At 42.3% G+C, this 144,179-nt stretch overlaps 2 protein-coding genes across 4 annotated transcripts; one reads left to right on the top strand and one right to left on the bottom strand.

Annotated features, from left to right (window-relative positions):
• Nucleotides 1-28,319: 28,319 nt before the first annotated feature.
• Nucleotides 28,320-135,424, bottom strand: LOC148019381 (pentatricopeptide repeat-containing protein At4g13650-like). 3 transcript variants are annotated; one of them, XM_087661029.1, is made up of 3 exons: nt 133,886-135,424; nt 132,493-132,658; nt 28,320-32,294 (listed from the first exon to the last, which is right to left on the bottom strand). In XM_087661029.1, the coding sequence occupies exons 1-2, from the start codon at nt 135,174-135,176 to the stop codon at nt 132,579-132,581; spliced, it is 1,371 nt and encodes a 456-aa protein (XP_087517155.1). In that variant the 5' UTR covers nt 135,177-135,424; the 3' UTR covers nt 28,320-32,294; nt 132,493-132,578. The 3 variants fall into 3 exon arrangements, with proteins under 3 accessions (XP_087517155.1, XP_087517153.1, XP_087517154.1); XM_087661027.1 differs by lacking the exon at nt 28,320-32,294 and having other exon boundaries at nt 132,526-132,658; nt 132,956-135,424; XM_087661028.1 differs by lacking the exon at nt 28,320-32,294 and having other exon boundaries at nt 132,542-132,671; nt 132,956-135,424.
• Nucleotides 84,058-108,037, top strand: LOC148019382 (uncharacterized). Its single transcript, XM_087701338.1, has 2 exons — nt 84,058-84,607; nt 107,846-108,037. The coding sequence occupies exons 1-2, from the start codon at nt 84,131-84,133 to the stop codon at nt 108,035-108,037; spliced, it is 669 nt and encodes a 222-aa protein (XP_087557464.1). The 5' UTR covers nt 84,058-84,130.
• Nucleotides 135,425-144,179: the final 8,755 nt, after the last annotated feature.

The raw sequence follows: 144,179 nt of genomic DNA, 5'->3' as shown, positions 1-144,179 counted from the left end.
ATGGATAATGCTTAACATCATTAAGCTTGATGGTACGAACTATGCCTATTGGAAGAGCCAAGTTTGGCAGGTATGCATAAATCTAAGATAAAGCCACTAATAATGCATGGCGAGTAGCCTGAAACTATGACTGATGACGAATGGGATGAGCTTGAGGAGTTATGCATGTCCACCCTCATCTTGTCTCTCACTGAACAGGTGCATTACAATGTCATTCAGAAAGCATAGAGTGCTTGGTAGCTTTGGGATAAAATCAAGAATCTCTATGACAAGAAAATTCCAGCAAGTCAGATGTATTGTGGCTAAAGCAACTTATGGACCTACGCATGAAGGAAAATATGATGATATCTACTCATTTGAGCCAGTTCTATGCTATCCTCAAGAACTTTTTGCAGGGCATTACCTATAATGATGAGGTTGCTCCATTTTTTTTTCTTGGGACTCTGAGTGAGTCATGGGATATATTCTGCACTGGGTTATGTGCTCCTGCTACTATTTTGAACTTACCTGATGTAGAGAGTGCTCTTTTGTAGGAAGAGATCAACCGTAAGAACTTGGATGCCTCTCGTGTGTCACATGCTTTGACTATTAGAGGCAGAGATGGCAATGGAAAGAATGACCATGGGTATGGACATGACAGAGACTTGCAGAAGTCTAGGTCTAAGTTGCGTGGTAAGTCATGTAGCAAGTCTCGTGGAAGAAATGCTAATGTGACATGTCATCATTGCGGCAAGAAGGGTCGCATACGCCCATAGTATCATGAGTTGCACAATGAGAAACGAAAAGACAAAGTATAGGAAAAGTCCTTTGATTGCAGCATTATGCTTGCAAAATCTAGTGTTAAAATCGAGGAGATAAATGTCATGCAGATTGATGATTCCGATGGGGAGTACATACTTGCAGCTAGTTCTTGTAATGCTATGCCGTTGACTGAGGTTCACTCTATGTATCCGCATTGCTAGCTTTTGGATTCTACTGATTCATTTCATGTTACACCATGCCGTGAGTGGTTCCATTCTTACCACACTGTCTCTGGTTCAATTTACTTAGGTGATGACATGTCACTTGTTATTGTTGGCATTGGGGATATATGGCTATAGTTCTATATTGGTAGTACTTGTGCTTGCTAGAGATGCCGAGGCTGGCAACCTCTATCCTCTTGTAGTTGATGGGTCCTTTGTTGACCATATTTTGTCAGTCAGTTCCATCCCACATGTATCTCTTTGGCATGCCTGTTTGGGCCATATGTCCTTGAAGGGAATGAAAATGCTTTTTGGTTTGTAGTACTTACTGCCCCTTGACTATGCATGTTTTGATTCATGTGAGCATTGTCTTTATGACAAGCAAACTAGGAATATACATAAGAAGTTTGGTAGGGCATGCATGAGTGAGCCCCTAGCATTGGTACATTTGGATGTCTGTGGACCCATGCCCTCTCAGTCTATGGGTGGTGCAAAGCATTTATGACATTCATTGATGATTTTTTGCGTAAAGTCTAGGCTTATCCCATTAAGCTTAAGTTAGATGTCTTGGCTGTGTTTTAGAGATGGCTTGCATCGGTTGAGAACCAAATTGGGTATAGGCTAAAATGCCTTAGGACTGACAATGGGGGAGAATATATGTCATGTGCCTTTGAGCAGCTATGTGACGAGAAGGGTATTAAGTGTCAGTTGACCACCCCCTATATCCCACCTTAGAATGGTTTGGCTAAGCAGATGAATGGAACCATCCAAGAGTGGCTTAGCCATGTAGGTCTACCACAGAGCTTTTAGGCTGAGGTAGTTAATACAGATATGCATGTCATCAATAGATCACCTTCCAGTGGTTTGAATTTCTAGGTTGCAGAGCAGGTATGGACTAGGAAACCTTTGTCTTATATGCATCTATGTGTCTTTGGACGTGAGGCATTCTGGCATGTGCCCAAGGACAAGCGGACTAAGTTGGATCCTAAGAGTTTCAAGGCTATGGAGATGTAGGCGAGATGGGTTACTACCTCTAGGATCCGCAGGTGCAGAAAGTCATCCACAGCCATGATGTAATCTTCCATGAAGACAAGATGCATAGGCAGCCTGAGAAGGTGGTAGAGATACGCAAGGTTATATTCAAGGAGGAGCCACGTGCTCCTGTATAGCCAGTTGGATAGCTTGCAGCAACATTTGGTACACATGGCCAGGGTGTTGGATAGGATGCTAGACATGCAACAGAGCTTGCAGTGAGATGGTCTATTAGAGCTAGACATCCACTTGATTGATTTGAGCCCTCGATGCATTATGTCTTGGTTACAGATGCAAGAGAGCCTCTCACTTATGATGAGGCTATGTGCAGGGGTGACAGTTACTCTTGGGAAAGGGCTATGCAGTCTAAGATGGAGTCCCCTACATAAGAATATGACATGGGATTTGGTTACATTGCCTAATGGCAATAAGGCTTTGCCATGCAAATGGGTGTATAAGCTAAAAGTACCCCTGGGCACCCCAAGCTGGCTTGAAAGGCAAGACTTGTTGCTAAGGGTTTTAAACAAGAGCATGGAGTTGACTTTGATGAAGTCTTTTCTCCTATGGTCAAGATGACCACATATGCTTGGTTTTAGCCTTAGTCGCATAGCTTGACTTGGACATGTATCAGATGGATGTCAAGACTGCATTCTTGCATGGGGATTTTCATGATGGATTTACATGGAGTAGCCTAAGGTCTTTGCAGAACGTGGCAGGGCGCACCTAGTGTCAAGTTGTAGAAAAGTCTTTATGGCTTGAAGCAGGCACCTAGGGAGTGGTATCATAAGTTTGATGCCTTTATGGAGTCACGCGGCTATAGCAGGAGTGCTATGGATCCATGTCTTTACACGAAGACAGCATGTGATGGCTCATTTCTTATTTTGGTACTTTATGTGGATGATATGCTGATAGTAGGGAAAGCTCATGATGAGTTGGATGCTCTTAAATCTCAACTATAGAAGAGCTTTGAGATAAAGGATTTGGGACATGCCTCTCACATTCTTGGTATGCACATTAAGTGCGATAGTAGGCATCAGGGACTACTCTATCTCTCCCAGTAGCGGGTGTACATTCATAAAGTCCTTGAACGCTTCTGCATGCAGGATGTAAAGCCTATTGGCTATCCATTACCTTCTTATGTGAAGGTCTCACAAGCCGATTGTTTGTAGAAAGATGAGCAGAGGGCTGAGATGGCCAAGATCCCTTATGCATCAGTCGTGGGAATTTTGATGTATGCCATGATAGCCCACTAGTCTAGATATTGCCTTTGCAATTGGTGTTGTGGCACGCTATATAGCTATACCTGGCAAGAAACATTGGGATGCCATGAAGGGTATCATGAGATATGTGAAAAGCACAATAAATATGTGTATTTGCTATGGCAGCTAGGATACAGGATTTGTGGGGTACAAAGACTTCAATTAGCAGGACATGCGGATAATAGGAAGTCTACTTCTGGCTATATATTCGGCTATGTATTCACCTATGGTGGATGTCCAGGGTTCAAAAGTGTATGGCTCTCTCTACCACTAAGGCCAAGTATGTTGTAGCCACTGAGGTTTGCAAGGAGGCAATATGGTTGGGCCGTTTGGTTCATGACCTTGGGATTGATTCTCTACCTACACTGCATTCAGATTCTATGAGTGCTATTCAACTAGCCAAGAATCCGGTCTTCCGTGCTAAGACAAAACACATTGAGGTGAGGTATCATTTCATACGTGGGGTCGTGGAGGACAAGTCTGTTGACCTTGTCAAGATCTCCACTGATGAAAATCCTACAGATATGCTCAGAAAAAGCCTCACTACTGAGCGCTTTGCCTTCCTTAGGAGATTGATGGCCATTGGATGAGATGACATTTTTCCTCATCCTATTGTACATGTGTACATTGTACTGTCTTTTCTTTTTCTTTTCACTCCTCACTAGGGAAAATTTGCCTTTAAGTGGAAGCTTGTTGGGGGTAAAGGCACCTCTAGCTAGCCGCCCGTGTATTACTACACTGACAATACTCACCACTGTACATTGCAAGTGGTGCGCGCCTGTCACCATCACTTTATTCTTTATTCTTTTAGTGATAGTTTGAATAAAGGAAGGCCCGGTCATGCATTGTGACTATTGGAGTTCCCATTTTGTGTCTCTCTCTCTCTTGCTCTTGCTCTCCCACCATATTTCTTTCAAGCAGGCTTCGATCCTTCTCACCTTTCACTCTTCTCCTCTTTCTTTATTTTTCTTCTTCATTACAAGTTGTAGAGAAGTGTATTGGTGGAAAATTAGGGGTTGGAATACAAGAAGCATATAAATGGATCATGAGGCCATCAAGCTCTCTTTTATGGTGGACTACAATGAAAGTTTGAGTGTGTGGATGCCTTTCCTCCACCAGTGATGAATACAAAAGTTAGAAAAATCTTAATGAACCTCCCAATCACTCAATATGATATCTCTTTTAGTAACACACTAGTATCTTTAGATGGAACTGTAGACTCTATATTTAGACAGAGTTTTAGTCATTTCACTTACACAAATCACCTATCTTTTTACCATTTGTTCCATAATTCCTTGTGCCTTAATATAGGCTATCCCTTGACCCCTTAACCCCATCAATGCCTTAGTATATTGGCTCATTTCTTGCTATTACCACTATGATCGAGCTATCCTATAGACCATTTCTACTCAAGCCACTTGTTTTGATATTACTCACTCCAGTTAAAAGAGTTTTCATCCTCAATCATAAAAGTGGAAAGATTTGTTCTAGCTTATGAGATTGAATCGATGGTTCAATAATATCTACTAATACTCCTTGGTCCACTAAACTATCATCATTACCCAAGTTGCATTTGCAATTGAATAACATCCAAGACTACATGGAATATACTTTTGTATGCACCTTCACAACATCTTTAAGTACTCATATGGCTTCCTCAAAGACTCTCACAAGCACATCCCTTTGTATGTTCGAGTTGCTTGCAAGGGCCTTATACAGTTCCTCTTTGCTGATTCCGTTAATGAATATCGTAGAGACTGCTCTCTCATTGGGTTGCTCCACTACAAGTATCTTCTTATAGAGACTCCTCACATGTGTGGCATAGTCTTGTATGTCCTCTTTGTCTTTCTCGATGACATTCATTAACTTAACAATGAGGTTATCGGAGTAACCCACCAAGTATCTCTTGATGAAGAGGTCCTTCAATTGGGTGAAGTCATTGCATTCAGCATTGTCTAGACTAGTAAACCATATATGCCCCTTATCTCCCATGCAAAGATCAAATGTCTCTGCTCCTTGAGCAGGGTACATGAGGTTATTAGCCTCACATACTTGCTCAAGCTTCTTGATGAAGCTATAGGGGTCATTGCTTGCTTGGTATTTATCAAGTTGCTTTGCAACTATGGGTATTTTTGAAGGCTACCCCACACTACTCAGTCATGGTATTATCTAGGTGAGTAGCTCGCTTAGTGTGAAACCAGCTTCCAGAAATATCTCCCTATCAACATTGCCTCCCATTCTACCCCTACGTGATATGGCTAGGATCCTGTGGACCTCATTGAGCTCTCTATCATGATGTAGCCCCTTTAAGCCCTTTGCTTCTGGCTATAACTTGCAATGCACTGCAATGATATCCTTGCCATTTTTCTCTCTTTCTCAAGGTCAGCTATGACATCTGCCACACCACTAATCTTTCATGGTGCGCTATCCTTGTTTGCTGGACGTATTGTGTGACAAGTCACCAAATGTTGTCAAGGTGCTCAGCTTGGTATTTATCAAGTTGCTTTGCAACTATGGGTATTTTTGTTTGGCTTCTAACATTTGGGGGACTCCCAAATAGCAATGATGCCGCCAAGGCTCTATGGGTATTTTTATTTGGCTTCTAGCAGTCGAGGTGACTCCTAGCCTCTAGCTAACAATGATGGCGCCACGGCTATACCACTCTACTCAACTTGATATTATCTAGCAATCGTTAAGTGAGTAGCTCGCTTAGTGTGAGATCGGCTTCTAGAACTCTATCCCTATCGACATTGCCTCCCGTTCTATCCCTACCCAATATGGCTACGATCCTATGAACCTCATTGAGCTCTCTCTCATGATGTAGCCCTCTAAGCCCTTTGCTCCTGGCTATAACTTGCAATGCACTACAATGCTATCCTTGCCAATTTTCTCTCTTCCTCAAGGTCGGCTATGACATCTTCCACCACTGATCTTCTATGGTGCACTATCCTCGTTTTCTAGTCATATTGTGTGACAAGTCATCGAATGTTGTCAGGGTGCTCACCCATGCTAAGGTTAAGGTCGAGGTCTAGACTATTCTCATTCAAGCTAGTGCCTACCATAGTAGTTGCCTCCTGGCCCACTAGTGTGTCTATGAGGTCAACTAAGTTGGCTAGAGATGTATCCCTAATCTTGGTGGTACTCCTATTGGTGGGTAGGTTAACTCTCCTTAGTGTGTTTCTTATTAATTCATCAATTTATATTTGCATAACACTTATATACTAGTAGTGCATCTCGATGTGCGATGTGCAACATCAAGCTTTCTAGCTTTCACATGTGCTTAAATGCCTACATTGTCAAGTGTGACCTTTGATGGAGTCAATTGCATCAATCAGTTCCTAATCTTGATGCTTTTGGAAGGGGTTTTGATTACTCCTAACCAGTTGAAACTGGGTTCTCTATGGGTCACGATAGGTGGTCTGTCAAGCATCCCCAACCTAGTGAGTTAGCTTGGGTCTCTAATCAATTAGTGGCCAAGGGTGAGATCTTTTAGTCCCCCACAAACTGCTAGGTTGAGGCTCCTTCTTTCTCTAGGTGCAAAGAGTCCTACAGTAACATGGCTCTAGACAATTGGTCTTAGTCTCAGACTCATCCATCCAAGTCAATGAAATGATTCAGACATTCAAGCAATCACATTGACAAGGGTGCCTGTCCAAGTGTCAGAGAGGTCATCCAAGGCCGAGTGTCTGAGGTTGGCCACCATCCGAGGCCGAGTGGTTTCCATTCAAGTTGGACATCTGAGAGGGTCACTTAAGTGGCTCGAACATCAAGCCATTGTTATGATTCAGTTGTCCAAGTCCTGTGGTCGTCATTTGATTAGCAGCTACTACTGAAAACTCGTCAAATGGCAAAAATACTATATTCAATGATGTAATGTCACTGTTTAATTTATCTAGGAGTCTAGATCAATACAACAATCAACAACTAGGATTCAAAACATACCTAGAAGATTTGGAAGCATCGAGGATAAGAACCATTGGTATAGCAGCCTGTGGACTTATCACTCCCTATCTCTCACTCACTAGCTCTCTCTAAATCTCCCCGAATGCAAATGAGCTCCCTCTCCTCCTTGCTTTACCTTTTGTGTTCTCTCTTTCTCCCCTTACCTTCTATTTTCCTTCTTGGATATGAAAAATCTAATTTCTTTCTTCCCCTATTTCCTTGTTTTCGGTTATCCAAAAAGTTATATTTTTCTTATTTTCCAAACCTTAGTGTCCCAAATCTAAAAGAAAATGCACAACTCCTACTCTAACCAATGCACATAAAGCTTCCTAACCCTTAACTAATCCACAAAAGAGATCAAATAGCCTCTGACTCCCTTGCTTCCTACCTAAAACCAAGTGTCATTTTGAAGTTGAACTCCTACTTCATCACTTGATTTGAAGCACGCAAGCACTCGATGCTTAAATCTGTTGTCCCGAAAAATGGAACCAAAATGTGGGAGCTCTCGCTCAACCACCAAGACCCATGGACCACTTATTGCTTCAAGAATTTCAAGCCAAGTGCAATGGCTGCCTCTCACATAGTGATATGTGCTCTTACACCTACGAGTGTAGTGAGCTTACATTCATGCTCGATTGATTTGCCTCCTCCCCCAAGCTCTCCGATGGCTCCACGATCCAAGGTACAAGACCAAGCTCAATCCTCAAGTTCCAAGCTCCATGTTCCATTGCCGCACACACAAGACAAAAGAAGAGAAGACAAGAGAGGAGAAGAGAGAAGAAGATGGGGAGCTTCTCCACCACATTCCCTCACCCTCACACACTAACTCCCTCACACACTCTCTCAAGCACAAGCACAAGCACAAGCAAGCAAGCAAGCAAGAAGAAGAAGAAGAAGAAGAAGAAGAAGAAGAAGAAGAAGAAGAGAAGAGCTAGTTTTGGCCACACACAAGAATGATCTTCTTCATTCACTTTTCGCATTTTTATACATGCCCTCCTCGTCTTTGGGCGCCCATCCCTTTTTACATGATCGGCCATTTTGGCCTAGGTCCTCTTTCCTTATTCCTTCCTATTTTCACAGTTTCTTCACCCACGCCCATCTACATTTACAAATTGCATAGAAGGAAGCTTGGTGCTCTTCTACAAAATGAATTACAATGCACCCATGGCTTTCCTTGCCAGAATATTGGGTGCACTTATTATTGTGTACTTCATTTTAAATTGAGATTTTTCTTATATTTTTCTAAGATTGCCTTTCTCTTACATTTTTTCTCGCCTTGGGCTGTCTTCATTTTCAACTTTTTTGGGTTTTTCCATTCCATCTTGGACTTCCAAAGGTGTAACAAGTTTCTACATTTCTAATATGTCCCACGATAGTATTGTCAAAGACTATAGATAGCCAATAAATCACATTGTATCCTTTTCATTATATTCTTTACATGCCTTTAATTCATTTGCAATCCTAAGGTTACTTAGTTCTTGCTCCTTTTCTTTACTTCAAACAAATTCGTAAAGGCCTTTTCTAATAAGAAAGTTCATCACACAAAACTTTCATGATGTATAATTGTTCTTGTCTAGCTTCTCAATGATGGGGTTTCCACTATTATCTACCATTATTACAAAGTTGATACAAAACAACAAGCGAGACTTCTATAACCTTTCCCAACAAATGCACAACAATACACCGAGCAGTCTTTCTCACTAAATGCTCAATAATACATGTAATCTACAACCTGTTTGTAGATAGAACTTGTGTTTGCTTTTTAGCAAATACCTCAAGACTTATAGATTTGAAATCTGTAATATGTACACCCACTTTTGATCAACAGAACCAAAACCGTAGTATACCCTGAAACTGTTATCCGCAACCTTGTGCCTCTAAAACATGGCTCGAAATAACCTCATATGGCCAAAAAAGCAGTAGATAAGCCCTATAAGGCTTTGTTATAGATTATATAGTTCTCTACTTGCACACCAAATCTCATAACCTTTTGAGATTTTCAATCTGCCCTACTTCCGGTGCCTCCATATGCACTATCTAAGAAAAAGAGTGAAAGAATGGGAGACCTTCATACTAATCGCTTGCTTACTTGAATCCTTGCTTCTTTTCCTTCACTTCATCCTATAAAATTGGCCTCTCTTAGTGGCACCACTCTAATACAATGTCAAGAATCATGTGGTGGAAGAACTTGCTTGAGTTGCTACATCAAACACACACCATATACACAAGAGGAAGCTCACTCAAGAATAGAAGAAGAGAGATGAAGGCCATAACATTTTCTTGATGGTTTTTCTTTTCTTCCATACATAACAAAAATATACACAAAGTATAGATAAGACACAACATAAAGAAAAGTGGTCCACTAAGTCAAATAGTATATAGTTGACAATCGATTGGCACTACAACTATGGCAGCTATAGGTAGGTGCAATGAGCTAAATATGATAAGTGATAAGTCGTTGGCCATGTAAGGATTCTAATGACCACCGGTATGCTAAGTGTAAACTTACGGACCATCTAGCTAGGTGATCAATCATCAATATCAACGCATATTGAGCTTGCCATCTCAATAGTCAATTGGTTGCACCTCTTCATGATCTTTAATAGTGGGAGAGGGTCACCTCTCTATTGTTCCACTATCTCTGTCAATATCCACCTTTTTCCTTAGTGGGAATATTAACATGGTAGGAGCATTTCAATTAAGCAAACAGGGATGAGACGCATAACTAAAAAAATCTTTCAACCTTCGATGATATGTAAGATTTGATTCATGAAAATTGGAATTAAGAAATAGAGATTGGCTGAGGGTCTTACTAATACAATTCAATTACTCACTAATTGCAAGTACTTACCCTTTACAATATTTCTTTCATGGCCAAAGAGAATCATACAATCAAATCACGATTATGCATCAAGACAATATAAATGATATTCATGATGAAATTGGAATGAAATGAATGTTGAATTTTAATTGAAAGGCTTTGATTAACGAGAAGAACACTAATCTCTAATCTATTGATCAATTCAAAGAATTAATTGATCAAGAATCTCCCATCAATAAGTGGACAAGCTTTGAACAAGTGGATGTTGAGAGATTTCAAAGATTAAGGAAATAAAATACATTTATCAAGCTTGAAGAAGATGGTTGATTCTCTTGGAATCAAGATTTAGTCTAATGGTTGAAGAAATTTCCATAATCCATCATAAAGCTCCAATAATCCATGGAATTCACCCCATACATGCTTGAAGAAGATTAAATCCTTGAAGATTCAATGCCCCAAGGCTACTTGAACACTTGAATGACATAGATTCAAACTCTTTGAACAAAAGCCCCAAATATAACTCCATTATAAGCTTCAAGAGGCTCAATGTGCTGAAATCTTTGTAATGTCTTCAATCTTGAAGCCAATCTTTCTCCCAAATGATAATAGAGAAGCCTTTGAGGTCAGGAAGAGCCAAATATGGAAGAAATTGAATCTTCCAAATTTGTGGCTATGGCTGACCTGATGTGTTTTAGGGTTTCCAACCAAGAGAATGAAGATTTGGGCTCAAATTTTATAAAAGCTTGTTGTAGAAATTACCAACTAAGTATACCAAGACTGCTTAACAAGCATGAAAGAGATTGGAAGCACTAGAAGTATGATATTAGAGCAATGTGATCAACAAAAATTGTGCCATAAATTACAAAGGCCTGATCCTAGAGCAATCACTCAATCATTGCTAACACTTTGGTGCTCTATCTAATGCTTAGAATGTCAAGAATCATTTCCCCAATGTCAAAGAGTGAGATTAGATCATTGAAGAGAAAGAGATAAAATTTATTGGCAACCACCATGAAAGCTTCAGCCAAAATCTTGAAAGAGAGAGGAAAGAGAAAGCCTATCCTGAAATATAAATGGACTTTTAACCAAAACTAACTCTATTCTCCCCTCCTTTAAAAATTTTACCTCCAAAATGACTTGTCATGGATGCACGTCCAAGATGCCTCCAACTTTACCTTCAAGTAATCCAATTAACTCTGTGACTAGGCTGCCCTTCGTTTCCTTAGTCACTACACCTATCAATTTTCCAAGCTAATACCCTATCCTTGAGTACCCAGAAGGTAACTAGATTGTGAAACAAATCCAAGAAAAGATTGAACCAAATGGATCAAAGACCAATGCTTTGATGCCACTTGTCAGGGAGAGGGCTGAGAGGTGAGAGAAAGAAGAGCAGAAAAGAGAGAAAATAAGAGAGATAATGAGTGACGAGGAGAGAGAAAGACTAGAAAGATAGGAAATAAGAAAGAGAAGCCATGAAAGCTAAGTACAAGCATGTGAGATGAGAGGCAGTAATTGTATTATGGTAAAAAGATGTCAAATTTTACATGTCTCACACCTTTTATACCTATATCAATGTGACAAGTTATTATTAATAAGTATCTCACTAATACATGTCTTTTCAACTTCTTATAGTGTGATTCTAATCACATTATTTTGTAGAGGTTACTCAATCAGCCTTTTTTATTGACAGCAAGGCTATATAATACATGTGATTTTATTCTTTTGTATTGCTCAAAGTTCAAACAAAAGATTGTCTTCTTTTGCTACTTTCTGCTTCCCCATCATTCTCTTTGTCTTCAAGCAAAAATGGGCTCCTCTTATTCTATAAGAGGTATCTTTATCTCTTGTAGCCTTGCAATGGGGGGTTCTTCTAAGGATTAGTTACCAAAGCATAAGTGTTATAGCACAAGAAGTATCCACTTCTTGAAGCATACTTTTCAATTAGTATGACTTTGTCTCTATTTGTAGATAATGGTAATACCCTAATTATCTCAACAAAGTCTTGAGAACAAATATTGGCATTGTTGGTTTGTCAAAATACTTTGTATGGTAAATCTTCATAATGCTTAGATCAACCTTAGGAAGGTAATGTGCAAGCACCAAATTCTGCCCCAAATGTGGTTGTTGTGCCACCATAACAAGCTAGGATACTATCATCATCATAAAATAATTCTTGTGAATTTTTGGATATCGTTAAGCAATAGGAACTCCTACCCCAAAATGGAAAAGGAAGGGAGATTTGCCAAAGTGAGAGACTCAATAGACATTGGTATGTATTTATGCTCCTCTTTAGATAGATTACCAATTTTCAAGTTGACTATGTTAAGCTCCTTTGATATAGCATCCCCTTGCTTAATGGATAGGACCTCCTCTATATCCATGTTAGTATCCTGTAGTACCAATTTTGAAATCTTTTAGTTCTATATTTTGGTATCTACAATACCAATTTTGGAATTGTATATTATAAGATTATCCAACAACAAAGAAGTGACAATTTTAGAAAAACACGATGTAGGGTGGTCCATAACATTGTATACTACCTCTTTGGTCATGTGCATCTCCAATTGAACATTGTTGCACCAAATATAGTACTTTTTACAACAAAACTTGATGCATGATAGTGCCAAATTTGATTCTATGTAATGTCAAATTGTTAAAAGATGTGTTCATGAAAACGATAGAGAAACACAATTTAAGCTACTTCAAAATACAAGGTCTGTTACTTTGACCCTACATACTGTCCATGTCACACCACAATATCAAATATGGTACTATCAGTCTTGCACTATAGTACCAAAATTGGTACTTATAGTATCAAAACAGATAATACCAAAATTAGTGCTTGCAATTTCAAAATGAATACCTACAATACCAAATTTAGTACTTATAGTTTATATTTTGACAATTTTGGTATCAAATTTTGAAACCTTTCGCTCCATGTTTTGGTACATATATTACCAATTTTTGTACCTACAATGCCAACTTTGGTAATTGTACATTGTAAGATAGTCCAAAAATAAAGAAGTTTCAATTTTAGAAAAATACAACATAGGGTATTCCATACATTTTGTACCACCTCTTTGGTCATGTGTATTACCAATTGAATACAACTACACCAAATATGGTGCTAGTTAGAGAAGAACTTGGTACTTGACTGTACCATATTTGGTATTGTGTAATGTCGAATTGTTAGAAGAAACGTTTGAAAATTTTAGACAAACACAATATAAGCTACTTCAAAACAACAATTTTGTCAATTTGAACCTATGTAATGTCCATGTCACACCACATTAGCAATTCTGGTACTATGAGTTTTGCACTACATTACTAAATTTGGTACACTTAGAGAGTACCAAATTTGATACTCTATAATACCAAAGTTAGTAATGTGAAGTGCCACTCTAGCATGAAGCTAAAGTAATACAATTTCAAAAAAAAAAAAATACAAGAGATATGATAAAACACCACTTCTATCACTAGATAAGATTATAAACATCAAATATAGTGTTAAAAATGTATCAAAGATAGTGCAATGAACAAGACAATAAATATAAGAAATGGATTTTCATTACAATAGAAGTGCATATACAAAGTATGGTCCATGGTATAATGTATCACCAATGTCAAGGGGATCAAATCAATAGAAGTTTAGCAACGAGGGGGGGAGATATTGGCTTCCAAATCAAATAATAGGTGCTTGCAACCATATATTGTTGGGTAGGCATGAGTAACTACATCCTTCAATAGCTCAATGATTTCTTGTCTAGCCACTAAGGATTAATTACTAAAATGCCAAAATAAATAATGAGATGAGAAAAGCAGAGATAGTGAAGGCATAATATGCATTAGAATAGTGACTCAATTCACAACCAAAATCTCACACAGTACCAAGTGTGGTTATAACAAAGTTCCATCTTGGTATTGGACATTCGCAAAGCTAGAACCAAACCAAAAATATTCCTCTATTATAGAATCCAACACAACTTTAATACTATAGTCTAAAATCGAATGTCTCTTCCAGGATCAAGGAGAGTGCACAAGACAAAAAGGAAATCATGACTTGTTTTCAAAATCGAAGGTAATGTAAGGAGACCAAAAACCCATATGCAATAGATCAACAATCAACATGGTCAAGTACAAAGAGCTATAGTAGCAACTACAATTTGCAAGCATGAGGCTTATTACAATGACCACAAGGGCACTTCTTCCCTATTGCATAAAAGAACTCTGATAAGGTCCAGTCACCTAGAGATTTTGCAACTGCATCAATCATCTCCTTCAATTTAGCATTTACCTTGACAGCTCTTACAATATCACCTTCTTTGTTAATAGCTAGGCCCTCTGCTACCAATACTTGCTCCCTTAGCAGTCTCCTCACAACCCTCTACCCCCTCAACCTCATTTGCCAACTTGTTGCCACTTACACGAACTATACCCTCTTTGGTATCTTTTCCCTTCTCATCACTAGCCTCCATGCTACCCCTTTTTTCCACCAGTAGACCCTCCCCTACTTTTGGTATCACTAGCATCTAGATTTTCCCTCACCCTCAATGCTATCTAGTAACACCTCATCAATGGAAGAGTATTTCTTGGCCTTAGTGTGCTCCATACCTAGCATGTCATCATTGATGATCACAAGCTCAAAAGCATTCACAAGTTCAAAAGAGGCTTTCTTGGCCTGTGTGCTCCATACCTAGCATGTCATCATTGATGATCACAAGTTTAGAAGCACTAGCTCCGTAGTTATTTTTTCCTCCATCAATCGCTCTCTCCTCTATATCGGAGCTCCCCTAGCTATCCCCTATTGTGTTCCCATCCAACTCCACTACACCCTCCTTCTCCTCCATCCCACCAAACTTCAAGCCTCATAAGACATCATGTACCTTCTCCATACTATATGAGTCCTCAAACATATTACTTGCAACAAACTTTACTAGTCTTCAGTCATCACACTTCACATTATTTGTAGTCTTTCCATCTTAGATAACCTTTCCCACATGTTTCACATCTGCGCAATAATTGCAAGTGATTCCAAAATCATGATCACTCCAAATCAACATTGTAATCTACATATAAAATCACCATTATGGATAATAGCATCAACTTAATCTTCACATTGTGGTACTCAATGATCCATGCTTTTGCAATTGTTCATAAGTATTTCAATGATGCACTTCTCTTTTACATAAAATCCACTAGTATACAAAACTACACTTAAGCAAAGGAAATGGTATTGATGACTATAGTCATGCATGAAGATGCCCACAACATGTGTTGATTCCAATAACTCCCTGCACATAGCACAAATTTCAAACACATGGATGGTCCTAACTTCGTATAAAATATGTGGCCTAGGGAAGAGGATTAACATCTTCCCTTATTGAGATGCTGAGCTTCACATGAGAGCTAGCATTCACTACATGTCTTGATGATGTAGCAAGACTTTACTCTCACTAATATGTTAGGTGACCAACATGGAGGATATGCCAATGATTCTACAATTAGATTTCACCCACATAGTCTACTCTCAGTTATGGCACATTTATTGTGATGTCTTATCTATCTTTAGCAGGTTCACATTTAGTGATTGCATGTAGATATATTCTAGTAGTTTCATATCAATATTTTATCATGTTGTAAACTAAGTTCTTTCATATAGAAAAAGAAGAAAGGAGAAGTCTCTATTCTCATATGTTTACATGGTATTAGAGCAATTCGATGGTTGCACAAAGCTCAATCAAAGGATGAGATAAAGGAAAAAAAGTTGAATCAAAGGTTAAGATAAGCAAGAAAAAAATGGGTAAGAAGCTCTTCCATCTTGTTCGATTTACCTTAGAATATAAGTGTGAAAGAGGCTTCTTACACTAGCAAGGTTGGAGTCTTGATTGTAGTGAAACATGGTAGTATATACTACAAAAATATCATTTAGTATCTGTAATGATTTTTACCATTTGAGGTCATTTTGGCCTCCCTTCTCATCGTGCAAATTCGCTGAAAGCAATTTCTAGACATACTATAGATTTGACTATATTTGCCATTTACAACGGTAGAGGTTATAAAATTCGGGATCTATAAGGTCTCGTGTGTTTCTTGGATTGCAAATACAAAGGGTAGATTCATAAAATTTGCATATTGCAATTATTATTGTGCAATAAGAAAAAAAGTTATGTGTTTTGGTTATAATGCACCTGTATTGGCTTGGTTATAGATTGGTGTTTTGTAAGGTTGCTTTTCTTGTCACAATGTCTAACACTTTTAACCAAATTGTCAATGAGAATCTTGATAAGAATAATTATCATGCACGAAATTTTAGGATGATAAATTTCTTAAAGGATAAAGATATTTGAAACTACAAATTGAAGAAGACATGGCAGTGACACTTGACATTTCTTAAGAAAATGCTTCTGTAGAACAAATAAAGGCTAAGAAGGATTACAAGAATACACATAGTAAAGTGATGTATTGGCTATCTATGAATATCCCAGATAGTATAATGGGTGATTTACAAGTATCTGAAACCCTCTCTCTTTCTTGGAAGAATTTGACAAGGTTGTTTGAGATATATACAAAGCCAGAAATGAATTTATCCATCAATGACTATGCATTAAAGGTCAAGAGTATTATGGAAACTTTTGGATCTATCAATTTAGTAGTTAATAATGATGTTGTGTGAGCATGTTTAGATGGACTTGGAGATGAGTACAAGAGAAGAGCTTCAAGTTATTTATGAATACCAATTATGATATCCCTGACTTTGCATATTTGATTTCTATGATGATACTTGAGGAGAAAAATGTTGGGGAAAAAGGGGCATGTGCCTAGCTTCCTGTGTATTATTACATTGATAGTACCCACACACCTATACATTTCAGGTGGTAGGCATCCATCTATGACACTTAATTCTTCATTCTTTCAATGACATTTGAATAAAGAGAAGGCTAGTCATACATTGTGACTATTGGAGTTCCCACATATTGTCTCTCTCTCTCTCTCTCTCTCTCTCTCTCTCTCTCTCTCTCTCTCTCTCTCTCTCTCTCTCTCTCTCTCTCTCTCTCTCTCTCTCTCTCTCTCTCTCTCTCTCTCTCTCGTTCTTGCTCTTTCCAATATAGCTCTTGCTTCCACTCACATGCTTCCACTCCAGACTCACTCCCTTCAACTGGTATCACAACCAACCATTCGAGGAGCTTCTTCATCCTTTGTTGTAGCCTAGAATCAAATATTCGACTCAAGGTTTTATCGTAGCCATTGTTTCTTTCTCTCGAGATATGCATTGAGTCTTTCCTTCTTTTGACTTGTTCCAACAACTAGCTGAGCCTTGTTGAGTGCTTATTAAGCTGAGAAGCAACCAATTTTATCCCTTTTGAGTGGATACAAAGCATGCTATAGAAGTTCTGGACAGCTATGGCCGCTTGATAGCACTATCGTATTTTGGTTATAACTTTTACACACAGTGTTGGATTTAGCCATTCTATAGCTAGAAATGAAGAGTGAAAAGAGAGCTACAAATCTAGGCACTCATAAAGTTGATTATGTGCAGTTTTTTGTTCTCTGTTTTACAAAAAACAGACTATTCTAGTTTGGACAACAAACAATAAATTCCATAAGCATGTTTATTGGTGCCCTGATGGTATGATTATGCTTTTGGGACATATTTGAGCTTAAAATAGCTTAGATTTCATTGTCATTTTAGTGTTATAATAATAGTACAAGAATTATTTATCAATAAAAAGCTTATGCCTAATGCTCATTGATGCTTTATGGGATACTCAGTGGATGTACCACTTCTTCGATTGTTATGTATTCTTTTCGATATGCTATGGCATGCTTTGGAGCTAAGATTTGAGCTCTATTACATTGATATTGGTTGTGGTTACATGCCTTGGCTACTTCAGTGAGTTATACAGTTATGGGCTTGAAGAACATATTGAGTTTTATGCTTCCAGATGTATGCTCTATGAATCTTGAATGTCTGGATATCATTCACATGACGTTTTGAGCTTCGTTTGATCCTTTAGCATTCAACTTTTGCTTTAGTGGGAGCTACTCCACTTTATGTAATGAGCCATGTTGGCACTTGGATGTACTACAAAACATTTGGCTTATGCAATTGAGCTTGAGCTTATCACAATGAGACAATGGCACTCATTGTGACATGTACATTCTCTCTTGATATTTATTCGATGCAGTTACCCTATTGTGGGCTGATTTGATCTCTTAGCTTAGTCCCAGTACTTATGTCTATCAAGGTATTGTCAATGGTATTTATATTCTTCAGGATTATGTATTGAGCTTTGCCCAGTGGGTTATGCATCTAGCATTTTTCTTCATTATTTTTTAGGCCTACCCTATGCATGATGTCTATGCCTATTGCATGTATGGTTTCTAACACATTGCAGTTGTGATAGCTTTCAATGTCGATTGTTCCTGGCTTCTTTCTTCTTGGTTGCTCACAATTGGTTGTTGGCATAATACTGCAATTTATTGCATCAACATGTTTTCAGGTCTATGCATTCTATTTGAGGACAATCACTTGGTCTTGACATTTTTCTTATAGTTTGTGGACAACTCATTACTTTGGTAGTATCTCTTATCTCCCACTTGATTTAGCAATGGTTTTGGGGCTGATTTGCAGGGTATTATAGCAACATGTCTTGCCCTTCTATGTACTCACTTGGTCTCATTATGGCTAGTGGTTCTCACGACAATCCTATCTTTAATATTGAGAAACTACATGAGACCAATTACATCTATTGAAAAACCCAGATCTAATAGGTTTTCGTGCAGAAATCAAAAATGGGGGTGCCAAACCCAAGAATATTGCACCTAAGGATTGGAATGAGTTAGATGAGCTATGCAAGTCCACAATCATTTTATCACTCCCTAAGCAGATTCACTATAATGTTATAACTAAAAATCAGACTGTATATGAGCTTTGGACACAAATTAGGAATCTTCATGACAAGCTGACTCCTGCATCTCGAATGTATTGATCGAAACGGTTGATGGGCCTTCGCATGAAGGAAGGGACTTCTATGTCTACACACTTGAATGAGTTTCACTCCATTATCGTCCATTTAGCTTCGCAAGAGATCAATTCAAGGATACTTTGCATCCTTTATTTCTACTTGATACTCTACCTAAGTCATGGGACACTTTTGTACGGCTCTCTATACTATGGGCTGAAATTGCAGGATCTTGAGAGTGCTCTCTTGACAAAAGAGGTGAATAGAAAGAATGTGGATTCTTCATGTACATCCCATGCATTGATTGTTAGAGGCTGGGGCAGGATGGAAATGGCCATGGTAGAGACTCTAACATGTCTCAATCATCTAAGACATGTGGACAATCTCGTAATAAGTCAGTGGCTATAAGTTTGATCTTACTTGTCATTATTTTGAAAAATCAGGTCATATTCAACCACATAGTGCCATAAAATGTGCAAAGATAAACGCAAGGAAAAGTAAAAGGGTAAAGTGCGGGACAAGAATGATGATCGCAACATTGTGTTTAGTAAGTCCACTGTCAAGATTGAGGAGATTAATGTGGTGCAACCTGATATATCTAATGATCTTGACTTGGTAGCTTATTCTTTGAATGCTTCACAGCCAACTCATACTTTGTCAGGATATACTCATTGTTGGTTGATAGATTCAAGGGCTTCCTTTCATGTGATCCCTCATATAGAGAGATTTCACTCCTATCACAATATGACTGGATTTGTCTGTTTGGATAATGACCTAGCATTTAAGATCATTAGTATTGGTGATATTCAGCTATGTTTTGGTTCAAGTAGTATGTTCACTCTTCATGATATATGTCATGTACCGACTCTCACAAAGAGCCTTATCTCTACTGGCACCTTGGATGACACAAGTTATGCTTTTGTTTTGGTGATCCCTCATGGAAGATTTCCTATGAAAATCTTATTTTTGCATATAGTGCTAAGTCTAGTACCCTCTATTCTTTGCTTGTATCTAGGTCAAATGACCATGTTTTGGCTATAGCTGTAGTTCCACATGTATCTCTTTGGCATCATCACCTTGGGTACATGTCTTTGAAAGGAATGAAAATGCTTATTAGTTTGCAGTATCTTTTCCCCCAGACTATAAGTGTTTTGAGTCTTGTGACCATCAATTATATGGCAACTAGACATGTAGTACACATAATAAGTCTAGCATGAAGCGCATGGGTGAGCCTTTGGCTCTTGTTCATTTTGATGTATGTGGCCCCATGCCTTAGCAGTCATTAGGTGGTGCGAAGTACTTTATCATATTCATTGATGATTACTCACATAAGGTCTAGGCTTACTCTATTAAAGCAAAAATCTGATGTCTTATCTACCTTTCATCATTGGCTTGATATTGTTGAGAACCACTCTGGTTATAGGCTAAAATGCCTAAGATCTGATAATGGAGGTAACTATGTCTCGAAGGCTTTTGAACAATTTTGGATGAGTGGGGTATTGAGCGTCAATTGATCGCCGCTTACACCCCTCTCTCGAACAGTATTAGCCATAAAGGCTCTTTCTCAACTTGCACACTAGGTGTTCCATGTCTTTTTTTTCAAAGCCCTTAGGTTGCTATATATAGATCTCATCAAGTGTACAATAGTAGCAATTGGCTTAGCCCAAAAGTGTTGGGGTAAGCCTACATGGCTAAGCATACTGCAAACTCTCTTCTAAATCATCATGTTCCTGCATTTACCATAAGTTTGATGCTTTTATACATTCACATGGATATAGTCGTAATGCTATGGATCCATGTTTATACACGAAGAAGGCTCGTGATTGCAGCCTTATAATTTTGGTACTCTATATGGATGATATGCTTATTGGAAGAGCTCATGATGTGAGCTAGAAGCCTTGAAAACTCAACTCAATAATAGCTTTGAGATTAAGGACATGGAATAGGCCTCACACATTCTTGGGATGCACGTCACACACAATCACTCTAAGGGCCTCCTTTATTTGTCACACGGAAGAAGTATATCCAAAGGGTCCTTGAGCGATTTCCTATGTAAGATGGCAACCCTATTGATTGTCCTCTACCTTCTCATATAAAGGTTAGTCAAGCTAATTGTCCGCAATCTAATGAGAAAAAGGCTAAGATGGCCAAGATCCCTTATACATCCATCATTGGCAATTTGATATATACCATGATAGCCACACATCTTGACATAGCATTTGCAATGCGAGTTATGGCACGTTATATGGCTACACCTGGTAGATGACATTGGGATGCCATCAAGAGTATCATAAGGAGGTACCTAAAGGGCATAGCAGTTATGTGCATGTATTATGGTAGCCAAGATTATAGAAAGGAGTGTGGGATACATTGACTTTGATTATGCAAAACATGCAGACAATAGGAAGTCCACCTTTGGCTATGTCTTTAACTTTGCTAGAGGTGTTGTTTCTTAGATATCTAGGGTACAAAAATACACAGCCCTCTCTACTATCGACGCTGAGTATGTTGCAACCATTGAGGCTTACAAGAAGGCTCTCTGGTTAGACCGTTTGGTATTGGCGAACCTTGATACTATTAATATGGTCCTTGCACTACATTTAGATTCTATAAGTGCTATCCAGTTAGCCAAGAATCTGATCTTCCATGCAAAGATGAAACATATTGAGATGCGTTATCACTTTATCATATGCCTAGAGCTCACTTGCCCAAACTCATACATCTATTAAATGAAAGAATAAAAATGGTATTCTAGAACCTTCATCTACACCACACTCTAACATCTGGTTCACAGTGCCCTCAAGGGGTGCACCTTAGAGAAGCCCTCCATATAACATAATTTCAAAGGGTATTTTAAAAACCCATTTTTAAAATCTTTATACCATGTTATATACCCCTTTTGTGAATTTTGAAGGTAACAGTTATATCCCTTCTATAAATATAAATTTGAGAGGAGATATATTTTTATGACTCGTTCTATACCATTCAAATTAAAACATGGTCAATCAATAAAATTTTAGAGTGGTGCTTTATGTCCTAATGAGGAGAGAAAGAAAAGCTATCAAAACAAACCCCAAATACTATTAATCTTGTAGAACCAATGGAAAGCAATCACAAAGACATACAACAAAAACCTAGTAATATCACCTCTTCACCCAACTCCAACCTTGTATTGATTAAGATCTATAGCTTTATTAAGAGAGCACTTCTACAAAGTGTTCTATTGTAATATATGACAATATAACCAAATTATGGAGTATAAGAAAATATATTGTCTTCAATTGTATATGGAAAATGTCAAAATAAGGGGCATCAATGAAAGCATGAGAATCTATTGTAATAGACTGCAAAAACATAGAGAAAAGTGAAACACACTATAAAGAACGGAAGAACATTAAAAAAAACATGCTCAAAAAATGGAATCCTTATATCAATACACAAGACAATACAAAGCTCAAGCTTTGAGTCATTGGCAATGGGCATGATCCCCCTTTCTCTGCCAATAAGCAACTATGGTGAATGAGATGACTAAAATTGAGGGGGGAGCATTCGATAATAAATTGGTCAACCCACAACTCGGCACCCAAATGCTAGTTGGGAAACTTAGGAAGTGACATCCAAAATTAGGGCGATTTGCCTCAACCCTCTCTGGGCACAAAATAGAGAAATGTCCACATAAATACACAAACTCGCCTAGGAGATGTACAATGTACTAACACCCTCTCTCAAATTATGGGTGATTGATACAATAAAAGACTTAACAATAATGACTCATAGTGCATATAATAATGATCATCAAATAGGAGAATGTATACCCAAGTAGTGGATGTGTAAGTCGCCACCAAGGCGCCACATATAGGCACTAACATTGATGTCAAATCAAACCAAGCCTTGAAAACAAGTAGTCACAATAGTCTCTCACGCCTAGCAACAATGCCTCTATAGTAGCATATGTAACCATGGATTCACCAACTTCAACTGAACTACCAAATTGTCCCCTCATGTAACCTCAAAAACCAAGCTCGCTCTCATTGAAACAAGTCCACATGAACCGAGAAGTCGATCCCAACTCCAAAAATTCAATTTTCATTACTTCACCAATGCATATGGAAAGCTATACTCTAGGTCCATTGCCCCTACATACAAATGAGGCTCAAATGCCCCCACCTCTACCATTCCCTCACGCTTGCTCTCTTGCAATAGAGATCATCAAGGATGACCACACCACTAGAACTACAAGGAGGAAAAGGAGGCCTTCACTGCCTTTGCCTTCACCACAAAAGGGGAGACCTATCCAACCAACACCTTGGCCACATGGCCAAAACTTGAAGATGGTGATGACTTGTCAAAGGAGTTGGTACCCACCATCTATTTCTTATCCTATCATTGTGCCCCTAATGTCCTACAATATTTTTCAAATTTGTCCCTTCTTGCCACAATGATAACATCCTACATTCTTCTACATGGCATCCCTCTTAAAAGTTAGAAAAGCTTGAGCATCAAGAATAATAGCTACAAATAGCATCTACAAATGAACCTAAATCTATACAACAAACTTCCAAAAGAACACTCAAAGATGGGTAGTCAATATCATGAAGCTTATCGTCAGTAGCAGAATCTGTAGGACCCATTGTGAGGCAGATGCAAAGAAGATGGAATACGTTGAGGGATGTGAGAAAGATAAGTGCATGCCAAGACTTCTACCCAAAAATACAACTTCAAGAGTTCATGCAGTTCAAGTAAAAGCACAAGAGACAAGATCAAGAATATACAAAGAGTAATGTGAAATCACAATACCAATTAGGCACAAATCCTCTCTAACACAAAAGAGCAAAACAAAGGTCTATCCAGCTAAGAAAAGAACAGTCGATAGTTGCAAATGGGAAAAACCTCAACCCAAAGTCAAAATTACCATAAAAAATGAAGAAACATAGCCTAAAAATAACTCATAACTAGAAAGAAATTACCCAAGGGTAGTCCTTAAATCATAAGCACAACCACTAGATTGAAAAACATTAAGTTCGAAGCACTACGTCATTCTAGCCCCTTCCCCTACTTCACATACTTAGGGCACATCTAAGGTAGGTCACACCTAGGGAGCTCCCACTCATCTATGATCAATCACCTACAATTAGACATCTCTCCCTAAGTCATACCCATAGCACCTCCTCTTGTACAAAAATTAGGGCCTTAAGTGTGGGACAACACCTCAAGCTTTTGTGAGGTTCGTCAACCCAACTCCCAATTCCACTAGCATAGGCACCATGCACTGCAAGGTGAGGTAGATACACCCCTAGGTAGGTGCACTTCCTTTTTCTTTTTAGCTTCATTCAACAACATATGATTAACCACCGACATGGAAGGCCCCCATCACCCACTCAATCTAATGATTACAGTAGTTGTAAATGCAAGGTCTAATACAGCAAACACAAGTTTTCTAGGTCTAAAACCAAGTCATACAACAACTAGAGTAGTCACCAAGCTTGGTAAGAGGTCAAAGTCAGTAAATGTAGGGTGTTGTGCATAAAACACAAGGGGCTAATTGTCAAACATAGACTATATGGTGTAACAAATAGGGAAAATCACTAAATATGGATGGCACCCAACCTTGGCAAGTGTGTAGAGCAATCATCGACAGCAAGTAAATGCAGGACAAATCAACAACTCAAACCTACATCGAAAAACAACACTAGAAACTCTTAATATAGACATCCTATACCATATCAAAATAGGGAACCATAATGGAGGCATGAGAGTCTACAATAATAAACTACACAAACACAATGAGAGAAAAGAATCACTACAAAGAAAAAAGGAACACAAGAAGAATATGCTCAAGAAATGGAATCCATATACCAACACAGAATATAATCCAAAGCTTAAGCTTTGAGTCGCCGACAATTGACACATTCTTCTATCTCCACCAAAAGCGGAAGAAGCTTGCCTATAATATGGCGTAGAAAATACCAAAGTGCATGACCAGTTGAGCAGCCCACAACCAGATGCCCAAATACCAATTGGGCAATTGAGGAACTGGCATCCAAAATCAAGGCAACTAGCTTTACTACTCTCTTTTACAATATAGAGAAAGGCTCACGTAAATACATGACTTGCCCATGAGATGTACAATCCACTAACAAAAAAGTATAGATTGAATTGACAAGTTTCAATTATCCCAAATAGGATAAAAAAGAACGAAGGATTTTACAAGAAATACACATTCAATTGCTATAGTTTAATTGTTTGCATATCCATAAAGTTTTGTCTCAATCATAAAAAGCATGAAACATTCCATAGAAAGTAATATATATGGAATTGCTGCAGACTAAACATATAAATCTTCTTGAAAATCATGTTACATCGCCAACTAAACACAAATCAAGAGAACTTACAACTCTAAGATCATGAAAGTACAACTAGCTATGGTTGTGTCAAGCCTATTTACAATCTACTACAAGCCAACAACTCTAGACATATATAGCAAGTTTTGTAATCTTCTATTGTAGTGGCTTAGCACAATATAATCTTATTTTTCCTTGCTACAAACCTACTATCATTTAGATTTGCTTACATCTGCAATTTCTCAAAGGAATCAAGATCTTCAACATGTAGCAAGAGAAAAAAAACTTTGATCCATCTCAATAAGCAAGAAGACCCACCATTGCTTGCAGTTTACATACGAGGATGGATGGTCAAATCTTTTGTCTTGATTCAAATTGGCCTTGCAATTAATACTTGCGTTCAATTTGCTACTATTAGAGGCTGATTAGATAGCGTAATCAGATCCTCTTTCTAATTTGATAATTCAAACCCGTAATGTGGTATGAAAGGCCGAAATCTATTATATTTACTGTTATAAAATATTATTTCCTCTACAAAAGCAAACACTGCATTCCTTTTGTATCAAAGAGAGAGAAACAATACTCTATTTGATGGTATTTACTTGTTTTGATTCAACCTACAAACTCCTAGAATGCAAATGCTTACTATTATGGGACCTATTGTGACCAACATTGCATATTCAAATCTATTATGTTGTTCTCATCTTAGTTGTTGATGCATGAAATCCCTACTACTATTCAATATAGTACACAAGCCAATCCTCCAACATAATCAACAAGACAATGATCTTATTTCAAATTGAAAAACAGGATTGTTGTATGTTGGTCTCTGCAGGAAGGCTCATGACATACACAAATCTAATCAAGAGAGATTATCCCAAAAAGAGTAGTAGTAATCTAGACACTACAACACTGCAATTAGAAAAGAAGTGCATGGACCAAGAAAAGCCATTATATATCTAAATTAAAAGAAGGGATGGAAGGAAGGCACCACAAACCTTAACCATAGACCACAAACCAAGAGCTTGACAGAGAAGGGAGCCTGACTCAACCTTCCAACTACAAGTTCTAAATCTTGGCTTCCATTATGCAATTAGCTTCAACAATTTTATGCCTTCTCTCTCTTCAAAAAGCTCAATGGAGTAGCCTTTTACTCGGGTATAAAACCCTTATTTTTCATAATCAAAAGATCATGTTGTTAAGATGGCCCTTTGGAAAATTGTCTAGAACCCTTGATCCGTAGCTCAGATCGCGAAGTTTTTTGAAGGAAAATTGTAGCCAAATTCCAAACTACAACTTTCCAAAAGGCACCATGACCAAATTCTAGAAGCTATTCTCCAAAAAAATTATGCACATGCTGCGATATAATTTTCCCACATGCAATTTTGTCTTGCTGTCACACTTCTAGAGCATGTATCTCCCCATACTAATGCAGATTGTCACCAAACTTGGTAGGGACCTTTGTTAGGTCCCAAATCATAGTCAAAGTATATCATATCCCATCAACAACCTTCTACTCAATCCCAAATTTCAACAACTAAAACTGTTCGAATTTGCTAAAGCTTGTGCTTAAGTCATCCATGATTACATATAGCCATCCCAAGCTTATAAACACTCAACAACTTATTTCTTGTCATCAAACATTATTGCATCATCCTACCAAAAATCATGATGGGAATTATGTATGTACCATCAATAGACCATACTATATTTGTAATAAGACCATACTATATTTGCAATAGCAATCTTCATATGCATACTTTGTGTGGAATGCTCCTTTTTGAACTTCCTCTGCATTGTCAAAGTAAGCACTTTCTTCTTCTTAAACTCCTTGCCTTGTTTATACTGGCCACTACTTTTAGTCTCCTAAAACGAATTATGGCAATCCCCTCACTTTCCAAGTCTGGAGTTTGCATAGTAGTTTGATCTTCTTCCAACATGAGCACGTCTACTTGTTACTACTTAATCAATCCTTACATATACTTTCCATCCTCTTTTGCCAAGTCCATATTGGCATAATCTTTTGCCCCCCTAGAAACACTTGAATATCCATCTATTCATCTAATTGTTGCTAAAATCCGTGCAATTTCTGCACTTGTTAGTCATGCAAATGCTGATTTTGAATTAGTTGCTCTTGGCATACTTCCTCTAGACATTGTAGCCACAAAAAAAGTTAAATGGTCTATTCTATATCCTCTGTATCTTTGTCAATCCCCTGGAAAGCTAGTGAATGTATTCCAACTTCCAGTTGTAGTATTCTCTTTGATATATATATGGTGGTATTGTGGTGGTATAGTACTGTGGCCATGGCTATCCTAGGAAGATTTAAATGCACTGAACGGATACATAAAAGAATTTTTACATTGATGCTTAGTCAAGCTTAGCATGCAATAGTGAGATTTATATTCTCTTGACATTTGATTCTATAATTTATATTTATGTTTTGTGGATTGGAATGTCTTCCACTTCTAAATGAAAATCTGAACAGTAGTCTAAATGGCCATCAAAGCTTGAAGTACAGAATGAATGGAGGTGCCTGTAATAATGACTCCATTTGGTATTGATCACAATTATTTGAATTCATCTAAAGCTTATTATGATTTAGTGTATTCTCACATTATGGTATTTATGAGTTGATGTTCTATTAATCTACAAGTGAAGATTGAAGGCGGTAAATATCAATTACGCACCAAGCCTTATCTCAATGATAACAGTCTAATTTGTACACATAAAACTTGTTATTGGTGTTGATTTGTGTACATCTGAGCATGTTAAATAGTTGTTTTAGTAATCCTTGGTACCTTATGAATCCTTGTTTCAAGTTTGGTATCATTTGGATCGTGTATGTACAAGTTAGGAAGCTTCGAAGTCGAACTGGTATACAAAACAGCATGCACGAATTCTAGACAACAGCCTAAACAAGGCCGGCAGATTTGGTGCGCCTACTCTCAGAATTTGTGTGAGGTTTCTTCTGGAGAGTTCTAGGGCACCTTCTAAACTTGGACTTTCAAAAATAAAGTTTTCTGATCCAGCTTGCATAACAAAAGTTATGTGCAGATTTCAGCCTATCAATACTATAAAAAGAAGCGGAGTCTGATTTATGTGGTACTTGGGCTAGATATCTAGCAATTTACAAGTTGCAATAGGGTGTAGGGTTTAAGCTAATCCTGAGATCTGTGATCCTTGGCTTTTCTCCTATGGTTTTGGCTAGGTGGTTGATAGATGCCAGCCACCCAATTCATCTACTAACATGCTATTCAGGCCCCAACATTTGTATTTTGTATTTTATGTTGGAGTATTTCTTTATATTTGCATTGAATACACGCCGCATGATGTCACTAGCAGACCAATCCACAATGTTTAAGCACACCACTACTGATACTTGTGTGAAATATCATGAACCTGTGAGTGTCCCTCTTGTGGCATATGGTATGCAACATTTTTTACACTGGTTTGGACAAAACGAGGACACTTGATCGTGCACACATTTGGATCCTGTAACCACGTGTACTTAGGTATTCATTTACTCTGCTTCTATGCAAAAAGGACAAATGAGTTTGTGTAGGGACTAAGGAGGGAGATACTCTGCCAGTTGTGCCAGTTGTCCAATGAGAAAAATTGACACATCTGCATTGACAATCTATCTCTAAGGTAGTCAATGATTTTTTCCTACTATGTCAATATGATCTGATCAAAATTGTCTTTGACGATGGAAAATGCTTTTTCCAGGATGATGGGCACCTGTTAAAACTACTTCCTTGCCTCAAAGCTGATCTACCTCAACACCAGTGAAGCCATAGCAATGCTGATCAACTCACCTATGGGGTCCAATCAACTCATATTGCATCCAAAAAGATATTCATGGCCCTCACACGTCTGTTTGCTACCCCTTATAACTAGCTACATTTGACCTCCTAGTTGATTCAGCCATAACTCCAACCGCTACCGAAGAATTATTGATGGCAATGATCATTTATGCACTCTCTATTCTCTATACCACTACCAAGCCTTCCCCTTACTCATCCCAAATAGGAGAGCCCTTAGAAGTCATTCATAAACAGACTTGGTACAAACTACAAAACTACAAAACATAGAAGAGTAGGGATAAGTGCAAGTTGACCTGGCTATTGGCTAAGGTTGACAATTGGGCTGGGTCAAAACAATTGTCTGATCAAAATAACTGATAATGCTATTTAAGCCGTAGAATCTAAAACCATAGAGGCTGCCTCCTCTTTGTTACTGTCAGTGCCTTGCTCGTGTCTCAAACTTGATTGCTCCTCACAGGTGGTTCAATCCAACAGTGTAGTCTAGTGTTGCACATAACTGATGGGATCAACAGCACATAGTGGACCAGTACATGTGATTTGGGCTCAGGCACCAATTGTGTCTGGTTTGAACAGCAACATCAACTGGTTTAAACTACAGCCTCTTAAGTACTATTTAGTTGTTGCTTACTCCCACTAGCATTAGGCTCCTTACAAGAGCCAACAGGTAAATTTACCTGAATTTGACATGCCACAACTCCACCAAGCCTCTAACTTCACTCACTTCTCAACATGGGTGTCATCTGGATTTATTCATGTTCTCCTATCTGATATTCCAAGGAATGATATATAAATCTGCAAATGCCAAGTGAAATAACATGTAAACCTTGTATGAATTATGTTGCCTGCATACTTCACGTAGACAATGGGGTGACTCCTCTTTGATTCTTGGGACTCCAGCTCTCTCACCAGCTGAAAATCTCCTATCATTTTCTTAACTCCACAATGTGCTGCTCCATGTACTTCATAGGCTCCCTCCTTGTCATATTTAAAACATCAACTGCAGGCAGTCATAGGTGGCATGTGCTCCAGTGCAGTGTTGAACTTCCTGCTTATTGGCCTTCCCCATCTATCTCCCTTGAAGCTGCCTTTTCTTGAAGTTTGATTACTAGCTGGCACATACAGCCAACAACAGCTGCAACTGAAGCGCTATCTGCTCCACTTGAGTGTGTCAACAAATAACCTGCAGCGTCACTCCTCCATATAATTTGCAGCTGTCCTTTTCAAATCTTCAGCTCTTTCACTGAACAAGCTTGTCCATGTAGGCAACATGCAAGTTTGATTTCATTGTCTAGAGCAAATGGAAATACATCCACTGCACATACCTATAAGCAGCAACATGATATGCTTTTCTTCCCTACCCTCAGCTCCAAAATGCAAAATTGCGCCTAGCTCCTGCTCTTAATCCCAACTACAGCACCCCATAACCTACATTTTTAGTAGATGCTGCAATTTTAGAGCAGCTTGTAGCTAAATTTATCAACTACAACCCTTGAAGTATCCTCCATATTTTTTTAAAGTATTGTATTTATTCCTCATTCCATGTACATCTGATGGAGTGAACTTCATGGAGCAGAGCTTCTCTGCAACTTCAAGAATCTTATCAATGCCATGATCTCCATCCAGAAACCTCTGGTTCCACGATTGAGACCAGGCTGTTGTCTTGAGAAATCTCAGCATATTGTGCCAGTCCCCATGTAGCCTCTCTCTTTTTACACTATCTTTTTTGCTTTCTATTTAGTCCAGCAACCGTTTTTCTATCTTCAGCTCCACTGAAGGGATGACAACCCCCATGACAATTCACTTCAGTAACAGCATGTCAAAGACCCTCGTTGCAGGAAGCTTCCATTGATATCGTGAGGAAATCACAAGGCCTTCTCTGTTCAAGTTCTCATTAACTGTGCCTCCACAGAGGAAGCCACAGACAGCCAGCCAAGAGCTTCCAAAGATAGATTCATGGCCTCCTCTTCAAACGGCCACCTCCTTTTCTCATGAAAATACCATCCTGAAACTTCTAGAATAACCTGAAGCTATGAAGAATATCGTGCCTCTCTGCTGCAGTCCCTTAGAGATCGCTATCCCCTCTCTCTACCTACAGCCAAGTCCCCCAGTCCAAAACAGCAGCAGCCATCCCATCACAACAGCACCCCCTCTTCCAGAAGATCTGGCATTCACCCCACTGGTCCCTGCTGGTTGTGCTAATCTGCTGCAGTTGACATGGAATAGGAGATTCTTTGTCCTTTTCGTAATCCTCTTCTTAATCTCAGCCTTGTAAATCAGAGCTATTGAATGAGCTGATGCTCCGACTCTTTTTTGACCTATCTACCACATTGTTGCCATCTTGTATCAAAGGATGCCACTGCGTACTTGATTGCCATGTTAGTGATGTATGAGCTCCACCAAGCAGCCCTTTGGATAATCAAAATAGTCCCCTGCTTCAACTATCTGGCCACTTGCTAAACCAGGTAGCTCTAAGCCCACCAAACCAGTTGGTCCTTATGATGTCCTATTTCTTGCATAGCGGCTCTTTGGTCCCAGGGGTTCAGGCTCCCTCCAAGAAAAGTGAGCATCTCTCTCATCAAAACAAGGATCCTCTCCTGGATAGTCACTTGCTACTGCTGCTGCATTTAAATTCAAAGAATCATGATGATGTGAAAAACATTGTGCCTCTATACCACAAAAATCATGCTCCTCCAGGATTGCTCATATATCCAAACCAATTTGTCCATCATATGCCCCTGTTGGTCCTTGTCCTTTACTGCCCTCTGATAAGAAAATACCACTCCTCCCCCAAGTAAAAATTTTAGTGCCACCCTGCCTTCATATTGCCTGCACAGCCTCCCTCCAACATCCCCCCTATTCATGCCTTCTTGCAAATGCTCTTTTTCATCTACATAACAGGCCACCCTGTTTTTCAAATGATCGGTCCAATGAGGACAGCTTCCCTTCAGAAGCTTGCAGAGGTCCAAAGAGAAGCAAAGTCTCCTCCTCTCCCAGTAGTAGCCCCTCCAATATCATGAAATCCCCTCTTGCATTCCTTTTACTGCCCCTCTTCTGTAATCTTTCCTCTTTCCATGATCTCTTTTTTCCTTCTATTCCAAATGAGGGCTCTTTCGATAGGCATCGCTTTGCCCCTGTTCATATGCAAGGCTGTACAAGAGCATAATCAAGTGAATACTTACATTCAAGAACATATAAATAATTAATCGTATATACATTAATCTAATGGGACTCATCACACACTTTTGCATAAATGCAATCATGCCACAAAAAACTCATAGTATGCTCTTTATATCAAACATTGATATATACTCATAAAACACTACAGACATATATTAGACCTCCAAAAAATACAAGTACACATAAATGCACACACACACACGCGCGCGCATATATATATATATATATATATATATATATATATATATAGAGAGAGAGAGAGAGAGAGAGTCTAAGATATTCTCATTGTCATCAAAAACTGGAGGCCATAATATATAAATATTTTCATATACACACGAACCAGCAATGCTCCTTTCTTCTTACCTCTGGAATTGTTGAGAAAGGCCTACACTAAACCCAATACCCCTCTCAAATCCCTTCAATGAATAGTTTGATTTGCTAGCACCCTTTTACTGCATCTTCTTGCACCCCTTGTGCATTCTATCAAAGAAAACATGTTTATGCCATTGTTGGACCATATGCCCAAACACTCGTGCTTTGTAGGAAAAGGAATGCACTTGAGAGTATGCCATGCATGTCAAGGGATTTTATGTTCACCAAGGAGATATGTATACATCCGAATAAGTTGTGCCTAACCTAATGTAATGTGTCAGTGCACCATGCAATATGCACACACGGTTCATTGATTGTGTTTAAGATCTTTACACTCAAAGCCTCTCCTCTCAAATGGAAGATGAAAATCCGCTCTACCCCTACTCTCACAACCCTCTTGATGGAGTCAAAGATGACAAGAAAACCTTCTTGCTGCTGTAGCAAACCATCATGGCCCTCAACTCACCCAACCTCCTTTCTCTCTCTTTCCAAAAATCCTAACTAGTGGGAGATATCCCAAACAAATGTGCAAAGAAGGTGTCTACTCAATGATGGTATAAGCTCTCAAGCAAGTGCATCTAGGGTTGTTGAATATAGCCTCAACAAGCCTATCCCATGCCAATGTATAAAAAAAATGGTACAGTTCAGTGCATCATCCCAATGGCATGGAAATCGTTGATAAGTTGGGGTATAAGAAGCCCCAGTGCTATGCCCAAAGGAATGTGCAGTGCCTATAGTGCTTGTATCCCTCTTTTCCCCAGTGAGGTACAACAAGTTTAGAGTTCTAGAAAACAAACCACATCCTTATATTACCTTAGTCTTTCCATCCAAATTCCTCTATACACCTATACAAACACTTATTTCTGATAAGAAAAGGTTATAAGCATAATGAAATTCAAATCAAAGTCATGTTTGAAACTCCTAACCTATAAAAGTTCAAAGTTTTTATTGGTTAGTAAACCATGAAAACACTAATCAAACATGCAAAGGTCCCTAAACCTAGCTACCCAAAGCAAACTTAGGGGTTTTTTTTTTACTAAAACGCATCACAACGTCTATCTAGCAACAATTGTTTTTGTTTTTTGCAAATAAAGTGTGGCTAATAATATTACTTCAGAAAAGACCTGAATACAAAGAAGTGCTCATGCTCAACAGACCAAGCTGGAGCTGGTGAAAGTCACAGATACATCATATATACAAGCCTCTCAAGGCAGTCTGGGGGGGATAGGGGTAAGAAGCCATGGAGGGGGGGTGTATCGCCATCTGGGGCTGCCTGCTTGCATCACGAAGAACATGTCCTGGCCGCCCCAAGTGCGCATGAAATGACCTCAGAGCTCCTGGACGAGCCCTGCACCTGATCCCATCGGCCTCGAAGGGAGTGGATGACGGAGGTCCAAAGCTCTGCTAAGGTCGCATGTACTAATTATCTCTCCACCGAAAGCCACCTAACACCGCACCTTCCAGATATGCCAACCAGTAAGACTCCTTATGATTTCCCATACCTCAGAGCGGTCTGCTGTGGGCTCCAGTACCTAGCGGATGGGTAGAGCCTCTAAACCCACCACTGCGCACGACCCTGCCTCGATAATGAATATTGTATCCTGCATCCCGACCTCATATAGAAGGTGACGGCCCTGGCTGACCGACTGCCAACAGAAAGCACCCCAAGAGATACATCCAAGGCCGGGTGCTACGCGGCGAAGGGTGCGGCATACTCCTCTCCACACGGCCTCACACAACCAAAGGCAGTGCTTTGGGGTTTCCATAGACTGTTGTGTGTAGCACTTACAAACTCCCTCCTTCTGCACCTGGGCAAGCCAGCTTCCCACCACCAAGCCTCCATGTGCCACCAGCCATAAAAAATATGATACCCTCCTTAGCCTCCAGCTATCCCATAGGCGGCGCCAGAAGGTCTGTCGGAACGGCTCCGTGATGTTGTGCTCTGCCCAATGCCTGCTACGTACAGCGCCCAATCCATATCCTCCTATATCAATACGTGTCTGCCAATCCTGGCGATGTACTCCAGGAACCTCAGTGGCTTCTTGGCGACCACAGTGGCCGGCCAAAGCCACTCTCCCAGATCCCACTCCAGCTCATCAAGTGGCCTTCCTTCCCAGATCCCGAGGCGCCACTCCCTAAGCTCCTACCAAAACACCAAAGGGTCCAGCCGCCATGTCTCCCCTTGAAGGCCAACCACCCGGATCCTCTTCCATGAAAGGACAGCTATCCCCTCGTCCTACTGCCCTCTGTCAAGAGCTAGACGCCCCCCCTCTTGCACTATGAAAAAGGTCCCAAGTGGAGCGCCACCCACTCTTCCTGCCACCTGTAAGGGGATGCCTGCTAGTGAAAACCTAGCGGCCCATACCTCCCCGGGGTCTATCAGCTCTCAGATCGGGAGAGCAAGCCACTCCTGAGGTATTGCTGCATCTATCTCCCTTCTCCTCAGCTCCACTCCTCGTGGCAGCCTGATACTTGCTGCAACACCTCCTCATTTGCCATCCTGTACACCTCCCGCCATGTCCTGATGGTACGAGCCGAGCTAGCCTCCCAACCAGCCCACTGGATGTAGGGGCCCTTGCCGATCTGTGCCACTTTCCGGTCCCTGACCTGGGGGTTCCAAATCACCGACTAACGGTCTATCTCCTCTTGGCAGCCTGGGAGGCTCTGGATTAGGGCCTTACGGAGGCCCTGCCACACGCGGAGCAAGCTACGTAGGAAGGGTGATCTGTGGTCTGCCCTCCTAGTGTGAGGCCGCGAACAACTAGCTTGCCCAAGAGGGCCATACTCTGATACTCTGGGTCTATGATCCCAAGCCCTCCCTCTAACCGATGTCGTATAATGGTCGCCCATGCCACCTTGGCCCCGGAATCCTTGGAGCCATCTGACTCGGACCAAAGGAAATTCCGCACTAGGTGGCAAAGCTACATTACGCAAGAGGAGGAGAAGCACCAACATGAGGCGATGTACCACGCTATCGCTAGGAGGACCTGGTTAACTACCAAGGCTCAGCCGGCTGGTGAGAGGTGAGCCGTGCTCCAGTAGGTCAGCTTCCTCCGAATAGAATCGAGGACTGGAAGAAACTGCTGGGCGGGAGTGATGTCGAGTCCCACCTCAAACCCTAGGTATCAGACGATCTATCCTCTGCTCACCCATCTAAATCCCAGGTGGACGCCCCACTCCGTGCTAGAGTCCGGGTCTGTAAGGAAACCAACCGACTTTCGCCAGTTGATTTTTGCTCCCGTTGCAGAACAGAATACCTCAAGAGCCAACCTCACTCTCTCCAGCATCAACTCATCGTCCTCTATGTAGAGCGTTGTATCATCTGCATACTCTAAGTCTAACAACTCGGTCTCCTCTCTTACTAGAAGTCGGAGGCTACGTAAACCGCTCACGTGACCTGAGAAGTGAGACATTGCCTCTGCAAAGAGAAGGAACAGGTACGCGGCCAAGGGGCAGCCTTGTCAGATCGATCTCTCCAGCCGAAACTCCTCCCCTCGCCTCCCTCCTATGAGAACCCTACTAGTGGCCGATCTGTAAAGTCCGGAGACCCCGAAAATCCAAGCCTGGGGAAACCCCAACCTCACCATGGTGCCCTCTAGAAAATCCCAGTCCACCCTGTCATAGGCTTTCTCAAAATCCAAGAGTAGTACGGCCAGTCTTTGCCCACTATACTGGGCCCACTCTGTCGCCTCAAAGAAGGTGAATACATTGTTCAGGATACTCCTATCTTGGACAAAGCCTGTTTGTGTGTCATGGATGATGTCTAGAAGCAAGGGGCGTAGTCGCCGACCAATCGTCTTTGCTAGTGCCTTATAGGCCACTGACAATAAGGTGATTGGTCTCCACTGGGAAAGCTCCAACCGGTCTCCCCCTTTGGGGAGAAGGCTGATAAGGCCTGCAGATAGACTTCCTAGCATCTGTCCTGAAGTGAAAATCTCCTGAAAGGCCATCAGTAGGGGGTCCTTCACCACTTCCCATAAGGTAGTGAAGAAAGCCTTGGAGAGGCCATCCTCTCCTGGGCATTTCTACCCGTCCTGTGTGGAAAGCCTCCTCTAGTTCCTTCTCTGTGAAGGGGGCTAGGAGGGAGCGTCCCATCTCCTCTGTGACAAGGGACGCGATGTTATCCCAGACCTGTTGTCTACATCGTTGTCCTCTAGCTGAGGCTCTCCTGCTGGAAGAGGCAACTATAGTAGTCGGTGGCAATCTCCATCACCTCATCTGGGCTAGAATGGGTCCTCCCATACTGATCTCGAAGGCTTTGTATCTGCTCTCCTAAGGTGCAAGGCTGGTGCACTTGAAAAAACTCCCTACACATCGTCTCTCCCTTCCGCGCCCAGAAAGCTACTGAGGTGCAAAAAGAGAACTTAGAGTGCTTGTCCTCTAGGCCAACAATGGCTGCTCGCACACGCACCTCCTGTGCGTGGAGAGTGGGATCCCCTGGTGCCTCCTGTAATAATCTCTACGTGGCTGCAAGGTCCCGCCGGATTGCTCTCTCCTCCTCCCAGCTCTATTGCCTGGCCTGTATGGCTGCCTCTTGGCAGATTCTGCTCGATTCAACTAGGGCCTCTGCAACCTCCTCTGCGATCTGGCCCCTCCAGCCCCACTCTCTGGTCCAAATCTACTCTCTGTCTCATCACCTCCTCCCTCCTATAGATCGAGTCAGGGATCCGACAAGATCGTGTATCTAGGGCAAATGCTAGGGGATCTAGTGTCATGAGAACTAGGCAATGATTAGACAACATGGTGCCTGCCAACTGCTCAATCTGGCCTCACCGAGAGCCTCCCCACTCTCCCACATAAAACATGTCCAACCGCTCCAACAAGACTCCACCTAGCCGCCTGTATCCCCAAGAGAAGTCCAGCGACCTCTCCCTCCTGTGGAAGGCAGGGTCTCTCCAGGTATCACATGCTCCTACTACCAGTACAAACACCTCCCATGCCTCCTGCTCCTCCCCGGCCATGCCCTGGTAGTTTGTCCCTCTGCCCTGCTGGTCCTCCAAAGCCTCCAAGTTGCTGAAGTCTCCTCCAACAATCCAGGAGTCCACCTCTGGGAGTTCTTCCACGATCTCCACCCAGAACCTGCTACGTGCTCTAACCTCCGTAGGGGCATAGATATTAAGGACTCCAAGGCACGAGTCCCCAATATCCAATCTGATCCATAGCACCCTCCCTACCACTATGGTCCCATGGTCTCGAACACAAGCAGGTAAGACTCGGACCAATACAGGTGCATACACATCCACTCCTACCGTGGGCACCTATGGCTTGCTCCCAGTAAGTGTGCGAGCTGCCTGGAAGTACCTTCCCTACCCATTGGGCCTGAGTGAGGGTGAGCTTGTGCTCCTGTAGAAGTAAGATGTCGATCCGTCCAGCAAGGGTAGGCTGCAACTCCTACCGAACAATCAATTTCCTGGAACCATATGCCCCACTATAGTGGAGGCTATTCACATTCCACGATGCAAGGTGTAAGCTCATGGGGAAACCTGTGACCGAACAGGCATCTGTTCGGTGTGGAGGTTGCTGATGACGAGGAGGAGCTATGAGGCATGCAGGTACGCTTTGCCGCCGGTCTGGATGACGAGCTCCATCCCCCCATGGTGGCCCTCGGTCAGACCATAGGGGTGATAGAAGTTCCAAGTGGTACTATCAACGCATCTATCAGCCATGCTGAGAGTCGAGACTCTGTGCACTGGTAGAAACAGGCCGCCTGTGTCAAGGGCCACTTGATCACATCCCTCGGAGCTCTCCATTGTGGAGGGGCTCGAAAGATAATGCTCAAGTGAGGAACCTCGGCACCAGCCCACCTATTAATGTTCATCATGCAACTAGGCCACTACTGTGCAAACAATGTTAGTCCTTCTCCCATCCACTGGGAGGTGTGGTCCGCCACCTGACTCTTCAACTCTTCCTCTATCTATGTCGTCGTCCACTCCCCTGAGTGAGAGGATTGGAGAAAAAAAGTGTAGTTTGGTCCATCCGGTGGTGCTAGTAGATGGACCTTGCCCCTCCTTGACTTACGAACCACAAAGATCCCCACCTCTAGAGGTAGTGCGAACTCTCCACGGTCTGCAACTCTCAAGTAGGACCATGGGCCACTGCAAAAAAACTCCTGTGGCAATAGGTGTGCCTGTCTCGAGAAAGTTTGACGGGCGACAGGGGTGGATGAGATGGTGGCTGAATGGGCGAAAAAACTCCTGTGGCAACAGGTGTGCCTGTCTCGGCAAAGTTTGACGGGCGATAGGGGTGGATGAGTTGGTGGCTGAATGGGGGGGGGGGGGAGGGGTAGCTGATGCGAAGAGGATGCATGCGTGTGTGGCTCATCACCTCCTGTGGGAGGAGGGGGAGTGGGTCTGAGGGGGATTGCCTGAGCCAGGTGCGGATCGGAAAGGGTGCTAGGTACGGGGAGTGGTTGGGGGGGGGGGCATGGGATGTGGAGGGAGGTGGATGTGGGGGCTGTGGGGACTCAGGAGAGGTAGTCTGTGGCGCAGGTGGTGGATGTGGGGGGCTAGGGTCCTACCGGGTGGGGCGGGCAGGGGGGGCTGTGGAGTGCTCTACCGAGGGAGCATCACACACCCACCTGCTCCCTGCTGCCGAGGCTGGGTCTGAGACGCTGGCTGCACCCCTCCTGCCATCTCCCTCTCTGTCGTCTCTGGCCGTGTAAAGCCGTCAGCATCCACTTGCAGGCTTGTCCTCAGCAGAGCCACCTTGGCTCCGAAACACATTCAACTTGCTGCTTGATGCCCAAAGTCATGGCAGTGCAAGCACTGCCTTGGCTGCCCCGTCACAATGACTTGTTGCCTGAAGGAGTATCCGCCTGCCTCAATCTCTAGGAACTACGGGATATTCTTGACCTCTTTCACTGCCACCCGTACCTTGGGGACTCTTGCAGCTGTCATTGCATCTGCGAAGGACGCGGGAAGGATAGTGCCGAAGAGCCGTCCAAAGTCTTCCACCAGTTGGCGATACTCTATCGCTAAGCCAGGGAAAAGAAGGGTGACCGGGTGCCGAAGAAACCTGTTGTGGAGTACAAATGCCTCCACTGTAAAGCCACTGTACCAAGGGACCATGTATATGACCCCCTTCGTGGACGCATATGGTGAACTGGCAAGCAACTCGCGAGCTGCGTCTGCGAGCTGAGCCTGACCATGAAGATCTCTTGGCCCATTAGGACCGCCTCCACGATCTGCGATGTGCTGATGCGCAGCACGTGGACTGAAGCCAATCTCGAAGTTGGGCCCTGGCTGGGGAGTGTCCTACTACCTGACCATAAATTGCTATTTCCTTTAGCTCCGGCTCCTTAGCTTGGACGGCTAAGAGCTACTTCTCAGAGAGGACGACACGCAAGGTGTTTGATTGAAGGGCACTCGTTGAGTGCGCTGGCGTTTGACCAAAGGTTTCCATTGCGCGTCCCTTCTGAGAGACTACCAATCACGGGGGGGGGGGGGGGGGGGGAGGGGGGATTTTGCTATTTTTTTGGCAGGGGATATTGAATACCGCGGACAGAGGCAGCGTGCCGAGGGTGGGGGGGACAGCAGGGTGGAGGGTGGATATATGGAGGGCAACAGGGCGGGGGGAAAGATGGGCAGGCGGGGGCGAAAGACGGGTAGGCGACGGCTGGAAACATGAGGAGCAGGGGCGAAATGGCAGGATATGGCAGGAGGGGCGGACTGTCAGGGCAGGGGCGAAAGACGAGCAGGTGGGGCGGCTGGAAACACAGGGCGGCAGTTGCGAGAGATGATGGGGCGCCTGTTGCGAGTCGTCGGGTGGGGGGGAGTCGGCGTGGGAGGGGGGGGCGCTCACAATCGGCACTAACGAATGAGCGCGATCAATCTAGGACGGGCGATCTGACACAGCGGGGCAGTTGGCGACGTGACGGGCATGAGCTGCTTTACACACTCACATGCCCCCAGCTAGAAAGGGGTAAGTGCAAGGGTGGAGAGACTAGCAAATGAATTGTTGGCTTTTTAGCAACAATTGTTAACTTGCCTATTTTAGTCATGTCAATCTGTCATCTCTTATGTGTGAGCTCTTGTCAAAGTCTAATGGAGACATGGGAGCTTTAGCATTCTAGAGTGCATTTCTCTTGTTTTAAGCACATTTATTGAGCATGTCCATGGTCTGTCAATCAGTTGACACCTCCTACCATTGTCTTTCTCATCCATGACTGCCTATGAGAGATTGTCACCATTTTTCCATTTTTTCTATGGGGCAATCAAACTGCATTTATTACAATCGTACCTTCATCTCCTACAGTCTGTTGGGAATAAAGGCCTAGGCCTCGTTTCTTTAAATGTGCTCGGGTGTGAACGCATCCTTAGCACTTGTACTTATATATATATATATATATATATATATATATATATATATATATATATCTAAAAACCTAAAGGTACTCTCTCGTCATTGTACCAAAAAAAAAAGTGCTCACTCACTACTCTACTTGCTCTCGCTCTCTCTCTGTCTTTCACTGCGCATAGGACAGTCTACCTCGATCGGCGTGCTCTATTGGCCCCTACAAACTGATATCAGAGCCAATGGTTCACTCAAGCTGTTGAGAGGTGCAAGTGACACGCAGAATCTCATGTAACAGTCTTGTGGACTGTTGAGGAGCAAGCGAACGGGCAGTAGCAGGCGTGATGGGCTGCAAGCATAGTCGACAGGCGATAGGCAACAAGCTAGAAACCAATCGACAACGGGAGCAGCTGACGAGTTTGGATTAGGCGTGGACCAGCGCACGGGCGCTGATGATCCCAACCAACGGGACTGGGTCGTGGACTAGCAGGCGGGCGCACAACCAACAGGACAGCATCTGGGTAGGCAACGTGATGCCTGACGTTGACGTAGGCCAACGGACCCCATCACGTTCCAATTTTTTCCTTTTTTTTTCAAAGAGAAATTCAAATTCTACCCCTTTCTTGACGGGGTTTCGCGCGCGCAAGCACAAAGTCTCATACCTGTGCAAAATTGGCCCAGAAATTTGGGGCTTTTCCCAAATTTGGGGATCTCAACACAGAATTGAACAATCCGACTCAGAAATTGCAAAGTCGGTGAACATTTAACTAGGAATTTTGGGGTTTTTTCACATTTTAGTGAAATTCTTTCAATTTCACTGAAATTAATGCACACATGACTTGGAAAATTTGGGGATTTGTCCAGATTTGGTGTGAGCAAGATGTAACAGTGATATCTGTCTCAGAAATTGCAGGAATTTATGACATTTTGTCCCCAACATTTGGGGCTTTGAATGTACATGCACAAATTGGGCTGAAATGAACCCAATTTCTCGACATTGAAGCACATTGGACCCCGTGCAATTTGGGGCTTTTGCAATTTGGGCAAAATTTGTGCAGCATTTCGATATTTTATGTACATGCACGTTGAATTCCGCGCAATTTGGACATCAACACTTCGTAAAATTTGGGGGTTTTGGTGAAATTGCTTTATTTTGGCAAAATTGGACTATCCTATGCATGACAGAGGAAATGCAGATGTGTCTTTGACGCTTTGAGCACAAAATTTTGGGGCTTTTGACCCTTCGTATAAAATTTTATGCCCGTGGGTACAAGGATAACAGAAATTGCAGCTCAAATTTTGGGATTTCTCATGTAATGTGATACACATGCCCTTGGAACACCTGTAATCAGTTGGATAATGCTGTAGCACATGGTTTGGTGCTTCTGAAAATTTAATTACAGATCTGAAATCTGTACTTCTGCGTCGTCATTTATTGCTGATTGGTACTTGTTTGTACCTTGGTCACTTGGGTGACAGTTTGAGCCTGCATTTGCTGGTTTTTTTGTCACATTTGGGCTGAAAATCATGGCTGGCAGCAATGACAGCAATAATTTCATGCACATAAAGAAGCTTAAAGGCGCACATAATTTTGCAGTGTGGCAAAAACAGTGCTACCATATCCTGTTACAAAAGAAGCAGGCAAAGCTGATCAAAACCAAAGGGACAAAGCCTACAGACATGGATTAGGACGATTGGGATGAGTTGAATGATCTTGCATGCTCAACCATAGAGCTATCGATTTTTTATGCCTTGCTCTTCAACATTAAAGATTTGGATTCTGCATATGCTATATGGACTAGACTGCAAGAACTATATGCAAAGAAGAGTACTACAAGCAAAGTGTATTGGCTGAAAAAGCTTATGGATTTGCGTATGAAAGAAGGTACAACAATGTTTACTCACTTGAGTGAGTTTAACTCCATTTTCAGCCAGCTGGTTGCCTTGAAGTTCATGATTGATGAGGAATTTAAGGCTACTTACTTGCTTTGCACTCTACCAGAGAGTTGGGATACATTCAGGACTACTATGAGCAATTCTAATGTGATCCTTTTGTATGCTAATGTAGAGAGTGCTCTACTTATGGAAGAGATGAATCGGCAGAACAATGCATCCAGTAAGTCTTCCAGTGCTTTGCATACTAGGGGCAAATCACAGCAAAAGGGCAATAATGATGGCAAGGGACGCAGTAAATCATGTGGCAAAGATGTTGAACGCCATCATTGTGGCAAGAAGGGTCACTTTAAACGTGACTGCTACAAATGGAAGAAAGAGAAAGAAAAAGACAAGAACACAGATGATAGCAAGGAAGAGAAGAAAGACAGTCAGTCTAAGAAGAGCAGTGTAAAAATTGAAGAGGTGAATGTAGTCACTCATGACAGTGACAGTGGGAGTGATGTACTCTTTGTCTCTTCACACTTTCATGCACATGCTTTACTTACAGATACAAATGATGATATGCATACTTGGATTCTTGATTCAGGTGCTTCCTTTCATGTCACCCCTCATCATGAGTGGTTTTCCGCCTATACAAGGGGTCAACATAGTGTTTTCCATCTTGGGAACAACTATGCATGTGAGATTGCAGGTATTGGCAGTGTGCAGTTACAATTTCAGCATGGCTCTATCTTTATACTTCAGCATGTACGGTATGTACCTTAGCTCAAGAAGAGCTTGATTAGCATAGGGTAGCTAGATGATGATGGTTTTCATACCACCTTTGGTGATGGAAAACAGAAGATCTGTAAGGAATCTAGGGTTATTGCCAGAGGTTGCAAGAGTGATACTTTGTATCCACTTCATGTATCTAGTGTGCGTGAACCATGTTGTTGTCGTGACCGAGCAACCAAGCGTTTCTTTGTGGCATGGCCGGTTGGGACACATGAGTCAAATAGGAATGAAAGTGTTTTCTCGTTTGGGTCACTTGCCTTGTCTTCGTTATGCTGATTTTGAGCATTGTGATCATTGCATTTATGGCAAACATGCACAGACGTCACATAAAAAGTCTCTTTCTTTGAAATCTTCTCCTCTAGAGTTAGTACATTCGGATGTATGTCAAATGCCAGGATTATCTTTAGGGAAAAGAAATACTTTGTCACCTTTGTCGATGATGCTACATGGAAAGTATGGGTTTACCCTATTTGAAGCAAGGATGAAGTACTTGATAAGTTTAAAAATTCCTTGGCATTGGCTGAAAATCAGACAGATAAGACACTTAAGTGTCTTCGCTCTGACAATGGTGGGGAATATGTGTCCAAGACCTTTCAGGCATTTTGTGACAGCAAAGGGATAAAGAGGGAGCTCATTGCCCCTCACAATCTGCCACAAAATGGAGTTGCAAAGCCTATGAATCGGACCATACAAGATAAGGTTCGTACGATGTTGTCTCATGCTGCATTACCCCATGGTTTTTGGGCAGAGGCTATTATGACAGCCGTTCACTTGATTAATCGGTCGCAGACAAGTCTTTGGGAGGGGAGTTCCCCAAGAAGCGTAGTCGGGCAAGCCACCTTCATATGCTCATCTGAAAGTATTTGGTTGCGAGGCTTTTGTGCACATTCGTAAAGAAAAACGCAGCAAATATAAACCAAAGTCTTGTAAATGCATTTTCCTAGGATATGGTGACGAGGGTGAAATGGGGTATAGATTGTGGGATCCCGAGAAAAGGAAAGTAGTATGCAGCAATGACGTTATCTTCCGGGAAGATCGCATGCACAAACAGCTCGAAAAGACTGAGGAGGCCCGTAGGGTTGTATCCCGAGAAGAAATACCTTTTGGACAGCAAAATATGCCCGCTGTACAGCAGCATATAACTACTGTAAATGAACTTGTAATTGTAGGAAATGATGCTGGAAATGATCAGCCAGCTATCGCCCATGAAAATGAGCCACTAGATGTGCAAGAACAGCCAGGACACCAAGCTGTTAATGCTGATTTGCAGGCTGAAATGCCAGGACAGCATCCTGAAAATGGAAATTTGCAGGAACAGCCAGCAAACAATGACCATTGGGTTAGGAGATCGTCTAGGGCTACTAGACAACCTGACAGATTTGTTCCTGGTGCAATTAATGTGGTTGAGTATGTCATGTTGACAGACTGTGGTGAACCGTCTTGCTTCAAGGAAGCAATGGACAAACAGGACAGCAAGAAATGGTATAAAGCCATGCTGTCAAAGATGGAATCTCTTGAAAAAAATGGCACTTGGGACTTGGTGCAGTTGCCTAAAGGGCAAAAAACCCTTCCATGCAAATGGGTTTACAAGAGGAAGGTCACTTCTAGTTCCTCACCAAAGTACAAAGCAAGATTGGTTGCAAAAGGGTACAAGCAGGAGCATGGAATTGACTTTGATGAGATTTTCTCTCCTGTAGTCAAGATGACTACATTGAGAACCATTTTGGGCTTGGTTGCAGTTGAGGATATGGAGCTCATACAGATGGATGTAAAGATTGCGTTTTTACATGGTGATCTGCATGAAGACATATATATGCAGCAACCTAAAGGGTTTGTTGAACAAGGGAAGGAAAAAGTGGTATATAAACTCAAAAGGAGTTTGTATGGGCTGAAACAAGCACCAAGAGAATGGTATCATAAGTTTGATACATTCATGCAGTCCCAAGGCTTTCATAGAAGTCAAGTGGATCACTGCTTGTACACCAAGAAGGCAGCCTGATTATCTTGGTTATGTATGTTGATGACATGCTGATTGTTGGCAAGGATACTCATGCCTTGGACTCACTGAAGCAAAGTCTTCATGGCAGCTTTGACATGAAGGGTCTGGGTGATGCAAATCACATTCTTGGCATGCGAATACTCAGAGATAGATCAAAAGGCTTACTCTATCTATCTCAGCAAGAGTATATCTCCAAAGTTTTGCAACGTTTCAATATGGAGGGGAGGAAAATAATTGGGGTTCCATTGTCTCCATATATGAAACTGAGTGCAAAGGACAGCCCTACATCTAATGATGAGAAGGCTGAAATGGCCAAGGTACCATGTGCTTCAGCTATTGGCAGTTTGATGTATACTATGGTTGCTACACGTCCTGACATTGCCTTTGCAATGGAAGTGGTTAGCAAATACATGGCAACCCTTGGCAAGAAGCATTGGGATGCAGTGAAAGGTATTATGAGATACCTCAAAGGCATAAAGGAGTTATGCATCTGCTTTGGAAAGCAGAAGGCATCTGTTGTTGGCTTTACAGATGCAGACTATGCTGGTCATGCGGACTGCAAGAAGTCCACTTCTGGGTATGTGGTTACTTTCACAGGAGGAGCTGTCTCTTGGATCTCTAGGCTACAAAAGTGTGTTGCTTTGTCTACTACAGAGGCAAAGTATGTGGCCGCCACTTAGGCATGCAAGGAGGCTTTATGGCTTTTACATCCGGTGGGAGAGCTTGGCATCACAGAGTTACTTGTTCTCCATTGTGATAGTCAGAGTGCTATCATGCTAGCATGGAATCCTGTCTTTCATGCAAAGACAAAGCACATACAGATAAAATACCACTTCATTAGAGATGTACTTGACAGCAAAAGCCTTGAGCTTGTCAAAGTGCATACAGATGATAACCCTGCAAACCTTCTCACGAAGGGTCTTCCAATAGAGTGGTTTTCCCATTGCGGACAGATGATGGGAGTTGGATAGATATATGTACTTCAGCTTTGTACATACCTAGACTTAGCTGATTTTTTTTTCTCCTCTTAAGGCACGTTGCCTTTAGGTGGGAGGTTGTTGGGAATAAAGGCCTCGTGCCTTTAAATGTGCTCGGGTGTGAACGCACCCTTAGCACTTGTACTTACACATAAATATCTATCTAAAAACCTAGAGGTACTCTCTTGTCATTGTACCAAAAGAAAATGTGCTCACTCACTACTTTGCTTACTCTCGCTCTCTCTCTGTCTCTCATTGCGCGTAGGACAGTCTGCCTTGATCGCCGTGCTCTATCGGCCCCTACACAATCGGCTAGGTTTAGGATATACTCTTGTATGTAGTCGGCCAGTTGTTGTTCCTACTTCCATTGTGCACTCTTACAGGGTATCATCGCCTAAGTGAGAGCACAGAGTGTACATTTCTTTACAAAGAAGCATACCCAGCCATCAAACACAGGCCTCGCACCTTGCATTTGCTACAAGCACAGCCATTTCAGGAGGTTTCTAGCAAAGGCGACACTCGGTGCTCAATCGTCAGCTATTTGGTGCATGCGGCAGCTTTCATCCCCCAAGTGGCAGCTTTTGTCCCCTAGGCAATAGCATGCCACATCAGCTTTTGCAGCCAATTTTCCTCTTTCACCAACACCCCTTTGGCTTACAGGCAATAGTCTTTTCTTGTGCAAGCAGCACATCTTCACCTCTTGTAGCTAATTGCTTTCTTCCCTCTGCACTGTTTCCATCAAACGCAGTATTTCTAGGTGATTGCAGATTTGAAAGATGTCTTACCATCAATTTCAAGGCTTTGATGACTCAAACGAGGAGCTTTTGTCTCATCACTCTTCTAAGCGAAGATGTGAGTATAGGGATTTTTGACGTGAGTCTCCTACAACCCTTCCCTCTTCTGCTCATCTTTCACAGCGGACCCCATCTGAAGTGCGGGCTCCGTCTGATGTGAAGATGCCTTCTTTGATACCCTCTATTCAGGTTCCCATTCTCCCTTATTTGCCCAAAGAAGACAAACTCGATGGTTCCAACTATTCATTGTGGTCATGCAAGGTGGAGTACACCTTTGATCTTTGGGAGCTCATTTCTTCACCTATTCCACATCCCCACAAGGATCCCACAAATGGGCCCTCCATGGACTGTGCAGCCTTATGGGATCAACTCAACTCTAGAGCTCGATCCTTTCTCTTCATGAGTTTACACAACTCTATTCTTGTGCATGTTCGCAGGTTAAGGACTGCAGCGGAAGTGTGGAGTAAGCTTGCATCTTTGCATCAACACAAGACATTTACCCATAATATTTCCCTTGAGAAGAAGTTGCAGATACTCTGTCTTGATGACTCTCCTTCTATGAAGGAGCACATCACGAAGATGGAGGATATGAGGTGAGCGTGCCTCTCTTGGACAAAAAATCTCTTCTAAGGATATGGCTATGATCCTCTTGACTCAATTGCCATCTTCCCAATTCGATGTCTTTGACACTAGCCTTATCACCTAAAGGACCAGCAAGAAACTCCTATGGAAGGAGCTTTCACCGCTTGTCTTGGAGCATGATGAGTGACTCAAAGAGGTGGGGGCAAATGGCTCTAGCTCCAACAAGGCATTTACTGTAGGTACAGGTGGAGGGAAGATGAAGAAGCAAAAGGAGAAGGCCAAGAACAAGAAGGAAGAGGACAAGAAGGATTCTAAGGAGAAGAAACCATCGTGTCCACATTGTGGAAAGCGCAGTCACCCCAAGGAGAAGTGTTGGTAGAAGTATCCCCGTCTGAAGCCAAAGGAGAAGGATTCAAAGGATTCAAAGGCGACCCCAGCTACAACAGAGTTTATTCTTATCCATGTCTTTGACGAGGAGGATACAACTCTTGCTTCTTTCGCATCGAAGATGTCTTGGCTCGTGGATAATGGGGCTTCTTCTCACATGCCCTATAGGCAGGATTGGCTTCAGGATATTTGTTCTAAAGGGGGCACCGTCACCATTGGTGACAACTCTATTGTTCCCGTTCGAGAAGTGGGGACTACTCCTTTATTGCCTAACCGGCCATCTTCTTCTGCCAGGGATCTTTATGTACCAAATTTGGGGTTTAACCTACTACCTGTTCATGGTTTGACACAGCTAAGTACCCGAGTTTTCTTTACTCAGGATGCAATTACCATGGAGGATGCTTCTACAAGTGTAAGTCTTTGGACAAGTGCGCAGGAGGGTGGGCTCTATACACTCATAGCCTTAGCCACCAAATCTTTCCACGAGCTTGGGTTGCTTTGGCATGCTTGTTATAGTCATCTGAACCTTGATGCAATTCGGTGGGCTTCTTGGAAGAAGATGGTGGAGGAACTCTTGATTTTCCTCCTCTTCACACTTTGTGCCCTAGCTGCTTGAGGGGCAAGTAGCATCAGCAGCCACATCCCCAATTTGCCACTAGGAGGGCTTCTACACCACTAGAGTTGGTGCACACCGACCTTTGCGGATCCTATGGGCATGGCCTCCCTTGAAAAAGCCAAGTATTTGATGTTGATTATCGATGACTTCAACCATTAGTTGTGGCCTTATTTTCTCAAGTACAAGAGCGAGGCGTACTCCTGATTCTGTGAGTGGAAGGTGTTTGTGAAGATAGGGACTACTTTCAAAGTCCATGGCGTACTAGCAGATTATGGTGGCAAGTTTACTTCTCACCTCTTTTCTCAGTTTTGCAGCAATCACAACATTCAGGTGGAGTATACCCATCCAAACACGCCTTCGGAGAATAGGGTGGTGGAGCATGCGAAACCAACCATGCTGGAGATGGCTCAATCAATGTTGGAGCATAGGGGTCTTTCTCATTCCTTTGGGGTGAGGCAATGGCTACTATGGTTCACATCCGCAACCAATCTCCAACTTCAGCTTTACAAGACATGACTCCATATGAGGCCTGTAATTTGTTATAATTGTAAGCGTCCTAGTCATATTGCGAGTCGTTGTCCTATGGGCAACACCCATGATTGGAAGAAACCCACGGCGCATTTGAATTTTCTTGGAGCTAAAGAATCCAATTGACCACCAAATTGATTTACTTCCTAGTAGTCAACCACCTTGCAAAGCTCCCTATTGCCATAACCAATTAGAACAAAAAGAGATTCAGAAGCAAATTGAAGAACTTCTAAGTAGAAAATTAATTCATCCAAGTAGTTCGCCTTTTGAAGCTCTTGTATTATTAGTTAAAAAGAAAAATCAAACTTACCACATGTGTATAGATTATAGAGCACTTAATAAAATAATGGTTAAAAATAGGTATCCAATACCTAGAGTAGACGACCTTCTAGATAAATTACAAGGAGCAACAGTGTTTAGTAAAATTGATTTAAAATCAGGATATCACTAAGTTCGTATGTCTACTGATATTTTTAAGACAGCTTTTCGTACACAATTTGGACATTATGAATTCTTAGTAATGCCCTTTGGACTTACTAACGCACCAGCTACATTTAGTAGAATGATGAATAGAATATTTTTGCATTTTCAACATTGTGTAATAGTCTTTTTTTATGACATTCTTGTTTTCAGCAAAATTGAAAAAGAACACAAAAGAACATTTATCTTTAGTGCTTAGTTTATTAAAACAAAACCATCTATATACTAACCCTGACAAAAGTTCTTTCTTTCAATCTGAAATAGAATATTTAGATCATATCGTGTCTGCCAAAGGCATACACGTAGATCCACGTAAAATTGAAGCAATTAAGTATTGGCCAACACCTAAAAATGCACATGAAGTTCGTTCATTTCTAGGACTAGCTAGCTTTTATCGAAAATTTGTTAGAAGCTTTTCATTGCTTGCTTTACCGTTAACTCTTTTGTTAAAGAAATATCTTGTTTATCGTTGGGACGACAGCCAACAACGATTGTTTGAAATACTTAAGCATGCACTCACACACGCACCAGTTTTGCAGTTACCTGATTTCAATCAACCATTCTTTCTTGTGGTTACTGATGCAAGTGGTTCTGGCATCGATGCAGTATTGATACAAGACAATCACCCTATAGCATACTCTAGTTGTAAACTGAAACCTTCTGAAGTTAAATGTAGTACATATGACAAAGAATTATTAGCCATAGTTCATGCATTGCACATACGGAAGCACTATTTAATGGGTTCGGAGTTTATGATTAAAACCGATCTGTAGAGTATTAAACATTTATTGCCACAACCACAAATATCTGATAGACATATTCAGTGGGCATCATTTATTCAATCCTTTCATCCACTCATTCAATATCAACAAGGTAAGGAAAATGTAGTAGCCGATGCACTTAGCCGTAGGCCATCATTAAACAATATTTCTGTCATTTCTACTTGTTTGTTAGACACAGTGAAAAATACTTATCTTCAAGATCCCGATTTTCATGATGTTTGGATAAATTTATCTAACAATCAATGGATCCCTATTAATAAATTTTCTGTTTCTGATGGTTTTCTGTTTTATGAAAAAAGGTTATGTATTACTAATCCTTTTCGTCATTTCATTATGCAAGAAGTACACAAGCCTCCTTATATGGAGCATCGTGGTATTATCTCCACACTTAGAAATTTACGCGAAGATTTTTTTTTGCCAAATATGCAACGTGATGTCTCTAATTTTGTTTCTGAATGCATTGTATGTCAACGCATAAAAAGGCATCATGGTAAGTCATATGGTTTATTACTTCCATTATCTATCCCTAATTCACCTTGGGAGAAGATTTCTATGGACTTCATTATAGGTTTACCACAAACTTCTTCACAGAATAATATGATATGAACCATAGTTGATAGATTTAGTAAATAGGCTTACTTCGTTGCTTGTAAAAAGACCTTAACTGCTGCACAAGCCGCTAACTTATTTCTCAAGCATATTTTTTTGCACCATGGATTGCCGAAAATTATTGTGTCCGACCGAGTTTCTCGATTCTATAATAATTTTTGGATTACATTGTTTTCTAACTTAGGAACTAAGATTGATTTTAGCTCTGCATTTCATCGAGAGACTAACGGTGAAACAGAGGCCACAAATAGCACAATTTTGGATTTAATCCGTGCTTACACAATTTCTTCTCCAGCCACATGGGATAATCATTTGCACCTTCTATAGTTTGCTTACAATAATACCACTCACACTGCTACACAAAAGATACCTTTTGAAATTGTTTATGATCACAAATTGCCAACTCCCACATTTCGTTTAACACAGAAAATACATTCTGTTGACGATTGGATTCAAAATCATGCAAGTATTTATAAGCAAGTTAAACAAATGCTAGCAAAGGCCCAACAATCATATGTGAAACAAACGAATAAAAAGAGATAAGCCATGATTTATAAAGAATGAGATTATGTTTGGTTACGTGTTGAAAAACGTAAACTCCATAGTGTAGAAAAGAACCCGAATGTAAAATTAGCTCCTCGTTTCTATGGACCTTTTAAAATTCTCCATTGTATTAATCCTAATGCTTATAAATTAGAGTTATCTCATCATTGGAAAATCCACAACACTTTTCACATTAGTCTTTTACGTCCCTTCAAAGGTCCTCTTCCTGTTCGCCTTGTTTATGACTCACCACCCTTGATTGCAGATGACCATGAAATCCTACTCCCTGAAACAATTATTGATGTTGACTATATGACCACTAGAACTGGAAATACTTACCCTCGTTATCTTGTCAAATTCCACAATCACCCTGTTGAGGAAGCTCAATGGATGCATGCTCATGATTTGCGACCTTTTTACAATTTATTGTCTCCACATCCAGCCAATAGCAATTGAGGACAATTGCTATCCCACCCCGGGGATATATTGCCAGGTGGCACCTACGCAAAGGGATGAGCGCCTTAAATGGTTCTCCTTTGTGTGTACGTTGGCGGGATGAGCACCTTAAATGGTTCTCCGTCAATGCGGAGCACGTTCCTAAGAATTGTCTTAGGCGGAAGGTGGATGGGGACGCCTATCCATTCCGGGCGTCGATGCAAGTGTCAGGACTCCCACTGCAAAGGCAATGTCAGGACGTGTAGCAACCAAAGCATACATCAAACTGTCAATAGCTGAAGCACATGGTATCTTGGCCATTTCAGCCTTCTCATCATCAGATGTAGGGCTGTTCTTTGCACTCAGTTTCACATATGGAGGCAATGGAACCCCAATTGTTTTCCCCCCCTCCATATTGAAATACTGCAAAACTTTGGAGATATACTCCTGCTGAGATAGATAGAGTAAGCCTTTACATCTATCTCTGAGTATTCGCATGCCAAGAATGTGATTTGCATCACCCAGATCCTTCATGTCAAAGCTGCCATGAAGACTTTGCTTCAGTGAATCCAAGGCATGAGTATCCCTGCCAGCAATCAACATGTCATCTACATACAAAACCAAGATAATCAAGCTCTCATTTACTGCCTTCTTGGTGTACAAGCAGTGATCCACTTGACTTCTATGAAAGCCTTGGGACTGCATGAATGTATCAAACTTATAATACCATTCTCTTGGTGCTTGTTTCAGCCCATATAAACTCCTTTTGAGTTTACATACCATTTTTTCCTTCCCTTGTTCAACAAACCCTTCAGGATGCTGCATATATATGTCTTCATGCAGATCACCATGTAAAAACGCAGTCTTTACATCCATCTGTATGAGCTCCATATCCTCAACTACAACGAAGCCCAAAATGGTTCTCAATGTAGTCATCTTGACTACAGGAGAGAAAATCTCATCAAAGTCAACTCGCTGCTCCTGCTTGTATCCTTTTGCAACCAATCTTGCTTTGTACTTTGGTGAGGAACCAAAAGTGACCTTCCTCTTGTAAACCCATTTGCATGGAAGGGTTTTCTGCCCTTTAGGCAACTGCACCAAGTCCCAAGTGCCATTTTTTTCAAGAGATTCCATCTCTCACAGCATGGCTTTATACCATTTCTTGCTGTCCTATCTGTCCATTGCTTCCTTGAAGCAAGACGGTTCACCACAGTTTGTCAATATGACATACTCAACCACATTAATTGCACCAGGAACAAATTTGTTAGGTTGTCTAGTAGCCCTAGACGATTTCCTAACTCAATGGTCATTGTTTGCTGGCTGTTCCTGCAAATTTCCATTTTCAGCATGCTGTCCTAGCATTTCAGCCTGCAAATCAGCATTAACAGCTTGCTGTCCTAGCTGTTCCTGCACATGTAGTGGCTCATTTTCATGGGCGTCCTGGCTGTTCCTGCACATGTAGTGGCTCATTTTCATGGGCGATAGCTGGCTGATCATTTCCAACATCATTTCCTGCAATTACAGGTTCATTTACAGTAGTTATATGTTGCTATACAGCGGGCACATTTTGCTGTCCAAAAGGTAATTCTTCCTGGAATACAACCCTACGGGCCTCCTCAGTCTTTTCGGGCTGTTTGTGCATGCGATCTTCTGGAAAGATAACGTCATTGATGTGTACTACTTTCTTTTCTCGGGATCCCACAATCTATACCCCATTTCACCCTCGTCACCATATCCTAGGAAAATGCATTTATAGGACTTTGGTTCATGTTTACTCTTTTTTTTTTTTACGAATGTGCACAAAAGCCTCGCAGCCAAATACTTTCAGATGAGCATATGAAGGTGGCTTGCCCAACCATGCTTCTTGGGGAACTCCCCCCCCCCCAAAGACTTGTTTGGTGACCGATTAATCAAGTGAACGGCTGTCATAATAGCCTCTACCCAAAAACCATAGGGTAATGCAACATGAGACAGCATCATATGGACCTTATCTTGTATGGTCCGATTCATAGGCTCTGCAACTCCATTTTGTGGTGGATTGTGAGGGGCAGTGAGCTCCCTCTTTATCCCTTTGCTGTCACAAAATGCCTGAAAGGCCTTGGACACATATTCCCCACCATTGTCAGAGCGAAGACACTTAAGTGTCTTATCTGTCTGATTTTTAGCCAATGCCAAGAATTTAAACTTATCAAGCACTTCATCCTTGCTACAAATAGGATAAACCCATACTTTTCGTGTAGCATCATCGACAAAGGTGACAAAGTATTTCTTTTCCCCTAAAGATAATCCTGGCATTTGACATACATCCGAATACGCTAACTCTAGAGGAGAAGATTTCAAAGAAAGAGACTTTTTATGTGACGTCTGTGCATGTTTGCCATAAATGCAATGATCACAATGCTCAAAATCAGCATAACGAAGACAAGGCAAGTGACCCAAACGAGAAAGCACTTTCATTCCTGTTTAACTCATGTGTCCCAACCGGCCATGCCACAAAGAAACGCTTGGCTGCTCGGTCACAGCAACAACATGGTCACGCACACTAGATACATGAAGTGGATACAAAGTATCACTCTTGCAACCTCTGGCAATAACCCTAGATCCCTTACAGATCTTCCGTTTTCCATCACCAAAGGTGATATGAAAACCATCATCATCTAGCTACCCTGTGCTAATCAAGCTCTTCTTGAGCTAAGATACATGCCGTACATACTGAAGTATAAAGACAGAGCCATGCTAAAACTGTAACTGTAACTGCACACTGCCAATACCTGCAATCTCACATGCATAGTTGTCCCCAAGATGGACAACACCATGTTGACCCTCTCTATAGGCGGAAAACCACTCATGACGAGGGGTGACATGAAAGAAAGCACCTGAATCAAGAATCCAAGTATGCATGTCATCATCTGTATCTGTAAGTAAAGCTTGTGCATGAAAGTGTGAAGAGACAAAGGGTACATCACTCCCACTGTCACTGTCATGAGTGACTACATTCACCTCTTCAATTTTTACACTGCTCTTCTTAGACTGACTGTCTTTCTTCTCTTCCTTGCTATCATCTGTGTTCTTGTCTTTTTCTTTCTCTTTCTTCCATTTGTAGCAGTCACGTTTAAAGTGACCCTTCTTGCCACAATGATGGCATTCAACATCTTTGCCACGTGATTTACTGCGTCCCTTGCCATCATATTTGCCATTTTGCTGTGATCTGCCCCTAGTATGCAAAGCACTGGAAGACTTACTGGATGCATTGTTCTGCCGATTCATCTCTTCCATAAGTAGAGCACTCTCTACATCAGCATACAAAAGGATCACATTAGAATTGCTCATAGTAGTCCTGAATGTATCCCAACTCTCTGGTAGAGTGCAAAGCAAGAAAGTAGCCTTAAATTCCTCATCAATCATGAACTTCAAGGCAACCAGCTGGCTAAAATGGAGTTAAACTCACTCAAGTGAGTAAACATTGTTGTACCTTCTTTCATACGCAAATCCATAAGCTTTTTCAGCCAATACACTTTACTTGCAGCACTCTTCTGTGCATATAGTTCTTCTAGTCTAGTCCATATAGCATATGCAGAATCCAAACCTTCAATCTTGAAGAGCAAGGCATCAGAAATCGATAGCTCTATGGTTGAGCGTGCAAACTCACTCAACTCATCCCAATCGTCCTGATCCATGTCCGCAGGCTTTGCCCCTTTAGTTTTGATCGGCTTTGCATGCTTCTTTTGTAACAGGATATTGTAGCATCGTTTTTGCCACATTGCAAAATTATGTGCGCCTTCAAGCTTCTTTATATGCATCAAATTACTGCTGTCATTGCTGCCAGCCATGGTTTTCAGCCCAAATGTGACCAAAAAACCAGTAAATGCAGGTCCAAACTGTCACCCAAGTGACCAAGGTACAAACAAGTACCAATCAGCAATAAATGACCACGCAGAAGTATAGATTTCAGATCTGTAATTAAATTTTCAGAAGCACCAAACCAAGTGCTACAGCATTATCCAACTCATTACAACTTTTCCAAAGTGCATGTGCATCACATTACATGAGAAATCCCAAAATTTCAGCTGCAATTTCTGTTGTACATGTACCCACGGGCATAAAATTTGACACGAACGGTCAAAAGCCCCAAAATTTTGTGCTCAAAGCATCAAACACACATCTGCATTTCCTCTGTCATGCATAGGACTGTCCAATTTTGCCAAAATAAAGCAATTTCAGCAAAACCCCCAAATTTTACCAAATGTTGATGTCCAAATTGCGCAGAATTCAACCTGCATGTACATAAAATGACGAAATGCTGCACAAATTTTGCCCAAATCGCAAAAGCCCCAAATTGCACGAGGTCCAATGTGCCTCAATGTCGAGAAATTGGGTCAATTTCAGCCCAATTTGTGCATGTACATGAAAAGCCCCAAATGTCGAGGACAAAATGTCACAAATTCCTGCAATTTCCAAGACAAATGTCATTGTTGCATCTTGCTCACACCAAATCTAGACAAATCCCCCAAATTTTCCAAGTCCTGCGTGCATTAATTTCAGTGAAATTGAAAGAATTTCACTAAAATGTGAAAAGCCCCAAAATTCCCAGGCAAATGTGCACCGACTTTGCAATTTCTGAGTCAGATTGTCCAATTCTGTGTTGAGATCCCCAAATTTGAGAAAAGCCCCAAATTTTTTAGCCGATTATGCACCGATCTGAGATCTTGTGCTTACCCGAGCGAAACCCCGTCAGTGGGTGAAAGAAATTTCAAAAAAAGATTGAATTTTTGAAAAAAATATGACGGGTCAACGTACCCGTCAGTTGTGCGCTGTGACACCCACCTGTTCGCCGTTTTGCACTGGTCGCCGTGCCCGTCGTGCAATCATTTGTGCTTCACGCCTGCTGTCCCGTCGCGTGGTCGCCCGTTAGCGCATCCGTGCAGCCCGCTGAAACCGTCACGCGCTGAAGCCGTCACCTGCTGAAGAAACCGTCACGGACTGAAGCCGTCACCCGCTGAAGCCGACAACTACTGTCCTCGTCGGACTCCTGCAACACACGAACCTGCTTGCAACCTGCTCGTTGCTCTTCTCGACTCCCTCTCAACTGCTACTCGTCAAACTCCTGCAAAACCTTGGTTGTTTCTTGCTAGCTCTGATACCAGTTTGTCGGGTAAGGTTAGGCATGGAGATCAAGGTAGACAGACCTTACGCGCAGTGAGAGAGACAGAGAGAGTGCAAGAGAGCAGAGTAGAGAGTGAACACGTTTTTCGGTACAATGACGAGTGTACCACTTTAGGTTTTTAGATAGATATATGTATGAAAGTACAATGTGCTAAGGGTGTGTTCACACCCGTGCACATATTAAAGGCACGATGGCCCTTTATTCCCAACACTACTGATATGCATAATCGTCTTTCTAGTTTGGAAGGCACTATGCAAGTTTTGCTTGACCAAATGCAAATTTTAACTTGAAATGCTTTGGATAAAGGCAAGAGACCTTTAGATGAGAGTTTACCTAATGCATGTATGCTTGACACACAAGTTGTACATGACGCCTCCGTAGTCATTCCTCCGTTGCCAAAAGCTAAGTGGCAACTTAAAGACCTTAAGCTGCCTAAGTTCAATGGCACGACGGCACAAAGGACTGCAGATGCAATGGAACACTGGCTCTCTAAATGGAAGCAATGTTGTAAGTTATGCCATATTCATGAGGATGCTTTAAAGATACAGCAAGCTACATATAATCTCATGGATGCCGCTCACCATTGGTGGCGGAAATTTGAGCAGGATCATGCAGAGCCGTCTACTTGGATTGCATTTAAGACATTGTTTTATAATAATTTTTTCCCTCCAGATGAGCGAACAAGGGCTCTAGATGCATGGTTCTTCATAGCTCAAAAGGGCTACTCTGTCCAGGAATATGCGGGCAAGTATAGAGAGATTTTGTTAAAGGTCCCTGGACATATTCCTAACTTTCTGCAAGTGCATAAATTTGTCGTGGGCTTAAAAGAAACCATAAAGCCACTTATCAAGGAGAGATGTACAACCTAGAATGAGGCAGTGGAGCTTGCATTGGTCCTTGAAGATGGGAAGGCCCAGCGATTTCCTTGGACTAGAGGTGCACGCCCTATCTTTACTCTTGCAGTTGCATCTAGTGCTCCTCGTGCGAAGGACACTAGAGAGGTGCATATGATCAAGATGGTGTCAGGTACCAAGAGGAAGGTATCTGCTATGGCTAAGAGAGCCTACAATAAATCCATGCTCACTCCACAGCAAAGGGAGAAAGCAATGAGAGAAGGACTCTGCTACGGATGCCTGGGGCAGCTTAAATTTAAGGCTTGTCCCAAGAAGGCAAGAGTCAGTGCTCAAATGGTGCTTAATCTAATGCGGGATGTGGATAAGGCGAGAGATGACCTAGATAAGTCACCTCCACATGACTCTGGTTATCATGAATGGATCCTAGCCGTCACAGTAACAAAGAAAGTACCAACTGTGCCAGATACAGTGTTATCGCTTGAGGCACAAAAGGGGTACTAGTTTGCTGACACTGAGCTCATTGTAATGAAAGGCATAGTGGTAAGATGTCCTATGCATATTTTATTTGATACAAGCTATTCACATAATGTTATTAGCTCTAATCTCGTCAAGAAGCTGAAGCTCAAGACTACCCCTTCAGAATATAGTTATTCGGTAGAGCTAGCTGACGTGATGGGTACAAAGACATGGGATCAACAAGTTGTTGGCCTCCCTATACAGAGCCAATCCTATGAGAACAGATTGGATTTCGAAATTACAAGGCTTGCAAGATTCGACCTAGTGTTGAGCAAACAGTGGCACACAAGGAAGAGACCTATCATTAGCTTCTCTTTTCATATTTATCAATTTAAGCACGAGGGCCGACGATTGTTGATTCGCGGAGACCCAGATCTCCAAGAAGCGAAGATTCTCTCGATGACCAAGGCGCTCAAGATTGACTGTAAGTCTCTTTACTTTTGTTATATTTTAAATATTTCTAAATGTGTGTCAAAGAATGACACGGATAAATGTGGAAGTTCCACAAGTATCCCTTCGGCCTTACCAAGTAAAATAAGAGCCCAATTTTTTTATGTATTTAAATTTGAACTACCTCTTGGTTTACCTCCTCGTAGGAACATGGAGCATAGGATTGAGCTCGTCCCAGGAGCTAATCCAGTTGCTAGATCCCCGTTCAGGATGAGTCTACAAGAGGAGAATGAAGTCCGTAAGGTGGTGGATGAGTACTTAGGCAAAGGATTGATTAGACCTAGCTTTTCACCCTTTGCAGCCCCTGTTTTACTTGTAAAAAAGAAATATGTTTTTTTTCAAATGTGTGTAGACTACAGGGCTTTAAATAAAATAACTGTCAAGCATAGATATCCTATGCCTCGTATTGATGATCTCTTGGATGCTCTAGGTAGTGCTTCTATCTTTAGTAAGATTGATTTAAAAAGTGGTTATCACAAGATTAGAGTAAGAGATAAAGATATTTTTAAAACTGCTTTTAGAACAAGATTTGGTCAATATGAGTATTTGATTATGCCTTTCGGTTTAACAAATGCTTCTGCTACTTTTATGATGTTAATGAATGATTTACTAAGACCATACAAGGGCAAGTTCGTTGTAGATTTTAATGACGATGTGCTTGTGTATAGTAAGAGTATCCATGAATATGAGTCACATTTGGTTACAGTCTTTGAAACTTTGCAAGAAGCAAAACTCTATGCTAACCCAGACAAGACGATTCTATGTTTAGCAAAGACAGAGTATTTAGGTCATATTGTATCTGCCGATGGGATCAAGATGGACCCCAAGAAGGTTGTTGTGACACTTAGCTGGCCGACACCCCAAAATGAAACAGCTCTTTGTTCCTTTTTGGGATTGTCAAGATTCTATAGGAGATTTATATACGCATACTCGTATATAACTGCTCCTACGACAGATTTGTTGCAAGCTATAGTGCCCTATGAGTGGACATCACTGCAACAAGAAAGTTTTGAGGCTATGAGACAAACAGTTTCTACTGCCCCTGTTCTCAAGATAGTTGATCCTGAGAAACCATTTGTTTTAGAAACAAATGCAAGTAGCATCGCGATAGGTGCAATCCTTAGCCAAGAAGGCAAACCTATAGCTTTTGAAAGCAATAAGCTTTCCCCAAGCCAACAGAATTGACCAATTCATGAACAAGAGCTTTACGCTATTGTTCATTGCCTTAAAGTTTGGCGGCACTATTTATATGGTGCAGATTTTAAAGTTTTTAAAAATCATCATACTCTTAAGTATTTTTGTAGTCAACCAGATCTTTGAGGGCGCCAAGCTTGATGGGCTAAAATGATGCAAGAATTTCATATGGAAATTCTATACAAAAAGGGTGAGGATAATGTTGTTGCTAATGCATTATCTCGTATAATGTATTAAATTAGCTTTACAATTTTAGAAAGCTCATTGCTTCAAGAAATAAGGGAAACACAGTTAGAGGACTCTTATATGGCAAAAATTTATCAGGCCATAGAACGAGACTCTTTGATTAGGGATGGACCAGATACTTCTATTTCATTACCTACTATTATTTCTGATAAGGCAAGTTCATTTAAGAACCTTTCAATTGAGAGTGGGTTTCTTAAACGAAAAGACAAGATCTATGTTCCTAGTGCACAGGAACTACGAAAGAAAGTTTTCTTTGATAACCATGATGTGCCTTGTGCGGGACATCTTGGTATTGATAAGACCATACAGCTGGTTAGAAGGACATTTTGGTGGCCAAGGTTGGCCAAGTGTGTTTGCCAATATGTCCAACAATGCTTTCAATGTCAAGTTAATAAAGCAAAAAGGATGAAGCCACCAGGTCTGGGTCTACTAATGCCATTACAAATTCCAGAATCTAATTGGAAAAGTATTTCCATGGATTTCATTGTCAACTTACCTAAACCCAGAGACAAAAAGACACTATCCTAGAGATAGTGGTCGCTTTAGTAAAATGGCTCATTTTATAGCCACTCATGAAAGTATGGAAGCTCCACAAGTCACAGATTTGTTTATTGATCATGTGTTTAGGTTGCATGGTCTACCTATGTCCATTGTGCCTGATAGGGATGTCACGTTTACTGGTCATTTTTTGTGTCATGTCTTTGGTTGTTTAAATGTGTCTTTAAACATGTCAAGTGGTGATCACCCAGAAACAAATGATCAAACAGAAAGAGTCAATCAAATACTAGAAGACATGATAAGAGCATATGTATCTGATAAACAAACAGATTGGGATACGCATTTGTCTTTGTTAGAATTTGCGTGTAACAACAGACCTCATAAGGCGATAGGTTTGTCTTCTTTTGAAATAAATTATGGAATGAATCCAAGTTTTCCTAGTACAGTAAGGTCAGATGAGAAATGCCCAGCTGCGGCAAAATTTCTTACTGACATACACGCTAATATTAAAACTGCTCAAGCCAAGTTACAGCAAGCTACTGATAGGGCTAAGCATTTTGCAGATAGGAAAAGGTCAAGTAGGATCTTTGAATTAGGAGAAAAGTTTTTCTCCAAGTACTAGTAGCCAAGTCATCTAGTTTATCGATTGGCAAATGTCCAAAGTTATCTCCAAGATATTGTGGATCGTGAAAATTTATTCAGAAGCTAAGTGATGTAGCTTACCGATTGGAACTTCCCCCTGGATGCCATGTTCATCCAGTGTTTCATGTTAGCAAATTAAGAAAGTATATCTTGCGTGATGATAATCTAATTGATGGTATGGTACCTTTGCAAGAACAAGATTCAATTATTGACCATGGACCAGACAAGATACTAGATCGGAGAGAGAAACGGTTGCGTAATCATACTCTCCACGAGTATCTAGTTGCCTGGAAGGGTCTACCAGTTACTGATGCTACATGGGAATTAGAAGCTCTGATTCGACCACACTTCCCATCACTAATCATTGAGGACAATGATCTTTTTGAAAGGGAGAGAGAATGTCAGACATAATAACCTTCGGGCGGGCAAGTAGCCCAAGACGGCCATTAATTAGTGTGTCCTGGACAAGGGCAAGAAGTGCCAAGGTCCGAAGCTCGAGGGATACCCTCAGAATTCTTGCTAAATTGGGCAAGACTTGTCTATTTGGAAACACCGGTTGGGTGCACCATGAAAACAAGCCCTAGAGACTTGATTAGAAGGTGGGAAGAGGGTATATTTAGTAGGTGAGTAAGACACACAAGAAATTTTCTTCTCTCTCTCACATGCAGTTCGTGGAGGTTCCGGCTACAAAGGGGGGTGAGGAGCACCCCGTCCTTGGAGATCCAGGGGAGAGTTGGGCTCCCGAGACAATTCCTTTGGAGGCAAAACCTCTTGATGGAGATTCTTCTTTTGATTCAGAGTCTTCCCTTACACCGGGCCCCCCAATGGAGCTTCCGCCAGTGAATGTACCCAAGTCTTCAATAAATAGTGAGCGGTCCGGCCTCCTCCTCGTTGGGCCCATGACATACTCCGAGATTCAAGGATCAAGGGGGTCCCTGAGAAGTGGGAACCGTAGGATGGACCGCGGAGTTCATAGAGGAATCCGACACATTCTACGGAGCTTGTTTGCTCTAGCTATTATTTGATAACCCATGTTATGCAAGATCGAGAGCCCACTTCTGTGAAGGAGGCTTTGCAGCCTGACCATTGGCGGAAGGCTATGGAAGCCGAGTTGGAGGCTATTGAGAGGAATGGCACTTCGTTCCTTGTGCCTTGTCCCTCTCACAAGAAGGTGATTGGTGTCAAGTGGGTCTTCAAGACCAAGTACCTTACCAATGGTTCTTTGGACAAGCACAAGGCTTGCCTTGTTGCTAAAGATTTTGCTCAACGCCCAGGCATTGACTTCCATGGTACTTTTTCCCCCACTACTCATATGGTGACTATTCAAGTTGTTCTCGCCTTGGCTGGCCATAGGAGATAGCTTGTCTATCAGTTGGATGTGAAGTCGGCCTTTCTCAATGGTGACTTGCAAGAGGAGATCTATGTAGAGCAGCCTCCTGGCTTTGGATCCTCCGATGGGAAAGTTTACAGGCTGAAGAAGGCCTTGCATGGCCTCAAGCAAGCTCCACATACATGAAACAAGAAGATTAACTCGTTTCTTCACTCAAAGTTGAGATATCGGCGCTCCAAGGCCAATCCGCAGCTTTATGTGCACACTTCCGAGGCTGGTCGTGTGTTGTTTGTCTTGTATGTTGATGATTTGATTATCACAGGTGCCAAGGCACAGAAGGTCCAAGAGACTAAGACAGCCTTACATCATACGTTCGAGATGACGGATTTGGGGCTTCTTCATTTCTTCTTGGGTCACGAGATTTATCAATCTCAGAGGGGGATTTTCATCTCTCAATAGAGATACATTCAGAAGCCCTTGGTGACTTTTGAGATGAAGACTTGTCAGACCATTTCTACTCCTCCGAATTGGAAGGCCACTTCACACTCAAGTTCTCCCTTGTTGGATGCTTCCCGCTACCGTCAGTTGATTGGATCCTTGATTTAGCTACTCAACACTCGTGTTGATCTTCGTTTTGTTGTGGATCTTTTGGTGGGGTTCATGAGTGAACCCAAACATGTGCATTGGCAAGCTGCCCTGAGGATTCTTCAGTATTTGAAGGGGACCTCTGACTTAGGGATTTCTTATCCAATAGGTACAAATACTTCAGCTCTTGTTCTTGCAGGTTGAAGCGACTCGGATTGGGCTAGCGATGTGGACCATCAACGGTCTACTACACACTATCGTTTTACCTTGGGTACAAGTGTTATCTCATGGAGTAGCAAGAAGCAGCCCACGGTAGCCCTTTATTCTACTGAGGCGGAGTATCAGGCCACATCTTCCACCACATGTGAGGTTGTGTGGCTTCGGAGATTATTGGAGGAGCTTGGCTGCTCCCAAACTCATCCTACTCTTCTGCAGTGCGACAATGAGAGTTGCATTGCCTTGGTACGGAATTCTATATTCCATGCCCAAATGAAGCACATTGAGATCCACTATCACTTCATTCAAAAGAAGCTTTTGGATGGGACCATTGATGCGGAGTACTACAAGACAGAGGATAATCTTGCCGATTTGTTCAGGAAGGCGCTTCCCTAGGCTCTTCTTCGGCGACATGCCAGATCCCTCCATCTTTTGACCTGTCCAGAATCTAAGAGGGGGTGTTAGAGAGACATTCTCTGGACAGCAGAGTTGCAGCAGGACAGTTGCCACGTGTGGTTTTCATCACTCCGATCATGAATCCAACCTGTACTAAAAGGTTGAGGGTATCGGATATGTTTTGGTTATCTTATATGTGGATGATCTCATCATTACAAGGAGCAATAGTCAAAATGGTTAATCATATACGAGACATTTTGAGACAAGAGTTTGACATGACAGATCTTGGAATCCTACACTTCTTTCTTGGTTTGGAGATCTATCAGATGGCACAGGGCATTTTCATTTCCCAGCATAGGTACATCTACGAGCTACTTTTGGAGTTTGGTATGGTTGAGTCTCTTTCTTGCCCCAAGGACCCTAAGTCCAAGCTTGCGGCAGCATGAGACAAGTGCCTTGTTGGCTCTCTTAATCTAGCTCATTCACACTTCGTTGGATATTTCTTTTGTGGCGGCTTTGCTGTCTTCTTTTATGCAAACTTCTACACAGAATCATTGGAGGTTAGCCTTGCGAGTTCTTCGGTATTTACAAGGGACTCAATCCTACAGGATCATGTATGGAGAGGGGGTTACTCTTTTTGGATGGAGTGGCTCTAATTGGGCAAGTGAGGTGGATTCAAGACGGTCCACTATAAGTTATGCCTTCTCTCTTGGATCGGAAGCTATCTCTTGAAGCAACAAGCAACCTACTGTGGCCCTTTCTTCTATAGAGACTGAGTATCGTGCCTTATGTTCAACTGCTATGGAGGCAATTTGGCTCCGTCGTATGTTAGCGAAGATTGGCTTTCCACAGATAGGACCTACAAAGCTTCACATAGACAACCAAAGTGCCCTTGCTCTAGCATAGAACCCGGTGTTTCATGCTCGCACGAAGCACACTAAGGTTCAAAATCACTATGTTTGTGAGCGGATCGGGGATTCCGAGCTAGCAGTAGCCTACTATCCCATGAAGGACAATGCAGCAGATCTCTTCACGAAGCCTTTACCCAAGGCTTATATGCTTCATCACATGGGGTTGTTGTGTCTTTAGGCACTCCCAAGATCTGAGAGGAGATGTTAGCTTGCCTATTTTAGTCATGTCAATATCTCCTCGGTGGGTGTGAGCTCCTATTAGAGTCTCACGGAGACATAGGCGCTCTAGCATTCTAGAGTGCATTTCTTCTATTTTAGGCACATCTATTGTGCATTTGGTCTGTCAATCGGTTGACACCTGCTGCCAATGTCTTTTTGGTCTACGACTGCCTCGAAGAGATTGTCATTATTTTCCAAATTTTCTATCAAGTCAAACTGCATTTATTGCAACCATACCTTCATCTGCTGCAGTCAGCCAAATTTAGGGCATACTTCTATACGCAATCGGCCAGTTTTGGTGGAGGTGGCTATATATAGCACACCTTCCACATTTGGCAGATCACTCTTTTGCAGATTCAGCACACTCACCTCTCTCAGACACTCTACAACATTGGTGCTGTCATCATCTCAGCTTGATTTGGTGCCTTTACTAATGCCTCGGGCTGCGTGCAGGGATTGATCGATCCCCATCATTGTATTCAGTATTCATCTTCAGTCGGTGCAGTATTTCTTCTTTCATCTTTTGCTTTCTCTCTCTCTCTGCTTTTGTTCCTTCTTCCGTTGCACACACTCATAGCAATACCATATTTATTAAGCCAAGGTGAGTATATATATAGCTAATTAATACACATTCCTAGAAATTGAGGAGAAACAATGATTACACAAAGTGGGTATCATCAATCATGATTTACCCAAAAAAATGGCAAGTTCAATATGTGTGCATTAGTCATTCTCACACTTGGGTGGTTTGTAGAGGATGGTGCCAAACCTAATGGCCTGCTTTCAAGCCTTCACAATTTAGATGTGGCACTGAGAGAGAGAGAGAGAGAGAGAGAGAGAGAGTGTGTGTGTGTGTGTGTGTGTGTTCACATGCCCTTACACGTGTCCACACACACAATTCTTGGTGCAAATTTTTCCATTTAGGTGCAAGTTGTCTAAGGTTTTACACATAAATTTGCACAAAGATACAGTTCATATGTGAAATAGTAGCATTAGTTGCAAATGTAGAAGGTGGCATCTAGTAAAGGGAGAGCAACTATGCATAGATCAAGATATGCGCAAGCATTCAATCATCATTGAGTTTTAATTCATTGATAGAACCATGAACCGACCACCATCAGCACAGAGAGCTATTGCCAAATGTGTTTCTTTAGATAAGATAATTAAATTCCTCTCCTAGGCCTCTCGCATAAAACTACCCAATCAATTGGAGAGATATGAAGCATAAAAACTACCTAGGAATGACATGTTATAACTAAGTGGACACAAAGAGAGAGAGAAAGATAGAGAAAGAACCAAGTCTCACCTCCCCCTACCCATCCCCTCCCCTCCTCAACCCCCATCCCAAGTGTGCCTCTAAAAATTTTTAATAAAAAGACCCCTAACGTAAATTTACACGAAGTACATTTATAAATCCCTTCAGCTTTTGAAAAAATGTAAGCCAACAAAATAAAAATACCCTTTCTTTTGAACTCACATAGAATATTACATGTTCTATAAGGTGCACCCCCAAGACAATGCCTAAGAAGAATGGTACACTTATGTTTATATAGGATCTTCAGCCAATAAACAAAGTGACCATTCGAAATGTGGGTGCAAAACCAATGATGGATGAATTTGTAGAAGCATTCGGATGCAGAGCTATATATTCTTTGGGAGATCTATTCTTAGGATATGACCAGTTCCAACTTACATTGAAGAGTAGAGACTCTGACTACAATGAATACTCCACTTGGCTTGATTCGTATATATACATTGTTGCAAGGAGCTACAAATTCTATGGCTCATATGATGAAAGAAATGAGCAAGGTACTCCAAGATTATATTCTAAGTCTAACTATGTCATTCTTGGATAATGTGCCTATTAAGAGGTGTGCAAAGAAAGAGAAAGATGAAAGATTGGATGAACAGGGTTGCAAAAAGTTTATCAGAGATCATACATCAGATTGTGAGAAAACCCTTACCAGGTTAGAGGAAGTGAATCTAACCCTCTTAGGTCAAAATCAATGTTTGGGGTTAATGAAATACTGATAGTGGGTCATATGTGTGGGCCTTATGGAAGGCCTTCTTCAAGGAAAGTGGATGCAATAGAGAAGATAAAAGAGGTATGTTCATGAGTGTCTGAAGTCAAAAGGTTTCTTGAAGCATATCCCATGGGAATGGTACAATAAGTTTAATGTCTTCATGCAGTCTCATGGCTATAAGAGAAGTGTAACAAGCTAGTGCTTATACACTAGCTTGTCTAAAGCCAAAAGATTTCTTAATGCATGTCCCATGGGAATGGTACAATAAGTTGGATGCCTTTATGCAATCTAATGGCTATAAGAGAAGTGAGACAAGCTAGTGCTTATACACTAGAAAGGCGAGTAGAAAGACTAAAGATGGCAGCTTGATAGGATTAATCATTTTTGCAGATGATATGTTAATAGCTAGGCAAAACAAGTACATGATTGATCCCCTCAAGAAAAGGTTAACAGAGGCCTTTGAAATGAAGAATTTGAGACATGCAAATCACATTCTTAGCATGCATATAATTAGAAATAGAATAAAGAGATTATTCTATTTGTCCCAAAAGGATTATATCAGCAAAATGTTGTAGCATTTCAATGTGGAGGTAAGGAAGGCAATTAGTACTCCATTGCCTCCATATGTGAGACTCTCTCCCTATCTAATGGTTGTAGAGCTCTCATTCCCTCTGTTCGATGCACTCGAGGTAGTTCTTCAATCTCACACGTGTGGGGTTCATAGCGGCTTTGGTGATATCAAGCAAGCGATTTATATCAATGGTGACAATGATGATTAGTCCGAGAGGAGGTGGCAGCAGCTCACTCATTCGTCGATCAGTTGTTGACAAATTGTCTTTTTTTTTTTCTTTCCCTTAATTGCTAAGATCTAAGTAACCTTTTTAGCTCCCCTCCTTAATGTCCCTTCACGCATGGGATCCCCCTTTTCTTTGGCCAATGTGGGGTGTTACATCTTCTCCTCAGATATATTTAAAGTCATCTTGCCCTCCTATTGTTCCTGCTTCGTGCAAAGGGCTTATAGATCAAAGACCGAGGTTTCATGGAAGAGAACCTTGCTCTAATACTATGTGAAGAAAATACCTCACACAGAAACATAAATAAAAGTATACGACAAAGCATAAACTCAACAAAATACAATTAGGGGTAGGGTAACTCAAAGGCAATGAACACAGTGGAATCTAAATGAATGATTGAATGCTGAATTACTCATATAGCAAACAAACCATGCAAGAATGAAAAATGTACCCCGAACTCTCGTGTCTCGGACCAAGGCAATGATGCTAAGAGGAAGAGTGTGTTGTACTCCTGACGGATCCCAAAACACAATAAGGCAACCTCCAAATGTCGGGGACAGTATCAAATGCAGCAGTGTATGGTGCCGGATCAGTGTTGGACAAGCAAAGGAGAGAGAAAACAGCAAACACAGATTTTGATGATGACGTGGACTGTCAGGCAACAGCTAGGAAGACCAAATGCAGCCTTTTGATGATGTCGAAGTACAAGGTGGCATCAAACGCGGCAGTGTGAACAATCACCAGGCTGAAATCGGCAAACTCAGCCTGCAAACTTGTCACCAAGGTGAGCACAGCCTGTCTGGAGAACAGCTAACAGCTGGTGGCAACAAACAAGGTAGAAAACCTGCACAGGAGGCTGGAAACAGACAGCTGATGGATGTGGACAACAATGGCCAGCTTCAATTGAGATGTCCTCCACAAAGGGGTGTGGGCAAAGAAGCTAGAGAGCCTAAAACCTACAAAAACGCGATTGAAATGAATGGAGGGCAACCTACATGTTTATAGAAAGTCTTGGGACCTCGTACAGCACACCATTCTAAAACTTTCTCGAAGTGTGCACCATTTTAGGATTTTCATTAATTTATCATTTTTAGGGCTGTTTAGGTGGTTGATTCAACATATAATGCTTATGTTAGCTCAACTGTCACAAGGACGTGAAAATTTGATGCTTTGCTTATGTTTAATTGACATTTGATTAAAGGATTAATCAAATGTGCAATTAAAAGATGCACATGTGAGGTGCAAGCTACTTTTTTTACAATTGAAGGCCCAAGGACCGTGTGAAAAAGATGGGTGCCAAAGGCAAAAGTTGTAACAAGTTATACTTGTTAGGTTCTTAGGTGAACTATGGTGTCAGTTTGCCCCTAGGACCATTATTGGCCATTAAGTGTCAGTGGTGACATTAGAGCCTAGGCATTAATTAATGGATTAATGCTTGTCTAAGGGTCAATTAATGCATGGGACCACTTTGAGTTGCAAATGGCCTAGCCAATTAATTTTTGGATGGGCAAGGTCAATTTTTTGGGCATGGATTAAGGGCTGAATTAATTTTCAGAATTAATTAATTCTGAAAATTAATTAAATGGCTGAAAATTGCTGAAAATGGATTAAGAAAGCTGCCACTTGGTAAAACTTACCCATGCAAGTGGGGGAAAGGTTAAATAGGGGTAAAGGGAGAGGGAAATCTCGTTTTTTCATTTTGGAGCTGTTGGGAAGAGATGTTGGACTGTTGCTGCCAACTTTTGGGGCCATTTCCCAGCCATTGGAGGCCATTTTGGCGATGGACATTGCATATTCTTGACCTTGGGAAGCTGGCAATTGCTGCTGATGCACTTTCTCCTGAAGATCAACACTTTATAGACTTTATGGTCTGCCCAATAAAATAGTCAATGATCAAGATCCTAAGTTCACTAGCCATTTATGGCAAATGATCTTCCAAAATTTGGAAACTCAATTGTCCATGTTGTCCTCGAAACATCCTAAAACCAATGGATAGACCAAACAAACGAATCAAACCATGGAGGATATGCTTCATACATATGTCTCGTGTAGACATTTTAATTGGGAGCATTATCTTCCTCAGATTGAGTTTCCTTATACTACTAAGCATTTGGCTACTACTTATAGCCCGTTTATGTTAATGTATGGTTATGAACCAAAACAACCAATTGCCACAAAGCCCAAGGGGGTGAAATGCAATCCCTACTCGACTTTCTGCACAATATGCAAGAGATGTGACAACAACCCTCCCACGAACATAATCAACCACAAAACCAAGGACAAAGCACACAAAATCTATGTGTATGGCTTTGCCATTAATCTCAAAATTGAAAAGAAATCATAAATCTCTTTTTTAATAATGAACCAATTTGTGATCTTCATCATCCTCATCCATAGCTTCAATCATTATGCAAGAACAAAAGGGAAAAGAGGAATTTCTACATAGAAGACAGAGGAGAGAGGAGAGAGAACAAATTTTTGCACCACCAAAAAGGAAAATATGCGATTGGAGAAGAGAGAGGGAAGGGAAAGAGGCACATAACCACTCGTGCACTCCACCCCACCTCTTTCCCAAAAAGCACACCCCTTCGTATTTTATTATTTCTTTGAAACTTTGATATATTTGATATTATAAGGCCTTTGGCCTTTAATTTTGAGTATTCCTACCCTTTACAAATGCATGCACATAACACTTGAAAGCATACCATTGACTTTAATAGATGTGGCCCCCCCTCCCCCTTATGTGGGATATTATTTTAGTGATTTTGTAACAATGTGCTTGTTATCTTTTTTGCAAAAAATGAAAATATGGTGTATGTATAGATTTTGTTGTGCACTATTTTTGTGCTTCTTTCGGTGTCATTATATTCCTCCCACACTGAAACGTGAAGCGTCCTCACGAACCTAGTCAAAGAAAAACCACTGTCTACACAAAATCTTTTCAAAATTATTAGTAAAACTACTTTGATCACAAGGCCTAGCCATGGTAGGGTATAGGAACTCCAAAGCCATGACCACCAGAGTAAGGAAACTCCTACCTCCATCACCATCCCACTATTTGTCCAAAGAGCTCTTCACAACTTCCAGAATGGTGTTAAAAGGGGTTGCCATTGACTGGAGTACTTACCTTCTTACGAAGATGGACCAGCATTTTGTCAAAGTGACCAGAGGGAATGTTACCAATGTAACTTATAGTTCATATTTATATGCTTTCTTGACATATTCCGGCCTTAAGAAGGGTGTGCTTCCTCCTCCTCCATCTGATCAAGTCCCTCCCCCTCCACCTTCAAAGAATTCATAACCCATTGACATAGAGGATCTTGATTCCCCTCCTCCATTGGTCATTGAGCGGAAGCGTTTAAAGAGTGTGGCAAAGAAAATTCCCCTCGTCATTCCTTCAGTAATAGTTCCTACTACCTCTAGAAGTGACCTCCCTATCTACCTCACATGCAACAACTTATTCAGGGCACATCGAGAGGGTTCTTTGGAAATATCAGTTTCTTCGTTAAACAGGTTAGTGTCAGGGGATGCCATTCCTTTCCTTTGTAACGATATCCAAAGTTCTATTGAACTCTCAGTGACAACTTGTGTTCAACAGTTATATGCTTCTTTCTATGAAGAATTGATACAATCCAAAGACCAGATGCATAAGGCAACCACAGAGTTAGCCTGTGCTAAAGAGACTCTTGCCGATCTGTTTAAGCAAATGGAGCAGCAGACACAAATGATTGAGACCCAGAGAGAAGAAATATCTTCTTTGAAAATTCAGTTAGCAGAGGCTCAGTTACAGGTTACTAGAGTTTCAGATTAGAAAGAGAAAATGTCCACAAAAGCTTAAGAGCTTAAGACTCTTTTGGATACGAAACTCTCAGCTTTGCAAACGGCTCACCATACATTGGAATCCCGAGCTTCCCAGATTAAGCAGTTGAAGGACCAACTGGTACAGTCACTGTCCATTCCTCCAAGCCCCAGTGTTCGTATGATTCCTTCTATATCTCAGCAGGACTTGGCAATTTTCCAGAGACAGGCCACATTATGTCTTTTGTTTCAAGATAAAATGGAAAGATTGCAGTCTAGGATGGATTTATTATGGTCTACATTTGAGCAATTTCAAGAGTATGTTCCTCCCGACCATTCCTTTTTTATCCACTATCAGTTACAAAAGTTTGCTTTCTATATTAAGCTCTTAACAATGGATCTCCCTCTTCCAGAGGATGATTGGAGTGGGGCTTGATCTTCTGATTTACTGAGAGAAGTTGTTCGTATGGTCTTTGAAATTTCTGTGACGATCGATACCATGTTGCTATCTTATATGTATCTACAAGGTGATCTGTTAGTTTCGGATGATGTCGATCTTGCTTGGTATGTGGGGGATGTGGTATTACAAGCTGTCTTATATGTCAACCATTTGGAGTTGAGGATAGATAACGTGTTCCAGTGCTATTCTTCTAAAGTGGCTACTTGCCCTGACACTTCATGGCATTCAATGATTGATTCTGTAGTCCTGAACCAACGCCAAAATACAGCTTCTACTTATGTGCAGAGCACTAACCAACTGAGGGTGGATCTCCTGGCTTATATTTCCAAGAACCATCCATTTGATTCATCCTTCTTTGATGCCTACCATCGACGATCTGTTTTAGGTCCCTCGGTTTCTAGCTTATTGTACTATCAACAAATGGCCCATCCCTATGATGCTTATTTTTCCCTTTATCAATCCAACTCAGTAACTATCTTACCTCTCCTTTTTCAACCTCAGGGTTTTTCTCAAATTCCAATCTTTACCTATTATTCTTTCATTGAAGATCGAGTTTTTTCTTCTTCTCCGCCATACCCTTCTCCATCTATCCATATACCTTCTACTTTTCTTGATTATCAATTGACAACTTTCCTAACTGATTCGCTTAAATTTTCAGGCACTCCTTCTTTAGCTTATTCCTCATTTTATGATTTTGCCTATCCATCTCTTCCTCCTCTTTTACTTATTCCACTTCCATCTCCTACCAATTCTATTTCTCAACCCTCTCAGTTGGTTAGTGGATACGAAAGATTTTATCAGCAAATTCTGAGAAGAAGAGGATGGAGCTCAACTGATTCTCTCACGGGACCATAAATTAATTGGCCAGTAACTCCAGGGGACTGAACAACTATTAGTCAAGCATACCAAAATTACCTCCATTTTTCTCAACAATATTCACAATCTCTAGATTCTTCAGTGAGATTGACAACCCATTTTGCTTCGTACTTAGCATATATGCATAGACATTCCCATAACGATCAAACAGCCATACCAAAGCTTTGTATGAATGTCAATGTAAACATTGATTCCCAACACTTGGATATTCTATATTTTCATGCCCTTTGTCTACCTAACAGATACCTTGTTTTGCTAAAACAGATGTGCTACATTCAATTCTTTCAAAATCCTCCAAAATCCTTTGTAGATGAGTCTTTATCCTTGAATCGCTTTCGAAATCATCAAGCCTTCAAAAGGGATCATCTTCATTGATACCCCTAGATGTATCTTTTCTGCTTCTTAATGAGACATCTTTTGGAGGTGCCATTGAGATGGTTGTGTTTGTGTGTGTGTTGTATTAATTCGTATCTGATGAGTTCGTACTGGTTGAATAATTTATTCGAGAGCTCTCTTTTCAACTATTGATGGTGATGATAGATGGCAAGCCTACGATGGAAAGCTGAAGAACCTCTTATATCCTTTACAAATTTGTCATGACTTTTTAATGTTTATCAGATGTGTTAATGAATAACGAAGTTTTCCTTTAGTAGTATTATTTTCTAGAGATACAGGTGATAAGTTGGGATCGTGGTAGAGTGATTATTGAAGATACTAAAAAAGATCAAATTGAGCTCTTTCCTGAATTTACATTCTTCTTTTCCTTAGGTCGCAAGGACGCTTCCTTTCGAAGTGTGGGGATATGTTAAGAGTGGAAAAAAACTGAATTTTTGACTGATTTCTGTTGTTCTTGAGTTCTGAATGATTGATTTTTGGATGGATTTAGAGCGATGCATGGTTGATAATATAAGTGTTTGAGAGTGTTTTGGATGATATTGATTATGTTTTGAAAGTTCATGATGATTCTTAGTAGAAATATGAAGCTCTGTGATGTTCTGATAGGTTCTATTGAGGTTCTGATTGGTTCTGATACCCTCTGTATAGCTTCTGTTTTGTTCTGATTTTCTTTTATATGAAGTATGGATTGGTGATTAATGAAGGTTAAAATCTTTTGAAGGTTTATTGAATAGTTTTTGATAGTTTGGAATGGTTTTAGTATGAGTTATGAGGATTTGATGTTCTCTAATGACCTTCTGTAACCCTCTGTATGCCTTTTGTAGAGCCTCTGTCTCTGCTCTATTCCTGTTCTGTTTTGTTCTGTAAATCTTCTGTAAGTGTTCTGTAGAATATGTGTGACTTTGAAAAAGTTTTCTAATTTTTGGAAAGGATGAATCTGAGTTCAAAAGAGCTTAAAAAATGAAAGAAACAGCTGCTAAAGACTGAAGAGAAGACTGGAAAGAGAGTGACAGTAGTGAGCTATGAAGAGACATTATAGTAGCTTTGGTGCCTCTTCGCATGAGATATACCTTTTGGGAGGTGTATCCACGACCTAACAAAGAATATTAAGAGTCATTATTGAGTATTATAGTGAGGAGATAATGTACTATTGAGAGAGAGAGAGAGAGAGAGAGCCAAAGATAGACAATTTTATGAAAACAATGTATCTATATATGAGAGATTGAGAGAGAAAACTATAAAGACATTGAAGAAAAAAACTATGTGATTTATTTCCGTTCAAAAATGGTATATTCTTTTATGTTCCTTGTTGTACTGATGGATTTTATGAATATGTTGAAGATTATGGTTGATTTTATCAAATTCGTGGGAGATATCTACTATGATGTTGTGTGAAGATTTGTTGTTTTCTTTGTTTTGGTCATCAAAGAATGAAATAAAAGCTTGTTGATGTTACAAGATAGATTTTATTGCAGTAGAATTTTCTTTTCCTTGGTGTCTCTCTTGGGGCTCCCATGATGACACCAAAAGAAGCATAAAAACAAGGCATAAAAATATCCATGCATATATTATTTTTCATCTTTTGTAAAGGGAATATTTATTTTGTTGCAAAAGCACTAAAATACACCCTTACACATGAGGAGACAACATCCACATTCATCATCATTAATAAATAGTATAACAAAAGTATGCATGCATGCATTTGTATAATCTTAGAAAGAATTGAAATATAAAGACTAAAGCCTTACGAATACAAATGTATTAAAAATTCAAAGAAATAATAAAAATATGAAGGGTTGTGTGTCTTTTGAAAAAAAGTTGGGATAGAGTGCACTGATAATAATGTGTCTCTTTCCATTCTCTCTCTTCTCTAATCACATATTTTCCTTTTGGATGGTGCCAATCTTTCTCTCTCCTCTCTCCTCTGTCTTTTGTATAAAATTCATCTTTTCCCTTATGCTCCTTCCTTTTGTGCATAATGGTTAAAGCTATGAATGAAGATGATGAAGATGATAAATTTGTTTATTATTAAAAAAGAGGTTTATGATTTCTTATCAGTTTTGAGATTCATGGCAAAGCCATACACATAGATTTTGTATGCTTTGTCCCTGGTTTTGTGGTTGATTATGTTCGTGGGAGAGTTGCTATCATTTTGGTGCGCAGCCAAGGAAGAGCCTAATCTCAACAACTACAACATGAGGGAAATTATATGGTGATGAAAAGCCCTTCTGCAACGATGCACACCAATAATGTAGAGAATATGAATATAAAATAGTTGGCATACTTCTCCTCATTGTAAACTTAGCCCCTGTGCAAAAGAGGTAGAGAGAAAAAGTATAAATTAAAGAAATATAATAAGAAGAAGATGCTGCTGGTCATTGCTTTTGAAGCATAGGAGGATGCAAAATAGAGAGAGGTAAGGGCACTCGGATGCTGAAAAAGATGATGAAGAGCAAGTAAGCAGGTAAACCTAGTGAAGAAGAAGAAGCAGGAGGAGACGCTTGTTTTTTGTGAAGAAGAAGAAGAAGAAAAAGATATAGTAGATTAATCTATCACATAAGTCCAGGAAGTCGCAGAGAGGACATAATGAAGATAAGATTTCTATTTATTACCTACCTAATCCTGCAATTCTCGCAGCTTCCCTTAACCTTCATCCCTTCCTTACCATGCCAAATAGTACCCGATTGTCTCTCAAAGAGAGCGATGTATAGAGAGATATGGCCTGCACTATCCGCTATGTCACCCTCCCTCTCGTATTCTTGAATCTCTATAGATCATGCTAGGCATCATGGGATAGGCCGTTGGGATAGCCATCAACATCAATTCGTTCAGTGAATTGTTTCTCTCTGCGGTCAAATGGCAAAATCGAGTAGGCCTTCATCCTCTTCATCATCGCCCTTCACTCGCATAGGGGTTACAAATGGACTTTGAATATACTAGCATGAAGAAGAAAAAGAAAATATAAGAGAATGAGAGTCTGTGGGGTAGCACTAGTAGGGTTTTGCTCCTAACTCACACCTTTTCCTTTGCGATAGTAGAGGAGAGCAACTCTACGCTAGTGCCATTTGGCTCAGCGAAAGAAGAAGAGGGAGAATGGACAATTGTAGATTGCCTGCAAGTTGTAATCGGAGACACCAAGAGGAGCATGAGGTCCTGTCATCGAAGAGAGCTGCACCAAACAGATAACAGGTCAAAAGATGCATTTGATAGTTTCTCAGAAATAGTGTGTTCCTCCACCCATCTCTTCCTTGCCAATGGCACTCTCCCTCGCACCCCCTACAAGGATGCCTTTCCACCATTTGGATGCCCTGTGCACCATCAAGTACCCTACCTTGTTTTCCCAATCTCATTATGCAACCCCAGAAATCTGGCATCTGGCAACTCCTCGCCATGAAGAACACCCATTTTCCGGCTATGTATTGCATCTCCTCTCTAGATCTAATGTCAACCTATCCTGTCCCCTCTTATCACCTCCGTGAGGCAAAATGTGGACACACAAACAATGAAGGAAGAAGAAGAACTAGCAACAGATCCACCAGGAAATGGATCACTGGCTTGGCTGGTGTTGGATTTTTGCATCCATGTTCTATGTGTGAGGCATTCTGGAGTTAGCGAAGGTGCGCAAGGACCTGCCAAAAAGAAGTCTCATTCTGTGGTTTTTGTGATGAAAAAAAAGAAGAGAAAATTGGTGCTTGACAAAAGATCCCAATATAAAGTCCATTCTAGCATGAAGACATGCTTCAATTTCGCCTCGAGTGATAGCAGAAGAAAAAGAAGAAGTAGTAGTAGTAGTCTAAATCAAAAAGCAGGCGAAGAGCGCAATCCTTTTCCTACACCACTAAAGATGCTGTTTCGTATCAATTTATGAGGGGGCTTTTAGAGTAGTCAATGCCTTCAATCATCATCTTCCCCTCCTCGCCACAATCTCTTGGCCTCCATGCATCACCGACAGAGAGTAGAAGTAAAAGAATAAGAATAAGAATAAGAAAACCGCAGCCTTTCAACGACTACTCTCTCTAATCTATTTCAAAATTGTGAAGACGATAAAAGAAAGGGGCGCCGAAGATGTTGAGAGTGAAAAAAGACTGAACTTTTGACTGATTTTTGTTGTTTTTTAGGTTTAAATGGTTGATTTTTAGATGGATTTAGAGCGACGCATGGTTGATAATGGAAATGTTTGAGAGTGTTTTGGATGATATTGATTATGTTTTGAAAGTTCATGATGATTCTTAGTAGAAATATAAAGCTCTGTGATGTTCTGATAGGTTCTATTGAGGTTCTACTTGGTTCTGTTACCCTCTATATAGCTTCTGTTTTGTTCTGATTTTCTCTTGTATGAAGCATGGATTGGTGATTGATGAAGGTTGAAATATTTTGGAAGCTTATTGAATAGTTTTTGATAGTTTGGAATGGTTTTAGTATGAGTTATGAGGATTTGATGTTCTCTGATGACCTTCTGTAACCCTCTGTATGCCTTCTGTAGAGCCTCTGTCTCTGCTCTATTCCTGTTCTGATCTGTTCTGTAAATCTTCTGTAAGTGTTCTGTAGAATATATGTGTGACTTTGAAAAAGTTTTCTAATTTTTGGAAAGGATGAATCTAAGTTCATAAGAGCTAAAAAAAATGAAAGAAACAGCTGCTGAAGACTGAAGAGAAGACTGGAAAGACAGTGACAGTAGTGAGCTATGAAGAGACATTATAGTGGCTTTGATGCCTCTTCGCATCAGACATACCTTTTGGGAGGTGTATCCACAACCTAAGAAGGATTATTGAGAGTCATTATTGAGTATTATAGTGAGGAGATGAACTATTGAGAGAGAGAGAGAGAGAGCCAAAGATAGCCAATTTTATCAAAACAATGTAACTATATATGAGAGATTGAGAGAGAAACTATGAAGACATTGAAGATGAATACTATGTGATTTATTTCCATTCAAAAATGGTGTATTCTTTTATGTTTCTTGTTCTATTGATGGATTCTATGAAAATCTTGAAGATTATGGTTGATTTTATCAAATCCGTGGGAGATATCTACTATGATGCTGCGTGAAGATTTGCTCTTTTCTTTGTTTTGGTCATCAAAAAAATGAAATAAAAGCTTTTTGATGTTACAAGATAGATTTTATTGCAGTAGAATCCCCTTTTCCTTGGTGTTCCTCTTGGGGCTCCAAGAAGAGAGCAGGTCTATGTGTTATGCTCAAGGAGCTGCCATTGTCGCCAGAGCTGCCAAAGCTCCAACTTTTGCTCCACCTGCTGTCCGAGCCGTGAGAGGTCGTTGGACCTCCATTTCCTCCTAGTGAGTCACCGTGCACCCTTTACCTGCTTGGGAGCTGCCACTATTGTGTCAAAGCCATAAAGCAAAGTGAGAGAGAGCACGAGAACATCGGTCTTGCTATCTCCCCCTTGCCGTGCGAGAAAGAGAGAGAGAGAGGCATGACAAGCAAACCACTGCTGTAAAGGAGCAACAGAACATCAAACGTCAACAGCGAAAGGCAGTCTATCATCACACTTTCCTTGCTAACCATGAAGAAAAAGATGCAAGTCTTACTCAGCCATTGGAAAACATGCAGACAAACAGACAGAGATTCCAAAGAGAGAGAGAGAGAGAGAGCATAGTCTGCTTGTCATCATCCCCTTCAACAACAACAGCCATTGGTTTTTCATCATTCTCTCTCCACACAATCGCTTTACAAAGAGAAAAAAGATAAAGATAGAAGAAAAAGAAAAAGCGATCAGGTCGCCCTCTTCTCCACTAGCCACCCTGATCCTCCACGTATTGGCAGTCCATTGCATTCTATCAATAGACAGAGAAACAATAGAAGATTCAATGGGAAAAGCATCAACTCTCAAAAGCAGAAGATACATAAACGGCTAAATACCATGGCATCTACAGGTGGGAAAGAGAGACACGGTAATCGGTAAGAAGAAGGGCAAGAATCAAAAGAAGAAGAAGAAGAAGACAGGCTATAGTGCACCATATGGGTGTGCCAATTTCAGTGCACCAAGAATCCCCATTAGTAGCAACAGATGCACTTCGCATGCGACTCATATAGAGAAACAAACAACCTTCCCCTTCAATAATTCCTCTACTCCTCTTCATCGGTTAGCCTCTCTAAATTTTCTTTCCTTCTCTCATGATCTACTGGCAAAACACTCATCCTGTGCGATCACAACGATGACGGGAGAAGAAAGGAATGTGCCCGAATGTATGTGATCCCTAGGGTTTTGCTTGATACCAGTGCCGCAAACCACCAAGCGTTGCCCGCCCTCCTTTTGCCAAGCCAATTGATAACTAATCCAATTTACCACATCCACTACAAATGTCAGAGACACAAGAGAACTTTTAAAAAAATAGTTTTACTTTTAACCTTTTTAAAAAAAGAAAAAAAAATCTCATAAGAGATCATTTCCATGCTCTACTTTTGCTTATATAACACAATGAAAGCTTTGTGTGGCCTTAGCCTTGCTTCCTCCTTAACAAACCCTCCCATGGGCCTCATATATTTACCCTCACCATTTTGCCAACCATTTTGGCAATACAGCTTCACTCCTCTTTCCCTTCTTATGTCTACATAGCCAACCCTTAATGCCCTTTTAAAAGAACAAATAATGACACAAATCTAAATTGAGACACAACATTCTCAAAAAAACAAAGAGCTAAAAATATCAAACATAAGCACATATTCTAAAATGTTAAAAACACCCTTGTGATACCTATCACTAGCCATCACAATGCAAACCCTTTTGCAAGGGGGTAATTAGCTAAAACAATTTTATTCTCGTAGATAACAATGCTAATAACATTTCAAGAGTGTTGAGAGCTACATGATAGGATCGTCTTTCTTTTCCTATTGAATGTGGGAGTTATGCTCATGATCCATTATTGAAGATTGAACCCTATCCTTTGAGGATTACTCAAACTTTTCAGTGTGGGAGTATGATGGACGCAGGAGTTCCCTTACTTTGGTGGTCATAGCTTTGGAGTTTCTATACCCTACTATGGCTAGGCCTTGTGATCAAAGTAGTTTTACTAACAATTTTGAAAATGTTTTGTATAGACAGTGGTTCTTCTTTGACAAGGTTCGTGAGGACGCTTCACGTTTCAGTGTGGGAGAAAATGATGACACCAAAATAAGCATAAAAACAAGGCATAAAAATGCCCATGCATATATTATTTTTCATCTTTTGTAAAGGGAATAATATTTATTTTTTTGCAAAAGCACTAAAATACACCCTTACACATGAGGGAACCACATCCACATTCATCATCATTAATAAATAGTATAACAAAAGTGTACATGCATGCATTTGTATAATGTTAGAAAGAATTGAAATGTAAAGACAAAAGCCTTACGAATACAAATATATTAAAATTTCAAAGAAATAATAAAAATATGAAGGGTTGTCTGTCTTTTGAAAAAAAGGTGAGATAGAGTACACAGCTAATTATGTGTCTCTTTCCCTTCCCTCTCTTCTCCAATCGCATATTCTCCTTTTGGATGGTGCAAATATTTATCTCTCCTCTCTCCTCTAGCTTTTGTGTAAAATTCCTCTTTTCCCTTTTGCTCCTTCCTTTTGTATATAATGGTTGAAGCTATGGATAAAGATGATAAATTTGTTTATTATTAAAAAAAAGATTTATGATTTCTTGTCAGTATTGAGATTAATGGCAAAGCCATACACATAGATTTTGTATACTTTGTCCCTGGTTTTGTGGTTGATTATATTCGTGGAAGGGTTGTTGTCATTTTTGTTTTTGGTACGCAACCGGGGAAACTTGCCAACCATCAACAAGCATCAAAAGAGGCTGAAAATGAAAGAAATGGCATTGCCAAGAAGAAAAGAATTCAATGGATATTTGCAAATTTCCTTCTTCCACTGAAGAGTTTGAGATTCTTATTATCAAAGCCACTTTCCACAAGAAGTTCATTCCACATTGGCTGAAACATATTACCATCATGATGCAAGCTCTATGCGGTGGACTGTTTCCTCTTCCTGTTGAAGCAACAGAAACTTACATCTTGGTGGCAAATTGTTTAAAAACAAACTGAAGAGGAAAAGCAGAGAGAATGACTATCTATGAAAGATTTAGTATTCATTGAGAAGTTTCCAGACATCAAGTGGGAGATCGTGAAAAAGCTTCAAGATTCGTGGTATGTGGAGGTTCACAAAAACAAGAAGGAAAAGAGTTGAAATTTGTTCGTGGATACTCAACAGCAAGATACGTGGGATGCTTGGTGCACTGATAATCTTTTGTTTGTCCAATTAGCAACCCACTGGAAGTTGGTAAACAGAGTGTTTTTCACAACATACACTATTGAAACCCTCAGAAGCTGGCATTATTATAATGTTGGCACAACAACGATTCTAAGAAGAATGAGTTTTGATACTTTTAAAATGGAATATCTCCCCCTCTGTAGTGGTTTGAAAGCCGAATTCAAAGATGTTGAAAAGAAGGAAGTAGAAGAGACGTTGGCAAGAGAATCCCCTAGAGACTGAAGCCCTCTCTGATACTATTCTGTTGAGTACAAACCAACTGGTTGGAGCCAAGCCCCTGATGAATGACGCAATCAAGAGGCAAGCGTTAGAACGAGTCCACAGGTACGTAACAAGAGAGAATGTAAGAATCAAGGCTGAGAACGAGCTTGCAGCAGAAGCCTCCTTTGATGCCCTAAAAGTACTCTTTACAGAAGTCCCCATAGCAACTCAAGGTCCCCTTCCTAGCCAGATTCGTCCTGGAAATGTAGTCCCATTGCCAGTTTTTAAGGAAGAGTACAATAAAGACCCTGATCTTCATATAACAGAATTTATGGTAGCATGTGTACCTAACAATGCCAGAACCCCTGAGCATTAGTTAGCGATATTCCCCGCCACTTTCAAGGACACACCGTTTCAATGGTATGAGAGACAAGCAGCACGAACTTTTGGCACATAGGATGACCTAAAGTTAGCCTTCCTCACTAAATTCCATAGAAACAGGGAACGCCCATTCCGGCGCATAGGAACGGATTAACGCGTTCCGGGAGGTACGAGCCCAGGAAACGCTGGCGAAACGTTCCAGCCCGTTCCCTGGCCCGTTCCATCCCGTTCCCTGGCCGTTCCATGTTTGGAACGGCCGTTCCAGCCCAGCCATGTAATTTTTTAATTTTAAAAAAAAAGTCATGTTGACGTTTCGCTCCCGCCTCCCGCCTGTCGCCTGTCACCTGCGTCTGTCCCTTGCTTCTGTCGCCTGTGCCTGCGTCTGTCCCCTGCACCTGTCGCGTGCGCCTGGGCCCTGTCCCCTGTTCCCTGCGCCTGCCCCTGCCCCGCCTGCTCGTGCTCCTCCGCCTGCTCCTACTCCTCCACTTGCTCCGTGCACCTGCCCCGCCTGCTCCTGCTCCTCCACCTGCAGGCTGCTCGGCTTTGACTCTCCCACCTGCCTCTGAGTCTCCCGCCTACGTCGCGTGCGGCACACGGTACACTTTGGACCTTGGTTGAAATTTTTGCAATTTCATTGAACTTTGACGCATGGATGTTGAAATGTTGGCTGCAAATTTCTGTAATTACTAATTTCATTGAAGTTTACAGTTTACTGATTATTTGTCACTTCTATATAGATGGCAGCATTAACATCTATGGGATCTTCATCATTCTCAGCAGGTACTTCGTCAACAACTGGACGAAGTCGAAGCACTACTTGGTCATGGTGGGATGAGGTAGATGCAGGGGTGCCATTGAGAGGTGGAGGGGCTCGCCCTTGGAAATGCAAACTTTGCCCTTATGCTTGCACTAGTGGGGCTGATAAAGTGAGAGCCCATCTTCTACATGAGAAGGGGAAAGAGGTGCATTTTTGCACCAATGTATCAATTGAGAAAAGGCAGGAGTTACTTGACCGCATAGCCACTTCTATGGGGAATTCACATGCCAGGAGGACGCCAAATATAGCAGTGGATCCAACAACATGGACTCCAAGGCCAGCAGGGCATGGTGCTTCATGCAAAAGACCACCAGGATTAGTGGCTACGCAGCCTTCTCGTGGGCCATCAATGGCAACAGGTCGTGGTGTTAAACAGAGTTCATTGCACACTTCATGGGAACCAAAGAAAAAAGAGAAAACACATGCAGCAGTAGCACGCTTTTTTTACCATGACCATATTGCATTCAAATCAGCCAGGTCACCTTATTTTTTAAATATGGTGACAAAGATTGCAGAGTATGGACCCACATATAAGCCCCCTTCATCAGAAACTATCAGGACTACATTGCTTCAAAAGGAGAAAGTGGCCATAGAGATTGCAACAGCAAATATTCGCAATCAATGGGCAAGAAATGGAGTGACATTGATAGCAGATGGATGGAGTGACACACGCCATAGGTCCATACATGGTGTTGTTGCATATTCTCGTGGAGATGTATACTTCATTGGTAGTCATGATGCTTCAGAGACTGGAAAGAGTGCAGATGTATTGGCATCTGAGTGGTGCGAGGTAGTGCAGGCTGTTGGGGCAGAAAATGTAGTGCAGTTTGTGGCAGATGGTGAACCTACAAATAGGGCAGCAGGAAACATTTTAATGGCAGTGTATCCACATATCACCTTTAGTCCATGCATGGCGCATTGCTTGAATAACTTGTTGAAGGATATTGGAGACTTGCCATGGATTGCATCTCTTGTTGCGAAAGGCAACAAGATTATCACTTTTATATGTAATCATCAGTACTTGCATGCTGAGTTTCGCAAGAGAAGTGACAAAGAACTTCTTAAATACTTGGATACACGATTTGCATATAACTTTCTTATGCTTGGTCGATTGCACTATTGCAAAGGTGCAATTCGGGAGCTATTTGCTAGTGATGAGTATGAAAATTTGACTGGGGCTGCCACTGCTACTGCTGTGTTATGTAATGCATATGTTTCTGATAGAGATTTTTGGGATGAGGTTAATCGCACCAACCAAATGGTTGATCCTATTATGCACATGTTGAGGCTTGCAAATGGCATGGATCCATGCATTGGGAAGATCTATGAAGGTATGGATCGCATGATTGAGAGGTTGGAGAGTTTGGAACCAAATACAGATAGGTATGAGCAGATCAAGGAGTAATGCATCAGTAGATGGAATGAGTATGACTCTCCTATGCATGCTGCAGCATATGTGCTTGATCCTGAGTTTCAAGGAAAGATGCAAGAAAGAGACCTTGAGGTGGTCAAGGCTTGGAAAACATTGCTTGCAAGGCTTTATCCCAGCCGTGAAATGCAACGCAAAATTAAAAATCAGCTCTCTATATATCGGCAAACATTAGGGATGTTTGGTACAGAGGATGCACTAGAGGACAGGATAAATATTGGGGCTGCTTTATGGTGGGAGGACTACGGGCAGAAGCTCCAGAGTTGCAGAGTTTGGCTATTCGTATTCTTAGCCAAACAATTAGCTCTTCTTGTTTAGAGCAACTATGGAGCTCATTCAATCACATTCACTCAAAGAAGAGAAATCGTCTTGGTACAATGAAGACGAATGACCTAGTTTATGTAAGCTCCAATCTTCGCTTGCTAGCTCGTACATTAGTTGCAAAGGCTGATTCTTTTATATGTTGGGAAAAAGATGACGATGATGATGATGGTGATGATGATGGGCAGGATGTTGTTCAACAGGATGAGCATTCAGGCACAGTGGAGCCATCTTCCATGAATCAGAGCACTTAGTAGCTAGCCTTTTGGAACTTTAGAGTATTGACTTGGAAATTGGAGCTCTTGTAACTTGGATCTTTACTATTTAGGCTTTAAAGTTTAGTGCATATTTTGTGTTTTTGCAATGCACACTTGTTGCCAGTTGGACTTATGCAACATTGTTGATTAGAATGTTGAATTATGAATGCGACAATCCATTGCTAGTTACAATGTTTTGAATCTTTATTATTGTTGAAACTTGATTATTATGTCTCTAGAGTTTAATTTCATGAATTATGGTTGATATGATCTCTCTCTCTAGATTCTAAGACAAGTGTTGACTCTCTCTCTCTCTCTCTCTCTCTCTCTCTCTCTCTCTCTCTCTCTCTCTCTCTCTCTATATATATATATATATATATATACATACCGTTCCCTCCATTCCCGTTCCCTCACTTTCGACGTTCCCCCCATTCCAGGGGGTCCCGTTCCCATTCCCATTTCCCGTTCTTGGTAACTATGCTAAATTCAAGCGTGAAAGCTTTGAAGAGCGGATGCGAGAGGAGTTCATGAACCTAAGTCAGTCCTCTAGAGAAACAGTAGAAGCTTACGTCTCGCGAATTGAATCCATCCTGAAGAGATGGACTGACCATCATTTGGACGAAGGTATTCAGAAAGGAGTGTTCCTTAGAGGCCTACAACCAAAAGTTCGCAAGTTCATGGAATTGAGAAGACCAGTCAATCTGCAAGCTGCAGTGGAAGATGCAAGATTGTATGACGAAGTTGAAGTAAGGTTGTCAATGACTCCAGGAAGAGGAGTCTTACCTCCTTCCATGTCAGGAATGGTATATCCACCAAATGCAATCCTAGGGACAGTTTCCTACCCCTATCCCCGGATACAAACAGTGCCGCAGTATAATGCACCTAATCCACTGTGGTCACCACGGACGACAATGCCTCAAATGACGGTTCAACCACAACAACAATGGCCTCAAACAGTTCCTCCAATGGCGACTCAACAACAGTGGAACCCTATCAACTGGAATCAATAACCCCAAGTCTTAACAAGAGCTCTGAATCAGAGCCAGAACAGAGGACCTTCTGGATCAACCCAACCAGTGTATGCAATAATTACAGAAGCTTCCCAAAACCCTGCTACAAGCACTTTAGGAGGTGAAAATTTGAAGGACTACTTATACAACTCAGTTGCAAGTATCAAGCAAGAGCTTATGGATGTGATTACGTTGAAGGTAAATACTACCAATATATCCACCCCTACAAGAGCCGGGAGAGACGTGATGCGTTCTAATACATGGTGCAAAAAGTGTCATTAAGCGGGACATTTAGCCACTGAATGTACCCGAAAACCAACCATTCCTGGAGCCTTCTGTTTCTTCTGATTGCGAAAGAACCATACAGAGGATATTTGCTCTCTTAAAGAGATGCATGAACGAAGACAAAAGGTTGAAAATGTAAGATTTAACTTGCTAGAATCCAAAATGAGAACACAAGATATTGGATCAAAGCCTAGGGAGTTTGGTCCTAATTTCGGTCCAAGGAGGTTTCCCTCTCAAAGTTACAGAGGATGACAATCTGGCGGTGGTCACAGATCAGAGGTGGAATGTTATAGGTGTGGAGAAAAGGGTCATATCTCCCCGAATTGTCCAAAGACGATCTATGGATTACAAGCCCTTATGCAGCCGATGCAAAGGAGAAGGCCACACTGCAAAGAACTGTCCAAGTCCAGCCCCTGTCAAGGCCAATGCTACTAATAGCCAACAGAAGGCACAAGAGCATGCCTCCAATTTGGTAGAGTTAGAAGTTGCCGCTATTACACGCGCCAAGAATAAGAAACCAGTTGTTCAGAACGAAAATAATTCTCCTGCTAAGACTGTGAAGTTCAACTTGTCAACAAAGGGACAGAGCAGTACAGGACAAAACAGTGCAGTACAGAGCACTGTAGTGCCACAAAATCACAGAGACAGTCCCAAAAGCAGGACCAAAGGTCCAAGAGATAGATGATACAGAAGCACTTCCAAAAACATAGAAAATGCCGATGCTGCCATTACTAGAAGAAAAAGGAAAGATAAAAATGGGTATAGCCCTATTCCCCAGCAGGCTGGAGAAGCCTGTGGATCCTATCAAAGAATATGACTTGGTCAAAGACCTAGACACTTTTAAACCTAACTTAGCATTCCGACAGTTGTTGATGCTGTCTCCAAGTTGCCAAAAGAAATTCAAAAGCATCTTGACAAGAAGATACGGAGTAAGGATTGCTCCCCCAACAACAATAAAGTCCAACAGAGCCGCAGAACCTGCGAAGGAAGTAGACGTGGCTAACGCCTTCCTAGATCCTGGAACCCCAGAGATTAGTGTATGGATTGAAGGATGCTTTATCTTAGATGCATTAATTGATGGAGCTTCATCAGTAAACATAATAACAGATGTGACAATAAAGGACTTAGGGTTGCAAGGAATTCAGCCCATACAGTGGCTTATCAGATTGGCAGACCAAAGCAGAATTAAACAGTTGGGCATCCTCCTATACGTAAAAACAACCCTTACAGGAAAAGATTATTGGCTGACCTATCTGGTGGTTAAACCAAATTCTTATGCAGCCTCATACCCTCTGTTGTTGGGAAGACCTTGGCTTTTTGAAGCGAGAGCTAGGACGGACTGGTTCAAAGGAACCCTAACCTTAGGCAGAGGATCCAACAAAGTGGTGTTGAAATTATATGGATTGCAAAAAGGTAATGGATCCACATCCATCGACGTCCTAACTGACTCCTCCAACGAAGTAACAGATGGTACATCAAGAGACGAAGAGGCTGTTAAATAGATCTTTCCCAAGAAAACAGAGACACAATCCCTAACAGTGGGCATTGTAAGCCAACTCCCAAGGGAAGCAAAGTCCTTGTCCATGGGAGAATACCTCCTATCTCAACTAGAATTGACTTCTGAAATCATCTCTGACAATGAAATAGAAGCATGGATGTATTGTTCTCCCTGTTACATGGCAGTCGCAGAGATAGTAGCAGAGACAGAGCCAAAGACAGAAGACGAAGTAGAAGCAAACACAGAGGCAGAAGATCTGTTCTTCTCCTACAGAGCCTCTATAGAAGTAGAGACAAAGCCTCCAGAGGAAGAGAATGAGCATGATGAGGAAGAAAACGAAGCAGAATATGAAAGTACAGATGAAGAATTTCCTCTGATAGCGGACGATCTTGTTGATGTCCCTACAGAGACCTCAAAGGCCGAAGATCTCGAGATATTGGATGAAATGACCACGGTTCCATTTGGGTTAGCCAATGGACCACACACTATGCAGAATCTGCATAAGCAATGGATCAAAGGCACAAAAATTAAGTTCACCAATGGCTCCTGTCGCCCTGACCATTCATTCTGAAAAAAAGATGATGATGATGCTCCCTGCCAACAGAAGCAAGAGCTATCAAAGCCACGGCTTCTAGAAGGTCCGTGCTATGTGACATTCATGGACGCATCCTCTGAAGATGAATCCCTAAGTCCAGAAGAAATCACCACTCACACAGAAGCAAACAAAGCTCTAATACCCTTCCAGCAATCTAGACAAGCAAATGAGTCATCTGTTCAGGAGGGCACTGGTTCTAGTGGAACATCAAACGATGACACTACTCCCTTGAAAGAGTCAAACCTCTATCCAGAAGCAATCGTAGGACATTTATCCGCAAAGTGAAAGGTAAAAGGCAAGTGACGTTCCTGGATACTAACGGTACTGAACGTCACCTAAAAGTGACCAGAGGGAATGTTACCAATGTAACATATGGTTCAAGATAGACCAGCATTTTGTCAAAGTGACCAAAGGGAATGTTACCAATGTAACATATGGTTCATATTTATATGCTTTCTTGACATATTCCGGCCTTAAGAAGGGTGTGCTTCCTCCTCCTCCATCTGATTAAGTCTCTCCCCCTCCACCTTCAGAGGATTCAAAACCCATTGACATAGAGGATCTTTATTCTCCTTCTCCATTGGTCATTCAGTGGAAGCGCTTGAAGCGTATGGCAGAGAAATTTCCCTCGTCATTCCTTCAGTAATAGTTCCTGCTATCTCTGGAAGTGACCTCCTTGCCTACCTCACATACAACAACTTATTCAAGGCACATCGAGAGGATTCTTTGGAAATATCAGTTTCTTCGTTGAACAGTTTAGTGTCAGGGGATGCCATTCCTTTCCTTTGTAACGACATCCAGAGTTCTATTGAGCTCTCAGTGACAGCTTGTGTTCAACAGTTATATGTTTCTTTCTATAAAGAATTGATGCAATCCAAAGACCAGATGCATAAGGCAACCACAGAGTTAGCCTATGCTAAAGAGACTCTTGCCGATCTGTTTAAGCAGATGGAGCAGCAGACACAAATGATTGAGACCCAAAGAGAATAAATATCTTCTTTGAAAATTTAGTTAGCAGAGGCTCAATCAGAGGATACTAGAGTTTCGGATTAGAAAGAGAAAATATCTAAAGAAACTCATGAGTTTAAGATTCTTTTGGATACGAAACTCTCAGCTTTGACTGATCACAATACATTGGAATCCCAAGCTTCCGAGATTAAGCAGTTGCATGACCAACTAGTGCAGTCACGGTCCATTCCTCCAAGCCCCAGTGTTCGTATAATTCCTTCTATATCTCAACAGGACTTGGCAGTTTTCCAGAGACAGGCCACATTATGTCTATTGTTTCAAGATAAAGTGGAAAGATTGCAGTCCAGGATGGATTTATTACGGTCTACATTTGAACAATTTCATGAGTATGTTCCTCCCGACCATTTCTTTTTTGTCCACTATCAGTTGCAGAAGTTGGCCTTCTATATTAAGCTCTCAACGATGGATCTTCCTCTTCAGGAGGATGGTTGGAGTGGGGCTTGGTTTTCTAATTTGGTGACGAAAATTGTCCGTATAGTCTTTGAAGATTCCATGACGATGGATACCATGTTGCTGTCTTATATGTATCTACGAGGTGATCTGTTAATTTCAAATGATGTCGATCTTGCTTGGTATGTGGAAGATGTGGTCTTATAAGCTGCCTTATATATCAACCATTTGGAGTTGAGGATAGATGACATGTTCCAGTGCCATTCTTCTAAAGTGACTACTTGCCTTGCCACTTCATGGCATCCAATAATTGATTCTGTAGTCCTGAATCAATGCCAGAATACAACTTCTAATTATGTGCAAAGCACTAACCAACTGAGGGTGGATCTCCTAGCTTATATTTCCAAGAACCATCCATTTGATTCATCCTTCTTTGATGCCTACCATCGACGATCTGTTTTAGGTCTCTCGGTTCCTAGCTTATTGTACTATCAACAAATGGCCCATCGCTATGATGCTTACTTTTTCCTTTATCAATCCAACTTAGCAGCTATCTTACCTCTCCTTTTTCAATCTCAGGGTTTTCCTCAAATTCCAATCTTTACCTATTGTTCTTTCATTGAAGATCGAGTCTTTTCCCCTTCTCCGCCATGCCCTTCTCCATCTATCCATATACCTTCTACTTTTCCTGCTTATCAATTGACACCTTTCCTAACTGATTCGCTTAAATTTTCAGCCACTCGTTCTTTAGCTTATTCTTCATTTTATGATTTTGCATACCCATCTCTTCCCCCTCTTTTACTTATTCCACTTCCATCTCCTACCACTTCTATTTCTCAACCCCCTCAATTGGTTAGTGGGTACGAAGGATTTTATCAACAGATTCCGAGAAAAAGAGGATGGAGCTCAACTGATTCTCTCACGGGACCATAGATTAATTGGCCATTAATTCCAGGGGACTGGACAACTGCTAGTCAAGTATACCAAAATTATCTCCATTTTTCTCAACAATATTCACAATCTCTAGATTCTTCAGTGAGATTAACAGCCCATTTTGCTTCGTACTTAGCATATATGCATAGGCATTCCCATAACGATCAAAAGGCCATTCCAAAGCTTTGTATGAATATCAATGTAAACATTGATTCCCAGCAATTGGATGTCCTATACTTTCATGCCCTTTGTCTACCTAGCACCTTGTTTTGCTAGAACGGATGTGCTGCCTTCAATTCTTTCAGAATTCTCCAAAATCATTTATACATGAGTCTTTATCCCTAGATCGCTTTCGAAATCATCAACCCTTCAAAAAGGATCATCTTCATTGATACCCCTAGATGTATCTTTTGTGCTTCTTAATGAGACATTTTTTAGAGATGCCATTCAGATGGTTGTGTTTGTGTGTGTATTGTATTAATTTGTATCTGATGAGTTCGTACTGGTTGAATAATTTGTTCGAGAGCTCTCTTTTTAACTATTGATGGTCGCTTTCGAAATCATCAAGCCTTCAAGAGGGATCATCTTCATTTATACCCCTAGATGTATCTTTTGTGCTTCTTAATGAGACATCTTTTGGAGGTGCCATTCACATGGTTGTGTTTGTGAGTGTATTGTATTAATTTGCATCTGATGAATTCGTGCTGGTTGAATAATTTGTTCGAGAGCTCTCTTTTCAACTATTGATGGTGATGGTGGATGGCAAGCCTACGATGGAAAGATGAAGAACCTCTTATATCCTTTACAAATTTGTCATGACTTTTTATTGTTTATCAGATGTGTTAATGAATAACGAAGTTTTCCTTTATCACCACGACCCCAACTTATCACCCGTTTTAAGGCAAAAAAAAAAAACTACAGACCATACCCGTAATCGTATCACACAATCAAACCATAATACCTCAAAAACCTAATCAGGACATAACCAGAACTTTGATAAACAATATCAGCTTAAAGGACTATACGTACCCATTCCACGAAGCGTATTTATTAAAAAGGGAAAATTTTATAGTGAGAGGAATGATTTTAATAAAAGGTTCATTTTAATAAATTATTAACAATGGTTGAAATTTTATTAGGTTGTAAACCTTAATTAAAAAACGGCGGTTCATTTTTAAACTATTAGATATAATTTATTAATGTGCAACGGTGCTTTTAACGAAACTCGGACTGCGATCCCCAGACTGAGGTCTCTAAATACATATTCATTGATTAAAAATTTAATGTGTCTGAAGCGCTCTTCTTTTTTAGCATGTGCATTTTTGTGACGCCTGGTTCGTTTTTATTTAAAAATAAAAGTACCTTTGAAGCGCACGTAGCGCGTGCAAAGTGAACGACCGGTTAATTTTAAGTTATTAGAAAAATGTGTGTTTAGCGCGAGTTCACGTGAAAAAGTGGGTGAATAATGTTCATTTTAACAATTAACTATCATTAAGGAATGACCAAAATAAATAATGCACGAAAAATAGATACCTGGTAGAGGAGTGTATGCAAGAGACTGAGGATGCACTCAGTAGTCCCAAATGCAAGAAATCCAATAAAAAAGCAAAAACCACTCACTGGGAAAAAATAAAACACCTTATTATTTTTAAAAAACAAAATAAATATCAAGCTAATGTTACTGGGATCACAGTTGGTTTAGGAAATGTTTATTAGTGTTTGGCTGAGATTGTTATTAGTATTATTTTTAAATTTAATTTAGGTGTATTTTTATTTTTGTATATTTTTTTATTTTAAAATGTTTGATTTATTAGAGTATGAATCAAACCTAATTGGAAATAAAACTATCAGGCTTCAACAATGGATTTGTAATTTTTTAGTTATTTTGCAATTTGGCAACTTATTTTTGAAATTTAAAATAAAGTTTTTATGAATTTAGATTAAAAGTTTATCATTTAGGTCTAAAAATAATAGGATGATCATATGCTAAGGTGTTTTCAGCTTATAAAATATTCCAAAAGTAGTCAAATGCATTGATAGATTTTTCTGTGATTTTTTCGAATTTAATTCTGATTTTTAAGGATTTTTAATAAATTTTACTCAATTTTTAGTGAATTTTAAAAGGTTTTTAAATATTCTTAATTTTTTGCAATTAATTCTTTATATTATAATCAGCAAGATCAACAAGAAAATTAACTAATTTAGGAACGAATTTTTTTGTACTTTTTTTATTTTTTAATTGAGTTTTTATGAATTTTTTAATGTTTTTAAGTGTTTTTAGATATTTTTCTGGAGTTTGTGGAAAATCAAAAGAGATACCCGAGCTGCGTGTGAATAGCTATGTGTACTCAGGAATGACACGCATGACCGCACGGAGAAGACCAAATGCGCGTCCTCACGTGTGAACACCCACTGGCAACTCCCGTACGCACAAGCACACTTGGACACCCGCGCAAACACGCGTAGACACGAAACTACTGGGCAGCAAGGGGCCTGCGTGTGGAAGGTGGGGATAGAGGTAGGAAAGGGGGCTAGAAGAGGGGAAACTGGGATTAGGATAGAGGGGGATTAGGTTAGGGTGACCAGAATCAACCCTCCCACGAACATAATAAACTACAAAACCAGGGACAAAGCACACAAAATCTATGTGTATGGCTTTGCTATTAATCTCAAAACTGACAAAAAATCATAAGCATCTTTTTTAATAATAAACAAATTTATCATCTTCATCCATAGCTTTAACCATTATGCAAGAACAAAAGGAAAAATAGAAATTTCTACACAAAAGACAAAGAAGAGAGAAGAGAGAACAAATTTTTGCACCACCAAAAAGGAGAATATACGATTGGAGAAGAGAGAGAAGGGAAAGAGGCACATAACCACTCGTGCACTCCATCCCATCTCTTCCCCAAAAAACACACCCTTCTTTAAAACTTTGATACATTTGGTATTATAAGGCCTTTGGCTTTTAATTTGGAGTATTCCTACCCTTTACAAATGCATGCACATAACACTTGAAAGCATAACATTGACTTTAATAGATGTGGCCCCCCCTCACCCTTATGTGGAATATTATTTTAGTGATTTTGCAACAATGTACTTGTTATCTTTTTTACAAAAAATGAAAATATGGTATATGTATAGATTTTGTTGTGCACTATTTTTGTGCTTCTTTTGGTGTCATTATATTCCTCCCACACTGAAACGTGAAGCGTCCTCGCGAACCTTGTCAAAGAAGAACCACTGTCTACACAAAACATTTCCAAAATTGTTGGTAAAACTACTTTGATCACAAGGCCTAGCCATGGTAGAGTATAGGAACTCCAAAGCCATAATCACCAAAGTAAGGGAACTCCTGTCTCCATCACACTCCCACACTGAAAAGTTTGAGTACTCCTCAAAGGATAGGGTTCAATCTTCAATAATGAATCATGAGCACAACTTCCACATCCAATGTAGAAAGAAAGACAATCCTATCATGTAACTCTCAATACCCTTGAAATGTTGTTAGCATTATTATCTACGAGGATAAAATTGTTTTAGCTAATTACCCCCTTACAAAAGGGTTTGCATTGTGATGGCTAGTGATAGGTATCACAAGGGTGTGTTTAACATTTTAGAATATGTGCTTAGGTTTGATCTTATTAGCTTTTTGTTTCTTTAAGAATGTTATGTCTCAATTTAGATTTGTGTCATTAATTGTTCTTTTAAAAGGGCACTGAAGGTTGGCTATGTGGACATAAGAAGGAAAAGAGGGATGAAGCTATGTTGGCAAAATGGTGAGGGTAAATATATAAGGCCCATAGGAGGGTTTGTTAAGGAGGAAGCAAGGCTAAGGCTACACAAAGCTTTCATTGTGTTATATAAGCAAAAGTAGAGCATGGGAATGATCTCTTATGAGATTTTTTTTTTCTTTTTTTAAAAGGTCAAAAGGACTATTTTTTTTTAAGTTCTCGTGTCTATGACATTTATAGTGGATGTGGTAAATTGAATAAGTTATCAATTGACTTGGCAAAAGGAGGGCGAGCAACGCTTGGTGGTCAACGGCACTGGTATCAAGCAAAACCCTAGGGATCACACACATTAGGGCACATTCCTTTATTCTCCCATCACCGTTGTGATCGCACAGGATGAGTATTTTGCCAGTAGATCATGAGAGAAGGAAAGAAAATTTAGAGGGGCTAACCGATGAAGAGGACTAGAGGAATTATTGAGAGGAAAGGTTGTTTGTTTCCCTATATGAGTTGCATGCGAAGTGCATCTGCTGCTGTTTGGAGGGGCTAACCGATGAAGAGGACTAGAGGAATTATTGAGAGGGAAGGTTGTTTGTTTCCCTATATGAGTTGCATGCGAAGTGCATCTGCTGCTGCTAAAGGGGATTCTTGGTGCACTCAAATTGGCACACCCAGATGGTGCACTACAGCCTGTCTTCTTTTTCTTTTTCTTTTGATTCTTACCCTTCTTCTTACCAATTACCCTGTCTCTCTCTCCCACCTGTAGATGCCATGGCATTTAGCCGTTTATGCATCTTTTGCTTCTGAGAGTTGGTGATGGCTTTTCCAATGAATCTTCTATTGTTTCTCTGTCTAGTGATAGAATGCAATGAACTACCAACACATGGAGGATCAAGGTAGCTAGTGGAGAAGAGGGCGACCTAATCGCTTCGTTTTTTTCTTCTATTTCTATCTTTCTTCTCTATGTAAAGCGATTGTGTGGAGAGAAAGAATGATGCAAAACCAACGCCTATTGTTGTTAAAGAATCATATAGATTTATGGGTGGATGGAAATATTTATCTACATAAAATCGTTCAACAGGTAAGCCTCTTCCTTTTCTCAATGTTCACAACTTCGTAAGATATGTTGGAGATGGTAGTGATGGAATGCTTGAATATTGCATGTGGTTACATTTTGCATCTTTTGTATACACAAGGTAGGTGCTTGAAATGAAAGAAGCATTAACAACTACACAAACACCTATTTTTGGCTAATGAACAAGGTCAACACTCTGGAAAATACTAACAACCCTTGCAAGAAAAATTACTACGCTAAAGGAAACTCTAATAGGATTTAGAGAGAGAAAAAGGCCGTTAAAAAATATAACCGAGTTATGTAAACGGGGTAAAGAAAAGGAGACTGAATCTTGCAAAGAGATTTGTCTCTAGTATATCAAGTATTTATGTTGAAGGAGAATGAGGAGATAATCAAGCTTTTAAAGAAAATTGAAGAAGTTGGGAAGATATATGTTTTAGTGGTGAGAGGTTATTGATAATACCTTGTCACGTTGGCATATGTATAAAAGATGTGACATGCAAATTTTGACATCTTTTGACAATAATATAATTACTGTCTCTCATCTCACCTCTTGCTCACTTCTTTCATGGCTTCTCTCTCTTCTTTCTTCTCTTTCTAGTCTTTCTCACTTGTTCCTCTTTTCTCTCTCTTTTGCTCTCCTTTTGCTTACCTCTTAGTCCTTTTCTTGACAAGTGGTATCAAAGCATTGGTCTTTGGTTTATCTGGTTCAATCTTTCTCTAGATTTCACAAGCAGACTATGCTCTCTCTCTCTCTCTTTGGAATCTCTGTCTGTCTGTTTGCATGTTTTCCAATGGCTGAGCAAGGCTTGCATCTTTTTCTTCATGGTTAACAGGGAAAGTGTGATGATAAACCGCCTTTCGCTGTTGGCGTTTGATGTTCTATTGCTCCTTTACAGCAGTGGTTTGCTTGTCATGCCTCTCTCTCTCTTTCTCGCACAGCAAGGGGGAGATAGCAAGACCGATGTTCTCATGCTCTCTCTCACTTTGCTTTATGGCTCTGACACAACAGTGGTAGCTCCCAGGCAGGTGAAGGGTGCACAGTGACTCACCAGGAGGAAACAGAGATCCAACGACCTCTCACGGCTCAGCAGCACAGCAGATGGAGCAAAAGTTGGAGCTTTGGCAGCTCTACCGACAAGGGCAGCTCCTTGAGCATAACACACAGACCTGCTCTCTGGCACCCCCCCCTTTTATCTTCTTCACAATTCTAAAAATAGATCAGAGAGAGTAGCCGTTGAAAGGCTGTAGTTTTCTTCTTCTTCTTCTTTTTCTTTTGCTTCTACTCTCTGTACGTGATGCATGAAGGCCAAGAGGTTGTGGCGAGGAGGGAAAGATAATGATTGAAGGCATTGACTACTCTAGAAGCCCCCTCATAAACTAATACGAATGGCATCTTTAGTGGCGCAGAAAAAGGATTGCACTATCTGCCTGCTTTTCGATTTAGACTACTACTACTACTTCTTCTTCTGCTACTATCACTCGAGGTGAAATTGAAGCATGTCTTCATGCTAGAATGGACTTTGTATTGGGATCTTTTGTTAAGCACTGATTTCCTCTTCTTTTCCTTCATCAAGAAAACCACAGAATGAGACTTCTTCTTAGCAGGTCCTCGTGCACCTTCGTTAACTCCAAGATGCCTCACACATAGAACATGGATGCAAAAATCCAAACACCAGCCAAGCCAGTGACCCATTTCCTAGTGGATCTGTTGCTAGTTCTTCTTCTTCCTTCATTGTTTGTGTGTCCACATTTTGCCTCGCGGAGGTGATAGGAAGAGACAAGATAGGTTGACATTAGATCTAGAGAGGAGATGCAATACACAGCCGGAAAATGGGTGTTCTTCATGGCGAGGAGTTGCCAGATGCCAGATTTCTGGGGTTGCAAAATGAGATTGGGAAAACAGGGTAGGGTACTTGATGGTGCGCATGGTATCCAAATGGTGGAAAGGCATCCTTGTAGGGGGTGCGAGGGAGAGTGCCATTGGCAAGGAAGAGATGGGTGGAGGGACACTCTGTTTTGAGAAACTATCAAATGCATCTTTTGACCTGTCATTTGTTTGGTGCAGCTCTCTTCGATGACAAGACCTCATCCTCCTCTTGGTGCCTCCGATTACAACTTGTAGGCAACCTACAATTGTCCATTCTCCCTCTTCTTCTTTCGCTGAGCCAAATGGCACTAGCGCAGAGTTGCTCTCCTTTGCTATTGCAAAGGAAAAGGTCTGAGTTAGGAGCAAAACCCTCCTAGTGCTGCCCCACAAACTCTCGTTCTCTTATATTTTCTTTTTCTTCTTCATGCTAGTATATTCGAAGTCCATCTGCAAGCCCTATGTCAGTGAAGGGCGATGATGAAGAGGATGAAGGCCTACTTGATTTTGCCATTTGACCGGAAAGAGAAACAATTCACTAAACGAATTGATGTTGATGGCCATCCCAACGGCCTTTCCCACTATGCCTAGCATGATCTATAGAGATTCAAGACTACGAGAGGGAGGGTGATATAGCGGGTAGTGCAGGCCATATCTCTCTATAAATCATTCTCTTTGAGAGACGATCGGGTACTATTTGGCATGGTAAGAAAGGGATGAAGGTCAAGGGAAGTTGCGAGAATTGCACGATTAGGCAGGTGATAAATAGAAATCTTATCCTCATCATGTCCTCTGTGCGACTTCCTCGACTTATGTGATAGATTCATCTACTACATCTTTTTCTTCTTCACAAAAAACAAGTGTCTCCTCCTGCTTCTTCTTCTTCACTAGATTCACCTGCTTACTTGCTCTTCATCCTCTTTTTCAGCATCCAAGTGCCCTTGTCTCTCTCTATTTTGCACCCTCCTATGCTTCAAAAGCAATGACAGCAGCATCTTCTTTTTCTTATATTTCTTTAATTTATACTTTTTCTCTCTACCTCTTTCGCACAAGGGCTAAGTTTACAATGAGGAGAATAAGTATGCCGACTATTTTATGTTCATCTTCTCTACATTATTGGTGTGCATCGTTACAGAAGGACTTTTCATCACCATGTAATTTCCCTCATGTTGTAGTTGTTGAGATTAGCTTCTTTCCCAGCTGCGCACCAAAATGAGAGTAACCCTCCCACGAACATAATCAACCACAAAACCACGGACAAAGCACACAAAATCTATGTGTATGGCTTTGCCATTAATCTCAAAACTGACAAGAAATCATAAACGTCTTTTTTAATAATAAACAAATTTATCATCTTCATCCATAGCTTCAACCATTATGCAAAAACAAAAGGAAAAATAGAAATTTCTGCACAAAAGACAGAGGAGAGAGAAGAGAAAACAAATTTTTGCACCACCAAAAAGGAGAATATGCGATTGGAGAATAGAGGGAAGGGAAAGAGGCACATAACCACTCATGCACTCCACCCCACCTCTTTCCCAAAAAGCACACCCTTTCGTATTTTATTATTTCTTTGAAACTGTGATACATTTGATATTATAAGGCCTTTGGCCTTTAATTTTGAGTATTCCTATCCTTTACAAATGCAAGCATGTAACACTTGAAAGCATACCATTGACTTCAATAGATGTGGCCCCCCCTCCCCCTTATGTGGAATATTATTTTAATGATTTTTCAACAATGTGCTTGTTATCTTTTCTACAAAAAATGAAAATATGGTGTATGTATACATTTTGTTGTGCACTATTTTTATGCTTCTTTTGGTGTCATTATATAAAATAACAGCAACCCTCCCACAAACATAATCAACCACAAAACCAAGGACAAAGCACACAAAATCTATGTGTATGGCTCTGCCATTAATCTCAAAATTGAAAAGAAATCATAAAAAAAAAATTTAATAATGAACCAATTTGTCATCTTCATCCACAACTTCAATCATTATACAAGAACAAAAGGGAAAAGATGAATTTCTACACAGAAGACAAAGGAGAGAGAAGAGAGAACAAATTTTTGGCACCACCAAAAGGAGAATATGCGATTGGAGAAGAGAGAGGGAAGGAAAAGAGACACATAACCACTGGTTCACTCCACCCCACCTCTTCCCCAAAAAGCACACCCCTTCGTATTTTATTATTTCTTTGAAACTTTGATACATTTGATATTATAAGGCATTTTGCCTTTAATTTTGAGTATTCCTACCTTTAGAAATGCGTGCACGTAACACTTTTGTGTATACCATTTATTTATGATGGATGTGCATGTGGCCCCCTCATGTAGATGTGTATTTTAGTGATTTTAAAACAATGCAGTATTATTCTCTTGACAAAAAATGAGAATATGATGCATGCTTGGATTCTTTTGTGCCTTGTTTTTATGCTTCTTTTGAGTGTCATTATATTCCTCCCACACTGAAACGTGAAGCGTCCTCGCGAACCTTGTCAAAGAAAAGCCACTGTCTAACACAAAACATTTTCAAAATTATTAGTAATACAACTTTAATCACAAGGCCTAGCCATGGTAGGGTATGAGACTCCAAATCCATAACCACCAGAGTAAGGGAACTCCTGCCTTCATCACATGCCTTCATCACACTCCCACACTAAAAAACTTTACTAGTCTTCAAAGGATAGGGTTTTTCGTTGACAAGGGATCACAAGACAAATTCTATATCCCAATAACAGAAGAAAAAAGTATCCGACAAACACTTCAAAGTTAGTCGAAACAAAAGGATTAGGACATATATACAGACGTGTCTTTAGGTATTTTCCAATGTATGGGTCTATTAGTTTAGTTTGATGTGAGAACAAAGCTTTAATAAAGAGTTAAACCCTTGTAAAAATGTTTTCATTTTGGATATGAATGATAGAGTGTGTGGGTTATTAAGCTTTACGTTATCTTTTTTAGTGTTTTTCTTTTCTTTTCTTTTAAATCTAGCTTTTATTGTGGCTATTGTTGCTTGGAAAATGAGGGTGAGAAGAAATATAATCTGGTATGGCACCACATGGAGCATCGGGAGGGGGAAGGGTAGATTGTTACAGAACATGGAGATAGAGTGGGGCATATAGTAGAAGGAGAGGTTGATGGTGGTAGCATGTGGAAGAAGGCATTGTGATTGAGAAACAAAGCAACATTGTTGCTTTCAATGGGTTATGGAGATATTATTAAGGAATTTCAAGGGGGTGGAGGGATAGAGGAAAATGATAGGGACTCACGTGGACGGAAAATGAGGAAGTGGTATAGGAACAAGCTTTTACATGAAGAGTAGTTCATTGAATTTAAATGTTTTATTCTAATATGTGTTTTTTTAAATAAAAAATGGTTAAGGTTTGGAGATAATGAAAGAACTAGGAATCGATGGAGATGGACCGGCGTGGGTAGATAAGGCAGATTGTGTTTTTGTCATGCCGTCATCAGTGGAGGAACACGAGGAGGAGATGGGGACCATAGTCGAATGACTCACATCATTGTTGATCTCTCTCTCTTTCTCACCTAGAAGTTGGGGCCCAAGGGTGAAAGATGACCCTAGGATTCTTGGGGGCAATGATGGAGACAAGGTCATCCTTTCTCTCTGCAGCCCTAATTCTTCTTCATCTTCTTCTCTATCACACAAATGCCAATTTGGCTCTTTGACGAACAACAATGGGTATGTGAGGTGCTCCTTAGGGAGGAAGGTCTTGAAGCGGGAAGGGCACTTCCAGCCTCTCTCAAGGAGGCAGAGAACAATGAAGGATGAAGACTCGTAGTTGGGGAGGATGGGAGGACCAGAGGGAAGCTAGATGGTGGGTGAGTCATCCTCAAGGGACGGTTCCATTGCTCCCAATGTCATTCGAGGTGGGTAAAGGGATGGGGGCTTGGAACAAGGACGAGGGAGAGGGAAAAAAGGATATAAAGGGCCTTCGTGTGGCAACCCCTTGCCTGCTTCTTTCTGTTCTTCATCTTCTTCTTGTTCTTCTCTAAAGTCTCTTCAACTCATATACAATAATCTTCATACGATTGAACACATGGCAAAAAAAAGGACACAGTCTTCTTGTTCAAATCTTGCTTCTTTCTTATTCTTTGACCTTCTATGTCATAACCGTCTACTCTATCAATGAAGAGGAAGGGACTGGCATTCTCTCTTTTTTTTTCGTAAAAGGTAATTGTATTAATTACGAAAAGCACAAGATTAGTGGATTACAAGATACATGACGACAATCTAAGTCATCATGTGAAGAGATTCTAAGAACTACAAGTTACAACGTCATGGCAAAGATGCAGCGGAAATTGCCCTATGCCAGGGGCGTAAGTCCTCCCTAGAGAGCAAATCAGAATGCCGGAGAAGATCCAACTGCCAATACAAGAGGCCCTTAAGCCTCGCAATATGCCGCTGAATATCATAGGCGGAGTCAAAAAGAAAAGCATTCCGAATGGTCCAGTTATGCCAGCAGCCCCAATATCAAAGAAAATGATACACGAGCTTCATATGTGGCTGTGCAGGCGAGGGGTATTTGGGCTGCCCGAAAACCCAATCAAAGGGGCGCAGGGTGAAACCAACCACTCCTTGCCAAACAGCCGACAAAAAGAACCAGACTTTCTTTGCGATGGGGCAAGAAATAAATCGGTGGCGGGCGGATTCCACAGCAGTGGTGCAAAAGAAACAGTGGCCATTGGAGATTCGTCGCTTGGAGAGAGCCGAAGCAAGCGGAAGACCACCAATCATCATTCTCCAAAGAAAAACTTTACATTTGAAGGGTGTCTTGTTCAACCAGCCCGCCATCACAGTTTCCCTCCACCATGACCGGGATTTACGTAATCCCCATAAAGCATTCACTTTGGTGACGAGCCATTGATGATCTTTAATCAGAATATGATACACTTGGTTAGCGGAAGCTTTGCTTAAAGTCAGCCGGCCTTGTAGGTCCCAATCCTGCCAGGGATGATCCGAAGCAAGGGTAGGAAAGGGTTGTCTGCTCTGGAGCACCCTCAAAAGCTGTTCCCATAAAGGCCTGTATCCACGAGGGATCCTAAAAAGCCTCCTGGCTGTACGAAAAGATATAAGCACATTGCAACTGGCAAGGGTGGCATCCGCCACTGAAGACAAACCCAAACGGGCCATCCGGTTGAATTGTGGTCTGAGGTCCTGTTTACCTTCCCAAGCAAGTAAACGCGAGACTGCCAACAACTCCAATTGAAAAGAGTTAGTAGCTAAGCGATCCTCCGCTGGGTGCCACTGAGCCTTCTGGAGGACGTGTTTCCAGGAAGACACCAAATGAGTAAGCAACGATGAAGAAGAACTGGAGAACCGCGAATCAGCATTAAGAACATGCCACCAAGAACTCCGGATCTGGGTATTGCCATGTTGAAGCCCCTGGCCCTCAAGGAAATAACGGGCTATATCAACCCATGGATGATGATCCGAGCACATGGCGCAGAAAAGCGACCAACGGAGTGCCTGCATGTGAGTGTGGGCATCTAAAATAGCTCCGCCACCCATGCGTTTTGGGGTGCATGCATGCGACCACGAGATCCAGGAAATACCTGCATGCAATGAGTCTTTCTTCCATAGCATGAAACGAATAGACTGCGTAAGAGCATTGAGAGTTGTAGCAGTCCAGGGCAACAATGGCAAGAAATATGTGAGCATTGGCAACATGATAGTCTGGGCCACTTTGAGGCGGACATGGAAAGGCCAGGCTTGAGATTTCCAATACATAAACTTAGCCACCATTTTCTGTGAAATCCACTGGAGCAGCTGCTTAGGGGGAACATCAACGCCCAAAGGATACCCAAGGTGCCTGACAATGGAGCCACGAGGAACAACCAGACCCTGCCAATCCAAGGACTGCAAATCCGACTCCATGCAGCTGAGAATGGCTGATTTGAGGGCATTGATGCGAAGGCCGGACGCCTGACCAAAGAGGCTCCAGACATCCAATGCTCTTCGAAGGTTATCCCTATCCGCACGCAAAATCATAAAAGTATCATCCGCCAGGGATTGGGTAATGAAGTGCTGTCCTGTAGGAAGCGACAGTCCAGCCAACTGAGAAGAGGCTGCCATATGAGATAACATCGAAAGAACTGGATGTGTTGCAAGGGCAAAAAATAGAGGGCTCAAGGGGCACCCTTGTCTGACAGAGCGGGCAAGGACAAATGGCTCAGTAACACCTCCGTTCAGCATGACCCGCGAAGACGCTGCAGCGCTAATAGTGTATATGAGACGAGACATCCGCGGACCAAAGCCCATAGCAGACATAAGTTCAGCAACGAAAGACCAGTCTAGATAGTCAAAAGCCTTTTCCAGGTCCAGTTGAATCAGTACGACCTCCTGATTGGAATGTCTGGCATAATCAATTGCCAGTTGAGCATTCAACACATTGTGTAGGATATTTCGGCCCTTAATAAAACCATACTGTAGAGGGTGCACAATGGCCGGGAGATGCTTATGGAGCCGATTCGCCATTACTTTGGAGAAGATTTTGTACATTGAACCCATCAAAGAAATTGGGCGCCACTGTGTCAACTTAGATGGGGAAGGAGCTTTTGGAAGCAGTTTAGTGAGGCCTTCCTTCCATGAGGAGGGCATGATCCCCGTTTCCCACACCTGCTGGAACAAGGCCTGCAATGGTTTCACCAGTTGGGTAGCAAAAGCTTCAAAGAACTCGTTAGTGAGACCATCCCACCCCGGGCTTTTATCCTTAGGCAAGTGTAACAAGACGTCCATAACCTCTACCTCACAAATATCAGACTCCATAGTAGTTTGCATGTCCTGCGGAAGCTGATTGCGGACCTGGTCATAAAAAGCCGAACGGGCCTGAGTAGTTTGGGCCGAAGGTGGAGAGATGGAACCAAGAAGGTCACGGAAATAATTCCTGCACATATGCACAATAGTCTGTGGATCCAGGATAATGTGGCCTTCTGCATCCTCGAGTCTGGTCATATTTTCTGGAGCAGGAGAGGCATGGAGAGCTCGAAAGAACTTATGGGTCTGACATGCACTGTCTTGCAACGTTTCTGTCAGATGTTGCAGTTTGGCCTGCTGATATGATTTCAACTGGAATGCTTTAATAAGATCAGCCACCCGCATGTCCAGTGCGAGCAGAAATGCATCATCCGGAGTGTCCACCAGCAGAGAACGAACCAAAGCCAGCAGATCCTCCGCTGCCTTGCGACGCTGCCGACAAAGCGAGGCATGATAAATTCCATACTGCCGAGCGACCCGCTACACATTAGAGAGCAATTTTTCAAAAGACGCAGTGCCCAGAGAAGAGAAATCCAAAACGAATCTGTCAATCAATTGCTGCATATAGCCCTGAAAGAGTGCATGCTTCAGGTAAGATGAGTTGAAGCGCAAAGGGAGTCGGTCCAGAAATCGCTTGAAAGGTGCAATTGGTTGTGCAAGCAGCTCAAGCTGCAGCAGGAAATGGTCTGACAAAGCATATTGCTGCAACACTTTGATGTCGAGCATCTCGGGAAGAAAATCATCATTCTGCATGATATACATACGATCCAGTCGCGACCATGTTGTCGCATACTGGGCCGAATGAAAAGTAAACCCTGTAGAAGACGGGTGTAGCCAGGACCAGAGATCTTGCTTAAGAACAGCAAGAGCCAACTCATGCCACATACGACTTTCGGGCGCGTCCATTACCGAATGCTCCGATGTGGACTGGGAAGAATCCACACACATATTAAAATCCCCCATGAAGAAGCCGCGTCTGCCAAGTGACAAGGAGGTCTGCAAAGTTTGCCAAAGCTCCCGACGAGATGACGAATCATTCGGAGCATAGAGGCCAAGTAACCATAAGATTTCCCCTTCGAATAAAATTTCAATCACCAAAAAGCGGCCATGAACATCATTTTTAATAAGCATAGGCTGATATTTGGCATGTATAATCATGAGGACTCCCGAATAATGCATGGCCTGTGTCCCTGCATAGAACAGTCGAAAGCCATTGCAATCCACTACTTTTCCGGCTTCACCGTGACTCTTGTGCTCAACAGCGCACAGGACATCCCACTGATTTTCATGCAATACTGTCCACATGGCATGTTGCTTGTGGCGAGAACAAATTCCTCGCACATTCCACGTGGCGATTTTCATGTGTAGTTAAAACCAAATCAGGTACGAGGCACAGCTTGCCTCGATTTGACTTTGTCAGTAAGAATGTCCAGGACTCCCTCGTCCAAGAAATCCGCCAACACAGCAAAAGAGTTCTGAGGACCAGATTTGGAAGTAGATGGCATATCTGCTGGCTTAGGGTTGAGTCGGGGGTAATGACGGTCCCACGGGGTAATGACATTACCTCTGGTATCAAATGCCAGCTTAGCAGGGGGACCCTTTGGACGATCTGAATACATTTTTCTGGCGGGCTGATGACGGGGGACAGAGGAAACCATAACAGGAGCAGCGCGCTCGGAAGGCAACATTTCCTTCCTGCGCATATATGTACGCGTGGAATCTTGTGAGGGAGTAGGCACAGTATTTTCCATGCCAACAACAACCCTGTTGCCTTTTTTTGCACGTACTTCCACCCAACCAGTGGCGCGGGAATCCAGACCCGAAACCTGTTGTTTACCTTTGGCCAGAACTTGGTGCTGGTGGATAGCATCCAGCGACGGGGCATCACACACCATATCTTCTGTGGGCGGCGCAGCATGGCCAACATCGGAGGTGTGTTGCTGCTGTGGGCATTCAGCAATAAAATGCCCCAACTGTCCACAGGAAAAGCAATGCCCTGCAAAATTTCCCCATTTCAATCGAAAGTGCAACGGATGCATGCCCGAGCAGTTGAGGCGCAACCAAGCAGGCCTTTTTCTTGCAGTGTCCCATAGCATACACAAGCGGTTGCGATTCACTGCCCGGAGACTGGGAGGGACGAGAACAGTGCCCACCGCGGCCATAGCATCCTTCAACAGTGGCCAATAAACAGCCGGGCAATTTTCCACTTCGACCCACACAGGGCATTCACGTTGCAGCAGACGCTGAAAATCTGCCATTGGGCGCCATGGAACCACATGAACCAACCGGCGTTCAAAAAATAAAGGCAGTTTAGACAGGAGAGCAGCACGGTGCGTCTCTGATTTCAACAAAACCTCAAAAAAACCCCGGGAGCCAACAAAAATCTCTTCAACACATTCCCCTTGTAGCAGACTGTGCAGCCACTGGCGAATACGAGAAAGCAGCGGGATTCGACCAGTGAAGAAGAGTATCACCGCACGATCATAAAATACTGAAAAGGAGCATAGGACAGTTTTTGGGTCGACGGTGGCGTCCAGAACATCTTCAGGTGCGGAGTCGGAAAAGGCTTCCTGATTATGTTGAACATAATCGCCAAGCAACATGTTGGCAAATTCCAGCAAATGCTCCCAGTCAACATCCTGGGAGTCCACAGGATCCGAAGCAACCTGAGCATAGGAACGATCCTGAGGAACGCCTATCTCTTCCGAAGTATGCTTTGTACGTTTGCCCGTAGGCTGAATGTCGGGACGAGGGGGCATCTCTTCGTTGCACGGAACCATGTCCTCAGGTTCCTCGGCATCAGAATCCGGGCCAAGTGCTGCCACTGTTTGGTCTATGAAATCCAGATCCAAACCAGCCATCGTGTGACAATTTGATCTCGAAGGAGGACTGACCCTGTCTCTCTCCCGCTCTCTCTCTCGCCCGCTGGTCTGGACAGAGGCGCTGTCCCGGGGTGTACTCTGCAAAGACGGCTAATAAAAGCTGAGTTGTACCTGTCACCTTGCAGGGGCAGAAGGGCGAAACAGAGCCTGTCGGTCGCAACGGCAGGACGGGACAGGCTGAGGTGCCGGGCAGGGATCCGTCAGGTCAAGGGACAGGGCGGCAAGGGCGGCCGTGGACAGGGTGTATGAAGCCGAGCGTCAGAGGCGGCTACAGACAGGGCGCCAGGCGAAGAAAGCGTGGGCGGCGGCAGGCGTAGGGCGTCAGGAACCAGGCGCGAGGGGGGTCGTCGGCGGCGCAGGGAGCAAGCAGGACGAAGGTCTGGGCTGAACGGAACTGCAGGCGGCGACGGGACTGAGGAGGCGCAGGTACGCGGCGAGCAGCAACGGACCGGCAAGTGGGCGACGTCACGTCGGGCAGCTGTCGAGCAGAAGCAAGCGCGCGAGGAAGAGGGGGCTTCACTCCGCGTCAGCGCAGGCGACGCGAGGGCGTGCAGGGCCAGGCGAGGGCAAGGCGGCACGACGCAGACAGGCGGAAAGGTACGGGACAACAGGCGGCGCCTCGATGTTCAGTCGTCGCTACACCTCTCTCTCTCTTGGCATTCTCTCTCTCTCTCTCTCTCTCTCTCTCTCTCTCTCTCTCTCTCTCTCTCTCTCTCTCTCTCTCTCTCTCTCTCTCTCTCTCTCTCTCTCTCTCTCTGATAGACGCTGATTGAGCCAAAAATGCTATGACCACCGTGTGGCAGTTTTCTCTTGCATCTCATTGGCATCCGCTATCTACGTCAAGTCTGGAATTAGGTTGCCCGTTGCGTGGTACTATGGATCAGTACATTATAAATCCTTGTCTCTCTCTCTTTTGCACCCTCTTATGATTTAACTTTGCTTTTGAGAATCTGTCGCTCCTGTGCATAATTGAACAATCTCCCCTTGCCATCGTTTGAGACTCTTTTCTTTTGATGTCGCGTCTTCTTCTTCCTCAATTTGCTTCCTCTTTGTCCATTGCGATTTGTAGCTTCCTTTGCAAAGGGACTTCTTGGGAGATTAAATGGTGGTGCTAGCATCTGCGCTTTCCTAACAGAAATTTTGAATACATACACCCGGATGATACATCAATGGGTGCAGCCTCACGAGCACACCTTCACAATCCTCTACGCATCCTCCTGATGATGCGATTATGCCCATGTCGATTGGGGCCCTGTTCAGCATCATCCATTTCAAACTTTGCTTCACGAATTCTACCCTCAATTTTCTTTCTTGTGCAACAAATTCATCTACTTCTTCTTCTTCTCAAGATATGGAAGTGGGTGCCAACAAGGATCCATGGCCTGCTCGTCATTTTCTCTATTATACTCTTATTTCTTCCTATTCTCAACCAAATTCCTCAAAACCTTCATTGCCCTCCCCCTTTGCCCTTTTGATGTCTTCTCTAAAGGAGATGGCCACCTCTTCTATTGTGCTGCAATGGAACGCTGTTGATAATGATCGATGTGAGGAAGGAGATAAGCATAACTAGGAGTGAAACCCTCCTTCTGCTCTACTGCCAGAGATTCTCGTTCTCTTATCTTTTCTTGTCTCTAGATGTTCTAATTCTGTACCTAGGCTTTGAGCCATGCTCTTCTTTCAACAAGTTTCATGCTCCCGGCGGTCAGCATCTCAAGATGGAGCATGCTATCTTCATCTTTGAGGAGATGGTGGAGCTTCTATTGGCATTTAAAGAGTGCTTGCTCTTGCTATGCTCAGATGGCCTCCAATTTCTCAGTGAGGGAGTGATGGTCAGTACGGGGTTCATTTAACCTCTTGAATTGGGCATAGTGCATGAGGCTCTCATATTTGTGGACGAAATCAATCTTGTCCTGCGGGGAATTCTCATATTGGTGTTGCTTAAAGATGAGATCTTTGTTTGCAGCAACCTTATTGGGATGATAATACATGGTGACAAGGGACTTGAGAATAATCTTCTTCTTCTTTAGAAAAAATGTGCCTCCTCCACCTCCAAAAAACTTGAATCGTTTTCTTCTTCTTCCATCAAAACTAAGAAATAGCCAATTATGACAGGAGGATTTCTTCTCCACCGGCTTCTCATTCCAGGGCTGCATTACCATTGCTTGTTAATGTATAATCCCAATCAAATAGTTGTTGAGATTAGCTTCTTCCCTGGCTGCGCACCAAAATGACAGCAAACCCTCCCACAAACATAATTAACCACAAAACCAGAAACAAAGCACACAAAATCTATATGTATGGCTCTGCCATTAATCTCAAAATTGAAAAGAAATCATAAATCTCTTTTTAATAATGAACCAATTTGTCATCTTCATCCATAGCTTCAATCATTATGCAAGAACAAAAGGGAAAAGAGGAATTTCTACACAAAAGACAAAGGAGAGAGGAGAGAGAACAAATTTTTGGCACCACCAAAAGGAGAATATGCGATTGGAGAAGAGAGAGGGAAGGGAAAGAGGCACATAACCACTCGTTCACTCCACCCCACCTCTTTCCCAAAAAGCACATCCCTTCATATTTTATTATTTCTTTGAAACTTTGATATATTTGATATTATAAGGCATTTGGCCTTTAATTTTGAGTATTCCTACCCTTTAGAAATGCATGCACATAACACTTTTGTGTATACCATTTATTTATGTGGATGTGGATGTGGATGTAGATGTGGCCCCCTCATGTAGATGTGTATTTTAGTGATTTTGGAACAATGTAGTATTATTCTCTTGACAAAAAATGAGAATATGATGCATGCTTGGATTCTTTTGTGCCTTGTTTTTATGCTTCTTTTGAGTATCATCAAGATGTTGACAATTGCTAGGGAAAGCATTAAAATGATCCAAGATCATGCCACATTTTATGCTAACCAACATCGTACTCCGTGAGAGCTCTAGGAAGGCATGTGGGTTTACCTTAAAAGTCTCAAAGGACTCGGATTAAATGACCGGCAAGTGTTATAAATTGTCTTTGAGGTATTGCGGTTCTTTCCAAATTACCAAGAAGATAAGTAGTATATCCTATGAGTTGCACTTACCTTCAGAAATCCAAGTTCACCCCATGTTCTGTGTAAGTCGTTTGAAAGAATAACTAGGACAAGGTGAGCAGATTGTCCCGATTGAGGAATTCCTACAGCTTGAGGATACTACTCATTATGTTTCTCTCGAACCCGAATTGATTCTTGACCGTAGGACTAAACAATCCATCAGACCATTTATCCCCAATACTTGATAAAATGGAAAAATCGCCCACGGGCAAAGGCTACTTGGGAGTTAGCATATTCATTGAAGAGTCATTTTCCTCACTTTGTCTCTAAGGATATTGATAAGGACAGCAATCATTCATAAGAAGTGGGCACTAGTAGCATTAATCACGCTATGGTCGTGAAGTGACAATGCAAATACACTAATGGCACTTTGGGGTTAGGGCTATAGGACTCAAGGCCCTATTATGTACATTATTGTGTGATCACTACTCTTGGATTCTTGGCCCATTGACCTACACATGCATACACCGAGATGGTGTGGGCTGGTGGTATGGGACACCAACCCTTGGAATGCGGTCATGACCCAAAGTGTTGCTAGCTCCTAGGCTCAGGGGTGGGCTCGTTTAGCTCTATGGCTAGGAGGTGAGTCTGATATCCAATCCCTTTTATGGTGAGTTTGGCTTGTTTCGTGTCTCAATGTGCAAGTTGGATCCTAGGGGGACATTATAGACCTCTTATTCTTACATTGCTTCAAAAGAGAGAACTTGCTTAGGTATGCGAAAAGCAATGATTTGGTATTTGTTAGTGCTAATTTTCATATATAAAGAAATAGCATAATTGCACCTGTGCATCCATTTGTGGCATAGGAGAAGCAACAAGAGGAGAAAGAGCAATGAGTTGAGCAAGGAGATTGCAAGGACCATGATTGTGTCATGCATTAGATGAAGCATTCTCCTGCAAGTTGGTGATTAGATGATGCTATCATCTATGGAACATCACGTCACATGGAATGTAAAAGGAACAATGTTTACTCTCTTGTTTTTTGGAGTCCAATCATTTTGCTCCATCTCTCAGTAACCACTATTACTTATAGTCTTCAGTTTGAGTATTCAATGTTTGCCATTGGACTTTATATCACATGACATTTCTCAATTACCACAATTACTTCTAGTCTTCGGTTTGAGTATTCAACGTTTACTATTGGAATTTATGTCATATGGAGTGTTTCGACAATCATGGCTCATTTATTATTTTATGTAGCATTTTAAGAAGGTTTTTGAGTTGGAATAATATATTTGTTTTAAGTTCAAGTATCATATTTGTTTAGTTTCTTTACAAAGTATTTCAATTATGTCAAGAAAACACATATTTTTTAAGGTCCCCATCCAAATCCTACTCTCATTCCCATCCCCTACTTTTGCCTGTCTCTCATCCCCATTCACTCATCCCATGTTGCTATGGTACCCCCAATTCTATACTGGGTGAGTATGTGTATGTAGTGAAAGGAATGTGAGAAATGAGTGGAATGAGTGGCATATTTGTGAATGATTAGATGCACCAACAAAAAATCTCCAAAATTAGCAAGTGAATGAGAGGTATTACATAATCTTCTTCCTCTAAACCCACATCCATTTACATTCACATACCAATATGGACCAATATGGATCAAGGTTATCATGAATACTTATATCCATGTCCTAAGCATCAAATGGAGTCAGCAAAGAACAAGCAAAATGTAAAATGTGTGTACCTTGCATTGATTCTTGTGGAACTAGATAGACTTGATGTGGCATTATTCCCATGTCAACGTGTCCTCTTTGGGCTAAAAGTTTCGGATCCTTGACCACTTCAAACTCAAACTACCGTGCACCTTTCTCTGAGATGTAAGTATGGGCATTGGAATGATGCATCAAAGGGATAAGAGCATGACAACGTAGATCTTGAGCATAAGGACTTAAACTTTGTCTAACTCTCTCACACCATTGCCTCTGAATCTCCACATATTCATCTTGGGTAAGACAATACATGGACCTTGGTGGGATACCTTCCCTCTGAGGAAAATCTTGTGTTTGAGAAGGGAAATGTGGATACCATTCCCTCAAAACCCCTAGCAAGGGGGATATTGGCATCTAAGAGATAGAATCCAAGGGGGATTGCTTTGGTGATGAACATTGAGAGCTCTCTTCTTGCATTCTCATGTGCTCTTGAATACCAAGCTTACTTATCAAGGCTCAAGTGTCAATTGAGAGAGCACCTAGCTCTAATACCATGTAAATAGGGAAACCTAAAAGAAACACAAACACAAGGAACATAGTCTATAGAATACTCTATGAAAATGAACATGTATGATACAAATGGGGGCTTCAAACCTCTATCCCTCAAGGATCAAGGATGAGATGAGCTGAAAGTGGTGTCGAAGATGCCAAGACAGCTCTGAGAGAGTGCCATATTTGCGATAGATCCCGAAATGCAGCAACAACAATCCACTAGTGATGATAATGTTGAGAGTAGCAATGGAAGGAGTGAAACACGGTCATCCAGGCAACCGGATGATGTAGGAGACTCAAGGCGGCACAACATAATAATGCTGGCCAAGATGGCAGCTCGACAACAGCAAGAGGAGGAACGATGACATCAGCTGGCTGTCCACATGCAGCAGAAAACGCAGGCTGTAGCAGCTACAAATGCGGTCCACAACAGTCCAGAGATCATGGTAGCAGCTGGCAAGCCTCTAGGTGAGTATGCAATAATGCAGAATCACTGGGCAGGACTTCCAGCAGCTGGGCAGAGCAAGCTGAAGGCAACAGAAGGGCAGACTCCAGAAGAGTTGGCAACAGCAATACAGCAGGGCAGACTCCAGAGTAGTTGGCAACAGCCATAGGAAACTGGGTGATGGCTGGGGCAGACTTCCTTCAGATTGTTGATGACCTTGCACGGGATGTAGGCAGCAAGAGGAAGACAGCTGGCTGGTTGGAATGATCAAGGATCATTCAGGATGCACACAACATGCTCTTTTATAGAGGTTTTTTGGTTATTGTTCCTATTGTTTGTGTCAGCAACAATCATGTTTGTCATGCCTTGTCATCTCATGCCTGTGAGCCTCAATCTAAGTTAGACGAGGACATTAGGAGCTCTGACATGTCTATCGTGTTTTGATGGGGGAGACTAGTCACTCTAGACGAGTGGCTGTCCAATTGCATTTCTATGCATTTCCTTCAGTTTTCGTCATCCTACGTGCATTTCTAGGTCAATTTCTGCATTTCTCAGTCTGTCTCCACCTACCGGATATTGTCCATGCCTGTGGGGATTTTTCTGTGGCCACCTGTCATTTTTTCTAGCATTTTCCCAATGCGACCAGCATTAAATGCTGGTTGGCCAGTATTTAAGAAATTTATTGCAGCAGGTCGGCCAATTTAGGGCATTTATGGCTATTTATAGCCTACCTTGGCAAAATTATCTCTCATTCCGTTTTCTTCCTCTCCAACAAGTGCACACTCTAAATCCGTCATCTTCCCCCGTCTCCGGTGCTGCCGTCATAATCAGCCTAATCTGGTGCCCTCACTGGCGCTGTGGGCTGCGTGCAAGGACCCATCAGTCCTTGTTCTGTATTCAGCATTTGTTCCTTGTTCAATGCAGGTTCCTTTTCTTCTTCTCTTGTAGATTGTCTCTCTCTCTTCTTCTATGTTCAAGTTCCTTCTTCCGTTGCGTACTCACATGGTATCAAAGCATGGTATCATTGTCTAAGAGAGACACAAAGTGTTAGCATTTGAGTCATCCCCTGGACAGGCTGCAGACTGCGCAAGTGCCACGTGGCAGCCTGCAGTGCAGTCGGTCTGTTTTTAGGCATTATTTTATTGCAATCGGCTGCATTAAATGCAGCCAACCTGTTTATTTTATGCCTTTTATTTCTACTTTACATAGCAGTCCTCCACCACATTGTTTACACATTATTCAGTGATTTCAGATTCTGATCTTGAGATCTATTGGCTGAGACAAACTGTGCTCGGGCTGATAGAGATCGAGGTCATCAAGTCGGAGACATACGCAAATATTTCCTCTACCCCCTTGTGTATTTCTGCACTCTTATACAGCATACTACACCTCAGATTTTCTGCGTTTACACTGTCTCCTTTTCTCTCTGTCTCTTCTCTCTGTGTTCACCCTCTCTCAGTCTTTGTCCTACGCTTCCACATCGCTGCACTCTGACATGGTAATAGAGCGGTGAAGATGGACTAACTGAGGACTGAACCTATCTAAAGAGGAGATTTCAGCGCGACACAAGGTTGTGTTTCCAAGATTCGAGGGCGAGCAAGAGGGCTACGCATCAAATCAAGGCTGAAGCGAGCGTGGGCGTGCAGGAAAGGAGTCTAATCAGTGAATTTGCTGCAGGTTATTGCTATTCGAAGGGGAGGAAGGCTGCGTTTGAGGCCTTCCAGTGCAGATTTTACCTTTTCATCGCCTCCGGCGGGTGAAGAAGGTTTAGGCAGCGGAGGAATCAATCCTAGAAGGCTGTGTTTTCACAGGCAACGGGGGGGCTGCTTTTGCGTTTGTGCAGGTATTGCAGGTTAACTTGTCTACAGAGATTGATTTGGAGTTCCAGGCGATCATGGATAGAAAGGTGCTTGTCCTACTGGCTCTTCCAACGGATCAAAAGCTTGATGGTGACAATTACCGCATCTGGCTGGTGCTGATGTTGGCCATTTTAGAGTCTTATGATTTGGCGGAACTGGTGATGGAAGAGATTAACAGGCCCTTGATGAGGGATGAGTCTAAACTCTCTTTCAATGTTCGTGCGGAGTTGACCAAGGCCCAGTCTCATTGGGACAAACTGAATGCCAGGATTCGATCTTTTTTATTTCTGTCTTGCGCCACAGCCGTAATAGCTCACATCGAGCACTTGACTGTGGCTCGTGAGATATGGCTAGAGCTCGATTAGATGTACAACCGGATGACCCTGATGAAGAGGATTTCTTTGGAGGTGCACATGCGGACTTTGTCCGTGAATAAGTATTCTTCGCTTTGGGAACACATCAACAAGCTTCAGCAGCTTCAGATGCAGGTTCAAAATGCGGGAAAGCCTATTTTCTCCGAAGACATGGCGATCACTTTACTATCCCAATTGCCGCCACAATTCGGTACCTTCTTACAATTTCTTCCTTATCAATCGGAATCAAAACAAGAGTACGGTTAAGGATTAGAGTAAAATCTTGATCAATGGGAAAGAAATTTTAAGATCATCCAGCCACGCATGCATTTCAAGGGTGTGGACTGAGGATGGAAATCCAATTGGCACTCACAACCCAAGAATTTCCTCCATCTCTCTCATCAAGTGGCTCAGCTCAACAATTGGATGTAAAAGAGAGAGGAAGAATTGATTGACATACCTTGTTCAAGCTTGGGAAAGAGTTATTGACTGCCTTCTTCAAGAACTTTGTGGTTACCCTTCTTCTTGCTGCCCGCGGTTGTATGGGGGCCTTCAATGTTGTATATCCTTACTTGTTGAAGCTTGTGGTTGCTCCCAAGACTCTCGAGGTAAGAAAATTGAAGGGCTTCAATGTGTTTTGAGCTGGGCTAAAGGTTTCATGGCTGCCATGGCTGCTGCCCATAGTAGGGTTTGAGTTATTGTCAAGGACTGATGGGGGGGTCAATATCAGTGCTCAAGCTTGCCCAGGAGTGTGCCAAGGCTGAGCAATGAAGCAGGGAAGGCTGGGTCTAAGCTGGAGCTGGAGGAGAAAGCCAAACCACTCAACACAAAATATGCCGCGTTTTTCGGGCTGCTCCCTAGAGGCTCCAAGCAGGTCAGGCTCAAGGCTGCTCTAGATGCTGAGCAAGGTAAGAGGGAAGCTCTGGGACAAGTCATTTCGGCTAAGGAAGAGGGGAAAGCAAGATTTTTGCTATTCTTGGGGCTGAAGATTCCATGGCAACTTGAAGGAAGAAAAAGAGAGAAGGTTCTCTTGAAAAAGTAACTGTGTTTTTGGGCTTCTCTAACTCTGCTACAATCCTTTTGCCCAAAACCCTCAAGAAAATTACATGGAAATTAGTGACGACCTGCCAAAATTGTCTTCTCGCCTCCAGATGTGTCCATGGTTCTTGGAAAAACTCCAAGAAAGGCTGTCATAGTCTTCAAGACGGATGATAATCTGCCTGAGTACTCCCTATGTACCTGTGAGAGAGATGTAACTGTGAGAGTGCGCAACGGAAGAACACAAACACAGAGGAGAGGAGAGAGAAAGCAGAGAATGAAGGAAGAAAGTCTGCACTGACTGAGATGAATGCTGAATACACTAGAATGGACAGAACAGTCCCTGCACGCAGCCCGGAGCGTCAGTGAGGGAACGAGGACAGACTGGACGCAGTGGCGGCACAAATGCTGGAGACGGAGGCGACGGGAGCAGTGCTGTACCTGCAGAGCATAATGCTGGACTGACTGGGGGGGCTGCTCTAAATAGCCCCCAGGCCAGCAAACTGGCCGACCAGCCAAACTGGCCGACCTGGCCAGATTTGGCCGACCAGCTAGATCTGGCCGACTTTGGTCAGATCTGGCCGACTGCCCAGAAAATGGGCAGTCTGGACAAAAACAGCCCAGTTTGGGCTGTAACACACCCAGGGCTGCAGGCTAACTAGGGCAGCCACCAAAACAAACTAACAGAGCTCCTCTGTCTCCTGTCAGACTCTGACAGGAGCTCACAACCAGGAGATGACAGACAGAGACTGAAGAAGAGCAGGCTAATACCCCCTCTCAACTCCTGGGAGAGTCTGAAGACCCAAGAACCGCATGTGATGAAGCAAAGAAGCCTGAGGCAACGGCTTCGTAAAGAGATCAGCTGCATTGGCCGCCGTAGGACAATAGACCACCACCAGCTCCGAATCCACGATCCGCTCTCGAACATAGTGATATTGAACCTCAATGTGCTTCGTGCGAGCATGAAACACCGGGTTCTTGGCCAGAGCAAGAGCACTCTGGTTATCCACGCGTAGCTCCGTAGGTCCGGTCTGGGAAAAGCCAATCTCCGCGAGTAAGCGACGGAGCCAAACTGCCTCCATAGCGGTCGAACATAGGGCCCGATACTCAGCCTCTGTAGAAGAAAGTGCCACAGTAGGCTGCTTCTTGCTGCTCCAAGAGACAGCACCAGATCCAAGGGTGAAAGCATAACCTGTAGTGGATCGTCGCGAATCCACATCACCTGCCCAATCAGAATCACTCCATCCAGAAAGGGTAATCCCATCTCCATACATGATCCCGAAGGATCGAGTCCCCTGTAAATAGCGAAGAACCCGCAAGGCCGCCTGCCAGTGATCCTGGGTAGGAGTCTGCATAAAAGAAGACAATAAAGCCACCACAAAAGAGATATCCGGCCGAGTGTGAAGCAACCAGATAAGAGAGCCGACAAGGCACCTGTAACGGGTGGGATCGGTAAGAGGAACTCCAGCTGTCAAAAGCTTGGACTCAGGGTCCATGGGGCATGAGATAGGCCGACACTCAGCCATATCAAACTCTGAAAGAAGCTCAGAGATGTACCTGTGCTGCAAGATAAAAATGCCCTGTGCCATCTGATAGATCTCCAGACCTAGAAAGAAGTGAAGGATCCCTAGATCCGTCATGTCAAACTCCTGCTGAAGAATGGACCGTGTATGCTCCACCTGCTGAGTGTCGCTCCCTGTAATGATAAGATCATCCACATACAAGATAAGGAATACCGAAAGAGAATCCACAACCCGTAAGTAGAGGTTGGGATCATAAGCGGAGCGCGCAAAGCCACTCTGTAGAAAGAAGCGGTCAATCCGCTGGTACCAAGCACGAGGAGCCTGCTTTAGGCCATAAAGAGCCTTCCGCAGCCTGTAGACATGATCCTCCTTCCCCTGCACAAGAAAACCAAGAGGCTGTGAAACATAAATCTCCTCCTCAAGAACGCCATTCAGAAAAGCAGACTTGACGTCCATCTGATAGACAGGCCAACGGTGGTGAGCAGCAAGAGCCAAAAGAACTCGGATGGTAGACATCCTGGCTGTAGGAGCAAAAGTCTCAAAGTAATCCAACCCTGCACACTGAGCAAAACCCTTGGCAACAAGCCTAGCCTTATGCTTGTCCAAGGAGCCATCTGCAAGATATTTGGTCTTAAAGACCCATTTCACACCAATCACCTTCCGTTTCACGGGACGCGGAACAAGCTCCCACGTATGGTTTCGCTCGATGGAATCGAGCTCGGCCTGCATAGCCTGTCTCCAAATATCCTGCGCAAGAGCCTCCTCCACAGTGGAAGCCTCGGAATCCTGAAGAATCTATGACATAAGAGCATAGTTCACACATAGTGAGCTGTCCCGCTGGGCCTGTAAACGTGCTGATCGACGTGGACCTGAAGAAGAAGCAAGAAAGTGAGTAACACCTGAATCCTGCATGAGCCGGCGATACCATAAAGGAATCCTGAAAGACTCCTGCTGCTGTGAGGGAGACCGGGGGGTCTCTGGAACCTGTAAAGCACCCAAATCGGAGAGGGACTCCCCCTCACCAAGGGAAGGTAGATCCTCCGCATCTGAAGAAGGCTGTATTTCCCGTGAAGATCCCGAAGAGGCGGTAGAAGAGCTCGTAGTAGACGAAGGCACATCCACCAAAGGGGAGAGGGAAGCCGAAGGAGGAGGAATAGGGGGGGTGCTAAGAGGCATCCTGGAAGGAAGTGAAGGGAGAGAAGGGGGGGGGGGGGGGGGGGGGGCGGGGGGGGGGGTCCGTCGATGATGAAGAAACATCTGAAATAGAACCATCAATCGGATCCTCAGAGGCCGAAGCCTCATCAAAGATCACATCCCTACTCACCTCAACCTGCCGCGTCGTCGGGTCGAAGAGCCGATATCCCTTCGTGGTCGTACTATAACCAACGAAGATAAGCTTTCTTGACTTAGAGTCAAACTTCGTCTTCCTCTTCTTCTTGTCCACATGGACAAAAGCATCGCACCCAAAGATGCGAAAATGGGACACGGAAGGCTTCTTCCCAAAGAAAGCCTCATATGGAGTCATGTCCTGTAATGCCGAAGTCGGAGAGCGGTTGCGTATATGCACCGCTGTAGCCACCGCCTCACCCCAAAGGAAATGAGGAAGACTCCTATGCTCCAGCATAGATCGGGCCATCTCAATCATGGTCCGATTCGCACGCTCCACCACACCATTCTCTGATGGTGTGTTCGGATGGGAATACTCCACCCGAATACCATGATCCTTGCAAAACTGAGAGAAAAGGTGAGAAGTGAACTCTCCACCGTGATCAGCTCGAACACCACGAACCTTGGAAGTTGTTTGGGTCTCCACAAACACCTACCACTCGTAGAAACGGGAGTATGCCTCGCTCTTGTACTCCAAGAAATAAGGCCACACATAACGACTAAAGTCGTCCACAATCAGCATCAAATACTTGGCCTTCCCAAGGGAGGCCGTGCCCATAGGTCCGCAAAGGTTGGTAAGAACCAACTCAAGCGGAGAAGAAGCCCGCCTAGAAGCAACCTGCGGGTGAGGCTGCCGGTGCTGCTTGCCCCTCAAGCAGCTAGGGCACAAAGTGTGAAGAGGAGGGAAATCAGGAAGTCCCTCCACCATCTTCCTCCTAGAAGCCCGACGAAGAGAATCGAGGTTCAAATGACCATACCGAGCATGCCAGAGCAGCCCAAGCTCATGGGAAGTCCGCGCAGCCAAGGCTGTGAGCGTATAAAGCCCACCCTCCTGTGTACCTGTCCAAAGAGCATCACCTGTAGAAGCATCCTCCACTGTGACTGCATCCTGAGTAAAAATGACTCGGGTACCTAACTGAGTAAGACCATGCACAGATAATAGGTTAAAACCCAAATCAGGCACATAGAGAACTTTGGCGGAGGAAGACCGCCTGTCAGAAAACATAGGTAAAGTCACCACTCCATGAACAGGAACTGTAGAATTGTCACCAATGGTGACTATACCCCCTCTGGAGCGAAGATCCTGAAGCCAATCCTGACGGAAGGTCATATGTGAAGATGCCCCACTGTCGACGAGCCAAGGCTTCTCCTGTGTGGTAGAAGCTAGGGCAGTGTCTTCCTCAACAAAGAGATGCACAAACGCAGATTCTGTTGTGGCGGGGGCCGCCTTCCAGTCCTTCTCCTTAGGCTTCAAATGGGGATACTTCTGCCAACACTTCTCCTCGGGATGAGTGCCATTCCCACAATGGGGACACTTGGGCTTCTTCTCCTTCGCATCCTTCTTGTCCTCCTCCTCCTTGTCCTTGGCCTTCTCCTTCTTTTGTTTCTTCTTCTTGCCACCACCTGTGGAAGCCGTAAATGCCTTGGTGGAGCCACTGGCTCCCACCTCTTTGAGTCGCTCGTCATGCTCCAAGACAAGCGGGGAAAGCTCCTCCCATAGGAGAGTCTCACGGGTCCTCGAAGTGATGAGGCTGGTGTAGAAGACATCATAACGGGGTGATGGTAGCTAAGTCAACAGAATCATCGCCATATCCTCAGACGATATCAGACGACCAAGAGAGGCTAGCTCGCCTCGCATATCCTCCATCTTCGTGATGTGCTCCTTCGTGGAAGAAAAACCATCAAGACTGAGCATCCGCAACTTCTTCTCCAGGGAAATCTTGTGGGCAAATGTCTTGTGCTGATACAAAGACGCAAGCTTTGTCCATACTTCCGCCGCGGTCTTTAACCTGTGAACATGTACAAGAACAGAATCATGGAGACTCATAAAAAGAAAAGAACGGGCTCGAGAGTTGAGCCTATCCCATAAGGCTGCACGGTCCATAGAGGTGCCATCGGACGAATTCACGGGGGGTCGGTCGATGGGCGAAGAAACAAGCTCCCAAAGATCAAAGGTATCAAGGATGCAAGCCACCTTGCATGACCATAGGGAATAGTTGGAACCATCCAACTTGTCTTCCTTCGGAAAGGAAGGGAGAATCGGCACCTGGATAGAGGGAATCAAGGAAGGCATCCGCACATCTGAAGCAGTCTTCACTGAAGAAACCTTCGCAGTAGATGGAACCCTCTGAGATGCATGGACGAAAGAAGGACGAGTGCGAGGAGGTTCTTCCCGATGTCGAACTTCACGATAATCCCGCCTCCGCTCAGAGGAATGATGAGAAAGAAGCTCATCCTCTGAGTCTTCAAAGCCTGAAAACTGGTAAGACATCTTCCAATCTGCAAAATACCAAAGAAAGTTGTGCCGCTGTCGAAATAGGACCAGCAATGTGGTCACCAACCACCAAGACGCAGGCAGAGAGTGCCTACAAACACCTGGATCTGCAAAACGCAAATAGATCTGATGTCGAACACCAGAATCGAGACCACCAGCACCGGGAACAAGCCCAGACAGAGGTCGCCTGCAGGAAAGGAGCAGCCGGGGGTAGAAGCGACCTGCAGAGCAGCAAAACGCAGGCTGTAGGAAGGTCGCGCTGCAGCAGAAGAGGTTGCCTGGCAGCAGACGCAGGGTTGCTGCGTCACTGGATGACGTGGCAGCCCCTGTGTACAGCAAACGCAGGCTGTACAGCCTCCTGATGCAGTCGCCTGGCTGGGATGGACCTGTTGGCAGCCGCTTGAAGCAATCGCCTGGCTGTTGTGGAACTATGGGCAGCAGCGGTAAGGTATTTCTCTCGTCCTCCGTGCTCTCAATCAGGCGATGATACCATGTGAGAGTGCGCAGCGAAAGAAGAACACGAACACAGAGGAGAGGAGAGAGGAAGCAGAGAATGAAGGAAGAAAGTCTGCACTGACTGAGATGAATGCTGAATACACTGGAATGGACAGAACAGTCCCTGCACGCAGCCCGGAGCGTCAGTGAGGGAACCAGGACAGACTGGAAGCAGAGGCAGCACCAATGTCGGAGACGGAGACGGAGGAAGCAGTGCTGTACCTGCAGAGAGTGAATGCTGGACTGACTGGGGGGGCTGCTATAAATAGCCCCCAGCCAGCAAACTGGCCGACCTGGCCAGATTTGGCCGACCAGCCAGATCTGGCCGACTATGGCCAGATCTGGTCCGACTGCCCAAAATAATGGGCAGTCAGCCCAGAAACAGCCCAGATTGGGCTGTAAAATGCCCAAGGCTGCATGCTGACTAAAGCAGCCTAAAAACACACTGACAGAGCTCCTCTGTCTCCTGTCAGACTCTGACAGGAGCTCACAACCAGGAGATGACAGACTGAGACTGAATAAGAGCAGGCTAACATGACAGGAGCTCACAACCAAGAGATGACAGACTGAGACTGAATAAGAGCAGGCTAACACTTCCGCCGCGGTCTGTAACCTGTGAACATGTACAAGAACAGAATCATGTAGACTCATAAAAAGAAAGGAACGGGCTCGAGAGTTGAGCCTATCCCATAAGGCTGCACGGTCCATAGAAGTGCCATTGGACGAATCCACGGGGGATCGGACGATGGGCGAAGAAACAAGCTCCCAAAGGTCAACGGTATCAAGGATGCAAGCCACTTTGCAGGACCATAGGGAGTAGTTGGAACCATCCAACTTATCTTCCTTCGGAAAGGAAGGGAGAATCGGCACCTGTATAGAGGGAATCAAGGAAGGCATCCGCACATCTGAAGCAGTCTTCACTGAAGAAACCTTCGCAGTAGATGGAACCCTCTGAGATGCATGGACTGAAGAAGGACGAGTGCGAGGAGGTTCTTCCCGATGTCGAACTTCACGATAATCCCGCCTCCGCTCAGAGGAATGATGAGAGAGAAGCTCATCCTCTGAGTCTTCAAAGCCTGAAAACTGGTAAGACATCTTCCAATCTGCAAAATACCAAAGAAAGTTGTGCCGCTGTCGAAATAGGACCAGCAATGTGGTCACCAACCACCAAGACGCAGGCAGAGAGTGCCTACAAACACCTGGATCTGCAAAACGCAAAGAGAACTGATGTCAAACACCAGAGAAGAGACCACCAGCACCAGGAAACAGCCCGGACAGAGGTCTCCAACAGGAAAAGAGCCGCCTGAGGTGGAAGCGACCTACAGAACAGCAAAACGCAGCCTGTAGGGAGGTCGCCCAGCATCAGGAGAGGCAACCTGGTGGAAAACGCAGGGTTGCTGCGTCGCTGGATGACGTGGCAGCCTCTGCAATCAGCGTGAGCAGCAAACGCAGGGTGAACAGCCTCCTGTAGCAGTCGCCTGGCTGTGGTTGATTTGTTGGCAGCAGCAGCAGGGTATCTCACTCCTGAGGGTATGTCCTCCGTGCTCTCAATCAGGCGATGATACCATGTGAGAGTGCGCAACGGAAGAAGAACACGAACACAGAGGAGAGGAGAGAGAAAGCAGAGAATGAAGGAAGAAAGTCTGCACTGATTGAGATGAATGCTGAATACACTGGAATGGACAGAACAGTCCCTGCACGCAGCCCGGAGCGTCAGTGAGGGAACCAGGACAGACTGGACGCAGTGGCGGCACCAATGCCGGAGACAGAGGCGACGGGAGCAGTGCTGTACCTGCAGAGCATAATGCTGGACTGACTGGGGGGGCTGCTATAAATAGCCCCCAGGCCAGCAAACTGGCCGACCTGGCCAGATTTGGCCGACCAGCCAGATCTGGCCGACTTTGGCCAGATCTGGCCAACTGCCCAGAAAATGGGCAGTCTGGACAAAAACAGCCCAGTTTGGGCTGTAACACACCCAGGGCTGCAAGCTAACTAGGGCAGCCACCAAAACAAACTGACAGAGCTCCTCTGTCTCCTGTCAGACTCTGACAGGAGCTCACAACCAGGAGATGACAGACTGAGACTGAAGAAGAGCAGGCTAACAGTAACTGAGGTTTTCTAACTGTGAGAAACTGTGAGAACCCTAAATCTATGAGAAAAGAAAAGGATCAAGGACAAATCTCTGATACCACTTGTAATGAAAGAGACCTAACTAGCCTAACTAAGGGAGAGAAGAGAGAGAAGGATTGCAGGAGAAGAAGAAGAGGAGAGAGAAATACAGGGAGAAGAGAGAGAAAGAGAGGAAAGGGAGGAAGAAGAAGAAGAAGAAGAAAAAGAAGAAGAAGAAGAAGAAGAAGAAGAAGCCATGAAAGCTTGTGAAGGTGAAAAGAGAGATTCTTGATAATTCTGTGATGCCTCAAAATACCCTCTTATACCTTATGTACCATCAGTGTGATTGGTATGTTCCCATGCCATGTTCCCGTGATCCCCGCTCATTACACATGGTCAATCTAAGTGGCATCCTCTTCATAGTAGTCTTTCCACTGGATGAGATATTCTCTAAGGGTTTTGCTTCTAAGAGTCTTATCCCGCATGTCAAGTATCTTTTCTAGTTGAAGTTCGAGGAATTCTTTGACTGGGCATTACAATTTGTTGGTTGTTTAGTACATGATCTGGGCTAGGGACATATGCTTTCAATAGACTGACATGAAATACATCATGTATTTTCACGTTGTCAGGGAGTTGCAACTTGTAGGCATTTTGCCCCCAGACGCTTTAGCAACTTATATTGCCCACAATACCTAGTACTTAGATTCTTGAATTCCCCCAAAGATATGGAGCTTTTCTTTAGGCGAACTCATAGGAAAACCATGTCACTTTCTTTAAAAATGCATTCTTGCCTTTTCCCGCAAACAAATGAGTAGAGGACCGAGATGGCCAAGATTCCTTATGCATCCGCAGTGGGTACTTTTTATTCCGCTCTTATTGCTTCAGGGCGAGACTCGACTCTTCGGTGGGAAGAGTTGGTTCCTATGGTCTTGGACAAAGAGGAACAATTGAAGGAACAGAATGCTTCCAAATCAGAGGCATTGGTTGGTCAAGCCTCTCAGAAGAAGGGGAAGGACCAAAAGGAGGAGGAGGAGGACAACAAATCCAAGAAGAACCAGTAGAAGGAATCGACTTGCCATATTTGTGGAAAGACTGGTCACTGGAAGAAGGATTGCCCCGACAAAGACAAGAAGGATACCAAGAAGAAGGACACGAAGGACTTTGGAGCGGTGGCTGCACCCTCATCAGCTGCTTTCTACACTTAGCAATCATTGAGGACTCAACACCGACAACTAATGCTGCGATGACAGCTCCCCAGGCTCGAGAGTGGATTGTGGACAGTGGTGCCTCACGGCACATGACTCCTTCCGTTGGTGTTGCCCATTTGTGACTTCGCGTGGGCAGATTCTCATTGGAGACAGCTCTTCTGTGTCTATTGTTGCGCGGGGTGAGATGCAGCTTATTCCAAATGGACGTGGTGGTACCCACATCTCTGAGGTGTTGCATGTGCCAGGATTGGGATATCATGTACTTTCACTTCATAAGATTTGTGCTCTTAGTCTCTTGGTGGAGTTTGACAGTGACACTGTTCGAGTCCTTGATGGTGGATCGAGGAAGGTTCTCTCTGCAGGGTATGAGGAGAATGGACTCTACAAATTGAAGTCTTCTTCAGCTCTTACTTCTCTTCTTCTTACTTCTCAGACACGGTCCCAGCTATGGCATGCTCGGTTTGGCCACCTAAACTACAACTTCGGAAGGCGTCGCAAGGGTCGTTTGTCTGAGACTTGCCGGACATAGTGGTGAGCCATCAGCCATGTGTCTCCTGCATTCGTGGGAAACTGCATCGGGATGCGATTCCCAACAAAGCTTCAACGAGGTCTGCTTCACCCATGGAGCTTGTATCTACGGATCTTTGTGGCCCGATGAGGACCGAGTCCCTGAAGGGGAGCTTGTACTTCATGTTGATTGTAGATGACTACATCAGGATGACTTGGGCCTATTTCTTGACTTTGAAGTCAGAGGCTTTCTCTCATTTCAAGGATTGGCTTCTCTTTGAGGAGAACCGTTCTGGTCGGTGACTGAAGACCTTGCGTTCAGACAAGGGAGGTGAATTTATGTCTAATGAGTTAACTCGTTTTTTTGCAGATAGGGGCATTCACCAGGAGTTTGCTAACACCCACACTCCCCAAGAGAATGGAATTTTAGAGCGGAAGAACCGCAGTGTGATCGAGATGGCATGCACCATGATGGAGCACCGATAGACACCTCAGTTTCTATGGGCCGAGGCAATGGCTACCGCAATTCACATCCTTAATCGATCTGCTTCGGTCGTTGACAGGATGACACCTTTTGAGGCTTACTTCGGGACTAAGCCTGATGTCTCTTGTTTCAGGATCTTTAGGTGTGACACTTATGTACACATTCCGAAGACGTGGTGTGATAAGTTCGAGGCGGCTTCCCGACAACAAGTTTTTGTTGGCTATAGCTCCCAATCCCAAGGTTATCGTTTGTTTGATCCCGTTAAGCGGGATGTCTACACAAGCCGAGATGTGCGGTTTGTGGAAGTACCGGCCACAGAGGGGGGTGAGGAGCACCCCGTCCTTGGAGATCCAGGGGAGAGTTGCACTCCCGAGACAGTTCCTTTGGAGCCAGAGCCTCTTGATGGAGATTCTTCTTCCGATTCAAAGTCTTCTCTTCCACCGACAACCCCCAAGGAGCTTCTGTCGATGGATGTTCCTGAGTCTTCAGCACATGAAGAGCGACGGGGAGACGTTCGTCCTCCTCCTCGTTGGGCCCATAACACCCTCCGAGATTCAGGGATCGAGGGGGTCCCTGGGGAGTGGGAACCGCAGGATGGACCGCGGAGGTCACGGAGGAACCAGGCACCTTCTTCGGAGCTTGTCTGCTCCAACTATTGTTTATTGACCCGTGTTATGCAGGATCGAGAGCCCACTTTAGTGAAGGAGGCTTTGCAATCTGATCATTGGCGGAAGGCCATGGAAGCCGAGTTGGAGGCTATTGAGAGGAATGGCACTTGGTCTCTTGTGCCTCGTCCCTCTCACAAGAAGGTGATTGGTGTCAAGGGGGTCTTCAAGACCAAGTACCGGCCTCCAAGGCCGATCCGCAGCTTTATGTGCACACTTCCGAAGTTGGTCGTGCGTTGTTTGTGTTGTATGTTGATGATTTGATTTCGACAGGGAATCATGCACAGAATGTCCGAGAGACCAAGACGGCTTTACATCAAGCATTCGAAATGACGGATTTGGAGCGGCTTCATTTCTTCTTGGGCCACGAGATTTATTAGTCTCAGAGGGGGCTTTTCATCTCTCAGCAGAGGTACATTCAAGAGCTCTTGGTGACTTTTGAGATGGAGACTTGTCGGCCCATTACTACTCCTATGGATCCGAATTGGAAGGCCACTTCACACTCAGATTTTCCCGTGATGGATACTTCCCGCTGCCGTCAATTGATTGGATCCTTGATTTGGCTTCTCAACACTTGTGTTGATCTTTGTTTTGCTGTGGGTCTTTTAACAGGGTTCATGATGGAACCCAAACAGGTGCATTGACAGGCTGCCCTGAGGATTCTTTGGTATTTGAGGGGGACCTCTGACTTAGGGATTTATTATCCCGCAAGTACAGATGCTTTAGATCTGGTTCTTGCAGGTTGGAGTGACTCGGATTGGCCTGGCGATGTGAACCACCGACGGTCTACTACAGGCTACCGTTTTCTCCTGGGTACAGGTGTTATCTCTTGGAGCAGCAAAAAGCAACCCATGATAGCCCTTTCTTCTACTGAGACGGAGTATCAAGCTGAGTCTTCCACCACATGTGAGGTTGTGTGGCTTTGGAGATTGTTGGAGAAGCTTGGCTGCCCCCAGACTCGTCCTACTCTTCTGCGGTGCGACAATGAGAGTTGCATTGCCTTGGTACGGAATCCCGTATTCCATGCTCGGACCAAGCACATTGAGATCCAATATTATTTCATTCAAGAGAAGCTTCTAGATGGGACCATTGATGTGAAGTATTGCAAGATGGAGGATAATCTTGCAGATTTGTTTACAAAGGCGCTTTCCTAGGCTCTTCTTCGGCAGCATTCCAGATTCCTTAGTCTGATGCCTCGTCCAGGATCTGAGAGGGGGTGTTAGCATTTGAGTCATCCCCTGGACAGGCTGCATACTGCGCAAGTGCCACATGGCAGCCTGCAGTGCAATCGGTCTGTTTTTAGGCATTATTTTATTGCAGTCGGCTGCATTAAATGCAGCCGACCTGTTTATTTTATGCCTTTTATTTCTACTTTATATAGCAGTCCTCCACCACATTGTTTACACATTATTCAGTGATTTCAGATTTTGATCTTGAGATCTATTGACTGTGCTCGGGCTGACGGAGACCGAGGTCATCAAGTCGGAGACATGCACAAATATTTCCTTTGCCCCTTGTGTATTTCTGCACTCTTATACAGCATACTACACCGCAGATTTTCTGCGTTTACACTCTCCTTTTCTCTCTCTGTCTTCTCTCTGTGTTCACTCTCTCAGTTTTTGTCCTATGCTTCCGCATCGCTGCACTCTGACACAAAGTGCCTAATTCTTGCAAAGGAGGCCATCCACATCTGCATTTGCTGCTTTTGTGGAGTATCTGTGCAAAGGCGACATCATTCGGCATTTAAGCGTCAGCTTTCTATGCCAAGTGTCCACCTTGTGCCACCAGTCAACTATCCTAGTGTGGAGGCAACCTTCTACGATGCTAGGCGACAATGTCCGATCAGTGTTTTGCTGAAAACGCAAGCTTCTACCTATAGACGACAATTCCCTTGGCCAGGCGACAACTTCTACCATCAAGCGATAGATCTTCTATAATGTTTTGTGGTTTTTGCAGCTATTTCTTGGCAGACGATAGTTTACTTCCCTTAGGCGGGCCTTCTTCATCGAGATCTCTTTATCCTATAGCCGATTCCTCCTATTCCAAGGCTAAATGCAACTTTTTGTGGGTGTTTGCAAGTATATACGAAGATGTCTTATCACCAGTTCTTTGCTAGCTCAAAGAATGAGGTCTCTATTCCTTCCTCTTAAGAGACAGAGAGATTTTCGTGCTAGTTCACGCGATGAACAGAGGTCATCTAGCCCGTTTGGTACGAGATCTCTCTCCTCCTTGTTCTCTCCATGTTTCACAGAAGGCCCGTTTTGCTAGCCTTCATATGCCTTCCATGGCACCCTCTATACATGTGCTCATAACCCCTCCTTTGCCCAAAGAAGACCGGCTTGATGGTTCCAAATACTCACTTTAGTTGCATAAAGTGGAGTATATCATTGATACCTTTGATCTTTGGCAATTTGTTACCCACCCTATTTCCCATCCAATGGAGGATTCCACAGTTGGAACATCGATAGATCATGCGGTCTTATGGGATCGGCTCAACTCTAGAGCTCAATCTTCCCTGTTTATGAGCTTACAAGATTCTATCCTAGTGCATGTATGCAGGTTGTGTAAAGCAGCGGAAGTGTGGTTAAAGCTTGCTTCTTTGTACCATCAAAAGACATTTGGCCACCAGATTACTCTTGAGAAAAAATTACGGATGCTCATTGTTGATGATTCTCCTTCCATGAAGGATCATATCAACACAAGTTAGAGGACATAAGGGATGAGCTTGTGTCCCTTGGAAGGATGACTCTTCAAAGGATATGGCTATGATTCTTTTGACTCAACTGTTATCTCTCCGATTTGATGTCTTCTACACCAACCTTCTTACATTGAGGACCCATGACAAGCATCTATGGAATGAGCTTGACGAGTACGCCAAAGAGGTAGCGAATGGATCCACCTCCACCAAAGCTTTTGTTGCAAGTTCGAAAAGGGGGAAGAAGAAGAAAGGGAAGTCGAAGGCTAAAAGACAAGAGAGTTCTTCAAGCTTTCACTCCGACTCGGAGAAGCCTAAATGCCCATACTGTGAAAAGGGGACACATCCAAAGGAGACATGTTCAAAGAAGTACCAAGGCCTTCATCTGTGAGAGTAAAGGATGGAACTAAAACATCTCAGCTTTCTACCTATACTCCAACAGTTACCCATGAGCCAATGTTCTTTCATATTGTTGACTTGGAGAAACCTTTTTCAGTGGTTGCCTCATCTTCTAAGAGGCCTTGGCTGGTTAATAGTGGAGCTTCTAGTCATATGACTACACGAGGTGATTTGTTGCAAGATCTCTACCCTTCTAAGGGGTCACTGTTAGTGATAGTGTTTTGGAGCCTATTTGTGGTGTTGGCACTTCGCCTTTATTTCCCAACCGCGCATCGAGCTCCCTTTCACAAGCCCTTTATATTCTGGACTTGGGCTTTCCACTCCTCTCAAGTTCTAGCCTTACTAGGCTTGGTACTCAAGTTTCCTTCACTGAGCAAGCCATTTGTATTGAAGATTCTTCTACAAGGACTGTTATCACGACAGGTTGGCAAGAGAGCGAGCTTTACAAGTTCCATTCCCCTTCTCTTATGCGGGGTCTCCTAAGGCAATTGTCTATTGCGACACCCATTTCCGCTTGTGCACCATCTTTTCCACAAACTCCTTCCAATCCCTAACCTCTCCTCTGGTGGTTCCTTCATACCCCCCATCCCTTTTAAAGGGGGACAATCTCGATGATGCAGCTATGGATTCCCTAGCCCCTAGTATTTTAGAGGGGTTTTCCCAAAATCATGAGAAGCTTCTTCAGTGACATTGGCATTCCTCTTGCCATCCCAAGGTCCATCTCCTACTTGGCCTTCTACCACATTTAGAATCTGAGAGGAGGTGTTAGTAGTCATGTTTGTCATGCCTTGTCATCTCCTACCTGTGAAACTCGGTCTAAGTCAAACAAGGACATTAGGAACTCTGACATGTCTATCATGTGTTTTGATGGGGGAGGCTAGTCACCCTTGAGTGGCTGTCTAATTGCATTTCTATAAATTTCCTTCAATTGTCACCATCCTATGTGCATTTCTAGGTCACTTTTTGCATTTCTCAATCTGCCTCCACCTGCCGAATATTGTCCATGTCTATCAAGATTTTTCTGTGGCCACTTGTCATTTTTTCTGGCATTTTCCCAGTGCGACCAGCATTAAATGCTGGCCGGCCAGTATTTATGGCATTTACTGTAGCACCTCAGCCAGTTTAAGGCATTTATGGCTACTTATAGCCTACCTTGGTAGATTATCTCACATTCAGTTTTCTTCGTCTCCAATTGGTTGATTATCTCTCATTCAATTTTCTTCCTCTCCAACAAGTGCACACTCCAACTCCATCATCTTCCTCCATCTCTGGTGTTGCTGTCATCATCAGCCTAATTTGGTGCCCTCACTGACGTTGTGGGCTGCGTACAGGGACTGATGAGTCCTGTATTCAGCATTTGTTCCTTCTTCAGTGCAGGTTTCTTTTCTTCTTCTCTTGCAGATCGTCTCTCTCTCTTCCTCTATGTTCGAGTTCCTTCTTCTATTGCACACTCTCACAGTTTGAACATAATGCCTTTTATTTTTGAAATTTTCATTTTATTGATTTTTGGGGCTGTTTTAAGGAGGACAAATGGCATCCACATAAAATTTTGACTAATGCATTCTTTAATTTTAGTGGCTCAATGTGTGTGTATATGTGTGTCTGTGTATTATGTTTTCTTTACATTACTTGGGAAGCATGGTAGTTCCTAAAGTTTATGTACCTACTTTGTCTCATAGGTCAAATTGACCTCTTGTAGATGTTAAGACAACTTCTTTCTTTCTTCTCACTCACTCACGCTTGCATGCGCATGCATGCACACACTCAAATATATATTTGTAAATGTGCACCCATGAATACCCATTTTCCCATAAGCACACATTCCAACATATATTTGTTAATGTGCACCCATAATACCCATTTCCCCATAAGCACACTACAAACAAACAATGATGGATATAAGATCATAAGATTCATGTTGAGTAAGACAGAATCCTGACAATATTACTAATACATTGGCTTTGCAAAACCTAAGTAAATGACCAAAATCATGATAGTACTACTAATAAATTGGCTTTGCAAACCTTAGTGACTGCTGGTGAGTTGAAAGAATCATCATGCTAAAAGCTCATAAGCTCCAGAAGTTTGTCCATAGTGCATCCATTTAACACTAGGTCTTCAAGAGTTCATACAAGGATGGTGAAAGCAACCAAACATAATCTTGTACTTCCATTTGATGAATTGTTTGTCCTGAAACAGCCCACTACTGATAGTCAGCAGCAAGTACAAATGATCATAATCATGATCAAACAAGAAAAGGCATTATGTGTACAACTAAATATCCCCTAATTTCCAAGTTTACGGTTTCTTAAAACACAACGAAGTTTTGCAGCTACTTAAAACACAATAAGTTCTATAACTAAATAAGCTATTTTCCTGATTACTGAAATGCTCAACTTCAATAAAATCTCCTATATCTTAATACCAGAACTTGTTTAGATACAATGGAAATCTCATACATAACCTACTAACTCTAGCCATAAATACCTTAATTTAGCCTTGAAAAGTCATGGCTACTTAGAATCCTCCAGTAAGCTTATTACCAGGCCAAAAAAGCCTTCAAAGCAACTCTTCAGATGTTTCAAACACAAAAATATATCCAGTAACCCAAGTCCATTATGAACATCAATGGAAAATAAAAGCATTGTGGTGTATTCTTGACATAACAGCTCCCACGATAAATCAACTTCTTTTAAGAGGAGGTTTTGGCATTCTCAACCAACTTCTTGTTAGAGTGGCTGCAACTCATGAGAAACAACCACAGTCCTAACAGTGGATAATAATGCTCTCTTCAGTGCATTAATGAGCATTACATTCTTTTTCATTCCTCCTCAGTTGCATAGCCAAGAAATCTACCAGAAGCACAGATGTTTGACATTAATACATAGAAAGAAGAGTCCTGAGGCTGTAAATCTGCTGCATAAGTGAACGCCTGCTTCCCTAGCTTGACATTGTCATGCATGCGACACCCATTCAGCACACTTAACCAGACCATCAAATCAGCATTCATTGGCATCCCTAATAAAGTGTTTTCCACTCTTTTGAAGCAGCCTGCACGCCCAAGGAGATCGACAAGAACCACATAATGTTTTAACTTTGGAGCAATATCATACTGCACATGCATGTAATCAAAGCATGCAATAGCTTCATCGACAAGGCCAGCATGATTGCAAGCTGAAAGAAGTGAGAGGAATGTGACTGTGTCTGGCTTAATACCAGTTGAATGTATCTCGTCACTAAGAACTAAAAGACCTGTTCTTTGATATCCTTCTTGTGCAAAACCAGCAAGAAAAGAATTCCACGAGGTAACATCAGGCTCACATAGTCCACAAAATACTGCCTGAGCATCTACTATACTAATGCAACTCCCATATGCACGGATAAGGGTGTTCAATAATAGTAGGTTTTGATCATAACCTGCAACTGTGATAGTGAAATGAAGCTGCCTACAAGTCTCCAAGCTTCCTGTTTCAATGCATGCTTGGAGAATAGATATACTTGCAGCATCATCCAAAGCATGACCTTCTTCTTCCATGTATCTGTAAAACTGTAAGGCTTTCTCACCTTGACCATGCATTATATATGCTGAGAGCATTGCGCTCCATGCCACAATGCTAGGATATGACAAGTCCTTGAAAATCTTCTCTGCATATTCAAGATTTCCGAGCTTGCCATGCATATTCACCAAGGAATTGCCAACAAAATCGTGTGAGGTAAGGCCCAGCCTTAATGCATCACTATGTAAAGCCTGGCCAATTTCTGAGCAAGCCGTTTTCACTTTAGAGTCTTCATTGCCAGCAGCAACTTGCTGCTCTAATAGGCCAATGCATGACTGTATGACAATGACAAGTGTCTGTCCATCTGGACTAATACCCTCTTCATGCATCTGCCTGTAAAACTGCAAAGCCACCTCACTTTGAGCCTGATCAGCATAAAGTGACATCATAGTACTCCAAGATACAACATTTTGACGAGATAGCCCATCGAAGACATTCTCAGCTTCCATAATGCTTCCCCACTTGCCATACATGCCCATAAGTGCACTGTTAACGAAGATATCGAGAGTAAACCCTTTCATGCAGGCATCTGCATGTAGCTTTCTCCCCTCTTGAAGGTCAGCTATGTTCCCGCATGCTTGAAAAAGACTCACAAAAGTGTGTTGATCTGGCTGCACGCCATCCTCTTGCATCTGATGAAAAACCTTCAAAGCCTCCTCATGATTGCCGCTGCCAGCATGCCCGGAAATCAAAGCCGTCCAAGAAAAGACGGTACGGCTTGGCATCGACAACAGGGCATGCTGTGCGTCATTGAGAGCACCACAACTGGCCAATGCGATGACGAGATGGTCACCAAGCAATCCTGCAAGCTTAATCCTATGGATGCCAAGGAATTCATGGACTTTCTTGACGAGAAGAAGGGCCTTGCCCTTACTGCAGGCCTTAAGAAGGGAGATGTACAGCGTCTGGGGACAAGTGGCTCGATGCGGATGACTCAAAAGCACATCAACAGCTCTTTTGAGCTGTCCTTTCCCGCATAGAGATTGGACAGTGCGAGCAATTGGACTTGCTGCGTCTGAACCTTCGGGATGATCAAGCTCTGCTTTGCTAGATAATTGTTTGCAGAAAATGCTCGGCAGTTGCTTTGCCTGTAGCCCGACCCTCAGAGGCAGTGATGCTCCTGCTTGTCTGTGTGTGATGGCATGTTGCATCAAAGCTGGCCGATGTCACGCACGCGTTTTCCTCTGTGCATCCAATCAGATATTTTCCTGTTTTTTAATTTTCCTACCACAGCTATCATCATCAATACCTGCTCTCCATTTCCCTTCCCCCCTTCATGGTATGGTGCGACCTTAGGGGGTGAGAAGAGCTAGATCTTCGACCCTTTTCCTTGCTCACCTGCAACTACTCAATCGACATAACAACTCTACTGTTATTTTGTTCAGCTCCTCTTCTATTTCTAAACAATAACCATTGTATTTTTTCAGCAACATGTCAACCTTATTCTTCCTTACACTCCTCTTCTATTTCAAAACATCAATCGCTACATTTTTCATTAGGAAATTACTTATTTACATAGATTTTTCATGTGGTTGAAAACATTAATGGCATCGATAATGTCAATTCACATCAATTTTTCATGTAATTGATTCATATCAATTTTTTAGTCATCACTAAATGTATTTATAAGAGAGAGATAAACATCCATAGCTAGAGGTGAATGAATAGTGCAATAAAGAGAGAGAGAGAGAGAGAGAGAGAGAGAGACTCTTCAAACATTTAACATTTCACAAGTGCACGCAAAGCATGCTATTTTTAATTCTTTTGTGAGCAAAGGAAAGCATACATGCGATATCCACTTGCCTTTGCTCACAAAAGCACAAAACAAACAAGACAAAGCCTCATGAGCTTTGCAAGTTTACCAATTGCGCACTGCAAAATTAGCAGGTCTAGCCAACAACGCTTGACAAGCTAGTATCTCGATTCATTAATTTGAACTTCTTCATGAAAAGAGAAAGAGAGAGAGAGACAGAGAGAGAGAGAGAGAGGGAGGGAGGGAGGGAGGGTGGGTGGGTGTGTGTGTGTGTGTGTGTGTGTGTGTGTGTGTGTGTGTGTGTGTGTGTGTGTGTGTGTGTGTGTGTGTGTTAGCTCGGTGAGTCTTTTATGAATCTTATCAAGATCTTAAGAGTTTCATAACTCTTGTTTGCCTGGTAATCACTTTACAAGTTTCTCAAAACTAGATACTTGCTAACATCAATAGGCCACTCACATGAATCGTGTGTACTCATGTACTGGCCTACTTTATCTATGTGGTAAGCATTAATTGAAAGGCCCATAAGTGAAAATGTAATAGATGAAGAAATGCTCATTAGCATGGTTACACACCAAGTGACGAACGGCCAACCCCTGCCTAGAGTGTGGGCATGCATTTTTTGAAACTAGGCACAGACATGGCGCAATACCTTTACACACCAAATGGATACAGTTTGTAAAAAAATAAAAAATTATAACTTTTTTTATTAGTTGTAAATGCAAAAAGTGCACCCTTGTCCACCAACTTTACAAGGTGGGCAGGGGAGACTCCCAGTCAAAAAGTGGGCAGGGAGTTCACCTATTTAGTAGGTAAATAACAAGTCATGTCCTCTCTAGTGTGTAAAGGAATGCAGATGCCCAACCCTTAAATAAGTGTTTTGATTGGTTAAAGCTTACAAAGTGGGCACTGTCATTTGGTGTGTAACCAACCTAACAAGATGTTCACCATTATCACATAGCTTGAGAACCATCAAAAACCACACTTTTAAACCACCCTCCTCCTTTGCCTAGCCTCATTCGAAGCAATATCCTACCATGCTACTCTTTTGCCATCTCACCTCCCACCTCCATCTATAGTGACTCATCACACCTCCATGTTGTATTGTTAATGCCTACATTCTACAACTTTCGTGGAGTTTCCCCTTTTGTCATAATATCTCCACCTACTGTGAGGGATCTTTCACCAATTGTTGCCATTGTCAATGCCTAGTCCACACCTCCACTTTCTATGTATGCCATATCGTCAACCTCCTACCTCCCATTCCTTCAAGTAAAGGTCTATCTTTTTTTAAGGTTCTTTCTTAAGTTCTTTTTTGTAATTGATCAATTCATTGATTAAGCTTCACAGTTTAAATTTTCAACCTTAGAGAGAACATTTTGGCTTAAATTTAAGTTGATGAAGTTTGTCTACAATTTTTTCCAATATTGTCTTTGGGCTCAAAGAATTTATTAAGATAAAATTATTTGACCTAAACAATGATTTTTTTTTTGACAACACCCTCCCTCTTTTTATCACTACGATATTTAAGTGATGTTCCTTTCACACATTTTGTGAAATATCACCCTTTTTCTCACACTTTCGATCATTGTGAATGACCAATGTTAATCATAATTGTCTTTGTCATAAAATGTGGACCATCAAATCTCGTAACAATAGATTTGTCTTCTTATCCATCAACTATGCAAGATGGAATTGTGATCATGACAGTGTAAATTGTGCTCCTTATACATTTTGCTACATAAATTCTTATAATTATCAATAAATACCATAAGAGATGCAATAGCTATAATAAATATGATCACAATAAATCCATAGCGCATATCAGCCACATGTAGGAAAAAGAGGGCAAGGAGGAGTTGCATGCATATACAAATGTCATTTGGAAGGAATGATTGATGTATGTAAAGTAGACCAACATAAGTGGTACATATGGCTTATGCTCAAGCACACTACACCGATGTACATTGCGGGATGTTACATTCCACATAAGGAGTCCCCCTTCTATGCACAACATGAAGTGGATTTGCATGTACCTTTTGAAGATTTGAGTATGGATGCATGCACGTATATGCAACAAGGACATGTGATGGTCTTAGGTGACCTAAATGAGCGTATCGGACGTGTGCAATTTCAGCCCATGGCGCGTGATGAGCTAGACGAGGAAGAGGTTGTGGATGTAGATGCACATTGGTGTAGACAATCTAAGGATACTAACATTAACGCTCATGGACGTGCTTTGATGGATATGGTTAATGGTTTGCACATGCCGATATTGAATGGCATGAATTATTTCCCCGATACTGAAGGATATACGTGCTACTCAGCTAGTGGAGGTTCTAGTGTGGTAGACTATGCAATGGTACACATGAATTATATATGCATGATCAGAGAGTTCTAGTTAGGTGAAAAACATCTAGAATTGGATCATATAGCTTTGGGCTTGTCACTTGATATTTGCCACCATGTAGAACATGTAGAGGACACAATAGGTACTGGTGCATTCCATATTGATGTAGACAAGAAACAAGCATATGCTGGTCACCTGGATAGTCTTACGAGCAATCTTACTAGGAGCACATGGGCTGATATGAGAGATGCAATGTTAAATACGGCTATAGAGGTTTTTGGGAAACCAAAGAGCAGTCACAAAAATGTCAAAGGATTGCCATGCAAGAAATGGTTTGATGATGAATGTAAGCCTGCATGTAGAAAGCTGAAAATCCTCCCTAAGGGACAAGAACGAAGTGAGGTGGAAAAATGATATAATGCTCTCATGCGTAAAAAGTGATGACAATATGTAGTGGCCAAAGAAAGTGAAGATGCTAGGGAGTTTGAGAAATGTCCAAGGCAAGCATGGAAAAAATTACAAACCAAACGGTCAAATGTTATGGGGGATTTTACAGATGTTGACATGCTATCGTATGTTACAGAACTTTACATGCATAAAGGGGTACAACCCATCAAAGGTGATGTACATATGCAGCCATTTAGTTCTCTATTCACTTTAGAAACATTGGAGGCAGCCCTCAACAAGATGGCTAATGGAAAAGCATGTAATACTTCACAGTTGAAAGCGGAGATGTTGAAATGGACAACAAAGGAAACGAGATTGTTCATGTTGCATGTGATACATCATGCTTTTGCTTATGGTTTTCCCCAAGAATGGCAGGAGAATTGGATACAACCATTGTATAAGGGAGGAGATTGCAATTTGCTCACAAACTATGGCACAATTATGGTTAGTTCAGCCATGGCAAAGCTATTCAGCATATGGACAAGCATGGTTTCGCCCTAGTCATAACACCATAGACCATTTGGTTACTTTATGGGTGCTTATGGATAAGAGTCGGCTTGAGGGAGCAACCTTGTATTGCTATTTTGTGGATTTTAAGAAGGCTTTTGACATTGTACCAAGGGTTGGCTTATGGCAACGAATGCAAGAATTAGGGGTTCCAAATAATCTATGCATGGGAATTTATAAGATATATCAACGAGTGGTGTGTCGCCTCAGACATCACAACGGATTGTCACAAGTATTTGAGAGTAATATGGGAGTCAAACAAGGTTGACCGCTCTCCCCTACATTATTTGGTTTATGCATTGATAAGCTAGAGGAAATATTTCTCACGACTATGAATGAAGAGGAAGCCAAAAGCCCGCATATTGGTATGTTTGCCATCTTGCTTCTATTTTATGCAAATGATGTGGTCTTCTTTGCATATACTGGGGAACATATGCAGTAGTTCATGAGGATTCTTGAATGATTTTGTCAAGATATTGGTTTGACGATGAATGTATCAAAAACAAAGCTAATGGTTGTGCGCACCAAGCAATCAAAGACCCCACCAAAAGTACATTATGCGGGACAGTATATAGAGGTAGTATCTCGGCAGTATCTACTTACTTGGGGATTGAGATACCTGCAGACCACAGATGGCATACATGTGTGGAGTTGTGATTAGCGGCAGGGAAAAGCAAGTATTATCACTTTGAAAACAACTGTAGCCGTATAGATACTAAATGCTGGAAAATATGATGTATGATTTTTTTATGCATATGTTCTACAGATAGTATTATATGGAGTGGAAGTGTGTGTGTGTGTGTGTGTGGGGGGAGCATCTTCTCGTCTGCATGGAACGACATTGAGAAGCTGCAAAAGGCTTTTATTCGTAGACATTTGGGCATCAAAAGCACCACATCATATGTACTTATACTTTTGGAAACTGGCCATCGGCCAATTGAGGTACATGCTATGATCTGAGTATTGAGATATGCCACCCGAGTATGTCAAATGGATGATAGTAGGCTCCCCAAACGGGCATGGGATGCTAGCACATGCCTATAGAAAACGTGGAAAAGTAAAGTTCTTTCAACAGGATGCGTGTTGGATATGTGAAAATGGTTTAAAGGGTGGGGAGTGGATAGATATCTAGATATGGCATCTGAAGATATATGCATGGACACATTTCAATCAGACCTCTTACAAGAGTATCAAGCAAAACATCAAAGCAAGGGAGCAAATGGCAAACTTTCTTGTTACAATATGCATATCTATCCTTCATGTTGGGAATCCTACATGAGCCAACCCACTCTCAATGGTATTTAGATGGAGTATTGAATAACTTCTAACTTGATCACACACTTTATTGATCGAGATAGGTGCATGGAGTAGACATGCAAGAGAGAGGAGGTTATGCAAGCTGTGTGGACTATATATGGGTTGACTTTGATATCCCTTTACAAGGGCCACTTCACTAGTTTATGACCACTACTCCTATATCGAAGTTAGTGCCTCTCATCACCTACATGTTATACTTTCGAGAGAACCACGTTGCATATATCGTTCTTTCATCGTAGCTACCCTTTCCTACCATGGGGGAGGAAAATCATTGTATATTTGGAAAGATCCCATGGGTTAAAATTTGGCCTTCTGTTTTGGCGATAATAACTTCTCTCTCTCTCTCTCTCTCTCTCTCTCTCTCTCTCTCTCTCTCTCTCTCTCTCTCTCTCTCTCTCTCTCTCTCTCTCTCTCTCTCTCTCTCTCTCTCTCTCTCGTTAAGGCTATAGCTGTGTAACAAAGTATATGGAATGGAATTTGTTATAAAGAAAAGAAGCCCTACACTTTGATATTCATACAATGGTTAGACCTTCCCTTTCATTCACTGATATTGTTTAAAATGTGAGTCGAAAGAAATGTAAGAGATGCTAAGCTTGGCCTATAGATACCACCAACTATGTGAAATATGAGGTTGCACTTGCTTCCTTTTTTGAGTATCCCTTAGTTGAATGTGACAAAAGGCAATGAAATTAACTTCGTTTTGTTAAGTGAACCTAAAATGAACCTAGCTGATGGTAAAATAAATAGTGAACACAATAAGTTCTAATTTGCAAGTTTTTGTAATGATGGTCAAGTGTATGATAGATAATGGATGGCTCTAACTCATCACATCCACCTTTGAGTGCATCCATTGCATTTCAGCCCCCACCAATACGACCAAATAATGGGCATCCCTCTCACTCTCCAAGTTTGTGGACAGCTAAGTATCATCCATTTCCAAGCATGACTTGCCTCCCACCACATTTATTTCCTCTCCAATGGGACTCCGTCCTTTTAGACCAATGTTTTATGGACACTAGAGCTTCATGGATTCATAATGTAGTGATAAAGACACATTGCACCTCAATGAACAAGAGGACAAAATATATTGGAGTCCCAACCTATTTCTTGTCCTATCAATTATATTGTTTCCCATCAAATTCAATCTCCCATTATGTCAATTATATTGTTCCCCATCAAATTCAATAATCTCCCACTATTTCAAAGTCTCATATTCTTCAAGGAATGTTACAGCCCTCAACCATCATCCAATGTTGTTAACAATGAATGTGGAAGGCTACAATCAAACACAAACTCAAGGGAAGTCAAAGACAGTCAACGTGTATGTGCTAGATTATTGTATTTGGAGTGCTTCAATGATTATTTTTGGGTACTTGTATTATTTTGTACTTCATAGGCATGTTATATTCGTGGATGTATTATTTTGTGAGAAATGATCTCACTCTCACGCACATTTTATTTATATACCTGTAGTTGTATTTGCCACATCCATAATTATTGTATGGGTTACACACATGGACATGTGATTGTAACAATGTGGGCTAGGTCTAATTAGGTTAAGATACAAGCATGCTTCAAGGATTGACTAACCAAGAGTCCATAAAGTGGGTAGGATACCCAAGAGAGGGTACAAACCTTGATTGATAGTTATGTAAACCCTAAAATGCAAATAAGGTGCCACCCTAAAGAAGTGACCTAACAATAACCCTAATCTTAGTCTATATAAGGGTACAAGGTCTCAATTGTATTTATCCTTTTGGTGCATCCATGTTGTGGAAGCTCAATAAGTGCAACTATTGAAGCTTTCCATTTACTTCTTCTATTCTATCATATTGTTTCCATTGTTGAGAGTGAGAATGTATGTGTGTGTGAGAGGTGTATTGAGCAAGAAACTAAGGGAAGGTAAAGCTTTATGTTGTCTTCTTTGTTGGGGTCAAAGGCTGCATATGTCTAGCCACATATTTATCTTGTACTTAGTGCCCATACACTTGCACACTATAGGTAGTAGCAGCCCATCGCTTTATTATATATTCTTTACTATGAAATAATAAAGGGAATTTAAGTCACACATTGTGACTCTTGGAGTTCCCACATTGTTAACCCCAAGTCGAGATGGCGAAAAATGATGGAAAATGAAGGAAAAAGCGAAAAAGCATGGAAGAAGAGCAAAGACACGCATACGACCTCTAAAAGCTAAGCCGAGACCAAAGGCGCAATTTTAAATGAAAGGCGTCTCAAAAAACTTGGAAAACTCTTGTAAAAGAGCGCCAGGCTCCCTCCTGTGCCAATTGTAAAATATTAGATGGGCATAGACTAGAGGCATAAGGCTAGAAGAGGGAAATGGAAATAGGACCTTGCCACAATGGCCGGTCATGTAAAAAAGGGGATGGGTGCCCATGGGATTTTAGGGCTTGTATATAAAGTTCAAAAAGTGAATGAAAGCTCATTCTTTGGTGTGTGGCTAACAAGAGCTCCCTTCTTCTTCTCTTCTTCTGTTCTTCTTGCTTGTGTGTGTGCTCTTGAGAGAGGGAGTGTGAGAGTGTGAGGGAGTGAGTGTGTGGGAGTGAGGGATCAAGAGGGTGAAGCTCTTCACCATCTCCTATTCTCTTCTCTTTTCTCGTGCGTGCCGCTATGGAGGATGGAGCTTGGAGATGGAGACGGCTTGAGGATACTTGAGCTAGCATCAAGAATCGTGGAGCTATCGAGGTGTGCGAGGGAGGAGGCTACTTACATCAGCATCAAGGTAAGCTCACTACACTCGTAGGATCGACGGCACATCGGCTAGGTGAGAGATAGCCATTAGAGCTCGCTTGGAACGCTTGAAGCAATAAGTGGTCCGTGGGTCTTAGCGGTTGAGCGTGAGCTCCCACTACACACATACCAGTCTTGCTCTCTAGAGTTCAAACCTCCATAGCCATTGCTCTCTTTCTTTTATTTATGTTTTCCTCTCACTCTCACTCCTACTCATCCTTTCAACTGGTATTAGGGTAGGCATCCGAGTAGCTTCAACCATTCAACTTACTCCTAGGAAAGAGAGCTTTAACTAAGCTTTCATGGCAACCACTCCTTCAACCAACCGAGATACATATCAGCTTCCCCACCTTCCTATCTTATTTCCCATATCTAAGAGAGGACATTGACTCAATGCCAAAGTATCTCAAGACATCAACCACCATTGCAAGAGATTGCCCAATAGTAGCCCTACAATTTTTTGTGCAATTTTTAGGGCTTTCCCTACTACTCCTATACCTGACCAATTGCTCTAGTCGTTGCCTCCTACTTCTTACCTAGCCTTTGGGGGTTCATTATGGCTCCTTGGACTCCATTTTGGGCATAATTCTGGATTGAGATGATTAGCCATTGATTCACTGCTATGGACAAACTTGTTGTTTACAATTCGAGGTAATAAGCTCTTGAAGGTTTATGCTTCTTTGATACTTATCCACTAAAGATTTATTGCTAGGATGATGTACTAATGCTTAAGAAGGCTTTAGAGATCAATTAAAGCTTGCTTTGCTTAGACATTAAAAGATTTATTACTATCATAAATAGTGGATAGCAAGCTCATCTATTGATTATCAATAAAATATATGCTTTATCCTACTTGGGAATGCTCTTGGATCATATGTATACTTACCACTACTGGTTATATTGGATATATCCTTGCTTGGGCTTTGAGCTTTGATTTCAAGCTCCTTTACACTCATATTTAGTGGCTCATGCTTTATCGCTCATGGGCTTGGATACTTATGTTATTTGTATACTCTTAGATGTATTACTTGG

Source organism: Lygodium microphyllum, chromosome 20, assembly GCF_053477565.2.
Source record: "Lygodium microphyllum isolate KBCC chromosome 20, Lygodium_microphyllum_v1.1.10, whole genome shotgun sequence".
Taxonomy (NCBI): domain Eukaryota; kingdom Viridiplantae; phylum Streptophyta; class Polypodiopsida; order Schizaeales; family Lygodiaceae; genus Lygodium; species Lygodium microphyllum.
Note: the sequence above shows the minus strand (reverse complement) of the source record. Positions and strands in the feature narration are given on the sequence as shown.

Excerpts from the sequence above, each read along its gene's own strand:
- LOC148019382 (XM_087701338.1), top strand. The coding sequence starts at position 84,131 with ATGGTGACAAAGATTGCAGAGTATGGACCCACATATAAGCCCCCTTCA. Across the intron at positions 84,608-107,845 it reads TGCCATGGATTGCATCTCTT|GGGCAGAAGGGCGAAACAGA; the intron begins GTTGCGAAAGGC and ends GTCACCTTGCAG.
- LOC148019381 (XM_087661027.1), bottom strand. The coding sequence starts at position 135,176 with ATGCAACATGCCATCACACACAGACAAGCAGGAGCATCACTGCCTCTG.